The sequence below is a fragment of the Salarias fasciatus genome, chromosome 13 (assembly GCF_902148845.1).
Source record: "Salarias fasciatus chromosome 13, fSalaFa1.1, whole genome shotgun sequence".
Taxonomy (NCBI): Eukaryota; Metazoa; Chordata; class Actinopteri; order Blenniiformes; family Blenniidae; genus Salarias; species Salarias fasciatus.
In genome coordinates, this window is record NC_043757.1 from 17,757,242 (window position 1) to 17,859,333 (window position 102,092).

At 43.3% G+C, this 102,092-nt stretch overlaps 5 protein-coding genes and 1 pseudogene across 14 annotated transcripts; 3 read left to right on the forward strand and 3 right to left on the reverse strand.

The window, feature by feature from the left end:
* Nucleotides 1-550: 550 nt before the first annotated feature.
* mat1a (methionine adenosyltransferase 1A) lies at nucleotides 551-6,218 on the reverse strand. The gene is made up of 10 exons (XM_030106936.1): nucleotides 5,944-6,218; nucleotides 4,220-4,297; nucleotides 3,938-4,060; nucleotides 3,737-3,849; nucleotides 2,827-2,970; nucleotides 2,621-2,746; nucleotides 2,459-2,551; nucleotides 2,199-2,381; nucleotides 1,977-2,110; nucleotides 551-1,714 (listed from the first exon to the last, which is right to left on the reverse strand). The coding sequence occupies exons 1-10, from the start codon at nucleotides 6,008-6,010 to the stop codon at nucleotides 1,612-1,614; spliced, it is 1,164 nt and encodes a 387-aa protein (XP_029962796.1). The 5' UTR covers nucleotides 6,011-6,218; the 3' UTR covers nucleotides 551-1,611.
* Nucleotides 6,219-12,162: 5,944 nt separating this feature from the next.
* On the forward strand, nucleotides 12,163-14,429 carry LOC115399378 (peroxiredoxin-like 2A; annotated as a pseudogene).
* A 796-nt stretch (nucleotides 14,430-15,225) lies between these two features.
* On the forward strand, nucleotides 15,226-20,136 carry LOC115399435 (peroxiredoxin-like 2A). 7 transcript variants are annotated; one of them, XM_030106781.1, is made up of 8 exons: nucleotides 16,513-16,621; nucleotides 17,038-17,271; nucleotides 18,206-18,250; nucleotides 18,335-18,391; nucleotides 18,703-18,794; nucleotides 18,891-19,031; nucleotides 19,109-19,273; nucleotides 19,353-20,136. In XM_030106781.1, the coding sequence occupies exons 2-8, from the start codon at nucleotides 17,076-17,078 to the stop codon at nucleotides 19,446-19,448; spliced, it is 792 nt and encodes a 263-aa protein (XP_029962641.1). In that variant the 5' UTR covers nucleotides 16,513-16,621; nucleotides 17,038-17,075; the 3' UTR covers nucleotides 19,449-20,136. The 7 variants fall into 7 exon arrangements, with proteins under 7 accessions (XP_029962643.1, XP_029962645.1, XP_029962640.1 ...); XM_030106785.1 differs by lacking the exons at nucleotides 16,513-16,621; nucleotides 17,038-17,271 and adding an exon at nucleotides 15,229-15,290; XM_030106780.1 differs by lacking the exon at nucleotides 16,513-16,621 and adding an exon at nucleotides 15,247-15,290 and having other exon boundaries at nucleotides 18,206-18,391.
* A 3,072-nt stretch (nucleotides 20,137-23,208) lies between these two features.
* sfxn3 (sideroflexin 3) lies at nucleotides 23,209-30,002 on the reverse strand. 2 transcript variants are annotated; one of them, XM_030106786.1, is made up of 11 exons: nucleotides 29,914-30,002; nucleotides 27,820-27,988; nucleotides 27,399-27,569; nucleotides 26,093-26,191; nucleotides 25,343-25,418; nucleotides 25,174-25,259; nucleotides 24,947-25,074; nucleotides 24,633-24,682; nucleotides 24,409-24,458; nucleotides 24,270-24,317; nucleotides 23,209-24,180 (listed from the first exon to the last, which is right to left on the reverse strand). In XM_030106786.1, exons 2-11 carry the CDS (start codon nucleotides 27,981-27,983, stop codon nucleotides 24,084-24,086), a joined length of 969 nt encoding a protein of 322 aa, XP_029962646.1. In that variant the 5' UTR covers nucleotides 27,984-27,988; nucleotides 29,914-30,002; the 3' UTR covers nucleotides 23,209-24,083. The 2 variants fall into 2 exon arrangements, with proteins under 2 accessions (XP_029962646.1, XP_029962647.1); XM_030106787.1 differs by having other exon boundaries at nucleotides 27,820-27,984; nucleotides 29,914-29,988.
* Nucleotides 30,003-33,558: 3,556 nt separating this feature from the next.
* pdzd7a (PDZ domain containing 7a) lies at nucleotides 33,559-48,954 on the forward strand. The gene is made up of 15 exons (XM_030106673.1): nucleotides 33,559-33,745; nucleotides 33,989-34,126; nucleotides 34,280-34,454; nucleotides 35,317-35,493; nucleotides 35,941-36,088; nucleotides 38,027-38,087; nucleotides 38,675-39,202; nucleotides 42,067-42,222; nucleotides 43,343-43,494; nucleotides 44,114-44,205; nucleotides 44,292-44,383; nucleotides 44,546-44,614; nucleotides 45,719-46,360; nucleotides 46,538-46,638; nucleotides 48,778-48,954. The coding sequence occupies exons 1-15, from the start codon at nucleotides 33,559-33,561 to the stop codon at nucleotides 48,952-48,954; spliced, it is 2,895 nt and encodes a 964-aa protein (XP_029962533.1).
* A 1,021-nt stretch (nucleotides 48,955-49,975) lies between these two features.
* On the reverse strand, nucleotides 49,976-90,947 carry lzts2a (leucine zipper, putative tumor suppressor 2a). Of its 3 annotated transcripts, none has more exons than XM_030106312.1 (9): nucleotides 90,706-90,947; nucleotides 71,221-71,335; nucleotides 56,756-57,424; nucleotides 55,199-55,867; nucleotides 54,999-55,121; nucleotides 54,658-54,804; nucleotides 54,054-54,569; nucleotides 53,113-53,217; nucleotides 49,976-52,979 (listed from the first exon to the last, which is right to left on the reverse strand). In XM_030106312.1, exons 3-9 carry the CDS (start codon nucleotides 57,389-57,391, stop codon nucleotides 52,797-52,799), a joined length of 2,379 nt encoding a protein of 792 aa, XP_029962172.1. In that variant the 5' UTR covers nucleotides 57,392-57,424; nucleotides 71,221-71,335; nucleotides 90,706-90,947; the 3' UTR covers nucleotides 49,976-52,796. The 3 variants fall into 3 exon arrangements, with proteins under 3 accessions (XP_029962172.1, XP_029962173.1, XP_029962171.1); XM_030106313.1 differs by lacking the exon at nucleotides 90,706-90,947 and adding an exon at nucleotides 83,675-83,689; XM_030106311.1 differs by lacking the exons at nucleotides 71,221-71,335; nucleotides 90,706-90,947 and adding an exon at nucleotides 67,333-67,622.
* Between the last annotated feature and the right edge of the window lie 11,145 nt (nucleotides 90,948-102,092).

The following is a 102,092-nucleotide window of genomic DNA, read 5'->3' on the forward strand; positions in this document are numbered from 1 at the left end:
TGTCACTGACGGTCAGCCGAGTAGATTATTATTTTTTATTAATCAAGACTTTGTACAAGCTGCAAATTAAAGCAAGCCTTTCTGTTGTCAGTCGCTTGTGAGAATGCCGATGCTGCTCACACACACACGGTTAAATATCAGCGAAAAGAAAAACCATTAAGCTTACTTTTGCAATCAGTAGACCGTTGATGAGAGCCCTCTCACAAACTAACCAGTAAACCTCACAAAGATCTCATCTCACCCTCAGCTGAGCGGAAAAATGCTCCTTGTGCCTTATATTCTTTTGATAATGAAAACCAAAGAGGTTTAGGTTCCTAATTCTATTTTGAGAAGTTCTATGATTGTACACATATATATGCCTTAATGTTCAATAAATAAAAATCAAAAAGAGCTGTGTACAGTTTGATCTCTTGTGTGTATGTGTGTGTGTTTAATAGGGCCACATTGTTGAAGGAGTCAGACATTGGTTCATAACTTTGTTTTTTTTTTTAATTGTTGAATTATTTACAACATCCAGTTTTTCTGATCATGAAGTCAACAGAAGGCGACACTGATGATAAAATGTACAAAAACAAAGATGGCAGCAGATGAAAGCCTGAGCTGCACACACAACTTCATTTTTACCAACCGTGTGAGAAGCATCTGAATACACTTGATTCTTTTTTTTATATATATACTTTAAATCCGGATTTAGAGTAACTTAACAACAGTACAAGATATTTTCAAACAGAGCAAACTTTTCATTCCACATTAAAGGAAGAAATCAGCAGAACAAGTCTATGATACAGACGGAGAAGGCTGTATAAAATGAGAGGAAATCAGAGTAGCACAGGCTCCCAACACTCAAAATGCTGCCGCGTTAAGACATCAGTGGTCCACTAAAGGCTTCCAAACATCGATTCACAATCAAGTCAAGATTAAGACTTTTTAAAATATTTGAGTCACATTTACAGGCCAGAAAAAAAAAATAGGGAAGAGTTGAAGATGTTTCAAGCAACTCCCTTCTGAGCACAAAGGTGAAGATTGTATGGATGAAATGAAAACGTAGAACTGTGAATGACTGTAACATGGAGACATCTCGCTGACCTGTCCTCTTGAACAACGGCGATTGCAAGAGTGGCACACATTACAAATGAGGTCTTTTCTTTTCATTCCTTACAGTTATAAAGAAAACGTATTCTGGAGACAAACCCTCGGCCGGGCAGTAATCACACTGCCGACTGGCGTTTGTCAGGAGCATCTTCAAAAGAAAACAAAGCGCTGAGATTGTCTGTCACAGATTCCCAAATCAGATCTTTGATTTAATGACTGTACACATTTATTTTAATAGCACTGATGACTGTTGTGATCTGATGAAAAAAAACAACAAAAAAGTGATTAATTAGTGAGATGTCCCCTTCAATGTCTGTCTTCTCACCAGGAGGATGTGTCCTCCAGTGGCTGCAGCCACTCTGGAACATAATTACCTCCTTATCTCTTTAAAGCTGATTTATTCTAACTTTGGCTTTGGTTCTATTGCATTTTAAAAAAAAGAAAAAAAAACAGTCCTATCAGTTGGCAAAGCTGGCAGCTGAAGAGGCGTCTGGTTCGGCCTCGGGGCAGGTGGAGTACTTAGAAGACGAGCTTTTTGGGAACTTCCCAACTGAACTCCGGCCGGCCGAAGTGGCCGTAAGAAGCTGTTTTCTGGTAGATGGGCCTCTTCAGGTTCAGTTCCCTGAGGTGGAAAAAGCAACATGGCGAGAGAAAGGAAGCAAGTCATCAGTTGGACAGATATTTATGAAGAGTAGGGACACTAATTTAAGAAGTCATGTTTGTTGCTGGCATGCCTTTTATGAAACACAACCTTGAAATTACAGGCCAGAAGATAAAACAAACTACTGCCACCTGGTGGCCAAATGCTGTTTCATGCAAGAATTTCATGAAACAAAATAAAGTAAATAAAACACTTGCAGTGACTGTGTTTAAGCCCGTCTTACCTGACGATGACTCCCGGCCGCAGATCGAAGTTCTTGTTGACGATGTGGAGCAGCTCTGACTCTGTTTTCTGAGAGGAACCGTAGGTGAACAAGGAGATGGACAGAGGCTGGGCCACTCCGATGGCGTAGGACACCTGCGGCACGTGCAGACAGAGACGCTCATCAGCGGTGTGCGTCTCGGGCTGTCTCTGGACGGGTCAACGGCTGAAGCCGAGCACTCACCTGCACCAGGACTCTCCTGCACAGCTTTGCTTTGACCAGAGACTTGGCCACCCAGCGGGCGGCGTAGGCGGCAGAGCGGTCCACCTTCGAGAAGTCTTTGCCGGAGAAAGCACCGCCTCCGTGAGCTCCCCACCCTCCGTATGTGTCCACGATGATCTTCCTGCCCGTTACTCCAGCGTCACCCTGTTTAAAAAGGAAACAATGATTTTCTTCTCTTTTCTTTTAACCACCAGTTTCCTGCGACTGCGCGTTAAGGTCACCTGTGGTCCTCCGATGACAAAGCGACCGCTTGGCTGGAGGTGGTAGATCGTTTTGTCGTCCAGGTATTTGGCGGGAACCACGGCTTTAATCACCTGAGAGGAACAGATCAGTGTCATAACTGCTCTCTCCAGACGGCGGGTCAGTCAGAGCTCAGGCTGCACCTTCTCCTTCAGGACGTTCTGCTGCTCCTCCAGAGAGATGCAGTCGTCGTGCTGGACGGAAATCACGATGGTGTGGACCCTTTTGGGAATGACGGCTCCGTCCTTTTGTTCGTAATGTACAGTAACCTGTGGGACGAGGTTCACCCGGAGGTTAGCCCACGGCTCTGCCGCGGAGTCTCGCCGCGGCCGGTCTGATCTCGGCTCACCTGTGTTTTGGAGTCGGGGCGCAGCCAGGGGATGACGCCGCTGCGCCTGAGCTCCGCCATCTTTGAGTTGAGCTTGTGAGCTAGCACGATGGTGAGGGGCATGCACTCCTCGGTCTCGTCGGTGGCGTAGCCGAACATCAGGCCCTGCAGGGAGAGAGAGAGAGAGGGGTCAAGGGTCAGCGGGGGTCTAAACCCCACAAATCAAGTAAGAATGAGCTGAATGTGACTCGAAATCATTTCACACAATGGAGCATGTTGTAAAACAGAATGAAACAAAAATATTACACACGGATAAAATCTGTTTTTTGGAGAAAACTTTACGTTGAAGTAAAAATAACATAACGAAAATGTTAAAATGAATATGAAAAACACATGTTGCCCATTTTCTAAGATGCATTTTCCCACTTGGATTTACAGGGATGCGGCACTGATCCACTATGAACAGGTGTGTAAGTTTATGTTTTCTGTTGTTTTTTGTATGAAAATGATCACAGGTTACATCTCAGAGGCTGTTAGAGAACTTTGTGCCTGACTTTTCACATCCTGATCAGTGTGGACACGGTGAACAATGAGAAAGCAGATGAGCTGCAGTCATTCAGGTCTAGTACTCAAGTACTACACTTCAAATAATATTATAAAAAGAGTATGTGCATTTTGTTTTACATTGCATTTTCCTAAAAGCCACATTTGGAAGCATTTTTGGATATAAATATGACAGCAGATGCTGTTACTTCTCTTAATGAGAGCTTACAGGAAGGATCTCTCAGGTGTTTCAGGCTCACAAACATGAACCGCACGCTGAAGCTTCTGGTGGTTTTTCAGATGTTAAATTAATCTCTCGGCTTGCATTCTGCCACATTGTAACACGGAAACTTGCTGGAACGGCACTGGCCTGTTACAGCGCACACACCTGGTCTCCTGCTCCAATGTCCTCCTCCTTTCTGTCCACATGGACGCCCTGGGCAATGTCTGGACTCTGCTGCTCCAGAGCCACCAGCACGTTACACGTCTTGTAATCAAACCCTGCAGGGGCGAAGTGAAACAGCGGTCAGACGGCAGGCGGCGGGAACACATGGTTTTATTCCGCCGCGTGTTGAAAACACGGCTTCACCTTTGTCTGAGTTGTCATAGCCGATGTGCTTGATGGCGTCTCTCACCACCTTCTGATAGTCCACATTGGCCCGGGACGTGATCTCTCCGCAGAGCAGCACCATGCCGGTCTTACACACCGTCTCTGTTCACACCATCAACACAATATGTGATTTGTACACAATACTTCAAAGGTTCAAATGTTCAAAAGTTACGTCCTCTGGTCATTCATGAAATGACAGAAAGGCCTTCCCCCCCGTCTCTCTCTCTTTCTCTCTCCCTCTCTGGATTCTGACTGGCTTACCACAGGCCACTTTGGCGTCAGGGTCCTGGCTCAGATGTGCGTCCAGGACAGCATCACTGATCTGGTCACAGATCTTGTCTTTAGAGAAACAGAAAGCAGAGACTCTGCTGTTAGTAAATTCAGAGTTACGCCGAGACGAGGCCTGCTTGGAAGCCAGACTGCAGATTAAGAAACATTTCGATTATAAAACATTTAAACGTGATTATGTTGCCACGAGAATCAATTCAAACAGAGGATATATCTCTGGAAGGTCGGATCCTGTCGCCTCAGACAGACAGAGCGCTGGATTGAGTTTTATCCGTGTGGTTTGTGAGCAGCAGCCTAACAATGGCTCAGCTTCATTCATCTCCTACTGCTGAGGCAATGTGATGCACAGGTTACATCAGAAACAGCATCCAGCTCCATTAATACCGCAGCAACTGTTTATTACTGTTTATCTTAATGTCTGGACAGTAAAGAGCGGCCGCTATCTGTGGGAACGGCGCAGGCCTCAAAGTTGTGTTATCAAGGAGAAAAGGTGTTTTGGCAAGGTCACGCTTCTCTGGGACTGGCACAAAAAATGGAAATGCAGCAGGTTTAACAAGAAAACCTGGCTTCAAATAGCCTGCACTGTTTTTTTAATATCAAACACAGATTCTAATATCAACAGTATCTTCAAATAGACATAAAAACACACGCGGACGGTTGTTTTGTGAAGTCAGCAGTTCTGTATGAACCAGTTTGCTGCTTATTCTTCATTTTTTTGAGTGTTTCAACTGCTTAATGACATTTAAATATCCTTTATAAACAAAGAAACTTCACATAATCCAAAAATCAGGTTGTGATGCAAAGATCAGGCACTTCCCAGCAGAGCAGCTTTACATAATACAGGAACCACTATCTCTGGAAATCTGCACACCTGCATTTACTACTATCGATTTCCCTCAGAGGACTTTGTGAAGTTACATATTTGTGAAGCGATAACGACACACTGACACGAGCAGGGAGGCGGGTGGATGTGCGGGCGGGTCTAAAGACCGCCGTGATCGGGACAGAGTGCACCTCAGCGTTGTGTTGGAAGTCAGACGGGCTGCCGCCGCTGTGTGTGACAAGTGGAGCTACTTCGAACTGTAAAAGCTTCACAAAACTTCTGAAGTCTCAGATATGAGAAAATGTCTCACAGAGCAACTTTAAATCACACAGAAGTTTTGTTTGTTTGATTAGTCTTGTTGATTAAAGAGGATGAAACATATTATTCACATTTAGATTTGCCAACATGAAACTAGAATCCCAGAATCTGCCTGTTTTCTGTTTCTTTCTTGAACTTAAGGATGCAACCTTACACCCGGCTGTCACTCTCACACACACACACACACACACACACACACACACGCTCACACAGCTGCCCATCAGTGAGAGTGAGGGGGCAGTAAACACATGTTGCTGTGAATGGAATACCAGCCATGCTCGGAGAGTAGTAACGCCACGGCACTACATTTTGGACATGTGGATTCCAACTTGTACGAAAGTTCAACACGTGGGTGTCGGTCTCATGACAAAATAACAACACACTCAGGATGTACAGTTAAAATCGGAGAATATTCAAATCCAACGTTTTTCTTGAATGAGGTTTTTTTTTAAGGGGGTAGTTTGTTTTGATTTCAGCTGCTGTGGATTATTTATTTATCTAGAGACTTGTGATCACAGGTGGGTTCACAGGTAGCCGGAGTTGGCAGAAGACTCACCTGGATGTCCTTCTCCTACGGACTCTGAGGTGAACATGAAAGATCCATCTTCCAACAGATCACTCATTTTGCCTACGGGTGCGCCTGCAAGGTTGTCTCAGTTCCCACCCGGTGAACAGTCCACACAGGTCTGAAGGTGGATTTATATTCCTGCCGGTTCTCTTCACCAGAGAAATGAAGATCGGGAGGCCGACAGCCCTGCAGCCAACACGGCGTCTGTGCTACAAAACTCCACGTCTGTGTCCACATGGCCCAATATATATGGCCAAGGGAGCACATGCATGCCCACCCACTCACACTCACACTCACACACACACACGCGCGCGCACACACACACACACACACATGCACACACACACTATGTGATTCCACGGGACAGTCCATTCCAGGGGGGAGTGGATGATGGGAGGGAATTTCAGCTCATGGAAACTGCTTGTTAACCCCTTGTGCGCAGCATAAAGCCCGAGTGTGTGTTTATAGCCATACTTCAGGGCGTGATGCTGAGCAGAAGCAGGATTGTGGAATTAAAAAAAAAAAAAAAAAAGGAAGGGTTTCCCCTCCTGGCCGGTCACCCCGGTGGGGCAGCTGGGACCCGGCCAGGTCAGGACTACCTATGGACAGAGAGCGGGACAGGAAGGGGGGGGCTGCTGTCCCCGGCACAAATGAAGCAAAATCAACTATGTAAAGAGTTTAAGTGTTAAGTGTGTGTCAAGTGAAGTGCATCACTGGGGATCATGCTTTTAAGTCAAGTAGTAGCACCTAATACTTCAATCGGACAATACTATCTCAATTTTTAATTCTTTAACACCTGTTATTAGTGTATTTCTGTGCTATTGGAAAAAGTGATTGAGTTTTGATTATTAATGAAACTATATTTCGTTGAAATATTGAAGAAAAATTAAGTCATGTCACTTACGTGTGAAATGTTAATCTGAAAAAAAAATTATTGAAGCATGAAAGAAAGAAAATAAAAATATCTGTATTTCAATACAGCTCAATATAATGAGTTACTCCCAGTCACTGTCAGTAATCAGCTTTCAGGCAGACAGTCACCTGCTTTCTGAATGTGTTTTTCTGTCTCAGTCGCGGCCTGAGGCGCTTGTCTTTGAGCAGAAAGTAGCGAGTCATTTCCTGCGTGAAGATCAAATAATGAAGATAAGACCTTCAGATATCTCCGAGCCTCTCAGGTGACTCAGTGTCTGTTTTTACAGAGAATCACAGAATGCAAAGAACTGCTGTTGGTGAGGGATGCCTAAAAGTGTACACACACGGTGTGTGTTAGAGCAAATATACACCTGTACAATCACACAGATTTTGTACCTTATCATACAATAAAGTTCAGCCTGAAGTCAAAGTTAAATATAAATGTCTTTTTACTTGCAACATAGAAATCTCCTTCATTCATCTGACTCTGATTTCAGTCTTTGCCTGATCAGATGAGAAGTTTAACAAGTTAAAGGACTTGACCTAAAGGCTCATTTTCAAGAAATTTGATAAGGAGGGAAAAAAAATCTTAATCACAACTATAACAACACCAACCAGAGAATCAGTAAATGTAGCAACTATGAAACGCCTCTTTTTTGTAATTGATTTTTACTGCAAGTCTGGGAGTAACCTTTTTTTTTTTTGTTTGTTTCAGAGCATTTGTAAATGCAGCCTACTGTACGCGTTCAGGCCTGCAGAACTTTGGACCTCCGGACGACGAGATCTGTGATAGTTTATACAATCAACTGTGACTCTGCAGCGGTGACTTGATTTGTGGATAAACGTCAGGCCGCACATAAAACAATAAAGACTGCATTTACAGAAGAAAATGCAAATTTCTAGGTTTCTAGAGCAGCTTCCTGAGAAAAAAAGGCGGCTGACAGTTTCCTTCTAGGATTAATAAAGTATTACTATTCTATTCTATTCTGTTCTGTTGTATTCTATTCTACACAGAGAACACATTTTGTTCTGTGATTTCCACCTCAGGTAAATGTTGATTAATAAATAGCTAAAACTGACATAGTTTTATATTTGATTCCTGGATTAAGATAAAAACTTATTATCCGGAGTAGCTAAGTGAAAGTAAAAGAGTAACAGATTAAGCTTGTTACCTAAAAGAAACCATCCAGTAGTTGGAAAAATCAAGTCTATTGTCAAGTTATCACTGCAATTTGTAAAACTGCAAACCTCATCATTTCAGGTTTTCAGTCTGAACATTTCGTGGGGTCACCTCTCCAGTTGTCACATAAATGCGTCAAGAGGGACGGCTGTACGCGGGGACACAAAGGTCAGAGGTCAGCGATCCTCCACCAACACGAACTAGATCAAACTGGAGAAGACCTGAAAGTCCTGGCCGATGCTTAAAGGGGACGGGGAGCCAGTGAGCGGCCTCTGGATGATACACCTCTGTTTGTTTTGGCCAGATGAGAGTCTGCTGGCCGCGATGAAAACACTCAAGACGCCGCGCTGGTAACGTGCGCACACGTGAACGTCCAGAACTGTGTGGTTTGCCTCAGAGAGCCGGTTAATGAGTGACCAGGACATTTTTTTCCCCCCCCTTCAACACTAACAAGATAACTATTATCAGAGCTTTAACAGCATGTCAGAATAAAGTGTGAAGCAGGAACAGTGTAAATATATGAAGGCTGACTATAAACTGATAATAAATCAATTCATGCCAATTACAATTTGCATGTATATCAATTATTTATTGATATAGTTTACTCAGTACATAAACTGACATATAAAAGTAAATTAAAGCTTAGATCCATTAATATTTTATAATGCTTCAACCGATTTTAGGCGGAGGGTTCCTGGAGCTGTCCCCGATAACGGCTGAAGGCAGGATGCACGCTGAAACTGTTCGCCATCCATCACCAGGTAAACACACAGAGAGACACAACCACAGTCGCACAGAGAAGGCCGAAGCACCGGGAGAGAAAATGCAAACTCCACGCGGAAGAGCGTCCGAGCTTGACCTTGAACTTGAGCCGAGGACGTTCTCACTGTGAGGTGAGGCTTTTTACCACAGGGCGATATTATTTTATCACGAGGACAAGTAGTTCCCCGGAAAATAAGAGGCTGTAATAATTTATTGTTGATGATTTATAGCACTTATAAATATTTGAAGTCCTCACAATAGCTCCCTAACAACGAAGATGTAGAGATATAATAACAATGAGAAATGCTGTGTAACAATGACTTTCAAATAATGACTGATATGAGATCATTAATCTACAAAACGGCACTCAGACGTCGCATTTACGCCACTCGTACACTGCTCCTCCATTCACAAACGTCGACAGTGAAGTGAAGTGGCAGACCTGAAGCGGTTACAGCTCCTCTATCTGAGTTCAACAGGTCAGCGTAAAGTGACGAGTTTATGAAACCTACTGCGGAAACACGACAGATAAAGTTCAAATCCCCCTGAACCTTCGTCCACACAGCCGTTGGGCCCCTCGGATTCTGAAAATAATAAAAGTTTCACTTGCTTCAGTGGGTTTAGATCTTCCTCTACGGAAGAGCCCAGCGAGGGCATTACAGCCTGTTCACGCCATCATTTTGATAGAAAAGCCACGGGACGGCGTGTCCTCCTTCCGTCTGATTGGCTGTGTGTAAACTGTGTCACGCTGAACCCCGTTGTCTCCCAATTTAAAAGCCGGGGTCGGGGTTTCAGGGTTACAGTGCAGCTCGAGGGCCGGTCGGACTCAAACTCGACTGAACAGGTTGAGATAGCGGGCCCGCGGCGGCGGCGGGGGCCGTTAACACCTGTTTGTTGTTCCTCGGGTTCAAGGCCGCGCGGCGGAGCGCGGGTTTTGCCTCTGTGCTCGTTTGGTTTCCAGCCAGTTTCATCTGGATGGCAGTCAGAGCGGGCAGGAGAAGCTGGAATCTTGCGGGACAAACGTGTTCGATCGATTTTGGCGGCGACTCGTGTGTACCGGCCGTTACATAAGAATTTGCATGTCAATAAACAGCAGATACTGCCAAGCGCTTTGTCACCTGAATTATCTCACAGTGTATTAATAGGTATTTCTCCTTATCAGTGCTTTTCAGTGACTTTTACAGCCTCTCAATTGAAATCCCGAAATCTTATCTTTATTTTCCTGGTGGTATAAACGTTGCCGCACTGTTGCCTCACAGCAGGAACACGCCCGGTTTGAATCCGGTTGGGGGGGGGTCTCTCTCTGCGTGGAGCTTGCATGTTCTCCCTGTGTGGGTCACAGGGTCAGTCTACTCTGCCTGTAAGCATGAATATGCATGTGACTGTCTATGTGTGAACCCCGGCTTCCCCCCTGAATGAGATAAAGAGGACGGGTGTTTTCACCTGAAAACTGTGTCCATCGTCTTTAAGTACGTTTTCACAAGATAAAAATATATAAAATTGCCAATTTACTTCTTCACAGTTATTTATATTCTCTTTCTTAACATAAGAAACTATCTCTGCTGTGCATTACAAAAAACAAGAGCTAAAAGTAGTAGTTGTTTTTTTTCCCCTCTCAAATGTAAAGAGACAGTAGTCACTATAGTACTCTCTGTTCTTTTACTACATCCCGCATTGCTCTTTGATTGGCTTCGTCGTACTATAAGAATCTGACATGTCGACCAATGCCTGTGAACAACAACACCACTCAGGAGGTGGGGAGCAGATCCTGAGCTGTGATTGGCTGCTGGTGCCTCCCACCATGCCTCCCACTCCTCACAGGAGCCGCGTTAGTCCAAGATGAGCGTTCCTGTTATCGGTGTGTTTGCATGTATGGAACTTGAAGAAAGCGAGAGAAAAAAAAAAAAGGAAAAAAACAATGGCCTCACATGACCTGCAAAAACAAGACTTTTCAGTGTGACGTGTGAAACATTTACAAGAAACTGACTGAATGAAGACCGTTTATAACTGATGGCTGCAGGAAATCTCACCACATGCTCCCTTTTCTTTGCACATTTTCTAAAGCATGTCACAGTGTTTAAATTCACTCTCAATACGACTAAAAGTGAGCAGAGGTCCGAGCAGAGGAGGCAGAGGGAGCACAGCAGCTGGGCTGGTGGAGTGACATCCTACCCTGCTCCTACTCTCTATTCCAGCCCATTTTGGACCCTCAGCACATTCCTCTACGCGATGACTGAGACATAAACGACGACCACACCACTCCAGCATGTAGCTGCTTCTCATTTCAGTGTAAGACAATGGGTTCAAGGACACGTTGCAGAGAAATGCCATGATGAAAACAAAAAAAGCAAAAGGAATATTTTTCATATTTCAGATCAATTTCATTGAAATTGTGAGTGTACTCAGTAGATAACTTAGTATATATTTGACAGAGGCTTGAGTAAAATCACTCACTTCTCACTCCGACTCACAAAAGTACATCCAAGCACTCCTTAACTTCAGTGACAGGAGGGTTTGTAATTCATTAACTAACTAATTAATGCACCTTCACATCAGACGCACGTGAACCTCTGCACACTGTTTGTAGATCAGTCATCCAGAGCAGCCGCCGCTGCACGCAGTTACAAACACAACCATGAAACACAGAGAGTGTGTTTTCTATACTCTGTAACCATAAAAAGTAATAAATCTCCTTAAAGACATCGTTTCACTGTGGAAGTGTGCAAGTTTCGACATAACATTGACCTACATGGACATTAGACATTACAGACAAGACAACAGAGCTGACACACTCTGTGACACAGCGAGCATTAGGATTGATTTTAAAGCCGTTGTACATCAATTAATGGGAAGCTGTGTTAATATGGTACAGAGAAACTAGAGTTGGAACATCTTATTAAAGATGCATGTGAGACAAGTTAAAGTCTTAGATGCTATCTGAAGGTGATAAAACTGAAGCGTCCACATCATGGGTGTGTTGTTCTCACCACTCTCCTGCAGGAGTCAGCCTCGCTCTATAAGATGGAGTATAAACCAGGTGCCCATTCAGACTTATGCTCTGCTGGCAAACCATTAAAATTCCAAATCAAACAAAGGCAGGGTTATTCTAATCTTTAAAATAAACCAAAGACATCATAAGCAAACTTTATTTTAAAAAAAATAAAAGAAGGTTTGCTTAAATATGATATAATATGATACTTAGAAATGATGAAAGTTATGTACAATATTTGTCAGTGTGGGAAGCTTTCATGTGAATCAGAGCAAATCAGTGATGATACAAATCATTCAGAGACTCGGCTGCTGACGGCTGAATGGTCCACTGAGAACCTGGTACTCAGGATTCAGCTGCATATGAGCCTTGTTTCACTGGAGTCTCTGAGGAATTCCTATCATGTTTGGGTCACATAAGCAAAGCTTTCCCTGTGATTGGCTTGATCTGAGTTTAGAGGGCTTAAGGGGGCTGCTAGAAAACATCAGATCCCTCCACATTAGCAGCAAGGCACAGTCTGGTGAGTCGCAACTTTTGACACCATTCTCTAATTTCTAAATCTATTTCTTCATAAAAACTTGATTATTTGTTTTTGTGGCATGGGCGATTGCACTTCTGTACGCTGAGAACTAAACAATTTGTTGTGTTCGGTATTCCTCTCATCAAATGTGACGATTACGAAGAAGTCGATGTATTTCATCAAACTCTAAGTTAATTATAGATTTTGCACCTGCTTTGTGTTGAAGATGACTGTGCAACCAGCTGAGGACCATGGTGACTGTGGCCACAGCCCTGAAGGCGATGGGCCTGTTCGTAGCGGAGCTCATCAGCTCCTTCACAGACTGGTTTCAGACTAAACCAGAATGGGCCAACATAAAAGTGTTGGAGGACACAGAGCTGAAGACCACTGGGGGCGGTGAGTCCCGAAACTAAAAACACTTCCAGATCTTTATGGAATCAAGTTACAAGATATCTCTCTTCAAATGCAGCAGATTGTTTTCCTCTGAAAAGGCTTTGAGCTGAGATGTCTGATTAGACAGAAGAAGAAAAACAGAGAGAGACACAACAGCCACGCTCTGATCTCTGAATTTACTCTGACTAAAATAGATTCATGCAAAACCAAACCTGTTCAGAAGTAGAGTTGCATGCCAGATCTAGCAGCAATTAAAGGTCACACATTACTGAATGTGAGAGACAGGAGTCATCCTTTTTGGAATATTGTGATTTTGCTGTGATTTTCAGTCCATGAGCGACACAAGGCCAAAACTCTGTGGGAGAAGACTGGTGCAGTGGTCATGGTTGTGCGACGACCTGGATGATTGTTGTGCAGAGAGGTATGAGATGATAGAGATGACATGTTTTTGTGATACGAGAGCTGTTTAACTTTCAGTTTGGTGTTTGATCCTGTCCTTGATTCTCCCTGCAGGAGGCTGCGGAGCTGTCCTCTCTGAAGTCCCAGCTGCAGGATCTGGAAGTTCCTCTGTTTGCCGTGGTGAAGGAAAACCTCGGCAAAGAGCTGGACTGCTTCAAGAAGTACTTCACTGGGAAGGTCTATCTGGATCAGCAGGTCTGCTCTGTGCAAAGTCCTCCCATACACAGGGCTTGCATTTTCTTTCAATGAAAATTTTCAGGGTTACAAAATTTAAGCCAATAAGCTGCTTTTGTATTACTCTCTTAGAGAAATTTCTACGGTCCTCAAGAGAGGTGGATGCTGTTCTCTGTGTTTCTGCGTGTTGGACTGTGGAGGAACCTCTGGAGGGCCTACCGGAAGGGCTTCGGGGGAAACTTAAGAGGCGAAGGACTTGTCCTTGGAGGAGTCTTTGTCATTGGGCCTGGAGATCAGGTTGACTGCAACAGAAAATAAAAAACATTTAAAGACAAAAGTATCTGAATGTTTTCAGGGGTAATGAAAGATGGTGCTATTTTCACGCAGGGTATCCTCCTGGAGCACCGCGAGAAGGAGTTTGGAGACAAAGTGAATATGCTGGCGGTTCTCCGGACAGCTCGCCAGATGAAAGACGCTTTGGCAAGATAGACTTGGATTAATAAATGACTGCACTATCTGTGTGTGGCGTTATGTCATAGCGAGTGCATGCATGTTTCAGTCTGTGCTGTAACACAGGAGTTATCTGCATCCCTTTCATCATTACCATGCACATGTTGCTACTACGAAGAATAAGATAAAACTCTGGATACATCTAGGATCTGCAGACACATGTTGCATTCTCATTGCTCATTGCTTATTATGTAGAGGCGATTTGTTTGCTTTGATGACGATTTGTTTCCAAACTCTGCTGAGAGAACAGATCTGATGCTACACAGCACACAAGCTCAACACATGATGAGTAATGCTATAATGAGGAATACACTGCATGTTCAAAGTAATGATATTGCGCATCTACTATTTAACTCTTAATAAATCAATACAAGAGTCGTGCTCACAGTTATTTGCTGTATACTTGCTTGTCTCAGAGTCTTATTTCAAAAAGCCAAATGGATCTGTGTTTCATATGAAGTGTCATCAAGAATTAAGGGGTTTTCTACCTTCAGACAACTTGTGGTTCACAAAGTATATAGTTACACCAAAAGGCCTTCAGTCATACATTCACAAAACGTTGAATCGACTCTAGCAGTGTGTCAATTCTATGTAGCAACTGTGGAATAAAAATATAAGTAATCAACTGGTTATCCCTGTTTTTATCTTAGGAGATGTGGTTGTGGTAATCTGGGCCTGAAACAGCTAAAATAGACTATGGCTATGATGTGATAAAACATCACTGTTGCTCAATACATTTATTGTATTTGGAAAATGCTTAGATGTCGTTGGTGGTTTTTTTTTTTTGTTTTTTTTTTTTACAGCAAAGTTACCATATATACACAGTACATAAATTCAGAATTCTTGTTACCTTGTTTTGAAAGTTATATCATTTTTACAGCACCAGATGAAATTGACTTGCTGGAAATGATACAGAAACTTCTGTTTGTGGTCCTGGAGGTTTCAAGCAGACATCCACATTAGATAAAAGGGTGTGACAGGAAAATGGACTTCAGTTTCAGACCAGATAAGACTGGAAGAAACTTCTGTGCATATTCCTCTTTCCTGCAGACTTATGGATTATTGTTTCCGCACGAAATGGAATGAAATGGAATTGACATTGAAAGAGATGAAAGAATTTTATTGCATTTGTCTCTCCAGTCAACCACCTGTGAACAAGCTGTGATGCAGCGAGCTGTGATATAGTTAATAAATATCGTAAAAATATTCCATATATTTAGTGTAGAAGTAATGGATGCACAACATACAGATCTCACCTTGTTAAAAATCCGACAACAGCGATTAAATATTAAACTTCTTCATCCTCAACTTCCATGGTGCGCTTGTGCGATCTGGCTCGATTAGTTTTCCTGCGCTTTGCATCGGTTAGTCGTCCTGCGCTGGGCTCTGTTGACGGACGTGTACAAAGGTGTCACTGCGGCGTTTCATTGATACTGGTGAGTAAATGTATTATGCAAAACTGCTTGTTTCTATATGAGAGTGACCTTTCTCCTAAAAGCCTGCTAGCATCAGAGGGTGTTCTCAGCTTTTTGGCCAGTTTTAAGAAACCCAATACATGTGCTACGCTAATATTAACGCTGATCGCAGGTGTTTCGGATAAAGTGGATCCCATGTTAAGCAGTGACCAACTTCCTTTATTCTAGTTGACGTGACGAGTGATACCAATTGCAAAAATACGGATGAAATGCTTAATTGTTCTGGTGAATGTCGTTTAGCCGCAATTACAATTAAGTTTTGACGTGGCCCATCATTTGTGAGTTTTATTTTGACATCTGCGTGTTACTAGTAGCAACGATGGACAAGCAAGGAAGTCGGTCACCAGTTTACAGGGGAACCACTTAATCCACAACACCTGTTTACCACGACGCAGTGGCATCAAAACACAAACGCTCAACTTTTCCTATGTAATCACATTTCATTTAACAGTCACTCAACCTACTAAACTCTGCTGCGGAGCACTTCATATTGCATCTGAAGGTTCAGTGTTTGGAGTTCTCTGTCGTTCTCTGCTATTACATGTCAGTATCAAGGTCATCATGTTTCGCTCTCCGGGCGGTCACTGGGTTTTGCCATCTCATCGCTCCATAAGTAGGTTACAAGTCATCAGCGCAGAAAGAATCAATATCCTGATTTTAAAACTAAACTACACAGTAAGGGGACTCGGGGAGAACATGCAAACTCCTGGCAGACAAGTCTGTGCCAGCATTTGCACCCACACTTTCTCTCCCCGAGGCCAGAGAACTGAAAAGGTATATTCAATCTAAAGAAACTTGAAGAATAGCCCATATGGCATGCTTGTTGGGCTGATGTGTTTTAGGATGTAGGAGGTAGTTTTCCTCAGAAGTTCACTATTTCTTTAAGATGCTTCCACAAAATTCTGGATAAATAAAGTAACTAATATTGAAATGTTTCAAAAACCAACAACATTGAAATAATAAAAAGAAAATATCCAATTTTCAAACATACAGAAGCTAAAATATATATTTATTTTTAAGTCTTTCCTCCACTGAATCCCTTTTGAATACTACCCGGTGCACCAGGTTGAACAGTGTAGTCACCACCTCTTTTTTTGGTCTGTGCAGATGTCTTCATGATAAACAGGATTGTCTTTTTCTATTGGCTGCTGCGCTTCTCCTTTTTATTTTCGTCCTTTGTCCTCTGACTCATGTATTCAACCTCGAATGCGTTTAGCTGATTCACTGTTCGAAACTGGATGAGCTGGGTCAAAGGAGGTAGCCTACATTTTACCCCTCGGACACAGAAACAAGTCAGTATATGACTTTTTGTTTTTAAAATCTTCAGGCAGGGAAGAAACTGATTGTGCAGCATTTCTGTGTTTGCGTTTTCAGTGTCATTAACTTGGTTACTTTGCTTGACGGAGCACAGCCTTTTAAAAAAAAGGAAATTCAGAGCAGTGAGAGGGTAAATTTATCAAGATAAGAACAGGAGCTTATGTAAATCATTTATTGCACTTTCATTTTGTTACGATTCAAACTGCAGTCAGTGGTGTTGGAAATAAATTTGTGTTGTGTGCACATAAATAAAACCTGGCTAACCTGTTTAACCCTGAAAGTTAAACACAATGGAATGTGTTTTCTATGAAATCTGCTGAAAAGAAAGCATGCGTGTCACGGTGACAGCGTTCATCCCGCTCAGACAAGACTTGTGCTTTGTGTCTTCCAGTGTGATCTTGTGGGTGTGTGTAGTTGAGTTTCTGCGCGATGCTGGCTCTGTCCAGACGCTCGGCGGCTCTGTGGTGGAGGCTTCCCCTGCGCGGTTCTGCCGTCTCTCTGGGGAGCTCTGCTCCGAGCAGCCGCCCCTCCACCACAGCCAGGCCCCCGATTCTAACATCCCAGACTGCTCTGTTTCACCAAAGTGAAGCCAAAGCCAGTCCTGAGCCAAACAAGACCACCTCAGGCAAGGACCGATTCGACTCTCTGTCACGACCCCAAACCTCAGGTCTTTCCTAGAAGCTGCTGTAGTTATAAATCGTATGTAGCACTTCTCAGTTGCCTGTGCGTAAATGACTCCTGATCTGCAAAATAGCATCATTTGATGAGAATGATCTTATGATTAAAGAATGTTTTGATGAGAATCAGGTTGGTGCAATATGTGGATTTACACAAATCAAGGCAATGCCAGCATTAAAAATACAAAAATACCCTTTTCTATATCATCAAAAGGTCAAATCCCAGGCCATCATTTCATTATAGATTTATTGATCCATACTGTGCTCCTGACAGGCTGAATACATTCACTTTGATTTCTTGTTATTTGATTTGCACAGATACACACATTTTCTTTCTTAACAGGTTTAACTGTTTTTGGTGCTCTGAAATGTAGAACTAGTGTAGATTGCTATAAGGACATGTTATCATTACATTTATCTGAATATTATTCATCAGACCAAATATGTTTTTATTAGTTCCTCTGGGCTGTTTCACACTCTGTATTTTACTGACAGTGTTTCATCTCCCAAACAATTCAGTGAGGAAACTATTTGAAAATGACTAAATGTTTCTGTGTGGTGGAGAAAGCCTGCTGTCTTCCTGAAGGCCACACAACAGCTACAAATGATTTACTGTCTGATTGTATGTGAGGTATTTAATCTCATGTGTGGGACTGAGATTAGACTGAGGTTCTGGCACAAAGCAGCTCATGCAGGCATTTCATGCTCGAACTGGACACGCTGAGTCTTGTTTGAGCTTCGACTGTAAAAAATCAGGACCCCCGAACCTCCAGGCATCAGCTCACAGTGCATTTAAATGGAAATGTGAATGAAAATAATAAGAAAGTACAAAAATGCCTGTTAGTGATTTCTCTGCTTGTCTGTTCACTTGTTGCCCTGCAGTGCTGTCAGCGGCGTCTGGGCCGGAGGGCGAGCTGTTCGGGATGGGTATGTGGTCTCTGGGTCTGGGCGCTGTAGGAGCCGCCCTCGCCGGGATCTTCTTGGCCAACACCGATTTCTGTCTCCCTAAAGCTGCCAGCGCCTCGCTGGAATACCTGGAAGATGCCGACCTGCGCTCCACCACGGACGGTAGAGGGAATCAGCTGACGCTAGATGTTATGTGTACACGCTTTGTGCATGCAGTAAATGAGATATTGTGTTGCATTTAAGGAAAAGCAGCTTTAAAAAATCTACCAGCCTTACAGATTAGTCCTGTAAGGTGCTGAGGTTTGACGCAATCAGTAAATTCATCATAAAGTTGTTCCATGTGACCATGACTGTTTTTTGTTGTTGTTTTTTTTGCATTTGAAGATGGAAACTTCTATGATTCACACTTTATTTATGATTCATTACTAACATACAAGGCTGTTATTAAAAGCTTTGTTTTGCTTTTTCTGCAGAGGAACAGGTCATCAAGGCTAAGAATCTGTGGGAGAGGAGCGGGGCCGTGGTCATGGCCGTACGGCGGCCCGGATGATTTTTGTGCAGAGAGGTGATTTGATTAAATAAAAGAAAGAAAAATCCTGTGTGCAGAGTAAAATTTGTCCGTTTGGACCCCTCAGACTCTCTGTGTGGGTGTGATCCGCAGGAGGCCTCTGAGCTGTCCTCTCTGAAGCCCCAGCTTGAGGAGCTCGGGGTCCCTCTGGTCGCCGTGGTGAAGGAGAACATCGGCACGGAGATCCGGGACTTCCGACCGCACTTCGCCGGGGACATTTTCATCGACGAAAAGGTGAATTCAGAGTCGGCCGCTCTCACGTTGCGTGTTTATGACGAGCCTGACTTTTTAACGCTCTGGGCCGGTTGCAGAAACATTTCTACGGCCCGCTGCAGAGGAAGATGGGGGGTCTGGGCTTCGTTCGTCTGGGCGTGTGGCAGAACTTCATGCGGGCCTGGAGGTCCGGTTACCAGGGCAACATGAACGGGGAGGGCTTCATCCTGGGGGGGGTGTTCGTCATCGGAGCTGGAGACCAGGTAGAACACACGGACGTGGCTGACAGGTGCTTTGGAAGAACCCGTCTGGAAAATTAACCGCGTCTTCCGCTTTTTCCAGGGGATTCTACTGGAGCACCGAGAGAAGGAGTTCGGCAACAAGGTGGAGACGGCTGATGTTCTGGCGGCGGTTAAGAAAATCGTACCAGTCAAATAAATTCAGTAGCATTAGACAGAAAGCAGATGCACTGTTAGATCCAAACTAGAATCACTTATTTCCTTTTTTTGAATTGCAACGAAAAGTCAAAAGCTTACACAATACTGACACTTGAGTCTGTCTGTGATTGATTTTACAACATACCTCCGTCTTTTGCACATCAATCTGCTTTTAGCTATTACAGTGGAGCTGTGAAATGTGGCCAGAGCTACTGATGGGTTTTTTTTTTCCCCTTCCACTTTTTACCTCTGCAGAAACTCACAAGCTAAATTAATTGACACGGGTTTGGATAAAGTAGGGACTTACAGGCAGCATTTTCTGTCAGGGAGTTTTAATGATTACATTCAAGGTAATTTGAAATGTTTTTGTCTGCTCTTTAGTGTCCGTAGCGTCTGTATGAATGCTCGTTCTACTCAGGCATCTCGACAGGCTTCCCTCCATGGCAGGCAGCTTCAGCTGGTCTGTGTGTGTGAGTGTGTGTGTAATAATGACAACCTGACTCTAAACTCAGTGCTGAGAGGAGCAGGTTTGATGCCCAAACACACACACACACACGTGCACACACACTGAGCGGTGGCTGCTTGTGATGCCTGAAACAGGTGCTGCTTGCATGTGTTTGTGTGTATGTGAGAGATTAAAATGTGCACACGAGCTGCAGATAATGAAATATAAAAAGTTGTTGACACTTTTCAACTGTGCCGTGTGTTTATTTGTATGAACCGCACATCCAGTATTCCGACGTGTTTTAAACAAATGCACGACACACAAGCCTTTAAGTATTTTTGTTACACGTTTTATTCTATTGCTCTGAGTAAAATACATTTCACATACAAGAATTTTTTTTTTCCTTTTTCAAAACGATACAAAACAGAGGAGAAAACACTGCGTCGCTACTGACAGGCCTACGCACGATGAAGGTGTATTGCATATGAAACGACCGACACATTCCTGGAGTGTCACAATAATGAAGATTGTCTTTACATTTGTGCCTTCAGTAATGCAAAGATGTGTGTTTTGTTCGTGACGTGCACAAGTCAGGCTGTGAATGCGAAGGTCCTCGCCAGCTGTGCCGGACTTTATCTAGCAGGTTTGGCTGCGATGGCGTTCAGCCTGAATGTGTGTGTGTTTGGATTTATTCAACTCATCGCCCTCGTTATTTTGCATTCATGACGATGATTTCAGACATTTCTGCAGATATGGCCATCCTGTAGATGAATTAAAGGTGACTATCTCTCTAAAAAAAAAAAAAAATATTACCATTGCACAAGAGGAATATCAGGCAAAAGAAAGGTCCCACTGATAAAGCTCAAACTTAAAAGCTACACTGTCTCCTCTTTGGCTCGATCTATGGGTGCGACGTGTAGGGTTCAGGAGCTGAATCCAAGTTCACAAATTTGTTTCAACTTCAAAACCTTCAGTTTTGTTCTTGACATTTTATTTATTTTTTTGTGCTATAACGTCAGAAGAAGAAAAAACGCGCACACAAAAAAAGCTCACACTATAAAGCTGCTTGGTTACGAGCAACAGAAGCTGCCGGACCGTCGACGACGAACATAATGTGCAGCAGCACGACTCATTCAACATCATCCGGCACGATGAACAATCACAATCTTCAATATACACTTTAAAAAGCTCCACTGAGGCGGCGACACAAATCCAGCTATCAGCAGAGGTTAAATAGTGCGGTTTCACCCTCAGCAGGAAAAAAAAACAAAAAAACATCCCAAACACGACACCCAACACCGACCACCAGCGCAGCAGCAGAGAACAGCTCTCCTAAACGATCACTGCAAGCAATTCAAACTGAGGGCACGCAGCAGCACTGCTAAGACACCGAAACACTGTCCTGCAGTGCACGTGACCGCGAGTCCGTGTGCCGGCTGCTTTTAAGCATAGACGCAAAACAAGAGGGGAGTGCAAGTAACAAAGGGGAGTAAACAAACAGCTTCCACCTAACAAGACGTGGACGGTACTACACGAAACACATGGACGCTTCTCTGAACTTAGGGTGGCGACATTATTCCTGAAGTGGCGTTTATTCAAACTGCTGAGCTTCAGCATCAGAAGTGAACACAATCGCTGTGTTTGTCCGCCTGTGCAGAAGTCCAGTCTTTAGTTATGTAAGCAGCTACAGTCCCTTAGAAGAGGTTAAATGAAGTGAACAAACTGTAAACACAGCATGGAAAAAGCCGCTAGAACATTAAGTGCATAATAAAATTGGTGCGTTTGACACATGGTCAACTGTACTGGAACCATACTGAAATGTGGATTGATGCATTTAAAAAAAAAAACAACAAAATTAGCACACTGATGGGTGTGTGATGCTGTCTTGCTGTGGAGTATGAACTAACACATAGAAAACATCACTTTGCACAAACACTAAATCTATATTCCTTTAAATTGTGACTGTGTTCTGTGACTTCTCATGAGGAACTTCTCTGTTCTGACAACTGAATTCACTCATTCAAATTCATTTCACTCCTGCAACACGAGCAGCTGGAGTGTTTTCCAGAGCATGTGTGTTGGCATCAGGAGGAATAAATCACAGGTGATAAACTCTTATATTCCCTCATGCATATGTGCTCAATAATATAGATATCATATATACTGTCTTTATAAATATATCCGAGAAAAATATACTTTTACACATTCCAGTCAGACGACACTGGGATAAATTCAACAAGCATCTCCTCGTGTACACCACCGTCACAATCTAACTACACGGGACAGGCGTGGGTCTGTGAAGGTTCAGCCCAACCGTCCACTTCAAACAAAGCAACGACACACACTGCGCACACAGTTTCATTCTGTCACACAACACGAGAGGCTGAAGCGCGGCTTGGCGAGTGAAATCCTGTTCTTTCCCTACTTTATTCATGAACGGTCCGACAGAGACGTTTGAGTTGGAGCTACGACGTTTTGACGTGACAGTTGTCTGTTTTCCATCCTTCCTCTTCATTATAACATCCCTTCCACCAACAGATAAACAAGCGGATCGGTTTGTAACAAGCTGCCACAGTACAGACATTCATGTTGATAAAAACACACTCGTCGGTGTTCGCTGATGTACCGATGGCTACGCCGTTTCAGATTTATGTCAGTGTAGTTTATTACCACAAAAAGTGAGCACCTAAAGACCTGGTCTAACAATACCGAGGGGCTTAAGTACACTTTAAGGAGATTGGAGGAAAGAAAAAAAGCTTCACCAGGTAACAAACGCCAACAAAACCAACACGGAGTGTCCAGAGCTATTTAACGTACTTCTATTTCTATAGCGATGAATGAAAATTTAACTTGCGGTAGTCAGCATGTCAGTTTAAAAAGACAAAACACTGCAATAGCTAAGAACAACAGGAAAAAGCAAAGCCACAAGGCAAAAAAGGATTAAAAAAAAAAAAAGGTCTGTTACATTCAGAAGCGATCACACACACGACTTCTATCACGAGCCTCGACATCTGCCCAAACATGAACACTGAATTTAACAAGAAACCAGTAACTTCATCACCACCACCTAATGTGCAGCTTTGACCAGAGGAAGACAGGAAACACGGCACAAAAAACCAGAGAAACAAAATAAAATCAGTTTTTTTCCCCTAAAGTAGTGCCTCTTATGTCCAGAGAGGATTATCAGTGTTGTTTCGTTACAGAGGGAATCTTCTCCCGCCTCCCACTGTGAGCACTGCTGCAGCTTCATGTCGTCAATGCATCGGTCCCCCGAAACAAGGAAAACTGCATAAATACATTTTGTTGTGCCCTCCTACATGTGCACAAAAAAAAAAAAAAAAAAGATTTCTGAGTATATTCACTCAGTAAACACACCTCCAGGCACACTGGTTCAATCTTGTGTGATTCAGTACAATAACTCCACTGCAAACTGCAACTGAAATGACCAGAGGATGTAAATTCAGGTTTTTCAGGGTACTTTTTAAAATAAACTGTTGAAGGATATCGGAGGAATTGAAGATGATTTACTAATTTTTTTTCCTCTTCATTCATGCTCCCATGGGCCTCGTTCATGATGGTTTTATGAGTATTATTTGGGGAGGATTCTTTACGCTCTTGCTCTTAAATGTTCTGTTCTGCTACTCAACCCTCAGGAACCCATTACTCATAAATTATAATAATAGTATATTGATAATAGCAATATTAATCATATAGAGATAATAACATTATGACAATAGCAATATTATTTATCATAATAGTGATAAAAATAATAAAGTGATAATGATAATATGAATAATATCAACCATAATGCAATATACTGTATACCCTGCAAGAAATTCTCTCCATGAAAATCTGAATACACCTGAACGTGTTCTGGGTTCCTTTTGTTCTGTGAATATACGTCTGTTCTCACGTCTGACGTTTGCGACAAAGAGCCGAATATCGACCTCGATTCGTTATCTACAAATCCGATTGGGACATCCCTACCTAATAAAGTCACCTTTCCAATAAAGGGCTAAACAACTCAAATATTTTCAATAAAAACTACATACCTTTAAAAAATGTAATTAAATGTTTGTCGTCGGAGCTGCTGTACTGTATCACTGTAGATCTGACGAGTGTACCAAACAGAGGGTCTGCTCCGAGTGTCTGCATGTCTTGTGCTTCTGCATGGGGGTGTGCTGGCTGCCCCTACAGGCCCTTGTTGAAGTACACGTGGGTTGTGCCGGGGCTGCTCTGTCGTATCCTCTCCTGCAGGTCGGCCTCCAGCCCGCTCACACTCATAGAGCTGCAAGGAAGTGGCAGAGTGTGACTGAACCGCTCACTCGCGTCGCGACAGAAAACACCTCGTCTGAGTCAGAATGCTGCTGCTGGTACCTTTTCTGAGGGAAGAGGGCGCAACACAGGGGAGTCGCAAACACCAGGCTGCAATGGAACACAGAGAGAAGATCACCGGTACCTTCTGAGTGCAGACTGATTCATGAAAACACTCCCAATAGCAGCATGTGCCACTTACCACAGACCGACGAGCCCCACCTGGACCGGAGCATTGAGAATCGGGAAACGCTGCAGGAGGACAGAGACGAGTCAGAGGAAGCACCCAAACAGGAAAAGCTGACGTGTTTGTCCCCACAGACACAAGCATTCAGTGTGGAATGTGGCAGGACTCTTCGGCCTCACAAAACGCCCCATAAATCCACCGGCTACACAAACAACACTCATGAAAGCAGCGTGCTTTACCTTCATGAAAGCTCTCTTCTCCAGGGCATTCATTATGACGGGGGGGATGGCTGTAAAACAAAACACACACACATACATACATGAAAATAAGGTGGATAAGGTGTTCTGCTTCATATGCTAAATTAAAGATCAAAGTAAAATTTTACAAATCTATTTCAATTTCCATGCTATCATTATTTGGAGTGACTTGCAAATGAATTAAAAAGAGAATTAATACAATAAAAAAAGGGCCTTAATATTTCTTGTACGTGAAATACAGTTCTCATTCCATGAATAATTATTAAAGATCCATGATGAATTAAGATCAACGTTACCCATTGCAGGCACTGCCATGCCGATCCTGGACACCACCACCTGCATGATGGCCTGCTGGGCAGCATTGGCGGACTCTCCTAACCGGTTCCCGTTCTCATCGGTGATTGGAATACCGTACTTCAACTCCCTGGAAGACGGATCGAGCACAGATTTGCACATAAGGTGTAGCAGCCGTCACAATTCATGTAAAATCTCACGAGGGAAACGGAGCAAAGAGTGGCCTCACCTCTGTCTCATGAAGGGAATGTTGATACAGTTAGCAGCGGCAACAGCAGCAAACGGAACAAACCGGCTGATGATCGGAGGGAGACGCTGCAGAGATGAGGCGTGTTCAGTTGACCACTCAAACCAGTGTATCTGCTGAGGAGTTATTCCAGGTGTCTGGTGGTTTTTACCTGAGCCAGAGACTTGAGTCCCAGAGCAGTGACGACAGCCCCGGTGGTGGCACTGACGTAGGCTGCACCCAGCTGGCTGCAAGGGAGGCAGAGGAGACAAACACATGGAGTACACACTTCCCCTTTCAGCGTTTTCACACGGTAGAAACGTCTCATGCGACCAGCTGAAAATCTGATAAACTAACGTGCAACATGTCAGTGTTCAGCCGCAACACAGGGCAAAATCAAACTAGAAATAAAGATTGGAGAAAGAAAGATTCAAACGAAAGAAAATTTTAAAGAAACCTGCTTAACTTAGCTTAATAATAATATCAGAAAATAATATCATTTATACATATTTCAAAATGCAAAACTTATATGGATAAATGAGTGTTAGTGTGTTGCAAAGTCCACAGTTGCCAATGGCAACACAAAGCAACAAGCTTTAGTTTCCATCAGGTTCATCCTGACGTCACGTGTCATAAATATTTATATAAACTTGATTATTGTATTAATGTTTTGAAAATATTAAGTGTCAATTGTATCCCTCATAAAAATAACTTAAAAAAAAAAAACTTGGCAAAAGTCTGTTGTTATGACATCGTAGTACAGAGTCAATGTCACACTGACATGAGGCCCGAAATGTGTAACCATGGAGTGAAATGTCGCCGTGAAGGAGAGGACAGCTGCTTCCATTTACAGACACCGACTTAAAACAAGGGCGAGAGGGATCTACAGAGGAACTGGACTGGAGAGAGAAGCTCTTCCTACTTCACGGTGATGGGTGCGTCTCCACTGCGATTGGTGTAGTTGACCACAGCGTTAAAGGACTGGTTAACCCACTGCCAGAACACCACGGCCGGAGTCGTCCTGGAAACAACAACAACAACCACATGTTTGAGGAACTGAGATCTGACCGTGTTTTTTCAACGCAGAGCATGATGGCAACGTGAACAGCGTCGTGCCGGAGTGTGAAAATGGGCCTTCCGACATGTGGCTTCAGTCATAGCTGTCTGCAGCAATTAACGCTGCTTCCATCTTTATTCGTCAATTATTTTACGTTAGTGGCACCAACAGTTTTCATTATCAGTCAATCCAGCAGCCTGGTTTGGCTTCAACTTCAGTCACATCCCTGAGATCAAACATCTGTGTGAGTCCTGCTGTTGGACTATGCTCAACAAGTACAGACACAAGCTCACTTATTTAAGTCAAAGTTCAACAACTGCCTCAGAGAAGCTCTTCCACACTCGTTATGGTGCAGAACCATGATGACTAGCTTTAATTAACTCAAAACAAACTTAGATCTGTTTTTTCTTTAGTTTTCACACATTTTAAACGATTTTTTTAGGTGTATGTTAAATTTCAAAAACATTTAATGCAGATTTTATCAGTAAAACGCTGGCGCCATCTAGCGGTAGCCCCACAGAATATCATTATGGCTGATGACAATCCCTGCAGAATGTAGATAATCTGCCAACGTGATGGAAATTACACAGGTTCAATGCATTGTTCATTACATGAATTAAAACCTTCCTCTTATTGTGGGCATAACCTATGCAACTGTTGATTTACGTTTAATTTCAGATTGTACATTACATATATATTACACCTTTGAGTGTATGAGTAAGTACATGAGCAAAAAGTACACATGACCCTGAAGAACTGTTCTTTCATATGATGATGAAACACTTTCTGCTACTGGTACGAGGTATGAACAAAATAAATGAAATGCATATAATCATTATCACAAATAATCTTGTCAAAGCTTTTTAATACATTCATAAAAATAATTAAAAAGATTGATTCAAGCACTTTTTCCAGTTTCAGGTTAGAGCAGAGGGAATTTTCAGCATTAAGCAGTGAGAGTGACATTTTTCAATCTTTAAGAGGATTTTCACTCAGAGCAGGGATTAAAATTTCTATTTTTATGCACTGCTGTGTTACGTTTGACTTCACGGTCACATCACAACTGCAACAATTTCAACCATCACATTGTTTTTTGCATATTCGCACGTCTTTCTTTTACTGGGGGACAAAGTAGGCGGCGGTGGGCGGAGTGTAGGAGACTGAGCTGTACCTGTAGAAGGTGAGCATGCAGCCCGTGATGGTCATGTTCATGGGCACCTGAGCGGACATCCGACCGATCACGAACATCTTCTCCCCGGTGTCGGGGTGGAAGGCGGAGTCGTAGACATATTTGGCTCTCCAGAGCTGGTCCTCTGTCAGGCCAGGCCTCACAATCCCAGCTCTGAAATCAAGATATGGATGGGTTGAGGTATTTAACAAAAACATAAAGGTGTCACCCACAGATATCCTCCTTTTCTATTGATATATAAGAAATGTTATAATGTACTTAAGTTGATTTTTTTTTCTTTCTTAGATGTTGCTACTTGATTTTACACAGCTGTACAAGTGAAAATTGTGCCAGTGGTTGTACAAACACAGCTATGCTGTTTTATTCTCCCACTTCACTCCATCCAGGTCTCCTGACGGTGTACCTGTAGCCTTCCACGATCACTTTAGCCTCTTCCAGAGTCTCAGAGGACAGCAGGACGTTCCTGGGATCCGTGACTGTGAAGAAGTGCTGGGCGCGCCCCATGAATGTGCTTTGGTCCCATCGCGGCTCTTTGATGTTTATATCTCGGGACAGCTCTCCAGACATCCTGCCTTTGATAGATCATAAACTGTGATTAGCACTCATGCCTAAAGATTGATCTACACCTGAGATAACATTATAACATTATAGTCAAAATGTTTTATGTGTTAGTTGATTTGAAACAAACCAGTTTCAGCTGGTGATCAAGTTTTAGGGAACGACTTATATGAACAAATTATATGACCAAATGGCAAATGACCAAATAAATTAATCATTACTAATTCTCTAAATGTGACATACGTAACGGATGGAGTGATTTTCGAAAACTGTAGAAACCTCATTGATTATCTTACTATTAAATGTTTATTGCAGCCTTTCATGCTCAGTGAAAAATGGAAGACAAGCATTAATTGTTTAATTATGTTCTAACTTTGTCACCAATTTATGGTTTCAGACTTGATATTGATTACTTAAGGCGCCCTGCAAAGTAGTAAAATTAATTATACACACCATAATATATTCCAACAGTCACTATGAAAACCGTTTTAAATTGTCCAGAGAAAGTCATTGCACAGCCATCCAGATACAGGAGATGGTTTTGTGGACCTCTGGGGGAATCACAGTCCTCTCAGACAGTGTCAGACTGTTAACTTACTTGTTGGTCTGCAGCAAAGACCATGTTCCTTATGTGGAACACGAAAAACTGTCTGCTTGGGTTTATGAGTCCCTGGGACCCTTGAAACAATTTAAGAACAGCCTATTCCAAGGCTAACCATGAGTACAGTCACCTCCTCTACAGATTACAAATTTAAAGAGTTTCTCATTACAGATTTCAGGTTCAAGGAAGTACCTTAGCTGGTTTGTAATGTCACTGTGATGTGGGAGGAACACCGTGTCTGCAGTAAGCTATTGTCATGCCAAGACTATCAAGGATTTATGAGCTTGGCATGAGTCCAGCACACTGCCTCAGGCCAGAATAAAATGAACTCTGATGTTATGCAGTTTCAGTTTGTTACTGACAAACCACATGCAACAGGAGTGCATTTTTGAATGACTGTGCGTGAAAAACAAGGTCGTCCACGATCGCATCTAAATAATATTAAATATATTGTTATTGATAGGCCATTGATCATACCGTCGCTACTACAAGTAAATGGCTACTATCAACAAGACAATCTGATAGCCGACAATTCATACTTTTATTACCAAGTCTTATTCCAAACGTACTAGTCTTTCATCTCATGCCTTCATCTTTCTACGGACACAGGTGACACCTATTTATTGGTTGATCTAGGGTTATTTAGCGTAACGGTTCAGGTAATGTTTAGGGCATAATAAGGCCATAAATGAATAAAACACTGGCGGTAAACAGACAGCTGTTTTGTTCTTATCTCATCAAGCTATTACACCGGAGACATAAATCTACAGCAATCTGATAAATTAAAAGAGTGAGATACCGACTGACAGCGAGCATCCAAGGACAAACAGCCATTCAAACAATAGCCTGACACTCTGTAAGTGTGCCAGCTAGCAGCATAGGCTCGGGGATGATTAGTGTCTCGGTGTAAATAACTGATCAAACAAACAGCGGGGCACACGCACACATCCACCCAGCACAAGGTGACAGATGGAGCGGGCAGTCACGACAAGCTGCGCTGGCTTCTGACAACAAGCCACTGGCTAACACAAGTAGCATGCTAGCAAGGAGCAGTGTCGTTTCTCACATTCCGGTGCATTAAATGCAGTGGAAAAATATTGAAAAGCCACGTGTAATGAATGTTCTCCTCAACATAATAACAAACAGCTGCTTTAACATCACTAAACCCGATAACTGTACAAACTACCTCGGGCTAATCAGGTAGTTTGCAGCCGAGCAGCTATGCTAGCACTTCAGTTCACGCGCAAACACGAGAAAAGAGAAGGAGCTAAAGTTCGCTTGGTTAGATTTGGACTCAACACAGTTAAATGATTAAAGCCAAACTGTTCAAACACGTACCTGCAGTGTTTTCTTAATTTATTGGTAAATGTATGACCTCTGAATATCACAGCACCGCTGGGTGGACTGATGCTACGTTCACGGGTTCACAGAATTATCGTAAAATAGAAAACGCGCGAAAAAAATAAGGTAAATTACAACCTCCGGTACTTCTGTACTTCGGTACTTCTGATTTTGGTTAAGTACAAGACACTTTAGCTAAACTTACGAGAGATGGTTTAACAGTTGGCCATAATAAACCCATAAGCCATTTTTACGAGAGATTAAGAAAGCAGAAAAAGATGGCTTATACTACTAATCATCAATAAAATCATCTCGATAAGTTTCTGAAGAGATGCCTACTCTAAAAGTGATATTATTTCAATATGTTAGTTTCTTGCTCATATAAAATATAATGACTTAAAAGATAGTTCTCTGTGTTAATTCAGATGTCGGAGTCTTTGAGGCGTCAGTGAAGGCATCACAGCAGGGCGGTGTGAGTCACGGAAGATGTTAGTCGTTGGAAAGCTCGAGGCGTGGGAGGTGAGCGGCGCGTGATTGGTCCAAACCTCAGCTGACTCCCACCAGGATGGTTCACGTGTCACAGTATCTCAAACGAGTGCCAAACCTGCGGCCAGCGGGTCAAATCGGGCCGCGAGAGGGTCCAAATCCAAACCTGGATCCCCTTCCAAAGTGTAAAGGAGATGAAATCTGCAGTTTTTATTAAAAACAGCTGTTGTTCTGTCTTTTTGGAATTTTTGTTCACTCAACTGATCCCTTGAAGAAAAATACTTTCTCAGCATTTAACATATTTCCAGGAGTGGTAGGCTGTCACAGCACAGCTCCAGAGGAGCTGCTAGAGGTAAAGGGCTTAGAGACCCACAGGCGTGACCTGCCCACTGTGCAAAACCCAAGTCTGCCTCTCTAACTTCTACAAGCAATCATATTTGAACTAAAAAAAATGTATATTTCCCCAAATCTTCAGTAGATATTGCAATGTAGGGCACAGCATGTAGTGAGTATGCCTAATTTTGCTTACAGATACTAAACATATTTCACCTACTACATTACAATAAAAACAAACACATAATATATGATTAACGCACTACACAACGGTAGAACATTTGAACACTCTTATAATCACAGAAATATGCAAGATTGTTTTCTCACAATGCAGTGCCTGGTAACTGAAGGGCAAGGACAGAGATAACAGACATAAATTCATTATGGAGATGCACGCACCGCTGCATAGAAGAATGTGCATGCCAGAATATGGTGTGAGACCTGCAGTCCAGCAGTTTCTCTGAGACATGAACAATGTATCAAGTTTGCCAGAGCTGAGGGACCCTCCCCTGTTCCAGGCTCAGGCTGAAGATGTGTTGTAGATGGTCTCCAGGCTTGGCTGTGTGGGCCTTCAGCACCTAAGGGGATACCTTGTTGGGGCGCAGCCTCCTCAGCTCTCTGTACACCCATGGGAGAGCATTCTCTGTGTTGGTGTTTGCATGGGTGATAATGAGGGGGTTTGCAGTCGCCTGGTGTGGGAATGGGTTTGAGAGGCCAAGTTTGTTGAAAAAGTTGTTCAGCAGGTTTGTTCTCTCCTTATCTCCTTCAGTGGTGACTCCCCTCTGTGAGCTGCATCCGGTGATAGTCTTTAGCCCATCATACACCTCTCTCATGCTGTTATTCTGCAACCTCTGCTCCAGCTTCCTCCTGTACTGCTCCTTCACCTCCCTGATCCGAACTCTGAGCTCCCTATCTACACGCTCAATCTCCTGCAGATTGCTGTCTTTAAAGGCCATCTTCCTCTGGGTCAGAAGGCCCCTGATGATCCAGGGCTTGTTGTTAGCAGCATACAGTAGCAGTTCCTACCAGAACAGCAGTGTCCATACAGAAGACTTGACCTCAATATGGTCAGTGCATCCCAGGTCATTGTTTCAAAGCAGCCTCTCAAAGGCTGCTCTGCCTCAGGAGGCCACTTCCTGAATGTGGGTAACTTAATCACTCCTGGTATGTATTGGAGCAGAATGAGGTTGTGGTTCAACTTCCACAGTGCAGGCATGGGGAGGCTCTGTATGCTCCATATAGTTATCATTACAATAATAATAATAATAATAATATTAAAAATGCATATTTTCATACAGACAAACGATAAGGGTGAATTAACAAGGCGTACACTTACACTGACTCCTGAAATCTGTTCTTTTAGTTGTATTTTTTTTTTTTACGTCAAATATACTGAATTGACACAATCAATGTAACCTTGGCCTGAAATAGCCTTGGTGATGATCTCCAGACTGGGATATTTGTCAACTTCACCATAAACTTACAGTGGAGGCTTAACAACAACAAAACAAACACAACGACAACAACAAAACAACATAAAATACACTTGTGCAACTAACTTGGGAAAAGTAAAATCTCTTGGCTGTATAAAACTTTTAGTGACCAGAAAGGTTGGTTTCTCTTGGCAGTGACAGATTTGGCCACCAGGGGGCGGTGTTGACTCACCCCACTGTTAACCCGAGTTTAAACAGGAGCGTCAGCTCAGTGTTTCACTTTCCAGCAGTTTTTGCCTCAAATATGGACTTCATCGGAGCATTATTGAACATCTTTCTCTGAGAGATACACTGTGTCAGACTTAAGTGGGCCTTGCTTTAATGTCAGTGTACTTAATGGTGAGTGCACAGCTGCAGGGGCTTATGTAAAAGGCTTATACCTGCAGAAGCACTGAGGTAGCACTAATGCTCCGGAGGTGTCAGTGAGCCGCACAACGTGGACGCAGCAGGTAAAAAAAAACACGCCGTTCTTTATATCTGCCGTGTTGTTATGTTGTTTCATGGTTCAATGGGATCATCAGAAACAACCTCACTGTTGCTGATATGAAGGAGTCAACAGGTGAGTCAGAAGTTTAGTGAAATGATAGTGGATCATGTAATGTAGGTAACTGGGCTGATTAACACAGATCTATTAGAGCTCATGAGACTTTGTTTTTAATCAGGTAGAGAGAGTATACTTTATACTATTAGACCTCCCAAGTTGTGTGGCATAACTCCATACAAAGTAGAAGGTTTTATTACCTCATCTGCATCCCGCATGACTCATGGCAGCATATTCTTCTCACTACAGATATCCATTTAATTAAACATGACCTGGGAGGAATCACCGTGCACCGCCGACTCCTCTGCAGACAGGCCCGGCCTCCTGGCTGAGGCAGAGGGAACCAGGCACCATGGACTTCACCACCCACCCACAGCCTGAGAAGGACACTAGTGGATTAGATCGACTTTTTTAGTGCACACTTTTTGTTTTGTTTGTTTGTTTTATATTCATCCCATCATGGGAAAGAGTCCACTATTGACTCATGAAGCTCTACATTTCTTGAGGAAAATAATCTGCTTTATTGCAATAATATGTTTTCTTTATTTTGAAGTTTCTTTAGAACTTAAAAGTATTTTCAGTGCATCAAACTACTTTTTGAATTACCTGCGCCGGTCAGGACCATCTCCTTTATTTCAGCATCCTCTACGGACCAGCAGATGCAATAACGTCAATTTCAGCCTCGACTGTCTTTCCACACATCCTGGATTGCAACTCCTCCGTCCTGTCAGCCGGCCGCATATCTCCTCCTGCCTGGATGACTGAGGGGGGAGTTTCCAGAGACGCGCCATGGCTCACTCCTCTCACTCCTGGAGGGAGATGACGAATGGAGGGGGGCACCCCCTCATCACTAACGGAGGTCAGAACGGGGGTTCCCACAGCGCCGTGCGCTACATGGTGAAGAAACAGCAGCCACGAAGATGCAGGTCGTCCTCGCCAATGGGCAGGGTCATCCTCATCAACGCACCTGTTGATGGTGAGGTCTGGACACGGCGGTGGCGATGGTTCTCTGTCGCCATGGCGACACATGCAGTGTCCCTGGCAGCAGAGACATCCATTTTTTTTCTCTTTTTGTAGAGAAAATGTAAAAGTAATAGAAGTAATGTGAAGATGCTATCAAGACAGCTTTAAAAATGTTCTACAATGGTTTTTCTGGAGAGCTCCAGTGTGTGCAGGACTTCCTGACAGGCACACCTGAGTGTGTTCTCTGTGCTTGCAGGAGGCGATGATAGTGAAGACATTCACACAGTGACAGTCGATAAGAGTCCTGATGGGCGTCTGGGTTTTAGCGTCCGCGGGGGTTCTGAACATGGACTCGGCGTATTTGTCAGCAAGGTGGACGATGACAGCTCTGCAGGTTAGAAACAAGTCTGACAGTCTTATCAGCACGCCCATAGAAGTGTGTTATTCTCCGTACGCTTACGTCTGGTCCTCTGTTTACATGTGACATTTGCTGCAGCTTTATCATGCTGAGTTCCACCTGTGTGTGTGTGTGTGTGTGTGTGCGCAGCGCAGGCTGGGTTGACTGTGGGGGATAAGCTGGTGGAGGTGAACGGGGTCAGCATGGAGAGCATCACCATGGGTAGTGCTGTGAAGGTCCTGACGGGCAACAACAGGCTGAGGATGGTGGTGAGACGGGTGGGCAAGATTCCCGGCATCCGCTACTCCACAGAGAAGACCACATGGTGAGGCCGGAAGAGAAAGGACCTAAACTACATTCCTACATTTACAGGAATAGCACACACAGACATGAGCAGAGGTGTGTTTGCATCAACAAAGCAATTCCAGAGAAACTTAACCTAATGGTACTTTCAGACATGAACAAAAGAAAACTCGATCTTAACGGATTCTTGGTGAATTTGAAGGGAAATGAGATTGATCACCTGAATATAAATAGCTGTGGAGCAACAATGAACAATGTAGGCATTTCTGTTGCGTTAAAGCAAGAGGACCTGGATTCTAACTGTGTCTGCATGAGTTTTTAATGGAGGCCGTGGCTTCTTTACTTAATGAGAGCTCAGGATTGATGGGTAATTGTCCACTAATTAGGCTGCAGGCGTGAATGCATGTATTGTGTGTCGTGTGTCTCCCTCCACGATAGCCTCGTAAAGGACTGGTGACCTGTCCGGAGATCATCCTGTGCGAATCACTCACCGTCAGATGCGAAAGGTTCCACCTCCTAGTGAGTCTAACTTAGCTAAAGATGGATGGAGGAACCTTGTATTAGCATCATATGAGTGTGGAGTCAGTGCTGGACATGTTACTATGTAAAGTAGATCCTACAACACTGTTACTGACCTTCACGCGACTCCTGTTTTCTGTGGTCTTCTTGTCACTTGGCTGCAGCGCACGCCGGTTATCTTTCTTTCTGGATATACTGTATCTTGGTTTCATGTGGCAGCAGTGGATGGATTACTGCGGTGACCTTTATGGCGTTTGATTAACAGATCCTGACGGGCCTGAGCTCAGTGGATAAAGGGAAAAGCGGTATATTTGAATGTTTTCATCTGTGTGTGTGTGTGTGTGTGTGTGTGTGTGTGTGTGCAGGGTGGATCTGATTCACCGTCGGATGGTGGTGGAGGAGAGCGGTTGCACGCCGTCAGAGTCCGGTTCGGACGGCGCTCTCCGCCGAATCGTGCATCTGTTCACCACGTCCGACGACTACTGCCTCGGCTTCAACATCAGAGGAGGCATAGAGTTTGGACTGGGGATTTACGTCTCGAAGTATGACCCTAAAGATCAAGGTTCAAACATTACGACCTTCAGGAAACTGTTATTTTAAAGTTGAACTGAGAATTGGTGAAGCAAGACAGTTCAGTCAGAGCAGGTTGAGCACAGCGTGAAGCCGAGGTTCAGGAATCGTGCTGCAGTGTCCTTGGGCTACAAAGAAGTAGAGGTCCCACATTAATTAAATATAGCATCAAAATCTCATTTGAAGTAGATTTTTTTCTGGTTTTGTGGTTGATCAAAGCAACCAGCTGTAAATCAAATAGCTTTGTAGTGTCTTTGTGATGGTAATGAGAATAATATAAGTGTGGAAACTTTTAAAACAAGGATTAATACAACAAAAACAAAAAAAGACATTGTATAATTATGAAATACTTCCACATAGCTCACGTTCTTTGCATCTAAAACTCCTGTATGCGTGTCTTTGTGCATCTTCCCCACCAGGCTGGACCCAGGTGGGCTTGCAGAGCAGCATGGTATCAAAATGGGCGATCAGATCCTGGCAGCCAACGGTGTCAGCTTCGACGACATTACCCACAGCAACGCAGTGGAGGTCCTGAAGAGCCACACACACGTCATGCTGACCATCAGGGTGAGAAAAACTTTTACTCACAAAGCGAAGGTCAATATGATCAATACTCATTATGATTTGGATCATATATTAGAGGATAGCGGTTTGACTTTTCTACATGTTTTCATTCAGGAAGGTATTAAAAATACCACACTTGTACCACACTAAATAGCGCACATGTGCTACATGTCTTTTCTAACCTCAGTCTTAATTACTAATGCTGCACACAGCATGCCCCTGGAACATGTGTGCACCTAATAATATACTGATTTTTCATTAGGGGCCCTAAACTTTAACCCCTCATGACTGTCCCGGGGTCAGGGTGCAGTCAGGTGTGTGTCCCACCAGCATGCCAGAATGCACACACACTGAAGCCAGTTCCAAGTGTTTTCCTCCCGAGTAACAAAAAGAGCTAAAAGAGAGACAAGATTTGATTTATATTGCCTCTGTGAACAAACACATCTCTTTAATGCAGAGTAATGTAGTTCCATATTTGCTGGACCTGTTAATGAGAAGCAATTTGCCAAAAAACAGCTAAAAACTAAATAACAGCTTCATCTTGTGCTTCCAGCTCGTTAGCTCTGACCACCGGTCTCGTTTCAGAAGTGTGTTCTATACGCGCGTGTGCTGCAGCTTTAATCATTTGCTCAGGTTTAACACGAACCATTGATTGAAGCTTGGAGTGCTGACACAATAATAAATGCGGGCGTGTTAAACAACACCGGCTCTCCTCAGCAGAGCGGACAGCTGGCTCCCAGCCCTCCAATCCCTCCTGTGTGTGTCTGCCTATGCATGAATGTGTGCAAGGCCGTGCCACTTAACCTGTGTCATTTTTAGATAAAGGGACTGCGTGTGTGTTTGTGTGTTGTGTGGCGTGTTAGAGTGTGCGCCTGCGAGCTCTCTTTGCCCTCTAACGTTGCCGCGTGCTCGTTTTACTCCTCTGATCTCAGGTTCCACGTGTGAAAAACAGCCAGGGACAATGTTCATTATTCAGAAGACTGGTATCAGGTTCTAATCAACAGAAAACCTCATTTTATGGGTCAAAACCAAACACAGCGAATTAAGGATTAATTATTGTTATTATGCTCTCATACCTGAGCTTATGGGATTTTTATGGAGTCAAACCTGAAATGCATTCCTTTTGCCTGGAGGCCGTTTAATGGTGACACATTAAACTGAATTAAGATATTTTTGTACTCTCAAGTAGTAATTGCAATATTCCTGTTAAAGTGCTCTTAAATCTGGAATAGAATTTAAAATCACTATTACTTGTCACTAACATTTGTCGCTCTGCTGTAGTCTGCTGTCCCTCTCTCTCTCTCTCTCTCTCTCTCTCTCTCTCTCTCTCTCTCTCTCTCTCTCTCTCTCTCTCTCTGTCCTGTTCTTTTCTCTCCTATTTCCAAACTCCAGATCGAACAGCAGAAAGTTGCCACCTCTGAAACGTGCTTCTGCAGGTTTTTTCCTGTTAAAATGAGTTTTTCTTTTCCATTATTGCTTATGCTTGCTCATGTGGAATTGTTGGGTTTTTCTCTTTGCCTAGAAATGACCGTGTTCTATTCGGCGCCATATATAATAAAGTTGAATTGAGTTGAACAGAATTAATAGAATTGCTCCTAGTTTGATACTTGGTGCTCAACGGGGGCGTCTCCAACTGTGAACTCTTTCATAGCACACAATTAATTTTGACCTATATAACACTGACATGTTTACCCTTTAATTACCAATATCAACATGGGTGTTTATTTAAAAGTATCCTTGAGAAGGCACCAGAGATCACACAGATAGATAAGAGAACCATGTTAAGACTGTGTGTAATCTTTAGAGCAGACCTGGTAATGTGTTTATGGCTTGTCTGGAGGCTCCTGCTCATGTATATTCATTAAAGTACTGTAGGTGTATCCACCAGCTTCGGACATGCATTTGTTGATTTAATTTTTTTCCTTTTTTGTATTCTCGCAGGAAGCTGGTCGATATCCTGCATACAAAGAGATGGTGGCAGAGTATGGCTGGCTCGATAAACGTACGTTATCTTTTTGAGACAAAGAAAACATTGAGATGATTTTAAACCAAGGATTTTAAAAACAGTACGAAGTTGACCCTCACTAAACAAATCAACTGAAATCACAATAATAAAGAAAAAATTCTTACTTTAGAGATTTGCTTCATCTAGACGCTGTTATTTAGTTTCCTAACTAGATTTTCCTTTGTCATGTTTTCTTTTGATGGCACTCAGGGATTATTTCAGAGTACTCGGACGCAGCTCAGTAGTCTGGAACGGAGCGTGACCTGACATCTGGGTCAAGACGCAGAGTCATTTCAGAGTTTCATTAGGGAAGGGAAAGAAAAAAAAAACGAAACAGGGCAAAGTCTGGGTTCATTTTCTGTCTCTTAGAAGCTTAGAGGATTATCAGGATAGGAGGACATGCAGGTTGTCATTCAAACAAAGCAGCGTCGGAAAAATAGAGAGATGAAGCTTTCTGAGCAAATCTTATTCACAGAGGTACCAAGTTTATGCTGTGCCTACATGTAAACGTAAAACTTGCATTTTAATCATAATAGTTTAAACACATGCTAATCGCTATACTGAATGTGTGTTTTATTCCCCAGTTGCCAATGGAGGCCCTGCTCCGTCGTCACAGGGTTCAGACTCCAACTCCTCGGCCTCGTCGTGGTCCTCCAGCACCCCCGTCAGCTCCCTCAGCGGTCTCTCCCAGCTCCTGTTTCCTCCTAGCTTTGGCTCAGAGATGGTAGACGTTGCCATTTCTGCACAAGACCGCTCTCGACGTCCAAGTAGCACTGAGCACACCGCCGACATCGCCGTCCAGACCGACCCTCACACTCCACCTCGCCGGGATCGTCCCTCGCCCAGCGGACCGCGCCCCGAGAGGCCGGCCGCCACGCAAACCAGCCGGACGGTCGGCGAGACGCTGCTGCTGAAGGACACCGTCATACGTGGGAAAGGGGAGGGGCCAAAGGAAGCGGGAGGAGCTCAGGAGGGAGCAGGAGGACGGACAAGAACGCCGTCGTCCGGAGACAAGGAAGTAGAGAAGCACTCGCCGAAGACGGCGGCGCTGATGGCCCTGAGCAGGCCTCGGAAGCCAATCAGACGCTCCCAAAGCCACATCACCGTGTCAGGTGAGATCTGCAGGCTCGCTCAGGAGGGTTATTAATCATTTGTCCAACAGAGACACCAACAGGTTTGCTATTCATGAAACATCCAGGATGCCACTTTTCTAATAAAAAAGCAAAAAAAAAAAAAACAGCATTTTATTTTGTACCTAAATTGTAAAGTTTCTTCATCCGTTGTTTTTTCAATTCACCAATATCACACTGATCAACCTGAAAATCAGCCTTTAGGTTTTTCCTGAAATGACAGGCACAAGTTTTGAAATATAAGCCAGCAGTTCATTAACTCTAATAATTCCTCAGAATTTCTAAGCACATCATCCTCTTCGAAGACTAAAAAACCCTTAATGAAGCTCAAGACACTGACCTCATGTGATCAACTGTATAAAATATCTAATATTTCTTCCTCCTGCATGATGTAACAAACTGCAATAAGGACAATGTCAGATTTTCTTTCTAAAGAACTCAACTAACAGTCATGCAGACACTGCAACAGGGATCCTCCCAAAGGGACAGGCTAAATCCTCACACAAGGTCGCAATGACTCTCATGAGTTATATATTAAATGAATCAACAATAAATAAACGCAGATAAATATTTTGGAGTCTAAACATCATTCAGCCGTTGTGGTTGTAATTGTGGGGCATCACCGATATGAGCAATCACGCCTTCATAAAGCTTTTATACTATTAACCTTCCTGATTTAATAAAGGTTTGACTTTTTAGATAGCTTCATGTTTTATTCAGGCAAATTATTGGACTAGTGTGCAAAATTACCAATTACTGAGACTTCTAGGAACAAAAATAGAAGCATTTTATGCTTAAATTTCAATACATAGGCTGTCACTGTGCAGGTAGAAAGGAGCCAATTGCAGGCAGCAGAGGTAGAGTTGTGACTCCTTTATTTCTAAAAGGAACACGAGGAACACAGGGAAGAGCTGAGCTGATCCTGACATGGAAAACAGAAACATGCAGACAGGAGCCGGCAAGACAAGCGAGGGGGGAGGGGTCTAAATAGGGGAGACATAGGTGCAGCACATTAGGAAGATACAAGGAAGGTGACCGGCCAAGACAGGGCGTGCACAATAGACACACCTGGTTGCATGTGCAGGGGCGTGCACCGCAACCAAACAGGCCCCGAGCGCCCCCGCATGGCCGCAGAGGTACAGGGCGTGGCACAGGGCAAGGCACAGGCAGATCTAAAGAAAAATTGATGCAATGACTTTCACCTTTATTTTATATTTCTAAAAAACACTGAAATATTGCAGGGCTTAAAAAAAAAACTAAAATCCAAAACATTTTAGCCTCTGAATCGTGAAAATCTATCTGTTAAAATTTTTTATATTCATAAGTCATAATTAACACAATTTGCTCTTTTGAAAAAAAAAAAAAACGAACTTGTTGGTTCATATGTTAAAAATCACTAAAAACACAGTTTTTGAATTATGTTCGATGCTCATCAGGGCTGTATACAGTTTCTGTGTATTAAGTTTGTTTCTCTGTCAGCACCAGGGTTGATTTTATATAAAAATGTCAACAGTTGAAGGAATGGAAGATGGAAAAAAAACAGACCTTCATTTCATGTGTTTAAATTCCTCATACATCACAAAGAGTGCAGTTTAGTTCCGCACCAAATATGAAGCATTGACGGGAACTTCAGTTAATCAAGAATAAGTTTGACGTTTTTGGAAATCCCAGTTTGCAACTAACAAAATTATGGGGAGATTAAAATCTTCCAGGAAATTGTTCTATTCAACACTTTGACATTTTTTTTCTTCTTCTCATTAGAGGTGCTGTGTGAGCGGTGTTGTTGCTGTAGTTGCTGCTGCAGTGGTCCTCGGGGCCTACAGTAGGCTACAGATCGCAGCTGTTGAAGGGGCCGCTGGGACGCTTTCTGCACTTTGGCTCTGTCCTGTGATTTTTCATTAGAGTCATTGTCAGACGTGTCAGCTGAGGAATCCGTCACTGCACGGACATGTGCTGTTCTCACTGCAGCCGCAGACAGAAGGCTTCATTAATGTTGCAATAAGATCCACTTTCAAAGCCTTGTGAGATTTCTGCAGGACATGCACTGCTTTGTTAACCCTTTATCTCTTCATCACGCGTCTCCAGACTCTGCATGGATGATTTACGCTCCTGACAGAATTTATCCGCGAGCATCAAGTTGACGCGGCCTCGTGATTAATCGCCACCCTTTGCTCTCACTTGTTGTACCTCTGTGAGAAATGAATAATAACAAGCATACGGGGAAATATCCATCCGGGCCTCGGTGGTGCTGTTGAGTTATTAGCCTTTCCTTTTCAATTTATCCAGCTCTCTCATACCTCCAGGTCCTGGCGGGGGCTCGGGGCAGAACCGAGGGCTGATTGGACATTTGTTATGTAAGCAGGAGCACTTTACTGTAGTGCTCTCTCAATAGCCGGGGTTGTGTTCAGGTTAGCGTTGCTGCAATTCATCAGTACGACTGTGTTACTTTCCACCTCGGCAGATTTACTGCAGTGAACATAAGAGACGACTGGAAGAGAAATGAACAGCCTGTGCCCATAGCACAGCGCGTGTATCACCCGGTGTTATTGGTTAATGAATTATGTTTTCAGCACCACATGCAGAAATGCCAAATGCTCTCATATCACTGCGGCGCGGTGCAAGATTTTCCTATGAACAAGATGTAGAAATGCAACAAAGGTGAAGTTACTAGATTTAGGTTGTTGTGATGTGATGTTGTTGATGAGTTATCTTGACTTTCACTTCCATTCATTGATAAATTGAAGTTTTAAAACATATGAAACTGTGTTTGGATAGAAGAATGAACCCATCTTGATGACACGTCTACGTGTGTTTAGATTCTTGCTTTTTTTTTTTTTCCTCGATAGAGGACAGGAAGAAGAAGACGAAGCATCAGAAGCAGAAGAGCCCAGCAGAGGGTAAAACCAGCCTGCAGCGCTCCAAAACCTTTGTCAACCTCTTATTCAGGAAGGATCGTAAAGAGAAGAGCCGCTCCAAATCATCGTCCCAACATGCTGACAAAGGTGACAAAGCATTTCATGTTCACACAATAGTTTTTAGTAATCAATGAATCAAGATCTGAAAAGAGAACGTTGAGAATTTGTGTGTTCTCACTGTGCGCTAGACCCTGATTCTCAGACTGTGGCTTGGGTACCGCCAGTAGTACGTGGAGGCACGTATAAATTGTTTTAGTAACATATATTTGAAAATATCTAGAATTATCAAAATAATACAAAACCTTCCCCCTTTCTTTGGAAAGGATCATAGATTATAATAAATGTGAGACGACTATCATGTTAACAATGTGTTGTAAGACGATTTTAAGCAATGAAATACCACATCACTCAAACTTTCACAGTGGAAACCAATTACAAAGTAGCCTTGAACATCTAGGGACTTTGATAAGTAGTTTAAATCGATACTTTTCATTATCAAACACAAAGTTCATCCATTGGGGTGATTTTTCCTTTCTGTGTTTTTTTGTTTTTCCTGTCTCAATTTGTAGAGGATAAAACAATGAACCAGTTTTGAACATGTAATCACTGGAATGGCAGATATTTGTGTTTACATAGAGAGTACAAGAAAAAGTAATCAGGGAAAGAATACTAAAATAATACTTAAAGCTGAGATCAATGAAAAATCTAACAAAGTGTCATAAAATAATTGTTCTTCATCCTTCCTGTCTCTGCTCCTTCAGTATATCAGAATTAACTTATAAACAGTGGTTGTTATTTGTTTGGTTTACAACATGTTCAGTGTTTGTGTTACTATTTCTAAGGAAATGAGCTTTGGGGCGTGCAGCGAAGTGAACTGGTGATACTAACTTGCCATTCATTAGTGTGAATGGAAGTGTGTGTGCTTCGAAGGCTTCGTCCAGTTCAGGGTTGCTGGGTGTCGGAGCTGATTCCAGCTAACTGAGGAGTACGCTTGTTAAAAATTTCCCAGTCTTATCATGGAGAAAACACAGGCGACAAACTCTCACTAACATCTGGGAGTGGTTTAGGATCATCAATTCACATCAGCGCATATTTTTGAACAGTGGAGGAAACTGGACTCGGCATTGAAAGAAGGTGAAAGTCGGGTCACGCCATCTTCAGACTTCCTTATTTGCATACTATCTCTGTTTCCACGTTAAAACCTTAGATAAGGAGCGGGGCTGCTCAGTCCAGCTTTTGAGGGACTCGCGGACTGGGAGCCCTCTTCCCCGACCCGAGACCCTGCAGCACGTGGAGGACATGGCCGCAAAGCTGCTCTGCCAGGACGAGGCGGCCGCGGTGATGAGACACTGCCAGCGAGTGAGTTTTCCTGACTTGATCCCCTCGCCGCACTTCCTGTTGTTTTGAATATCAGCCGGACCCCCTGAAAGCCGCAGCATTTCAGCTGTTGCCACCGAGTGGCTTTAAGTGATGGACGCGTCTGGCAGCAGCTGTGACAAAAGACGGATCTGGCCCGTCATTTGCGATCAGGATCAAACGTCAGCCTCCGTCTGATCCTCTTTGTCTTTCTCGGCCCACGTCGTTGCACTTGAGCAGTTTTAACACCTTGACCGGCTCTTTGCCTCACTTCAGAAGACGTCAGGTCCACTTACGGCTCAGAGGGACTCACTTGTTTAAACAGTAATTAAACACCAAAGAGTGGAGTGGAGGAGTTTTCCCGGCCGTGTGGGAATGTAATGTAAATGAAGCATATCAGCAAAAAAAAACTCACTCCTCGATAAAAATGCATCCTGAGTTTATTACTTTGGAGTGTCGGTAAAGTTTGACAAAATGCACAAGCAATCGATCCATCTTCTTCACCGCTTTATCGGATTTAGGATTGTGTCTGGCCGGCGCCAATGCACAGAAATACACAGAAAGGCCGTCGATCCAGGAGCCTCCAGTGCAGGTGTGTCTGTTGCTTCCTCTTTTTTCTCAGTTTTTGTCTGACGCTGCGATCGAGGATTTAGTTCGTCCCCTGCTGGCTATTTTGGACCGGCCAGAGAAACTGCTGCTGCTGAGAGAAATTAGGTGAGATACACAGAGTGTAACACTCTTTCATCCCAGTATTCATTTCCATCTGAATAAATCTGCCTGACTTCTGTATTTTACTGCAGGATGCTGATACCCACGACCGAGCTGGGCCGCTTCGACAGCATGGTGATGCCTTTTGAGCTGGAGGCGTACGATATTCTCAAGAGTCGCTCATGTAAGCTGAGCGATTGTGCCTAAAATTAGTTTTTTTAAGATTTTTTTCATGAACACACTGTCTCGTTTATGTGATGGAAAGAGTAAGGAACAAAGGCAAAAATCACACCATCAAAGAAATGTACAAAAAAAAAAAAGTGATGTCTTGTTTACTTCTTCTCAGTACGTTCTCCAGCTCTGCGCTCCCCCCGCGGTGGAACTCCCCGCCGTCACCTCATCACCCCAATCCCAGGTACACGGGCTTTATCTCTGGAGGCTCTTTTTAGACCTAATCTCTTTCTTCTGATTCGCTCTCTGAATGCTGGATGGCTTTTCTTTCATTCCACAAAAATGTGAGGTTCAGAAGCGGCTTTATCCCTCACCTCACTGCCTCATCCCATATTCATAGAGTCAAGCTGAAACACTTGGACACACACACACACAGTCTGGATCCTGTCCCTGGCATGATGCTCATGCGGGCCAACTCACCTCTTAACCTCATATAAAACAGAAACACACACACACACACCATCAGGCTCAGGTTTCCTGCGCCTGTGCTGGAGCAGAGGCTCGTGTTTCATCTCTGAAAGGACTGAGACGCGCTGCGTCGGCTCCAACAATATGAAGACGCTCGGAGCGTTTACTTCATTCAGGAGTCAGTGAGACACAATCGATTCTGTCTCACTTCAGGCTAAATGCAGTCATATCACTTTCTCGGGCCGCGGGTCAAAAGGTCAGGCGGTCACCGGTTATGGCAGGAAGCTGAGTGGTGAGAGAGGAGGCGTCGCGGTTTTGTTGCTCACTTTTTATTTCTGGCTGCCGAGTGTCCGTCCGCCCATCCTCTGCACCGCTTTATCCAAAGTACGAGTGTGGGACAGATCAGTAGTCCATCAAACACTGAGGGACCAGTCAGCCTGTGATGATGCAAAAATGTAAGAAGAAAAACAGAAGAAAAGAAATCAGTTTTCCTAAATTGTGGCCAATTACAGGGCTGCTATTGAAGAAATCCTAAGATGAAAGTGCTGTCAGTTTAAGTGCAATTAGATAGATGCAAAAATACCCAAAATGCTCCTAAACACATTATTGAAATTACTTTTAATGTGCTGCTTCTACAATTTGATACATTTTATGTAGTAAGTGCTGTGAAAAAAGCTCAAATGCTAATGAGTAAAGTAATGCAATAATGCAGAAACAAATAATTAGTATTTTACCTTTTCCATGATTCTAGCTGATAGAGTTGTCAAGAAAAATACAGGAAGCATTTATTTTAAAGGAATTAAAAAAGTGTGCAACTGTGACTCTGAACTGGGGTACTGTAATCTCAGTGTTTTATACCCGTGTCGTTGTGTGTTTGCAGACTCCAGAGGTGGATTTCACCTTCAGCCTGTTCAGGACACAACGCGAAACCGACAGATGATCGAGGAACTGGAAAAACTGCGTGTGTCCGGACGCCAGTCGGGTCACCTGGCGCCGTCCCGTGCATTCACCCCTCTACTGGACGTACCTGTGGACGGCGGCGCGACCTCTCCTGTGCGCTCCCGCTCCCTGAGCCCCTCTCCCGCCCACAGCGTCCTCCTCACAGAATCGCCACTCGTCGGCCGGCGTGGACGGCAGCCTCGCCGCTCCCCGACCGCGCTGTTGTCCGTGTCCGATCGAGCGGAGGCGGAGGCGGCGGCGGCAGCGGCTCCTGAACGGGGGAGGTCACCTGTGAGGAACGGGCGCGGGAGAGCAAGGAGGGAGGGGAGTCCCGACAGCGTGGAGGCCAGGCTGAGCCGACAGGAGGACTACACCGAGGTCAGGGTGAACGTCCCCTCGCAGCGCCGAGCCAGACCGCCTCTGGCCGAGGTCTTTGATCCACAGACGGAGAGGAGCCCGTCCACAAGTAGAGGGATCAGCCAGCAGATCAACGGACAGTCACAAAATACTAAAAGAACAATTTTGCTTCCTGAAGAGTATGAAATCAAGACTTTGAACATCTCCAAGGCCAACCCGTCACTGGGTAAACTCAGTAGGACTGCTGCATGTTCTGCATGTGTAGCATGATGGATGTCAGTTCCTGTGTGTCATAATATGTATTGTTGAAATGCTAAGAGAATATATGTTTATAAAAACTATGAAAATCCTGGCACATGTTGTTGTTATGCAGTCATTCATGTTATTATGTTGTTATTTACAGGAATCAGCATCTCAGGAGGAATGGAGTCCAGGGTTCAACCCATGATAAAGATTGAGAAAATCTTCCCGGGAGGAGCAGCGTCTGCAAATGAGGATCTGAGGGTGAGTGTGAAAAATACACCAGGATGACAAGTATCAGTTTTAAAAATTGGGTTTAGTCACGAAGGCAGGAAAAAGTATTGAATTCTGAGAGCAAACGTGTTAAACACAAACACGTCTCTGTCATAAATGCTGAAGATGATTTTAAAGCACGTCGGATGTCCGTCCTGGTTGAGACGGATTGTAAGTACCTGTCAGCCTCCGTCCTGTGCTTATGAGTTGTTGGCTCTATGGGTAAGTGTGTCTGTGACGGAGAAGTTGAAGGTGTGCGGTGACGAGTGGAGAGGAGATGAGAAGAGGGCCGTCTCTAGTAGCTCATCGCCTCCATTATTGATGAGTTACACGGCTGGTGCTCTGCTAATGTATTGGTAATGTATTTCCTGCATAGTAACACTCAGTGGCCGGTATGTCCTGGTGCACTTAAACACAGATGATGATACAGGCCAGTTCTTTTGGGTCTAAAGAGGAAAGGGGAAATCTGGGGGAGTTGGGATTAACAAAAGTTTCCACCTCTGATCATAAAAAGTAAGAAAACATTTGTTTCTTCAGGTGTCATGTTCAACCTATATTACAGACATATTCCAGTGCACATGCCGCAAGCAAGGCTGAATCCAGACATGTGGCGACTTCCTTCTGTCCTCTTCCTCTCACACCTCACTGTGAGGCTTATCAGCTTCTTGACTATCGGTGCTATTCCCCCCCCTCCGAGCCAGAGGAACCGCAGCCAGCGCAGCTCTTTGTTAACACGAAGCTCCATGAACCCGGTTCAGACCGCCTGTTGTTTTGTACGTAGAAAAAAAAGAGGCCAGCTGAACACGTCCTGCTCATGAACCTTCCCCGTCTGACTGTAAAGCTGGAATTTGAACAGAATAAGATCATCTTGCTGCTTATTGAGAAGGCAGAGTGAACAAATGATCTGCAGCCTTTCTCAGACATGTCTGGCTTTTAAACTGTCCCAAACCATAGTCGGCAATTCCATTGAACTTATATGAACTGAACTGAACTATATTGAGGAGCGAAATCAGAGGAATAAAAAATATTACCATGATGCACAGATTAAAAATAGCAACTAATGATTTTTCAGTTGTTGTTGATTCATCAGAAATATTATCATAATGAGATAACAGTTTATGTTTAATTTCTCATAGATAACATGAAAAGTCAATAGTTTTCCTTTCCTCAGTTGAAACATGTGGCTGAATTTCCTGTATTTGGCAACACATCAACTCATGCAAGTGAATAGTAATTTCTACAGGCCATGTTATTTTTGGACCGTGAATGCAGATTGGCGAGAAAAGAGGAAACCTCACAAACGCTCTCCATAAATGGCTGTAAAGAGGATGCGGCAGATTAGGTTGTGATCTACGTATTTAATTCAGATAAATTACTTTTCAAAAATGAAAACGCTCATTTTAATCTCCTTTTTGGTTAAATGGATCTAAATCTTTTGATGCTGTTGGCACGAGAGGCTTTGGGGTTATTTGGTGAACACTGGGCTGCGAGCGGGAAGAAAACCATCCATCTTCTATCATGCTTATGATACCAGCCACTGCACCACAGTAAGGAAACCTGTGGGGACAAACCTCCTCCTGGTGCAAACCGTTTTTGTTCGAACCACAATAGATGAAAACAGGCCGGTGCAAATCAAAGAGGGAAAATAATCTATTTGCGTCTAATGACTGGAAAGGAAGGGGAATAGGTACAACAATGGCCACCGGCCTTGTGAGTGTCTGTGTTGTGTTTCTAACCTTCACTGAGGTTGAGCACATTAGGCAGGTGCATCCTCTGCACACACACACACACACACACACACACACACACGCATGACATCAGTGGAAGTTCCTTTCCTCGGGGCTCTGAAGATTTACCACTCTGTGCTCGCATCCTGCAGGAAACAGCCCGCAAGTAGACCAAACAGTGTGTGTATGCACGTGCGTGCGTGCGTGCTCTTTCTGCAACAACCTTGCACTGAAGGGGAAAGTTTATATGTGCAGTAATGACAGCTTTCAGTGTGAATCTAATAAAGTGAAGGGAGAACCGTGTTCTCACTGAGGGAAACAACCTTCACAGAAAACAGATGCATATGAGAGAAAGACCTTGTTAGCGATGTCAGTTTTAACTATTAGTGTCCTGTTTCTGCAGGCGGGATGCGAGCTGCTGTCTGTGGACGGCGAGAGTCTGCACGGAGCGACTCTCCAGCGCGCCGTGGACGTGATCTGTCGCTCATACAGCAACAAAGCCAAAGACCCCATGGTGTTCGTGGTAAAGGATCCCAAGACCCTCACGGCCCCTGCAGGCCCCAGGAGACCCGCTGACTGAACTCTGTATGCCTCGCAGTCGCACCACTGCTCGGGCATGAAGGGCAACCGAACCTGCACCTCCGCTGGGAGCGAGCGATCTGCAGGGAAGGGATGATGGGACAAGAAGAGCTGCGGTCACAGTGGAGAGGAGAAGCGAAGCCGTGACAATGAGTGGCAATGAGTTTTCAACCACTTTTTGCTATGATTAAATCCAAATGTTACAGGTTTTTTAGCAAATATTTTTCCTAAATGTAATCACTGCACGTTGACTGGATTAAAAGCAATCGTCTGGTTTTCTAAAAAGGTAAAATTGTGCCACTGTTAAATACGTGGCAACCGACCCGTGACCTGTTAGCATAGTTTGACTGTGGAGTCACTGGTCTGCACTCCTAACTTGGACCATCTCCACCCAGTAGCCCTGCAGACCTGCCAGAAGGAGATTACCACAGTCTCCGTTATGAGATTTATAGATTTATACCCAGATTAAACTCCTGTATTATGTCAAAACCGATAGTTGGGGTTTAGTGGATGTCTGGGGAGGATTATTACAAATTGCTGCTCAGTATTTTTTTGTGCTGCGTTTTTCTGGTGGAACGGACGTGCGCTCTGGACAATCCGCCACTTTAGAGGCTTAATTACACCATGCTGTGGACGGAGCTTACGCAGACATGTGGAGGAGTTGGAAAAACATGTCAGTGAGAAATGCAGGACATTGGGAGCTTGGCACAGTTTGAATCAAAGTGGGATATAGGAAAAATGCACAGGAAGATAACCGGAACGCGGCGTGCATAAGCGTCTTACTTCCGCGGACTTGCAGAGATGAAAACGCTACTTGAAGTGGATACTTGAAAAACTTTGGAAGTGTTTATAACGTGGCGTGCTTTTTCAAGATGACAATTATTAACCAGTACGTTTATGCCTTCAGTTCTTACAAAGTACGCCATATATTTGCCTTTAATGCTTATAGCTCCTCACACACCGTGTGTTTCTTAGCTTTCATGTGTTTAAGAGAAAAAGAACCCATTAAACCAGGAGTCCGCTTAAGGTGTGACAACTTGTTCTTTAATTAAAAACAGTCATTTGTACAAGAAATGTACACATAAAAATATACATGGACGACTACTCACTTTATGAATTAATGAAGACAACAGAAGCAAACAAAAAGAATGCACAAAAAATGATGGAAATAAATGCCACGAATAAAAGAAATGTGTTACGTCGCTTTGGTCTAGTCACAGTGGCTACATTTGAAATAGATATTTTGTCTAAATAAAAGACAATGTCACTCTGTTATACTATTTAGTGTTTTACATATTTACACAGAATGGTTATGTAACAGAAGAAGAGAACAGATATATGAGAGGAAGAAAGAAAAAATAAACTTCAACTCCAAATTCAAACAGCACTTTTCGGTGAGCGAGTCAGTTTTGCGACACTCATGCTTTGTGTTCATATGAACTGGTGGTGAGGATGTAACAGTCGAGGTCTGGTTAACAGAAACGGGCAAACACAACCTGCCTCTATCTCCTCCCATGGCATTGCCATTTAAGCACAGTGTAGATTTTTTAATACTCTATGATGCTTCCGAAACCACGGTAACGTCATGCAGAACGTAGCCTGATCAATAATATCGACCATTTTGATGAATTCCCGATTACAGGAAACTTAACACTCCGTTTGCTTCGAGTCTGACCTCGTCTCTGAAATGAAACATCTCATGCATTTGTAAAGGAAATGATGTAACAGAGCTCAACAAGAATCAGTGTGACACTTTATGATACTGAAAGCCAAATGAGAGATCAATCAAAATGGAGAGACAACAGGTCAAATATGAGCCTGAAATCAGAAAAAAGCTCCCTTATCACCTGGAAAGTCTGGATGAGTGTATGGTTTCCCCACACAGATTATATCATGTAAACATTAAATCATCATGCATTTACAGTATTGGGTGCACTCTCTCGACGCTGCTGCCTCCATTTGGAACTGATCCATCATTTGAGATATTGGTATGCGATATACATCAACCCACACTTATACCAGTACTACAACAAAATATCTTCAAGTGCTATATATAAAAAAATATACAACATCTCCTCCATTATATAGATATCCTTTGAACCATTATTCCTTGATATAGACTCTTTGCAAAATAGAAGTTCTCAGCAGCCCACTACTGCCATAGTCAGTGTTACACACGGCCCTGCATATACTGTGACGGAGGGGGAGCCCCACAGCCCGCGGCTTGGTCTCGGGACATTCAGAGCTGGAGCTCCCGCCTCCGCAAAACCCATCCCCTCCGCTACCTGACCCAACCTTTTCTTCTGAAATCTCACATAACAAAGACATGCAGGCATGCCAGCCTCACTACCTGTATAGCAGTCAGTGAAGTTTATAGTGTGAAAGCAGGAGGGGTGGATGCAGGGGAGGCGGGGGTGGGAGGTTGGGGGGGACGGAAGACTTTCAGAAGTGTTATTTGGCTTCGCGTTGCCAAGAGCTACATAAAGAGCACTAATGGGGGAGTGAGGGCTGAAATAAACGGAAACTCTGAACAAGCATGCCTGCAGTTCAAACACGGGCTTAAATCTCTTGTGAAATCACAACCGAACCGTAATACTGTAAATATGCTCTATATTTAGCTTCCTGATACTGACTGCTGAGGTGCTTTTTTTTTTTTTTTTTTCTCTCCTGGTATAAAAATAGTTTAGTAAGAAGCAGACAAAAGAGAGCAGACGTAAAGAGAAAGTCAGAAAAAGACGGTGGGTGAGGGGAATCAGCAGTGATGTCTGCCATGCTACAGCCCACGTCCTCGTGCTGAACAGTTGGAAAATATAAATATTTCTATCGGAGCTGGCTGCAGTGACGGAGCGGGTTCACACTCCGTCCGAGTGCAACTGTCGGTGGTCAGGAAAACACGAGCAGACTTCAAATCAAACGCTCGTGGATCCTTGATATTTTGAGGCAAAGAGAGAGAGAATAGGACGTCCACGTGTAAGCAAAGTGAGAGACGCATGTCAGATGTGGGTTTGTTAACGTTTCAGGATTTTGAAGAAAACAGTCGTTTACCAAAGAAAACAGCAGAGAATTGTGCAAAAATATTAGCGTTTTCTATGATGACCCCCTTTTAACTGCATTTTGCTGTAATGACAATACATTCTTCTTTAAAGTCACTGAGAGAAAACCTGCAAAACAACCAAGTAATACTTTTCAAAAGACCAGTTGGTGCTGTAAAGTCCAGATAACAGACAGTAGATGTTAACAGTGACATTTTGGTTGGTGCAGCGCGTGTTGGAGTGAGGAGGTCGTCATTCATAGATAACAGCGGTGGCGACTGATTGAACTGCTGCGTCGATGCATGAACTCATGCATGCTGGTGGCCGTGTCTGTAACGTCGTGTGCTACCGAGATAAGCTGTGACTGCGCCTCCACTGGATTGCTTTATGTGTATTAACTTTTTTTTTTTTTTTTTTTACTGTGTGTTCCCATTGATTTTTAATACCCTGATTTGAACAACGTGGTCTGAGAAAGAAACACTTTTTCCACCTCCTCTTTCCTCCCACAAATGGAAGAAGTCTTTGTGCTGGCTTTGTAGTGGCATAAAAACCCATAAAAAGCATTCTGGGAGACATGTTATAAGGATTTTTTTTTTTTTTTCTGAATACTTCTCTGATAACTGGAAGTAAGAGTGCACCTTTGGGAGTGACGAGAGGTGAAAGCTCACTCGATGGTCCACGTAAAGCCATGTTGGAGATAGTGCAGTATTTGGCCCGGAGTTCAGTATGTGGCTGACGCCGAGTCTTTTGTGAGATGTGTTTGTTTCCGTGTTTCTGTGCACGTTCTCTTGTAAAGGGGGTGTGAGTGTGTTTAGATCTCCGTGGCAGTGATCTCCTCAAAGTGGATGTCATTGCTGCCACTGTGGACGTCGTAGTCCTCCATGTCCCTGTTCTCCAGCTCCAGACTCAACTCCCGCATCACTCGCTCCAGATCGCGGTTGCGGCGATACATCTGGATGTAGTTCTGCTGCAGCTGCTTCTGGTAGCGAATCACCTGGTTTGGAAAAGAAAAGAAAGAAAAACCCGGAATGTAGTTAAATCAGAAACAATCAAAAAGGAAACATATTCTCACAATGCATTAAATGGAATTAAGGCAAGTCAGACATCAATATAAATCTTTTCGTTACCTTTTCCTTCTCCTCCTGCCAAACTCTCCTCTCCTCCTCAAACCGCGACAGTTGCTCCTCACCAGTTCTCCTCTCATAAATGAGCTCAGCCTTAAGCCTATCCACCTGAGGAAGGAAAAAAGAAGAGAGAAACCATGCAGTTACATTTCTCCTTTACTTCAACATCATTTAGCAAACTCAAGAAAATATCTTTCCTTCACAACACATGTTATTACTCCAGCTGTTAAAGTAGAGTACACACAAGTGATCTTTTTTTTAATTCCATTCCAGTTGTTTCTGCACTGAAAACAAATTATAAAGGGTAATATATACAATTTAAATGGTTTAATCATGGCATCCAGTTAAAAGAAATATTGTGAGATATTGAACTTTTAATGTGAGGCATTTCAGTTGCAATAATTTTTTTAGTAAAATAAAGTTTTAATGAAATTATGGAGAAAAAAAATTACTTATTCAAATGCATTTGATACATGAATGAGAAGTGATTCATTGATATGTTGAGTCAGTTAAATTAATTGTGGTATTAACTCAAAAAACTCAGGTGTTGTCGATGTGAGGCGTTTTGCGGCCCCTTTAAAGGTGGATAGTATCATGCACTATGGGGGTGCTGAAAACACGCCTCCACTGACTTTACACCGAGTAAGAAAAGGTCATCTTTGTTTATTTTTTTTTCCCAATCTATTTTTAGAAGTCTTTCATCTGGGATTATGAATCACCTGCAACGTCACACTTCTAAAAGCAGGGCGGCAGTGTGCATTTAGGTGACACATCAGCTGAAACTTTATTTTCTTACACTGAAATTTATTTTAATTTTATTATAAATGTGAAAGGTGCAAAAACATCATCTGCACATATGAAACATTTGAAAATAATCTTAGATGAATATATCATCAACTTATTTAAAGATCTGCACCTGGAAAAGGTGCTAAAAGTATACGTACGTGTTGCCTCAGTCCCAACAATGTCTCTGCGTTCTGTCTCTGCGCCTTGGCTTCGTCGCTCTCGCCTCCCCAGACCAGATGAGCGTCCTCTCCGTCACGGTACACACAGGGACTGGGCCCGCCCCTTCCTATGACGCCTCGGACCTGCTGGTGGGAGAGCGCCATGCACTGACCCTTCATGGTTCCGCTCCCAGGCAGGGACATTCCGCCGTGGCCGGACAGAGAGTCGTGGAGCCGCGACGACTCCTCTTCTAATCGGCCCACTTTCTCCCGAAGCAGCTCGGCTTCGCTCTTGCGCCTCTGGAGTTCGTTCTCGCATACTTCCAGCTCCAGGGATCGCGTTCGTAGGGCTGTCTGCGCCTCCTGGGCTCGAACTTGACTGGCCTGCAGTTCAGAGCGAGCTTCTCTGAGCTGGGCCTTCAAAACCACGATGTCTCCCGCCTTCTGGCTGAGCTCTGACTGGATTTCCTTCAGCTGCTGCTTCAGGAGGGAGATTTCTCCTGTCTTCTGACACACCTGAGTGGACAAAAACAAACAGGTGAGAGAGTGCAGGGTAGACGAGACATTTAATCTTGACCTCACAGCTTTCTCGAGTCAGACTCACTTCCCACTTCGTCTCCTCCAGACGTGGCCCCAGCTGGGTCTGCTCCCTCTGGATAGTGGCACACCTCCTCTCCAGTGTCTCTCTGTCCTGCAGCAGAGAGGAAAAGTCCTCCTGTAGCTTCTTCTTCTCTTGCTGTAGCTGGAAAACCTGAAAACGGACAGTGTTTTCAAAAGTCTTTAATGTACTCCAGAAAAAAAGCCAACAAAGCACGACCTCACAATCAAGTATTCCACATAAATTAATCAACAGAAGAGAAATTCACAAAAAATGTCTGCGTACAAACAAGACAGAAACACAAACAGTATTACTTCACTCAGAATGTTTTGGATTAGTCAGCATACCTGTAGCTGCAGCACCTGCTGGGCTCTCTGGGCCTTCTGAGACGCCTGCTTCATCTTGGTGGCACAGCTCTGTCTCAGCTCCTCCATCTCTCTTTCACAGCGACGCTGTTTTTCTTCATACACCTTTAACAGAGGTCAGAATTTAGCTCTTGTTCACTCCAGATTTTGGGGGAAAGCGTCTGGAGGCCACGTTTTCTCACCTGGCAGATGGCAGCTTCATTCTCATCCAGGTTTTCTCGGAGCTGCTGAAGCTCCAGGTCTCGCTCCCTCAGCTTCTCCTCCAGCTCCCTCACGACGGCTTCGTATCCCTCCACGGGTGGCGGCGAATGTCCACAGGACCCGCTGTCCGACAGGGGCTGGCCGCGCCCGCTCAGGGAGCCCGAGCCTGTGCTCTTGCTGGAAGAGGAACGTCCGCTGTCCGAGTTGCTGTGACCGTGGCTCCCGGTCCCACCCGAGGTGTTCCGGCTGAGTCCGGCCGCAGGCTCCAGCTGTCCCCCGGAGCCCGACCCAGAGCTGGAGCCTTCACTGGGGGCCAGACTGTAGCCTGTGCTGCTGTGAGTGGGGAGGCTGGACAGCGAGTTCCTGCCTGAATCCGACATGGAGCAGGACTGGCTGCTCCGAGCATTGCGGCCGCCGCTGTAGGAGTTACGCTTCCCTTCAGAGCTGGAGCTGCTGCTTCCGCCATTGGCGTTGGTGCCAGAGGCACCGCTGGTACAGGAGCCTCCGAGGGGCAGCAGGAGGTTGAGGCTGGCCTGGCTCTCGGACATACTGCTCCCCCCCGGCCGCGGCGAGAGGTACTGCACCGAGTGGCGATTCTTGGGAACGACGGGTTTGAAAGCTGTAGGACGGATCAGCACTTTCTCCATGTTCTACAAGTTCAAAGTTAGAAAAACAAAACACACCAGCATTATTTTCTGACACACGCTCATCTGTGCTAATTAGTAACGGCTGAGTAAAACTCGTTAGAGAAGGGTGATTGATATGCTGGCAGGTCCCTCCACCAGGGTCGGATTAGCTTGATTTGGCTTAATTGAGATTCATGGGCTTCATTAGGCAATTTTCTTAATGATATTCCTACCCTCTGAGATAGACAGCAAAGAGAGGGGGAAAATGAAAAAGGAGAGGACAGAGAAAATCAGATTAAAGGCCAGGGAAACAGAGGGGATAGAGGAGAGCAGAGGAGGAGATGAGACAAAGACAGAGGGGGTGAAAGACACTTCTGTTCCGTAAGCATTTTCTTAATGATCTTCCTCATGGTTCAATGGAGACGTTACTAGATCCAAGTGAGCTTTGACACCGATCATGACGTGTCTGCAAGGTGACTAGCTGTCAAATGACCCATCCAAACCTGCCAGGCCTGCGATTAAGCTTCCCTCTGGATCGATGGAAATAAATAGCCAATTAGAGAGCAAAGGTAATCCACGATAAAACAAGCAGCAGAAAGGTACCCATCTACAAAAATGTCTTATGAGGTGAGTAAATGTCTACACAATGTTATTTAGTGTCTGTGTATAATCTTTAGCTGTAATTGGATATGACAATGTCCTATAAATATCTGGTGATCAGAGGTCACAGTCAGGATTCAGTGTCCTGCTGAAAGTCATTTAAAGAGATCCAGAGAGGAAGTGTTTGTGCACAGCACAATGTGGCTAAAGGTGTTGCAAGAACACATCGAGACAATACTGATACGGGTATTAATATTGACATTGATAACAACCTGTAATTCTGATACTTTAGCAGTTAGTTGAATACCTCACCTTCTCCAACTGTCCGGACACTGGGATGAGTTTTGGCGGCGGTCCACCGATGGTGCCGTTCAGAGTCCTGTTGTCCCTTTGGTCCTCCGAGTCGCTGCAGGGGCTCGCAGCTGTCAGCACCAGGTTATCGTTCCAGTCTCCGACTGCCGCCTCGTCGCTCACAAACCCAAAGTTCCCATTAGTGCAGCCGCCCACCGCACCATTGACCACTCCGGTGATCGCACCAGGGACCGCCGCGCCACCAGTCGCACCGGCAGAATTTCCCGGCCGGGGATGCTTCTTGGTGGGCAGCGGCGGAGGCAGAACTTGGGCCTGAGGCTGGGCTTGGTTGCTGATAACAAGCAGCTGCTCCAGGGAGCTCCCGCTGCGGAGGGTGTTATCCTGGAGCCTGAAGCAGCTGGTAGCCGGCGTGGAGCGCCGTGGCTTGGCGCTGAATTCACTGGCGGCCCGGCAGTGCCTCTCCTGGTACGTCCGCCCCGAAATGAGGCTGCTGACAGAACCCATGGCCGTCTCAGACCCACAGGGCCCGCAGGGGCTGGAGGAGGTGTGGGACGGTAGCTGCCCACACTGCTGGACGTCGAGGCCTGGGTTGGGGTGGTCACTCACAGTCACAGGAAGTGCCTGAACCAGAGCCATGGCAGCCTGACAGCGTCAGACACACCACACACGCTGGTGAGAGAGGAAAAAAAAAAAGAGTTAAATTTACGCTCTGAATATAACAGATGGGTTTATTACACATGGTCTCCATTCAGGCATAAGAATTTTCATTCACAATTCTGAAGACATAATAATGTCCAAACTGCTGGTGACATGTTTAACCACAGCTTCTGATTGTGTAATTATTTAGTTTGCCTCCACTTACATAAGACATTGACATGAAATCACACTGTGCACAAAACAGGCTGACACAAGGCTCCGACAAAATTGGCCTGCTGCACACAGCTGCACCGTGGAGAAACCAGTCAAACGCCACTGCAGCAGCCCGGATTGTGCCAACGCAGCAATGCATGAAGATAAATCGATGACACTGACTGGAAAAAAAACCCCTAAATATTTCACCACAGTGCAATGACACCCATGGAAAGTTTGAACTGCAGGATTTTTTGTTGGTTAACTTTTCCAAATAGGTTGTACTTTATTTAGTAGAAAAAAAGAAGGCAATTACTCAGTAAACTACAGAGTTGTTTTCCTTTTTTCTGTAACTTTCCAGGAAAGGGAAATAATTTCTGGGAAAACTAGAAGTGAATCTATGCTCTGAATCGTTCTACTTGTGGACATATCGCCTCATATGACCAGCTGGATACAACAAACAAGAAGAATCGGTGTTGGAAGACCATAATCTATCTGCTATCTGCAAATTATACATTTTAGAAGTAACATAATAATCCACATTCCTCTAACATAGAGAGTGGATGCTTGTGTCACAAGAGGAAATTTAATTTTCCTGTGTGTTAATGTAAGTATTTTATGTCTGTTCTTCTTGATCTATATAGGATATTTATCAAGACTGACTTCACAGTTTTTGCTGATGCTGCAAAATGAAAATTACTATGCCAACTTGGAGGGTAGATTTATAATCTACAGTATATTACCAACAAAACAAATACTATCCTGATGAGCTTGTGTTAAGCACACACTGAATCGCTCAAATACACACAGTGCAATCACAGGCACAATATTGTCTCATAATTAGAGTGCAAGAGGAAGCCCTGAGGTTCGACAAAACACTAATTTAATTAAAGACGGCTAAGATTAGATGTTTTCTTGTACTGCAAGCAGCAAATCTTAGTATGTCAATGCATGATTGTGCATTGAAAACAGAGAATTGAATCATTTCATGTTGAAATTATAGAACAAAACAAAGTTACATCCACATTATTAAAATGAAATTCACATACGGCATCACCCTACTAATCGCAATGTCATTATGGAGACAGGAGGAGAATAAAAGGATGGATTTAACTAACAGAGAGCGAGTGAGAGAGAGCGATTGAGCAAGTTAAGAGAGAGAAAGAGGGTGAGTCACTCTCAACACCATCTGCAGCTGCTCTGTGATTCTCCTTAATGTCCTCATCTGAACCTGCGAGCAGTCATCTGTGCACTACTTCTGAAAATGTGGTAGCTTCACCTTGATCACAATGCCCATGCATATCCCCTCAAAAAGGAGTAGAAACCTTTGAAGAAACTATTAACAGCTTCACTCAGTCGTCGCGCTATTTTAAGAAGAGAAACATGACTAGATATTATTAACACAATAAGTGGCAGCAGATTAAGTCTTCCGTTTGCAGATAGTATTATCAGTGTCAGAAGCCCAGGGGGACGGCGAGGGGAAACATATCCTCGGCTGGCTGTGCCAAGCTAAAACCTGTCTGGCCAAGTGGAATAATCCTTTGGTGCCGAGGCTGCACACAGTCTGCCAGAGCTACAGCAGTCATGCTGATGCTTATAGACATGCAGGGCATGAGCACCCATTCGCTCAAAACCAGTATATCAAGGTGCACATCAGTCTTCCTCCAAATGAAATCTAAAGCCTCAGATACACAGTAAACACCAAAACCGACAGGAGTGAAACAAGAGACATCGATCAACAGGATCACTGCTAGATTCCTTTAGAGCATATTCTCCTGCAAGAGCAGAGGTGGCATGAGAAGACACAGGAATTAAAGCTATGACTGTCTTAAAGTCATCTTATTGATTCATTAACCTTGGTGTGACTGAATAGAAAGTTTTATTTCAACTTGATGGAAGAATAATTTGTATAAAAGCGATTATCAAAAACATTTAAAACAAGACAATCGTTGAAGTGCAGAGACAGAATGTAGGATGAGGAGTTTATATATAACATATAACTAGAGAAATTCGTCAACATATGAAGCGTTGGTCCAATTATTAATACAGGCAAGTGGGGGCGTTTCAGTTCTTGACTTATCACAGAATGAACTCTGAACATTTCTGTGACAAAATAGAGAGACAAATGGAGTTTTAGAGATGAGACTGACTTTAGTACACATGAGTCAAGGAGCTGAAGATATGTATGGCATGTGATCACGTCCCATGCCAAAATAATCACCTCCTTTCACCTATTATCCAGCCACCCCCTCCCACTCCACTCCCAGCCTCTGACAAGGACCTCTCAGGCAGGGATAATAGAATTAACAAACCTTTGCGACCGTCAACCATGACTCCCCCCCTTCCCCTAGCTTAGCCCTTACCCCGTGACCCCCGATGAGTGACGGGGAGCTGGTCTGATTCCACACCCCCACCCCTGTGACCTCCTAGGGGCGGGCCTTTGTTCTGGCTACTCGGGCAACAAATCTCAAAAGCTAATTTCCACCTCTGATGTTGCTCACTGGAACCTCCTCTTGTGAGACGCATTCCACTGAGGCCCCGTTTACACGACAACGTTCCAAGTGACAACGCCCTGTTTGAGTATTTGAGTTTATTTGTTCTGAAACAATCTGAAAAAGATTCCCTTAACAGCAATGGCACTTGTTTTCACTGTCATGTAAAAGGGGTCTGAGAAAGTCTACATTTTCTTTTTTTGCCATACCTCCATTCGCCCTCAGCACTTCTTCCACCCTCCTCATTACGACCGTACGCCTCTGCTGTCGGCAGTACAAGACAGACAGAGGAAAAACAGCCATTGCCACTAAAAATAGAAAAACATCTCAAGTGCCTGAAATCATTCTGATAGTCTTTCATGAGGCGTTTTTCTCAGTGAGGCATTTGATTCGACGCTCAAAAATAAACTCCAATAGTGTTGCAGTCAGCTATTACAGGGTCAATCCAGGGGCACTTTCTACCGCATCCTGACACTCAGAAACTATTAAATGATGCCGAATCACTTGAAGGCAGCCTCACTGCTTCCGACATGGACTGGAAATACACTGACTTCACCCTCGGAATGGCACCGACCGGCCCACAATGGGAGAGAGCAGGACCGACAGAAGAAAGAGGTTCCCAGGTAGCCCTCTAACAAGATCCAGAAGTGGGTTCTGTGACGGGGACATAATCCCGTTACGATAAGTCGGTTATAACGCCACTGCTGCCCAGGAAAGGAAGCCCATTATTCCACAACAGCAGCCGCTTGCAATCACACCAAACCTCTGAGCTCTTCCGGAGACTCCACTGGGTTTGGAGTCAGGAAAGTGAAGACAGAGGAAAAAAACTAAAGCAGGTCAGAGGCGAGAACACAATGGTGGGCTGGTTGGGGGTCATAGATAGGGGTTTTAGGGGATTTTGCAATAAGAAGGAATCTGAAATTAGCTCTGAGCTCCTTGGAAAACTGGACATTAGATCACTATTAGGTGAGCAAAGAGACAGAGGTTTGAGCTTTGAGTAACCTACATGCTTCTTATGGCCAGTCTAAAAGAATATTTCACTTCCTCGATCTTCCTGTCTCTTCTCCTGTAGTTGTGTTTCTTTCACTTTTTGCAGCAATAAAGTTATTGCAGATAATTAAATCTGCTCTGGTGCCTTTTACATTAAGCTGCAGCGGCTTCAGTCTGTGTGAGGATTTCACATCCTTAAAAGACGTCTTCATGTTGAAGGCTCCCGGTCTTGTATGTTTTTGAGAGCGGAGTGCACACAACCAGCATTTTGCTTCAGTGTTGGCCACTACTGTATCCTACAGCATCATGATGTTGATTATTTGCGTAATTAACCATCCAGACCCAAAGATATCTCATTTATGTAATACATAATACACACACACACAGACACAAAAGATGAAGTGAAGATGAACTCAATGAGGAAGATGAAACAAGAATTCCTCTCAAATGAATATTTTAATACTCAAATCATTGTTCTGGTTCTACTTGGTATTTCTTTTGCCACTTAAAGCTGTAAAAGTACTTGAATATGCAGTTTATTACTGGAAAGTGTTTCTCTCATTAAATTTAATCCACATGGTAAGAAAATATTGATCATTGCAGCTTTGACTACTGATTAAAGGAATCCCTCCCTGACAAATTGTGCCTTTTAACAATTTCACTTTTTTTCTCCACTTTCATCCCCTTTCCATTTCCTGCTTTTTTTCTTCCACCCATATAGTCATGTCCTTGTTTTCTTTTCTGGATTATTTCTCCCCTGCCTCCTCTGTCTCTCTCTCTGTTCTCCACCACTCCCTTAACTTCCATGCTACTCCCCGCACACTGGCCGATGCAGTCAGATTCTCATCCGCCCGTTCCTTAACAGCAACACCACAGCGTGACGAACCGAACCCAAAGCAAGTATGAAGATGAGAGCAACAGGTGGAAAGAATTAAACTGTCAGATCAAAGTCAGCACTGTGCCGATGAGGGCAAAAGTATCAGTATGCCGGCAGTAATAAGAAACATTCATAAAAATGCCCCCCCCCAGTTCAGCTTCGATGGGTGGTCACTTCACGGGAGTTTCACGAAAACACCGAGATTCAAAAACAGTTTGAGCCTCATAAGTAAAGTCAACCATTAAGACACCGTGATAAGAAGATGGGAGCAGAAATGTGTCAGTTTACTTTAGATGGGTGGTCTTGATAGATCTTGAGATCAGTGATCCTGGTGGAAAGAGAGGTTTTAACAGGCAACAGGTGAGTCATAATAATCCTCAATGCAGCTGAGGAAGGACAATCTACAAGTGGAGGCAAGGCAGAGACACACACACATGCATAGACACACACACACGCACAATGCCTTAGCAAGCCAATCAATCCACACCTAATCTACTCCACCATTTATTTGTCATGCATCTATTCACTGAAACTCAACAATAAAACTTCAAACAACCAAGAAAATGGTATTGTAATGAAGTCAGCCGACTCCACTGTAAACTGAGAGGAGTCTTTTAATGTTTCGCCAGAAGACCTGAGGTTATATCATTCCTCCATTCCAACACAATGACTGTGTGTCTGACTGGTGGCTCACTGTCACCTTCCCCCACATGGCTCATAGTGTGTCTGTGTGTGTGTGTGTGTGTGTGTGTGTGTGGGTTTGAGACTACTGAATGCATGCAAACTTTCTCAGCCACCCGCCTCGATGCCAAATCTCCTTTCACTCAAGTCACAGAGATATTGTCCCGCTCTGGCCGTGTAACATGGTTGACATTGTAACTTTGAACAAAAGTTCTTGCTGCAAAGTCGTGACTCCATTAAAGCCGGATTTTCTTTGGTAAAACAAATGGGAGGAATTCTAAAAAAACAAAAAAAAGTGCATTCGTGGAGGAGTAATTGGCAATTGGTCCTTCTTTTAGCCCACTTTTTTTCTCTTTTCTACTTCTTTTACAATCAACTTGTTGCTGGTGCAGACTTCACTCTCTGCCTCTGTTTGGAAACGTTGCCATGGCAGCAGAGGCCCACTTTTTAATGTGCAGGGGGAAAAAAATGAGATAAGAACACAGGAAGGAGTGGGAGAAGGAAGTGAGAGAAAGAGGGAGTGAATAGGTGAAAGAGTGAGTGTGCTGCTTGTGTGTGTGCCAGTCTGACAGTGGACAGGTTGGCTCTTTAGCATCTCAAAGCATCTGGCCTTAATTCAGACGGTAACAGTGGACAGACCAAAGCCCAGACCGTCGCACCAATTCTCCATGCATATACTCACACTAACACAGAAAATTTATCTTTAAATACGTTATATCTACAATGTGCTCACTGCTATCTGCTTTGACACAGTCAATTTCAATTGAACAGAACATATTTCTTTTTAAAGTGCACATAGCATTTAAATATTTCTACAGAAAATAAATATAAAGGATTAAAAATGTGATGTCAGCCTTGTTTAATGCAATGGATTAAAAAAAAAAAAAGCTACAGGCAGCAAACGTTTGCACCAAGTCTAAAAATAAGGGGGAACATGCATGATAATCAGCTCCACAGAGAGGACAAAACTTCCCATGATGTCTAAACATAAGCAGCTCTACAAGATGTTCCTCTGATGAAAAACCGCCTGAAATAGGTCGACTCCGATAATGAGACTTATGAATCTGACCCGGGATTCATCAGCAGCTCTCCGCGTTTCAGTTTCCCACACTGCCTTGCTATAGCAGCACATTTCAAGTGTTCAAAACTGACTGACGGGCCAGCTTCGACGGCACTACGGTCAGCTGGAAACACTGGAATAAATGGAGGTAACAGCTTGTGGAAAAAAAAAGAAAAAGGGATGGCTGACATTTCTGTTCCGCTACCAATGTTGGATTTTCCAGGAGGTTTTCCAGCCAGTGAAAGTTATTCAGCGGTGGTCAGTGGTCAAACCCGCAGACACTGGAAATACCAAGAATGCCGATGGAAGAGACACAGGGATTAGCTTGGCCGGTGGACTACTGTTAGTTAGGATCGATAACCAGTTCAGATTTTCACACACAGTTGAGGCCAGCTGTAATTTCTTATCACTGCATGCTTGCAGCTTTAGCATTTGGTTTACTGGAGTTTGATCTGGCTATAATGACTTTTCATTGTCCCAGCACCAGCAAGAGGAGTTTAGTTTTCCCTCCTAAAACCTCCCTTCCTTCCCCCCCTGCTGCTTTGGCTGCATGAACAGTGGAGGACCATTGTTTCAGTTTAACAGAGGGCAGAGAGCAGAGAGAAAGGGCCTGTTATCTCACCCTGAAAGCAACCACATTTTGACTGACAACGTGACCCCATAAAGTGAGGCAGCTCCAAGGAGAGGCATGACTGGACAGCATCCGTTGTTGCTTGTCAGGAAAAGTCAGTCTAAATGTCAAAAAGCTTCAGTGTGAAATCACTGATCACAGCTTAGGCAAACTATAAAAGCACACAACGCTACACACAACACTCACACACACAGCGAGTGCTACTAAATACAGGCAGGCAAATGATTTCCACAGCGGCTATTACATAAGCAGCGATGCTTGAGTTTTCACTGTGCCAGGCTCAATGTATAATTCACTTCCACTCATCTGAGAAAATATCTGACACGGCAAAGAAGCACATGTGCAGACGTATTCAAGACATACTGTCCGTGCCGCTGTTAACTTGAGAAAGATGGGAGAGGGGAGAACTGACTGGCGTGGAAAACACTCATTCAGCAAACTGAAGAGAAGCCAGCCTGACTTATAATCTCTTGCTGTCTCTCCGTCTCTTTCTGTTCCTCTCTCTCTCTTTCACTCTCCTTCAGACTGTCCCTCCGTGTTCATCAACTGGAGGCTTTACATAAACACCTGGACTGAGATTCAGCTCGCTGGAGGGAAATGAAGCTGAGGACACAGAATGGCCAGAGTGGAGTTTGACGGCATTTAATTGAGTCGCAGTCTGTTGAAATCATTTATTAAATCTTTTAGGTTAATACAGTTTTCATTCCAGTCAATGCCGTGCCTGCACCACAGAGCCTCTGCTGTGGTGGATGTTCTTCAACTGCACATTTAGCCTGAACTGAGCCTGTCTGGGGCCCGACACAATAGATGTAAAAATAAACTGAAAATGGCACTTACTCCTGTCATTCATTGTGTACCAGCTAGAATGTGCTGTAACCCTAGACACGCTTATTGAATCTATAACAGGATGCAGAATGTGCCCAAAGTCTCAGTTAATCATCTAATCCAGGAGTGGGAAATCCTGGTTTTCAAAGACTGCATTCCCGCATGGTTTCAATGTGTGATCATTCAACACACCTGATTGTAATGATCTGCTCATTATCAGGCTTTGTGCAGAGCTTCACAATGATACATTCAGTAACTTCAGGTGTGTTGGAGCAGGGGAACACTGAAATCATACAGGACTGAGGCCCTCCAGGACCGGGATTCCCCACCCCTGATGTTGACGTTTTGAACCCTGAGCCTGCCTTCATCTTTTGCTCAGAGTGACTCCCAGTGAAAGTCGAGCACCCTGCCTGGCAGCCATCGCCACCAGCGTGCAAGCAGGTGTGCGACTGTGTGTATGAACAGTGGAATATGATTGATTATCTAAAATGCATACGCAAAATCAATAAAGTACAACTTAAAAGTGAAGGAAAATGTCCCAGTTAAGTCTTGTAGTAGAGGCTGACCTCTGAAGATTCAATCTCAAGGTCCCGCCCATACACATGCCTCACCCAATCAGGAGTGACTCCTTCATTTGGAACAGTTGTCGAGTCATATGCAGCATATTCAAGTTAAACTCAATTTTTCTTGCCTCTGGTATACAAAACCAAAAAGCCAAACAACACAATCATTCATGATCAATAAAGCGAAACTATCAACATTTTTGAACAATGTCAAAAAGAAGAACCCCCCCCCCCCAAAAAAAAAAAAAAAAAAAAAAAAGGACTACAGGAGTTACTTGTCTCTCCTTAAGTACACAAAGGCATGAGTCAACACGACTGGATAGGGTGACGTAGGCAAACTGCAACATGTGACCCGTTTGCTTCATTTGTTTTCATTCAGGACCGATGAGTTAACCCATTCTCTCTTGTTCTTGTCCCTGCATTTCACCCCCTCCACTTAAACTCTTTTGTCCGCTATTGTAAAGTTATGGACGTGCTGTATACGTCTCTCCTTCTGGACTTTGCTGGCATCCAGACTGGGCAATTACAGCTTCGGCTCAACTTAAAGCTCAATATGACCCAGTCAAAACCGACAGATACTACAAAGACTTGAGTGAATGAGCGCCCCTCTCAAAATGCTGTCTATAAACGTATCTGCTGACACACCACTCCTGGGCCAAAACAAACTTGATGAGAAACTACAATATGTGGCCCGAGGCTCACCAGGAGTCTTATAATTATGCGCGTAGGGAAGACATAAGAGGAACAGCAGCAGGCTCTGTGTCCCAAAAGTGCTTTGTCATCAAAAGATACACAAAGATTCCCTTCAAAGTCTTTGGGATAAAAACATGTTTTGTGAGGGTCACACTTCTGAGATGCAGCCTAATTGTGTGCCTTGGTAGAAGTGTATATGCTGCCACATGCACTTTCTTATCTTCACTGTGAGTGTGTGTTCAGACAGATTGAATAACACCCTCCACCTCCTCCTTCCTCCTGCAGGCCAACTGTCCAGAGGGTGGAACAGCTTTTCTAAGGGCTGAAATTTCAAATCGATACTCCCAACAGTCTGTAATGAGCAGATTACTCTGGGTCGGGATTAGAAAACCTGGGCTCAGACACCAACAGAAATTCATCTCATCCCACCTCAACCAATCCAAGCCAGGGGGTGTTTGTCCAACCATGCAGAGTCATTTTAGAGGAGCTCGACTTGTAACAACTTTAAGGAAACTGAAGTTTAAGCCAGAAGAAGCCAGCTGACTCTGAATCATCTAATTGCTTTGCATCTTTTAATCACGCTTTGTTTGGGTCTTGGATTTTAGAAGTAAAAAGTAACTCTCTCCTCAACTACCTCCCAGTCCTGCTGAAATCAGTGTTTCTGTGACAATCAGTAGCTTCAGTCTCTTTCTTTGGTTCTGGTTACTTCCCCAACTGACAAGCTCTAAAATAGCTTCACACTGAATCAAGGTGTTTGAAAATGCAAAGTTATTCCTCAAGCAAATTTGTATTCATGTGAAACTGGAGCATAAAGCAGGATAAAAGAAAAGATTGAGTTGGGTGAATATCAGCCTCACTTATGCACTTATGCAAACACATGCAACAACACACACTCTCCCCCCCCCCACACACTCACCCCATTGAGAGCCCTGCATCGCTGTCTCCACTTGTCTCTTGGAAAAATTAAATTAAAAAAGAAAAAAGAGATCCCTCCGGTCTCTCTTGGATCAGATTCTCCTCGCCTCTCGCTCTTTCTCCTGCCGTCTACCTCCTGCCCGCACCTCTCCAGCTTCCTGCCGTTGCCTCCGAACCTCTCCGGGACTTCATATCCTGGCACGAGGACTTTCAAATGGAAGCCCCCTTTATTTTTCCGTCCTGTCCTCTCCTCCTCCTTCTCCTCTATCCTCTCACTTCACTCCACTGTTCCTCTTCTCAGCTTTCCTTCTCTGCCGCCTGCCTTAGCACCGCCTCCCCCTCCTCCTTCCCCTCATTCCTCCCGCCTCTCTCCCACTTTTTGTCTGCCAGCCCCTCTGCCTCCAGTTTCCCTCTTTTAACACACACACACACACACACACACACACACACACACACACACACACACACACACACACACACACACACACACACACACACACACACACACACACACACGGCCTCTCTCTCCTCCCCTTCTCTTTTTAGCATGAGATTTTCACACACACTCTTCGCATCAACAGAGTCCTGTGACAAATGAACATTTTGCATTTTAATATAAAGACTTCGGCTCGGTGGGTGGGTTCAGAAGTACAACGGACCACAGGCGTAACAGAAACACTTCTCTCATCCCCTCCCCGGTTTTCTACGTCTACCCTTTGGCTGAACAACAATGCAGTTACACCCAAGTGTGTAAATACCAAACAACAGCAAGTACAGCGAGAGATGCAGCCGCAACACAGAGAGAGAGAGAGAGAGAGAGAGAGCAAGCAAGGGATGGAGGGAGAGAGGGAGTCAATTAACTGGGAAGAGTTCAATTACATAACAAGTTTCTTCACATCTTTGTCTTTCCACACTGCTCATGCTGTCATACACACATCGAAGATGGATAGGTAATGCAATGAAGGGAGGAAATCAGTGGAAACTCGAATCTCACAGGACTACAGCTTGTGTTCAGAGCAATGTGTCTGAAGTGACATTGAGATTAAGGTTTCTGAGGTGAAACAGGAATATTAAAACCACATAAAGCCTGCCATTAGAGATTTTATTGCCATTAATGAATCTATTTGTTATTCTACTGAGGTGGCTGATCATTTATTCCGTGCAGCTTTTCGCAAGGTTTCGGCTTGTTCGGACAATGCCAGGCCAGCATGTGACCTCCTAGACTTAGCATGGAGTGACGGCGTGATACACTTTGACCGGCTGCAAGAAATTATTTGATCATGAAGACATTTGAATAATTATTTATTCAAAAACTGTCTCAGCACTCATTCAATTACAGATCACACACTGCTCCATTGTGTTGTGCACGGCACTAATCACTCTTGGTTTATTGTTGTGTGCTGCCATGGAAAACCAGTAGGAGGACTGAGTAATGCTGAGTGTGTGTGTGTGAGTGTGTGTGTGTGTCCTCACACACACTCTTTACTGGAACTTCCCCGTACCTCCCTCTGAGTCCCACGGTAGTACAACGAGAGAGAGGAGAGAGTTCACTTCTGCTCTCTGACTTGGCACTTTACTGCCATTAACACACTCAGCTCACCTCTCCAGGCTGAAAACATAACACCAGAAAGCTTTTGAGTTTTTCTATGTCTGACACTGCATGTGTGTGTGCGTGCGTGCGCGTGTGTGCGTGCATGAAAAACCACCATGAGTCAGCACAGGTCAGGACCTCAAGAAGTGGAGAAAAATGAAATTTCTAGAATCTTTACATCATTTAAATAATTTCAGTAATTAATATACTTGTTAATATCAAATGCTTTTTAAATCCAAGTAATGCAACGTGGTGCTTCCAGTAACCTGTGTAGTTTTATCCAACCGGGTTGTAGGGCGCTGGAGCCAATCACAGATGACTACAGGTGAAGGCAGAGCACACACGCTGGTAAAGTTATCAGTCCAACACAGGTCAAAACACAGACAGTCATACACACTCACATTCACACCTATTGGTAGTATTGATGTCACCATTTAACCTCAAATATTTTTTTTCCTGTGGGAGGAAAATCAAAGTACCTGGAAAACACGCACAGAAAGCTCCCAGACTAGGGCTTGAATCAGGGGTAATCTCTCTGTGAAGCAAAAAATACTGAACCACTCCCCCAGGCCCAAATCCACACAGTTAAACCTTTGTCTTCCTCTTGTACAAGCATCTTCATTTTCAATTGATTTCAATTATGGAGCGAGTCTATGCAGCCAGTATGAGGTAAATGAAAGTGTCCAGTCCTTTTATTTACTGTTTTGTGCCACCTCCTCTCAGGAGGAGTCTAATCAGGACCATATTAGGTGGAACAGCACCTGCTGACAACGATAGAACTCAAAATGTTTTTTGTTGTTGTTGTTGTTGAAGGTAGCAGATTTATTAGCTGCTAAATTTGGGTGGTACCGAGTGTTTTGGCTGCAATACTTTGCTGTGTGAACTTGTTGTTAACACTGTAGTCAACCATCTACACTGCAGGTCGCTATATCAATGACTGAGGGAGGACAGTGCCCATGACCACAACACGTTTCTAGCAGCTGAACCCGAGACAAGAACATGAGGAGGTAGAAGTTAAAAAGACAAATGGGAACCATGGAGCTGATTTTGCACTTTAAATTCAAGCAACAAGCTGCAAGATGCCAAACAGGGCTCTGTAGAGATGACAGAAATCACATATTAAGCTGATTTTTCTTTGTGGTAAAATTTTAATAATGCTTTGGTTTCATCCTTTCTTTGTTCTTTCTATTCACCTTTCTGGGCTCCTTGCTCACTCTCTGTACACATCAGGTTGTGCATATGTAAAGCGCTGTTCCTTGAACTGCCTTGTAACTGAAATGTGCTGCAAGAATGAAAACCGTCTTACCTTGATACTTCTAAGGCTTTCATCATAAAAACGGAATCATTTTGCATTACATCCTAATATTTCACTCACTGGGAACTTTTAACCACATTCATGCAGCTTTTGAGTTTTAGGTTGAATCGTGCATCGACCACAAACCCATTTTGTTTCTGCTTTGTGTTTTGGAAGTGACCTTCCAGCAGATCATGAAGGAAGGGGACAGCTGGTCTGGGACGGGCTGGAGGAAATGCGGAGCTGAAACTAGACGGCAGATCTGTAATGGATATGGTGGAAAGAAGAGAGGAAGACAGCTGCTGCTGTGTTGACCACACACTATTATCACTCCACATCTCACAAACTGTCCCCCTTCACTGCCAGACCTTGAGCTGACATAAATGAGAAGGAGTCCGTGTCAAGATTCAGTGCTGCGTGACCGCTCTTGGCCAAAAACACACAAAAATAAAAGACTGATATTACCTTGTAATGTGTTTGTTACAAAACAGAGAGTAGCACGGAGGAACTGAGCACACTGAGTGAGAGAATTTGATTTCAATAAACCTGAATTACCTTCCTGCCTTAGTGCGAAACACCCAGCTGCCGTACGGAGCAACTATAGGCTCAGTCACAAATTTCTGACCCCCTGACCTCTCATCTCCTCCCCCTGCGTCACCCTCTCCAACTGCTATCCATTTCCAAACCTAATCTCTAAGCAGATACTTCAAAGAGGCCTAGACCCCTATTTCCATAAACGTGTGTGCATGTCTGTGTGGCTAATTGACCCCAGCAGGTCGATCTAAACTGAGCCTGCACCAGAATCATCCACTGATCAGTGACACTTGCATTCAGAAAGACAGGACAGATAAAGAATGAACTCTGAGGGGGAGACCAGAATGAGAGAAGGAACAAGAGGAGGAGTGCCGGACGCTGGAGTCAGCAAGAACTGAAGGTCAACGTCATCAGAGAAGGGTTTTGTCTGCAGAGAGATTTTTGTCTCTGTCGTTGTTCTGGACATTTACCTCAGTGTGTCGCCCAGCGTTCTCCTCCTGGAGGTCTGGGGGAGACGGGAAAATGAAAGAGAGGTCTCATCCCAGGATGTCGCTTCTTTCAGGAGCTCCTCCTCTGCACTTCAGCCTGAGGACGAACAAACAGAACACTAATGTTAACCTGTGCTGACTGCTACTTGCATCATTTACAGTGCATCAAACTGACTCCAAAAGCTTGGTTGAGGACATCAATTATTCACCAATCAATGCTGGGATGTTGGTGTGCAGCGAGTGAAAGTTGACTGAGCCAACAAAAGCCCAAACATCTCAGACTTGCAGTCCAAGCAGAACAAAATATCCTTGTAAAAGAACAGGAACGGACCCTGAACTGGTCACCAATGCCTCACAGGGCAAACACAGACCGACAGTCATACACACACTCGTTCATATCTAGTGACAAGAGTCACACAATAACAACATATAATCTCTACACAGAAAGACAAGAGTGCTGACAAATACCTTATTGTGCTGCTTGACAGAAAACATAAATATTTAAAAAAAAAATAAGAAAAGAAAGAAATAATGCATGTGAAGCTTGTGATGTATTGATTTAACTGGTTGATAAAATGTCCCAAATCAGATGAAGTCATCCCTTCCTGATTTGTAGGCCTCACAAGTTGATCAAAAACACAATATTGATGAATTTGCTCATCCTATCAGCATTGTTACTGTTTTTGTTATTAAATAAAATACACGTGTAGGTGAATTTCTTATGTCAATAACACATGACTGTAGGGCATCAATATTAAACTGAATTCACTTAGAAAGCTTGGCTCCATCCGTTCTGCCACCCCCTGGTGTCCAGGAACTGAAAACATGAGCTCTTCTCCTCAGCTCGGCTCACTTCAGGCTGCACTCTGGAGGATTTTTATCTTTCTTAGCCAAAAACGCTAAATCACCCTGCCGCTTTTCCATTTGTACTTTTTTTTTCATGATTCGATCTCATTCGTTCTTTGTCTCATTCTCCAAACAGTTCGCCGGTGAGGTAATTAGTTGACTTGTTACCATCTGATAAGCGATACGAACTATTGATTTTCTCTCTGTGTGTCCTGGTGCGGGGGTCAGTGCTGCCAGGCCTCGCTATAGAGCTACTTCCAAGAGCTGCAAACGGACGCTGACCGGACTCTTTCACAGCTATTGTCACGAACAGACAGACAGAGGAAAAAAATGTGGAAAGTCACACATTTTCAGGACAAACAGGGTCAGCTGAAGTCTCAGCAGAAACAAACCCAGCTATTTTTGTCAAGTGTTGCATTTCTCACATGAATACCAGGAATTGTTGTCGAAATTTTGATGATATTTTGTCAGAATATCAAGATAAACTCAAGAAATACTCTAAAAATGGCAACAATTACTGGATAAAGAAAAATAAATCTTTGTGAGAAAAAATGATGCAAAATATAATGTGTAATCTCAAAAAATATAATCAATTTCACTGTAAGCAGAGAACCATCTGAAACACAACTATTACTGTTCAGCTTTTCTCTCAGATTTGATGCTGCTGTTGCTCAAGAAAGCATCAAATCATGTGTCAACAGTAAATCTCACCAATTCATGAATGGATTTCCATGAAATGTGGAAGTCTGCTTGGCTTTAGGCCGAGGCTGATTAAAGTGGCCATCAGAATCTGAGACCTCTGCCATTAGATTATATTTCTGCAGCAGGAAGTCTGATGTGATGAGCATGTGGCAGAGCTGTTTGTAGAAATGCCAAATAAGTGTAGAAAGAGGACAGGTCGAGAGAGATCAGAGAGGTTTAAGTTCCACAAAGGGAAGGACGAGAGTACAGGGCTTTCTGAAGGGCTTCGGGGTTCGGGGGTCAGGCTGGAGGTCAAATTCATGAGACGACTTCATGGAGCAGGTGACGTTATTTTTGCTTATTTTGTTTCTGCATTTATTTAACTTCACACATGAGAGCGATCCTCAATAAACACTGCACGTGTGCCAAAAGAAAGTACACGGATGCTGTAATTTACAAATGAAGACACGTGTGAGAGCTGGCCGCAGCCTGAGCGCCCTTTAATTTTCATCAAACCCATTACAAAGCCTTAAGTCCTGACCTGCAATGCTGTAATGATCTCTGCAGCACTTGGAGCCCCTGAACACAGTCGCACATGCATCAAACCTCACGTCTGTGCACTCTCTCTAATCAGGAGAGGAGATCTCCTCTCTTGCATGATGGGTTGATGTGAAGCAATGGGAGCAGATTAGATAGAGATTATTAATCCTCTAGATCACTGCCAGATAGATTACACCGCAATGGCAGCATATGTCCTCACTGCGGGGACGACACTACGTCAGGACCATGACGTTGTGATTCCGGGTTTCACTCCCACAGGGTGCTGCAGCATTAACTTTGGCTGAGGGTGTTATTAAGGTTATGCAGCGTGCCGGCGTGACTGCCTTAGGCTCACTTTGTTAATCACAATGCCTCCAACACTGGAGTTATTGGGTTACTCTGGGTGCCAGCCGCACACTTCTTATTCCTGCCACTACAGGACACTTTGTACTGATGAGGGGGGGGTTGCACATGAGGGTGAAGGAGAAAGCAATAGCCGCCACACAGACGAGGCGAGTCTGCTCCAAGGTGACTCTGCCAGAGAGAAGCGAGTACATAAAAACACATGTTTCAGTTTCTGGCAATCGGAGACACGGTTCAGCTGCATGAAAGTGTCTGTAATTTAATGCAACAGAACAACAAAATCCTCGACAAACTTAAAAAAAACTTTGAATTTGGTTGTTTTTATCAAAAAAAAAAAAGGCATTTAAACAGCATCAATTAACAAACAGTGCACCTCTACAGGCAGTGGAGTGCGCCACCTGCCATCAGAGACATGAAATATTATTCCTAGTGGTTTGCAATGCTGCATAGGGACAGTCAGACTGGAGCAGGAGCAGGAAGTGTGAGGTGAGTTACTCTGGAGTTTTCAGACCAAATTCTGGGTGCAAGTGAAACAGGAAGCAACGGGCACCTCACTACAAGATGTTGTTAGATGCACTCAACACAAACTTTGAGTCCATAAGCAGCCCCCAACACCATGTTTTCTGCATGTAAGCCCCTAGAAGATTAATATTAAGTTAATTTATAAACATGGGGCATGTGTCTGGGTGTGAATTTGTGTGAAAAAGTCTCAGTTCACAGTGAGAAGGAAGCAATCATGACACTTCATTAGTCCACTGCAGGGAAAAGCCACTCACAATTACACAATTTCTGTCAATTTAAAGTCAACAATTGATCTCAAATGCATGTTTTTAGCCTGTGGGAGGAAAGTAGGGCACCCAGAGAAAAACGAAGCATGCACAGGGAGATTATGCAAACTCAATGACTGCAACGCCATGCGGATAAATTCATTTAAAAAATCCTCACTGTGGAAACTTAAACATATTTCTCAGTAATAGGAAAAGTCTGCAGACATTTTCTGACCTTACATCATATGTATATCATGGTATCGCTCATCCTCAGACGCACCAGATGAATAATGGAGCAGACGAGTCAAAGCACCGTTTCTACGCCAGAATAGAATCAATGGGAACTGTAAAACACTTCCCAGGAATAGGGCAGTCAGGTAATGCAATTTCTATGTATCTCTTTTTCCGTTTCCACTGTCATTAGCCCAACGCCGCTATTGTACTCAGTGCGCCGGGCACTGTGGCGGCTGCTGCTGCTGCTGTCGTTTTTCCAAGAAAGTGGAAAGCTGCTTTGTTGCAATAATATGCCCTGTGTGATGCTTGGCCCATTTTCCAGCCTGCTTTCATTGTGTAAGCACACATACATAAAACATGATTTGCTGCTTCAATTTCTGACTTTTATTCAGCTGGGATTTGGTGGCAGACAACATCAGAGCTATGAAAAGCAGAGCGGAGCAGCCGCGAAATGCAGCTCTCCCTCTGAACCCTATGAGTGAAGGCGGAAAAGAAAGAGAAGAGGAGAGCTGGCTGTGTTACAGAGAACATGGTTTAATCACTGACCTCTAGACTTACAACTGAAGACAAATGGCCGTGATTAATGAGGGCCATTCATCTTATAGGTTAAGAAAAAAACAATGGGAACTGTGTTTGCCTGAGCTACTCTGATAGATCTATTGGCTGAATGCATTAAGCTCAAGTCCTGTTAGTTTGCGCTTCCCTTCTAATGCAAAAGCTGAGGTCAGACTTCGTGTAGGTCCCACGCTCTTCACTAGAGGGCAGCCTTTTTGAAGTATGCAAACTAGCTCGTCCCCTTAAAAATGTCATTGCAGCTGAGACTCATGAAGACACTTTATTTGTTAAAGAAAATCAAAGAAATGTGTGCCTTGCATATTTTTTAATGCATTCTACTCACGACCGAACCTTTTTAAAATGCAAGTAATGTAATTAAATCACAAATACTTCATAAAAAATGTATCATAAAACACTCAAACCAGGTTTAAAAATGCTACAAAATAATTAAAAGGACTGCTTTTGCAACACTGAAGACATTGATACAATCAATGTTGTTTGCTCTTGATTTAAAACCAATATTGTTAAAGTGGAGTTATTTCATGTCCAAGGAAGAAACATACAACTGCAAAGAAGCACAAAGTGACACATTTAAATATACCACACAGCTCAATGGATGTAAAAATCAGCATGCCGAATTTTAGAAGCTGCAAGACAAACAATTTTCAAAACTAGGATGTTTTCAGTTCAAAATAACAAAGCTGATCATATCCACAACAGCACATTGCTTGATAACTGCAGCTAACACACAAATTCAGTATGATTTTGCTGCTGTTGTGAATGAAGACATTTACACCATAATCATGTACAGATTAGTATTTTGGTTCTGTAAGTATGGAAGGCTTGTGTAGCAAAAGTGGTCAAAATTTAAAAACCAAGACGTATATTTGCTATTTTTAACCTTTCATTGGCTTTGATCTGATGGTCAGCTTGACTTCTTGAGGTCCTTTGAGCTATGCATTTTGCAGCCATGCTTCACTGTAAAATTCCAGCTTGTGCGCTGTCTCTAATGTTACCGTTTCTCGATCACCTTTACAATTAACCTGCTTGGGCTGGTATCTATGTAAATGCAAGCACTCCGGCAACTGGGGCAGCATTTTGTCAGTGTTAGAAAAAGCTTGAACTGCACTAAGAAAATGCATAAAGGTAATTCTTTGTTCACCACTAACTGGTGTGAAATCTCCAAAAGAGAGGAATTCACTTCCAGACATCTCAAATGTGACCAGAAACCACAACCAGTGGCTGACTTTTCGTAAAAGGTCACAAGACAGAAAGTTTCAAAACCTGTGGCCCGATCGATGCTTCAGAATGTCATCACTTGAATTTTCATCTGAAATATGAAAAAGCAGGGGAGTGAGTGGAAGGATAAATACTACAGTGGATTGCATATTCATTTTTCAAGAAGACTTAAAATACTTTATCTTAATTCAATAGATGAAACTATTATTTCCAGTTGGGAGAGAATTACCTTGTCGGGTAGAGAACTCACCTGTCGGTGATGTGAATCAGCTAACTGATTCATTCCTGTACACTCTGTTTCCCTTGTAGCCTGCAGCGTTTCTTTAAGATCACAAGTCTTCATCCTCAGTAGGCAGATTACATGGTGTGACAACAGACTGGAGGATGGCAGGAGCCGTGGATAAAATCTATCTCTGCAACGGATCTGAGGAGCAGCAACCACAGCTGCACGCTATCAGCCTCCGCTATGACAATGTTACCGCAGAGAAAATGATGAGCAAGCAGGTCCACAGACAGCTAATGACTAATGAGGGTTTTCTGTGGAGAAACAGGGAGACGTGGGCAGGAGGAGCCAAAGGTGATCACACAAAGGAAGCCACAAAATTAACAAATGAGAAACAAAGACTGCAGGAAAATGTTCCTTTTCCTTCTCACTGCCTCATCCAGAGCCAGGAGCTTTTGTCGGTTTCCAGCACCATCAGCCTGTTGTAGCGACAATTTCGCTGTCTAGAGGATATAGATCACCTCTTTTCATACACACACTTCGTCTCCTCTTTCATTATTCTCATCCTCAGCTTGTCGAACATGATTTCAAACACACCTCTAAGCACAGATTCCTGCTTTCTCATAGCCTAAAGCAGCGGGAACACGGTGAGCATGGAGAATTCCTGCAGGGTAGGTGGGCTGCCAGACAGAGGATGGGCACATTTTTCTCAGAAACACACTCAAGCACCCTTCAGCATCTGATTGGACTTTAACCAAGCACTGATCCAAAACCCAGGGAAGACTGAAATTGAGAGCAGAAGCTGTCAAGCTTCATGCCGGCCGAATAAAACCCAAGGACGTGTCTGCGACTGTCCAACCGTCCAGTATTCACAACAAAAATGACAGTTCCTGAAGTAATAAGAAAAAAAAAACAAGCCTCGAAAGGACATCCTTGTAAAAACGTCAAAATCGTACCGTGTTTACTTGTCAAGTTTCTATCCAAATTATATATTCACATCTGTTAAAAGCTGGGAGTTTCCTGTGACGGTGTTTCTCCTATCAGTGGATCATTTTATATGACAGAATGGGATTCATTTAATATTCCCATTACAGTGATTAATGCTATTTCACTTGCCCATCGGACTAAACAGTCAATAATTAGCATTAAGAAGTAGGATTTATAAATACATATATCCCAGCTAATTATGGTCAAGGACATAAAACATGCTGGACAAGTCGTCAGTACAGAGCAAACACGCAAAGACAGAAAACATGTTTTTTTAATTCTAGTTAATGTTGTAATTGTATATAAATATTCATTTTTTTTAAACGGAAACCTTTTTTTTCTTGTAAAACAAATTACAACATATAAGGCCATTAAAGACATGAGCCAGGAGTGTAAAAAAAAAAAATAAATGAATAAATGCATAGTGTGTGTCTCTGTGCACATGTGCATGTCATGAATGCTTGTGTTTATTCATGTGTGTGAATGTATGTCCTCTGCCTCAGCCACAGTACTTGTGTTATTGGAGCAGGATAGGCTGTGGGGCAGAAACAGCGAGAAAAAACAAACGAGGTCCTGTGCAACGCAGACACTGTTACATGAATCATCCAGGAACGCCAACAGTCGCTGGCCAGTCCTGACAGCTAATAATGCCCCAGTGCAATGTTTTACACAATGGTTCCTTGAAAAAAAAAAAACAACAACAGCCATATCGTTTGTGGAACATTTACAGCAAAATTTTAAGCAATTGTAAAAATCTATTTGTTACTATGAAACATAGCATAGCTCTTTGGCTCTGCAGCAGGTACAACGAACACACACAATGAAACCACTGCAGTCAGCCTGGACTGAAACCCACAGTTATTTTGGGTGAAACACGCGTTTCTTCCTCTGAAGCACAAGCGCTTAAAGCGGTATCAGAGAGGATGGGGGGGGGGAAAAAATGAAGAGGAAAGTGAACAGATATGCAAATGTTATCTGAGAACAAAAAGAAGCTTGAAGGACACAGGAGATGGTGCGATTAATTTATTCCCAAGATTAAAAAGTACAATCCGCGAGAAAACGCTGTGAAAAGGAGATCTGTGTGCGCTTAAGGATGAAGGTGTTGCTCTAAGAAGTGCAGCTTTTGTCTTAAACGTCAATCTTTTCACCCGCCGAGCCACTTCGCCATGTCTGTGTCAGATCTTGACGGAGCTCTCCAACACCTCACTGGCACGAGCACAGACACACCGAGGCAGATCTATTAGTGTGTGATTTTATTTTACTCCCACTTCGGTGGCAAAGGTCAGTACGCCAACATTTTCATGTCTACACCCTCAGGATGTGTGTGTGCATGTGTGTGTGTGTGTGTGTAAGTGTATAGAGGCTAATGGAGACTGACATGTGGACTGACATGGATGCTGAGCTGTGCTGCGCTGGGCCAGGCGGTCTAACCCAACAGCAGGGATGAACTATAAATAGATTATCTCATCCACCCCCAACACTCCCCCATCCCCTGTTTTCCCCTCATGTTTCCTCTATTCCTTTATCTGCGGAGTTTCATCACAACTGCAGATAGCAGAGATCCACTCTTCTGTTTCCAGCTCGGTTTGCGTTGCTCTCCACCACCTCCCCTCGTCCCGGTCTCAACACGTGCATCACTTTCTGCCTTCTCAAACGTTTTTGCTTTTAATGGAGAAAAACACAAATCCAAACCACTGGAAGAACAAACAGACCAATACCGATGTTGCGATCTCCAAAGAGAGTGGAGAGAGGGGGAGATAGGCTAGTTAGGGGAGGGGGAGATGGGTGAGATGAAGTTATGTAAGTGAGACTAATCCCCTCCCAACCCTGCATAGAAAATGAGACAGGATGACACTGGCCTCATTTCATCCATTCATCCCCGCATCTGCCACCGCTACCCCTCCAAACCTCTCCGTCTCCACTGTAATCTAACCGTTTGATCTTTGACAGCAGGGCCGCAGCTACAGTTAAAACTCATCACCGGTGCAGCGACAATGAGCGGACGTTTGGAGACGCAGCAGCTGAGCTATTATATAATTCAACATTTAATTGTTCAAAAGCATCTAAAAACAACGCGCCCCTTTCACCTTCTTTAACTCACTCTCATGTCGACAATACCGTCTGATTTTCAAAAGCTCTCTTATGTAACACTGGCTGACCAGGATGGTCACAGGAAACAGCAGGAACGAGACAAATTCCCCCCGACAAAAACTATAAACACTCCTGATCTTTTCCACTATCGCGTAACCGAGTTGTGTGTTTCAACACAGACAAATCAAATGTCTGTAACTCCACTTCACTGCTTCTTCCAGCTCTTTTCTTCCCATGTGACCCACAGTTGTACTTTGTTGAACTCAGTCACCCAGACCGAGACTAATCTGTGAAGGTATGAGCCGACATGACAGCAGAAGTGACCTTAACATGAACATTAAAGCACACAAACCCACTCACCCCTCAGAGAAACATTAAAACTGAGCCCCAAATCACTTTATTTCACTCTGATGTGAGACTGAAACCACCGAAACACTCATGCACGGTCTGAGAAAGCCACGCAGCAGGAGCTGATTGATTTCAGTGACAGCAGTACAGGACGGTTCGGCGAGACGGGCCGAGGCTGCCGGGATGACGTAACCAGTGAAGTTGACCAGCAATAAGCGGGGATGAGTTGGCAGACCTCTCAAACAGAAAACATATCGTGAGAAACAACTTCAGCAGAGCAGCTGCGCTCTGTCTGTGTGTCTAATCCCGAGGTCATCAGGAACACAGTCGAACACGTCGCATTACCTCTCAGATGTACACCACTTTGGATAAAAGCATCCTTCCAACAGAATTTGTCTGTTACAATGCGGAATTTGCATCATGAGCTTGCATTGTTGAGCCCCCCCCAACCAAAAAAAAAAACCAACCCAACAACAATAAAACACATAAACTGTTGCTCACAACTGCCTCTCTACTCTCCTCTTCTCTGCTCAGTCACTCCTCTACAAATGTGAAGGGAAAGAATAAAACAAGAGAGACTCTTGACACTAATGCAGCTGAACACTGCAAAGTGAGTGAAATGTCGACCAGTATGAGGCAAAGTGAACAAAACCCACAATATAAAATTCAGGAAAACTGAATGACCATCTGTCGTTCTGCTGTCGTTTTGATGGTTTTTGATATTTCAGTGAAACAGTCTGATTTCCTCCACATAGGCCATACATATACAGTGTGTGTATATATATATATATATATATATATATATATATATATATATATATATATATATATATATATATATATATATATATATGGCCTATGTGGCCATATATATATGGCCCACATATGTATGCATTTGTGTGTATCTGTGTATGCACATAGTGAAATTTGCAACATGGTATTTGTTTGCATGATGGGAATTCATGATGTGTACTTTACTTGACATTCTGTTGTGTTACTTTATTTCTACAAAGGCATTATATGTGTGATTACATATAGTGGTTAAGTAAGGTGGTGTAGGATGCCCTCGGGTGTTGTCTGTCTTCCTTTTACTGAAGTATAAAACAGAAACAAATCTTTTATTTGAATGTATGAAATCTAAATAAAAACCCAGGTGTGTCAAACCAAATTGTGGATATGATATAATAATTAAATAGTGAGCTTGGGTTAAAGCAAATAGTCGCTTTTTGTTACTTATGGCACACCAAGTGTATAAATGAATTTATAGTCACCACCTTCTGGTTTCAGATAATTTTCTGGCAAACTTATAAAATATATACTTGGTCCTGAACTGTTTTATTAACCAGTATTTTTTGAGGCTGGTCTGAACTGATTATCTTCGCTGTAAGTTCAACGGCTGCTGCTCTGAGCCTTGATTTCATCAGTAGATTATTGTATCCTTTATTACAGCAGGTTAAAAGCCTCAGTCAGATGTGAAATCTCTTTTCCCAGAGGGAGCTGGCACGGCAGCAGCAGGCAGTTAGCGAACACATTCACACAGCGATGCACGAGAACAAGGTCACTTCATTTGGTGAACTTTATCTTTGAGAGCCGAACTTCTTTCATCCTTCAAGTTGTCAGGAGCTGTGCTTACATGGTCCTTTGTTGTCCATCTGATTGAATAATTTCCAACTGAGAGATCAGAATGTCCCATTTATACCGAGTACACTAATTGTACTGACGTGTGGGTTTATTTGTTGAAAGAATAGTATCTCATTCATTCGGTGGATCAATCCTATAATGCCTCTCGCCTTGTCGAGTCTGACCTCAAACAGAGTTTCTTCTGAAACTGCAATACCGAAGAACCACTGACCTTGTTCAGTTTTTGGTCAGGAAGGAATGATTTTGCAGCATTTTCCTTGTTTTTTGCTTGACATGCCACTGTTGTCTCCTGTGTCAACCTGCAGTGATTTGTCTCTGCCTTTTTTTTTTTTCACTAAAACACTGCATGTGCGGCATTACGTGGTGAATTACATCACTGACATTTGCAATTGCAAATATTTCTTAACACCTCGGATTCAACTGCAATTTTGATCGCATAAAGTCAATCTAATCAAGCAGCAGTGCTTATATTACTTATGGTCTATAGTACGAGATGACCTGACACTGCATCAGAACCTTCAAAGACCTCTAAAATCATGATCTGCAGGGGATTTGAAGAACTCTGACAATTTCAACAGTGAAAACAATAAAAATATTTAAAAGGAAATCAGACATAAAATTAATTTTCATATATCTGACATCGACACGTCAACATTCATCTATTTATGACAACACATCTGTTATGGCATGAAATCGTTTCATAGTAATGGTCATTATTTGGGAACACAGTGGACAAAGAGACACATGCTACTTACTGCAAGTTACGCATCTTATAAAAAGAAAATAATAAAGTCAGACCCAAAGCATACATTTATAATGAGACATAATTCACCAAAAAGAGAGAAAATGCACATAGAGGTGCAATGAGATTGAATAAGACATGAAATGATCATGAAAAGATGTACAGTAGGCCATACGAGACACAAAGGGAATCATGCTGAAGCAGAGAAATGCCATCAGAAGGCATAAATGGGAAAAGATGACGCACAGAATGGTTCACATTAGATGCAAAAGAACCAAAAAGAGATCAAACATTTGAGTTAAAACAACACAGATTCATAACAACTAATGGTGGCCAAAAAAAAACAAAAAAAAAACAGACGGCCCTCACTCCCCATGTTTCAATGCACAAGTTCTATTCTGTTGATGCACATTTATCAATTATTTTTGGCAGTTTTTAAGCCAGATTACATGCCAACTAGTCCTGTCTAAGCTTAAGTAAATGTGGCCGTGTTCTGATATTAAACAGCGCCCTTTCACCCTCCTCCACCTTTCCAGTCCTCCTGTTCAGACAGGACGCTCCACTAAACTTTGACCTACTTCTGTCCGTCTGAGCCCAGTGAGGGGACGGAGGGCTGGAGGAGCTGGGACGGAGTGGGGGGGGGGGGGGGCACCGGGACCCCAAACAGCGTGAGCTTCACCCTAATCCAGCCTGTTAATAATAAAAATATGAATATCAAAGGCTTTTTTGAACAATGCATCTTTTCAATGTCAAATCGCAGAGGGAAGCGGAGGGAGGCTTGAGGACGCGTGTCTGAGTGAAAGAGACTGGACTCATTTAATACAGTGTATTTAACATTCAGCTGGACACAAACACACACAAACACAATCACACAAAGTTTGTTTTTACTTTTAAGCAGATCAGCCATGAGACAAACCTTGTCCACTTTTTTTTTTTTATCTGTACTCTGTCTCCATTTCCAAGAAACCTCTCTCTGCAGACAGACAAAAATCCTCCATAACCAATTCTCCGCAGGATAATACAAAGCAAACAAGGACTGCATGACACAAAAAGCAGACAACACCTCCAGGTTGCCAGCTGAGCCTCAGCCTGTGCTGTAACCGAGCTCAAGTGAACCAACAAGATCACTCTGTAAACTGCTAACAAGTTTAAAAATCTGCCAAATATTGCAATACGCACGCATGACAGGTTCCAGGCCAGCTGAGTCCTGGCAGCGCGCCCGTGGTCGGACAGCTTTGCAAAATGAGGGACGATCGCTGGCTCGGACGGGTGAGCGATGGAGGCAGAGTTACTTGGGAACAGCATCCCAGGAGTTCCAGGAAGATTTCTGGGAACATCAGGGCCCAACACGTGTGTGAGAAAAAAAAAAAAGAGTGAGAGAGATGGAGGCACCCGCGGTGGGAAGGGAGACATCTGTAACTAATTGAAAAAGAAGGGAGGGATCCCAAGGTTACACCAGAGAGATGCGCTATGCGGAGACATACTAAGGTAATGATCTAAACACGGTTCTCACAGTTAAAACTCCCCCAACCCCCCACTGTCGCCTCCACTCTGCTTTCACAAGACACAGTTTACCCTAACGAGTCAGCTGACGCAGGAAAGAGGCGGGGGGGATCGAGTGCATTCTGCAGGAGGGTCATCTGGCAGATGCATCCTCCGAACTGGCTACACTCCACCGAGCAAAACACACACACACACACACACACACACTAATGCACTCCTTCCGAAGACATTGACTAACAAATATTTTCAGCTTAGTTACAGAAACTTTGGCCATCATTAAAGAGCATAACCCTGACTGTAATCTCAGTCGATACTTAAAAAGAGGTGTTAACCTCACAATACCTCATTTTTCCTTCACTTTATGCTCAAGTCCCCATAATGTCAGTGTGTCAATAGATTCTGGTCCCCACAACAGCAGTAAACACACACACACATTGTAAATACACATACATGTATGCACACAGTTCTTGTTAAGCCTTTTACCGACATTGCATCGATTTACACTGATTTTCTGCAGACAAACTTTAACGTCAGAGCTCCTTCCAAACTCTAACTTCAGTTTAACCTTCAAACATATTTTCTTTCACTAAAGATGGCATTAATTCTCCTCATGAAGATTTTCTGAGTCCCTGCAAAGACAAGTCTCACACACACAAGCGTACGCGTCGAAGCAAGACGCTGGCCAAGAGGGCGTAGGAAATCTAATCTATAAATCAAACACATGTCCAAACATCAGATCTTTGCTTATGCTATTAGCTCGGGAGGTGTCCCAGAGTAACAAACTTACAAACTCACTGATTCAATTTGAGCGAGCTTGTTGTGTAGCAAAGTTGACAACAACAACCAAAAAAAGGGGTGCAGTGTTTGTAAAGACAAAATTATATTGAGATTAGCAGGGAGCCGGAGCAGCAGCTGTCCGGATGAGCCTTTACACCACATCAATAATTCATGTTTTCTTTCACTTGCTGCCACAAATCAGATTTCCAATAGAGGCAAATCAACCAAAAGCTTAATCAATTTGGCCTCACGCGTGTAGAAAGACGTGCAGGAAGAAGGGCTTTGTTAGTCATGTTAAAAACTCCACATTGGCAGTGGATTTCTTCTCAGGTTTCCAAGCAGAAAGAAGTAAAGTCTCTTCACGTAACAATTTAAAAGCATTGATTTTCTCAAAAAGACAAGATTGCTGGCATTAAAAGCATCTAATTGTTGCAGCTGCAGGTCATTGGCTTCCATCCTCCTAAAACTGCTCATCTGCCGCCAGGCAATGCACCTCAGTTTGGGACCTAATACTTGCGCCATCCATCAATCTTGTGTTTGTGTGTATCTGTGTGTGTGTGTGTGTGGTCTGCTGTTTCAGCACTGGCCATTCCTGTCCTCATACATCAACCTCCTGACTGCGCTGAGCTGACGTCTTGTGACATATGAGGCCACTTTACCTTCTTTTCACAAAGAGAAAGAGGAAAAAGGAGGAAAGGCAGAGCGGCTGAGAAGTATCTCCACGTCTGTTGACGAGACTCACACACCCCACACTGCACATTAATGTCGAGGTCCACATCTACGTTGTCAGGAACACAGTTTTGTTGCGCTGTCTGTCACACAGTGAAGACTCAAAATGCGGCTTCAGCAGAACCTTCTCTACAGTATGGTTAGAGGACACTGAACAACTACATGAGTGTTGGGTAAACAGTTTGATCGGCCTACTAATGGATGTTTGGAGCACTTGGCAAACTTCAGCACTCCTGGTTCTAATGCGATTCATGCCAGAGCGCAGCCCGCTAATGTCCATTATACCCAGACTTACTCCACTCTGCATTGATTCCGTCTCTCCTTAGGCGCTACGAGGGCTTTCAGAGCCCATCTCCGCCTGACATCTCGGCTTTCAGTTTGCAACAGCCATTTAATTGTAGTGGAATCTACTTACGCGAAAGAAAACACATTGTGAGGTCTCTTTGACGCCAAAAAAACATTCTTCAGCGGCATGATAATAGCCGGACAGCATGTACATTCATGGGACATTTAATGGCCACTTTTGGTCTGTTTGTCTGTAAAAATCAAAGGGGGGGTAATGACAGGCCGGGAGCGAGGGGCGCTTCATGAGGACATTCCCACATCAGAAGAGGTCCGTCCCAGTCTGTAAAGCCAGTGATGAACAGACTCGACAGGCGCCTCGGTAGGAACTTATAGCTCCATAGTGCTTCTGAGGAGGGTTAGTGGACGCATCCACCTGGTTGGACCTCTGTCTCTGAGTGGACTCTTCAGATTTGACAAAAAACAATACATGGATACTCTCACTAGAGGCAAAATTTGATTTTTTTTTTTTTCTTAGAGAAGTGTCTTTATCATCTATCCCACATGAGAAATGTTTTTAACATGAAGTTCAGATCACATCGACAAGCTAAACCAGTCTTGGACCAGACTTGCATATTTGATGTTCAGGTGACAGAAAGGGATTGATGATCTAAGAGAATAGCATTAAAAAATAAGGGCAATATTATCTCAGGAACGATTAAAGCATTAACTTTGCCAGTTTAAAGTGCCAACTTCCTCAGTTGAAGTGTCAGTGTCGGGCCAGAGTTTATTTTTGTCCAAAACAGTTTCTTAATGAGTGTGAACAGATAACAGATGGGCGGGCTGTTTCCGAATGAGTCAAAAGTGTAAAGACACTTTTGACTCATGTGTTTGCTTGCTGCTTCTGTCGTGCTTATTACAAAAATAAGTGCAGTTTCGAATTTGCTTTGGGCTTTTTCTTTTCTTTTTTTCACTTCACTAGAGAAATAAAGAATTATGAGCAGTCAAAAGGTCAAAAGAGGGAGAATCACTGTCAGGATGGCAGAAGCCAAATCGTTGAATAAAAACTGTTCTCCACATCAGTGCTGGTGCGTTTACCTTAAATACAACAAAACACCTGTTTGAGAGACAAAAGCCAGCTTTCTGTGTTAAATCATGAAACATTCATGTGGCATTATTATGGAGTTAAGGGGCATGTTATAGAATCTGCATGAAAAGGTCTTTACTTTGCCCTTCATTTAAAAAACATCCTGCAGCATTTTTGCACTTAGAGACCAGCACCTGTTCATGTCGCCCTGCAGATCTGACCTCCTGCAGCTTGATGGATAAGCTGCCTGCACGTACGCACGACATGACAAATGTTGGTTATTTGGTTCGTTGAAATAGGGGGAAACTGTTCTGGTGTCAGTTTTCACAAAAAAAAGCCCTCTCCATTTCTGAAATGACTATCTTTGAGTCTGATTGCAATGAATGGACCTGATAATTATAATCTGCAACCAAATTATGGTCTCCGCTGCAATCATTCATCAAATAGAATGTTTTTGCTATTCATAATTATAGAGTCTGCATAGTTTGAAGAGTCTGAATGACCTGGAAAACAAGCAGCTGAGTGTATAAGAGATTTGAAGATTTGATTCAGCGAATAGCGGGATCAAAAAAGGCTCATAATTAAGAATTTGAAATGCAAAGAAGCTCTCAGTGAATTTGCTTTAAGGCTCAGTTCAAATTAGTATTGATATCAAAAGACTGGACAGCAGAGTGACATGAGGCTGAGATTTCCCACCACAGACTTCAAGGACACAGTCGTCACATGAGCTCCTGATCTGAAGCTACTTGTTGATGGCTCACTACAAATGACTGAGTCTCCTCGTACAGTACTGCTGTAAGAGTCCATTCATTTTGACACGAGAGAATAATTGCTCACAAAAATCAAATTAAAACAGTTAGCTTTGGAAAAACCCACTAATGCTCTTCGATCGTCAGTGGTCACATGAAACTGTATGAGCTTTAATTTAGCTTCTTAAAAAACAACAATAAGCTTTAAAAACTGTTTATAAAAATTCTCCTTTGATTATTATTATTTTTAAATCATTAGAGCAAGCACCTTTATCAAACTTGGGCATGTAAATAGGAAACAGTATCTTCAAATGTGCTTTGTTGTAACCTTTTTACAGTTGCTTCTTCAGAGCGGATGTCACTTCTACAAGAAAAGAATTTGCACAACAGAGATGATTGATGACTTGAAATAATCAATAGCAGACAGAAGAACAACCTTCCTCTCCTCTTTCGCCCTTGGTGTTTTTCACAAGAGCAGCGGTTCATGTTGCTCTGTTTATTTCTGGTCGCAGTAAAATCTCTGGAATGCAAGTCGATGCAGCGCATTTACAAATTAACCACATGTGAACGCTTCATTTAAACTTGCGTCACCGTCGGCTTGAAGTTGAGTTTGCCTGCGCCTGCGTGAGTGACGACAGAGCCGTAACGAGCACACAATTTCAAAAAGCTGGATTTGAGGGCAGCAATTTGAATAATTGACCTGATGTGCAATCTCTCGGGATTTGACTTTGAAAATAAAGCCTGACTGAACATACTGTAAAAGCAAAGCCATTAGTGACGGTGATACAGTTACAGTCCTCAGCAGACCTTTGAAAGCAGAAAAGGAAAGGTCACTCCAAGCCTAGGCAGCTACTAATTACAGTTTCACATACAAAGGCAGTCTTTGTGTGTGTGTGTGTGTGTGTGTGTGTGTGTGTGTGTGTGTGTGTGTGTGTGTGTGTGTGTGAGACTGACTGACAGCTTGTCTCTCCCCTGCTGCGTTCTTGCTCTTGTCCCGTTTTAATGGGCTGACAGTAAGAAACTCAAACGGAAATCTCACTGGTGCAACCCGCTGTTAGACAATCTGAATCTGAGAGCCAACATAACTCCCACAAAACAAAAAAAAATTAAAACATCTGAAAAACAAGAACAAACCTGCACATCACAACCTGAACTACATCATAAGATCAAACAGAGCTGCATGCTTCATCACAGTGTAATTCAAGACATGAAATGGGCTTCAGAGGGAGGGGGGTGAGGAGACAACGTCGAGAAAATGTATTGGCTGAGCCCCTCTAAGTGCATGATTGTCTCAAAGGAATTCAAGGCTACAACACTGCATGTTTCCACACACAGGACTTTCGCATGAAACTCCAGTGTTTCAGGGTGAAAACACAGTGTTTTGTGGCCTGTGCTACATCATGATGGATGACAGCAAATTAAATATGCTGACATGTTGCGTACATGCTGATAATCACGTCCAACTCTCCTCATCCTCAACACTGCTGAAAATGAAATGGCAACGAGTTGTTGTGTGATCACTTCATGCCCAGATGGTCCGAGAAGCATTTTGCTAATGGAGCATCACAGGTGTGTATCAGATGGCTCCCTTTTTTTAAAATGAGCTATTACTTGGTCCGTCGTATGTGCTTCTCCACACGGGATTTTCCTCGACTTGTTATGCAAGAGTCCTCCTGAGTACACAGATGTGTCCCCGTGTGTATTTCTTGCAGCCCTGTCTGACGAGCAAATTAAGCTTTAGAAGCTAAATTCTGCAAAGGAGGGGTGGGAAAAAAAAAAAAAAAAAGATGTTGTGGGGCTACATCTGTCAAAAGCACAATGGTAGCAGCTTTGTTCATGTTCTCGTGTCCCGCCCCCGGGCTTTTTGTCTTGTGAAGTAGCCATCTGATGAAATTATCCCCGAGTAGCAAGTCCTTCTCGCTCTACCTGCTCTCTGTCCTCTTCTTCTTCTTCTGCTCCCATCCTGACAGATTGGTAATCACCTCCCACCCCCATCCAGCCCTCCCTCTCCCTGGGCTGCAGCGTCGGGGCAGGATGATGTAGGGTCTCTCCTGCAGTCCCGTGGCATGTTGCTAAAGAGTAAAGTTTGCATCATGGCGGTGTATTTCATCTAGTGTGTGCAGGAGGGACTAGATCATGTGGAGCGTTTTAGAAAATCACATCTGCAAGCTGCACGCCCTCGTGCGCGGGCGTCCAAACGTTTGCATTCAGCTAAAGTCTCGTAGTTGTGACAACGCGGCATGCAGCCCATCAATCATCCGCAGCGAAGGAGTTCACAAGAGATGAGAAAGAGATGGAGTGAATCCCAGGCACGCAGTGTTTATATCTGCTCCCGGGGGGATTATTTATGGTCCAATCAGACCAGGGGTGTTTCCAATTCAACTCAAAACCAATCCATAAATTAAAGGAGGCCTTGGGAGCATAAAAACAAATGGCCCTAAGGTCTCTCAATCTGTCATGGTGTGTGACCTTTCCTTTTCGTTATCTCCTCCTCGTCCATTCCCTTCTATCTTCAACAAACAAATCCAGCAGCAGATATCTTCCAAACAGAGAAGATCAAGACAAGAAAAGTGCTGAAGCTGCTGTGTGAGGCAGCCCCAGCGCACTGGAACAGCTGGATGGAGATAACAGAGCACTGCTTATTCTCCGCTTTCCCCTTCATCCACGCACACGCGCACACACGTGCAACACAGAGCAGACCTGGAGGAAACGCAAGTGAATGCAGAGAAAGAAGAACCGAGCAAACTGGAGGAGAGAAAGAATAAATCATTTAAAGGAATCGGACACAGATTAACCTGAGGTACTTCATTTACTCTGACCAATCAAACTGTCAATAATCACTTCATAGTCTGACCTATGACCTCTAACACAGCTCTCAGTCACAGCTATGAACAAAAGGCACCTTCTTTCAAATACATGTACAAAAATTACAAAGCGGATACCTATTTCTTTTTTTAGGAGGGGGGAGTGAAAAGATGTGCTGCATTCAGAAGCATCAATACTTTAGTAAACTGAGACACTTTGGTATCAATATTATAAATAAAAAGTATTGGCGGCTGTTGCGCGCTGTGTAATTGACTCACCTCAAAAAGATGTTTCACTCCGTTCAGCTCTTACTTCCACACCGACAACAAGCGTCTCCAGCGTCGCCTTTTCTGAGAAAACACAACTTTTTTTTTTTTTTTTCTGAAAACACCAACGCGTCAGAAGCGAACTCTCCCTCCTCCGCTCTCCGCTCGCTTCTCCCCCGGAGCTCCGCAGCTCCGCGTCCGCCGCTGGCGCTCCTCAGGCGGGGTGTGCTCGCTGCTGCCACCGGGAGAGCCCGGTCTGCTGCTCCGGCTCCGGCTCCGGCTGGGGCTCGACTACTGATCCACAACAGGAGGGTTGAGGACGGAGGAGGGACGGGGCAGGGGGGTGGGGGCTCCGCCAGGGGGGGCTGCGAACACCGGTGATGTAATTCCTACAAACATGATACGAACCTGGACAGGACTTTCTGCCTGTTTATTAAACAGGGTTAACAGTCTGATATCAGTATTTCACCTTTAATAAAGGAGTTCTGTGTGTAACATGCTCCATGATGACATATTATATCAGTAACAACAAGGTGAAGCTAGTAAACAACTGAATGTATTTGTCTATTTTAAATTATTATAACTTGAAAGGATGTTTTCAGAAGAAACAAAATAACATGCAATTTTGAAGTGTAATTTGTGAGACTAGACCAGGAGATGTTTCAGACCGGGGTCAGGGGTCCTTTCTTTCATTTCCCAAAATAATTTTTTTGGGTGTAATTTAAATCCTGTGATTCTTTTTGGACTCAAACAACAACAAAACCAAGACAGAAGACAGGGCTGTGGAGTTTAAACTATTGGGTAAGGACCAACATTTTTATGATCTGAAGCCTGAAACTCCACTGGGAATGCAACATCAAACAAAATTTACAGTTTAACATGAGACAAAGAGGATATGTGATCTGATATTTAATACAGTGATTTTCACTCACAGCACTGATTTATTTGGATATGCAAATATTTAATGCTTTTTTTTTTGTTCGCACTGTGAGTGAAGTGACTATACTGTAGTTATTGTAATTGTAATGGACACAAATCAATTATTTAATTTGAAGAGATGAAGTGATGCTCTACCAGAGGGAGGTTGATAGATCCATGCGTTCCCTTGTGTTGAAATTATAATGTAATTACCATAAGTAAGTACATTTCTGCAATATGTTATGAGCAGTTTGACCACAGATTGTCCATGTACTTACTAAGCCAATCATATGAAAACTAAAACGAGTATTGGATCACCTTCACAAAAAGCAAAGGAAAACAATTTTAAATCTTGACTCTAACTTTACACTTCTTCACACAATCTTATCTTTAAAAAGTTTTCGAAGGTGAGCTTTGATCTTTGGGGTAGTTCGAGTCTTGTCCATTACTTTTTTGTCTCCTCACACACAATGGAAACACAATACAGGAATTCACCTGGCACCACAATAGACTGCCACCTGCCTGATTCGTGCATGAAAGAGGAGCCTCAGCAACACCTGAATGACCTAATTTGTGAGTGGAGTGAATGGATTGATTTAGACGGAGCCTTCGGGGGCAAAAATCCCTGCCAGTCAAAACGTGCACCTTGATCATGTTCACATGTGAGCATCTTGATACTGACACTTTTGCATATTCACATCAAAGCACTGCTTTGTTTACACACAATTACTTTAGCTGAAAACTGTGGATTACAATGCGATTTGGTAAATTAAATAAAAAAATTTGGCCACAGTGAAATATAATGTCTCTGTAGCCTATATCGCATCTTGACTTTCAGTATAATCTAATTCACTGTGATCGCTCCTTCCTTTTCCTGTTGGTTCATTAAAATACTTTGAGTTCCAGAAAAAGCAGAAATATTTTATGACTCAGTGTAACATTAAAGAGCTTATTATGACGGAACATTCTGCAGTGCAGCATTACAGCCTTTCTTTATGGGAGTTTGTATGTCACCTGCACTTTTACAGGCAAAATAAACCGCTCCGAAAACTAACAAGTGACTACGACTATCTGCTTCACTACAGAAATCTTCATTTTCAACATGTTTTATTACACTGCAGCCTCCACGGCTTCGCGCTGCCTCTCTGATGTTCAATCGGTGCTCCTGCCTGAGGAGAGTTATATTCGGGAGCCTTTTCCCTGCTGAACTCCAACTGACCTCCTCCGCCTGGCAGACAACACGCCAATTTATTTCCAACACCGATGACAAATAAGGAACCCTGACCTCTGTTTCTCCTCTTCCTCATCTTGTCCTGATTCTTCCTCTGCTCATCTCTACCTCAACCCACCCACACCCCTTTTCCCAGCAATACCGCTGGACCCGAAACCCTCAACGGATCATCTCTTCTTCATCCCCCATCATATGTGAGCTGCATCTCTTCCTTCTTCGCTGTCTCCTCCGCCCGTCCCGTTCACTTTCTCCTTTAAAACGTCTCCATGGTTCATTTCAACTTCAAGCTTCAGTAGCCTGCAATGCTAATATGATTTCCAGCTGAAATGAAACGTGCAAATGCACTGCAGCCTTTCTTTATCCCATGTGGGTTCCTGTTTGAGCCCATTTCATGAGACTGTGGTGGGCGGCGGCTTCAATTCATTGCATTTTTTATTGATTTGCGCTGCAGCGGATTAGACCTGAACATGTTCTGGGCTTCATGTTTGTGGGTTGAGCGTCAAATATTTTTCCTATTAGTTTCTTGTATTATTACACAATATGCAGTGTGTGTCCATGTCCGTGTTAGTGTGTGTGTAAAAAGACTCCTTGCCCTTGGCAACACATGAGGTTTGCAGAAGACAAGACTGTTTATTTCACAATCTCTGTGATGTGAACGTTGCCTGCCTTCCTTAAAGTACTTAATATACTTAATAAGTTATCAAATAATTGAGAATAAAAAGCAGAAATCACATCAGCTTGATCATGAAAAAAATCATGAGGGTCACAAATACAATAAACTTATCAAAGACATTATTCTCCATAGTACAGAATAATCAATTTTTGCACTATATCCGTAAGCACCAGATTCTCAGGGCTGCATTGAAGTTTGCCCCTCATCTGCCTCTTTTACACCATTTATCACGCCTCCTTGTTCTGGCTGTGGAGTCAAGCGTATCGGAGCTCCTTGGATTTTGATCGGGCATTGAGGCCTGAGTGGATCTTTAAGTTTCCATAGAAAATGAAGGAACATCCTTCAGCTTTGTGAACACATTAACAGAACTTTGAAGTTGAAGTTTATTTCTTACATGGATGTGTTGTAACCACAAAAGCTTTTCTTTTTTACATATGTTCACATCTGTGCAGTTTCCACAGCCGTGACTGATGAAAGGGAGGAAGAATGGAGAAAATCTTACATTTTCTGCCCCCTTTAAACAAAAATTAGTCTGGAACTTAATTATACACACGGACAAAATTTTTGGTACCCTTCGTTTAATGTAAGAAAAATTCACAGTCGTCAGAGAAACAACTTGAATCTGACAAAAGTAGTAATAAATATTTTATGAAATTTCACCAATGAAAGTCAAACACTGCTTTTCAACCACACTTCAACAGAATTATTAAAAAAAAATAAACTCATGAAACAGGCCTGGATAAAAATGATGGTACCCTTAACTTAATATTTAGTTGCTCAAATGATTCCTGTAACTGTCAGTGAGACTTCAGCACCTTCCAGCAGGTATTTTGGCCACTCTTCTTGAGCAAACTGCTCCAGTTGCCTCAGGTTGGAAGGGTGCCTTTTCCAGACTTCATGTTTCAGCTCCTGACAAAGATGCTCCATGGATTTTAGGTCAGGTCTCACAGAGGACCACTTGAGAATAGTCCAATGTTTTCCTCTCAGCCATTCTTGGGTGTTTTTAGCTGTATGTTTTGGGTCATTGTCCTGTTGCAAGACTCATGACCTGCGACTGAGACCGAGCTTTCTGACACTGGCAGCACATTTCTCTCTAGAATCTCTTGATAGTGTCGAGATTTCATCGTACCCTGCACAGATTCCAGACACCCTGTGTCAGATGCAGCAAAGCAGCCCCAGAACATAACAGAGCCTCCTCCATGTTTCACAGCAGGGACAGTGTTCTTTTCTTCATATGCTTAATTTTTCCTTCTGTGAACATAGAGCTGATGTGCCTTGGTAAAAACTTCCGTTTTTGTCTCATCTGTCCATAGGACATTCTCCCAGAAGCTTTGTAGTTTGTCAACATGTAGTTTGGCAAATTCCAGTCTGGCTTTTTTATAATTTGTTTTTAACAATGGTGTCCTCCTTGGTCATCTCCCATGAAGTCCACTTTAGTTCAAACGACGACGGATGGTGCGATCTGACACTGATGTTCCTTGAGCTTGAAGTTCACCTTTAATCTCTTTAGAAGGCTTTCTGGGCTCTTTTGTTACCATTCGTATTATCCGTCTCTTTGATTTGTCATCAATTTTCCTCCTGTGGCCACGTCCAGGAAGGTTTGCCTACAGTCCCATGAATCTTGAATTTCTGAATAATAAGTGCAGCTGTTGTGACAGGAACATCAAACTGCTTCCTCTTGTCTTGTAGCCTTTACCTTTAACATGCTTGTCTATAATTTTCTTCCTAATCTCCTGAGACAACTCTTTCCTTTGCTTCCTCTGGTCCATGTTGCGTGTGGTACACTTCATGTAACTACTGTCTCCCTCTAGATGAGCCACTGACTGATTACAAGATTGGAGACACCTGTGATGCTAATTAGTGGACACACCTTGGACTGACATGTCCCTTTGGTCACATCATTTTCAGTCTTTTCTAGGAGTGCCATCATTTTTGTCCAGTTTCTTTCGGTTTCTTGTGTTTATTTTTTTAAATGATTCCGTTGAAGCGTGCTTGAAAAGCGATTCCTGACCTTAATTAGTTAAATTTCATAGAATTTGTTTTATTATTATTACTTTCGTCAGATTCAAGTTATTTCTCTGACCACTCTGAATTTTTCTTTCATTAAACAAAGGATACCAACAATTTTGTCACATGTGTATTGTGCCCATAAAGTAAAAATATTAGCAAAACACAAATACTAAGAATACCAGCTGAGGCAACACCTGTTTGTCAACTAAATAAGGTGGATGACACCCATCTACAACAAAACAAGATAATAATAGAAACAGACCCTGATTCTTTTCTTTCTAGTGCTAATTCAGCCTGGTTGTATCTATAAATTCATTTTTAACTGGGATATATTTTTACACTGCTTTAACTCACTATAGAGAGTTCAAGGATTGCACTTCTGCTACTGAAGAACATATTTGTTTAAATGATGTCCTTACAATTTGACACCGAAAGTGCTCTTTTGTTTTTCCTTCGTTCTCTAAGAATGAGCTTTTTTTTTTGTATATTTGTTGGCAATACTGAGCAGGATTACTATTGCGACAACACATCATCAGTAGGGTAAAACTAACCTGTCTCACGACGGTCTAATCCCAGCTCAGGTTCCCTGTTAGTGGGTGAACAATCCAACGCTTGGTGAATTCTGCTTCACAGTGATAAGCAGATCCGTCGTCGAAGGATCAAAAAGCGACGTCGCTATGAACGCTTGGCCGCCACAAGCCACAGTTATCCCTGTGGTAACTTTTCTGACACCTGCTGCAAAGTCAGAACGTGAGGAAATATTGATCAGAGGGAGCAGCTGCAGCCTGAAATGACCAGTAATTCATTGTAGTTACTAGACAATGAATGAGGTGGTCAATTATATATTTTGCATATATTTCATTAAAAGCATCACAGTGCACAAGTGCAGGCTCACAGCCAGTCTGACGGAAGATTCTTGGATTTTCAGTCATGAGGGGATCCACAATGCTTTTTGCAGTTTTGCTCCAACAGAGTTTTGCAACATTTTTCTCACAACATCATCTTAATGTTCAGCGCACTATAAACATCTAGTGTTGACAATATGAGTTTGTTGGTACACCCATGCCCTACAGCTCTTCTGATACTATGAAAGGGAGCCCAGTGCTCCCACCGGGGGGTCTGAGAGAAACAACAACGTAGCTGATGAGGCTTGGTGTAGGAGCTTCGTGCAACAAGAAGAAATAGCCTCATGGAGAATTCCTCATGGTCATGCTTCAGCAGAAATCATACACTGCAAGCCTTTGTTTGCAATCCGCTTTGGTCTGTCCGTGCCCGTCTGCGTTACGGCCAAACGCCTGGATCATATGACTCACACACGCTCTGCCCCCTCAGGGTCTTCATCCAGCTCCAGACACCTGACCAAAGCTCGACCCTCAATCGCAACACGATTCAGAGATATGAGAGTGCTCCCAGCATGAAGAGGATCTGAAAATGAAGTTGACTGTGTTCCTCCAGTGCGTTTCTGTTTTCCTCACTTTCCGACATCAAGCGCAGTTTACTTGTCCAGCCTCTGTGCGTAATGACTCATGAATTGTTTGTGCCTCATTTACCACGAGGATGAATTTTAGCTGTTCAATAAACAATGAAACTCAAAGTGCATCCTGGAGAAATCTGCCACCCCCTCTTCCCAAAAAAATATGTTGAATAATGGCTCTATCCTTGTATGAACCTTTCAAACATTCATCAAGCACTGTGACATCTCTGTCATGCCCCCAATTAGAGCTCCCCTGCTCCCCGGGGAGCTTTATTTACATATTTCTATAATGGTCAAATAAGGGGCGTTCAGTGTAGCATGAAACGCCGCTTTCTCTCATAGTCAGGCTCTGGTTGGAGGGTCGGAGTCTGTCAGCTCATCCAATATTGAATTCTTTGAGAATCAGTGCGACTGGGAAGCAGAGAACTGGGGCAGAAAACAGCTTCATTTCTGTTTTGATACCGCTGTCTGTTCAAACCGTCTCATCCTTTTTTGCTGTCAAGGTTGGTCTTGTTAACCGACATGACAGCTCAGTTTCTGCTTAATTCTGTGAAACACTTTGCTGCAGCTGCTGCACTCTGGACTCAGGCTGTGCAAACTCGCTCAAGCCACTCTTTGGATATGATTATTTAATACCACTATTCCACACATGCTCATTAGGGCTATGTCTGCGCAACAAAAAAAAAAAAAAAAAAAAACCCACATAGATAATTTATTCATTTAGCAGCCACCACTTTGATCTTCCTTTAATTCCCATCCTCATGCCATTTCATGCATTTTAATTACTGTCCCATATGCTCATCTGTTTCCTGCTATACTGGCACTGTAGCTGAACTCCAGTCACGACAATAACCTCCGCATACAGAAGAGATATCATTGTTCTCATGAAATATCCATAAATCCCTCTCCTGTGATATGTTATCCACATTAAAGTCAAAGAGAGACTGATCCCAGCTGACCGTTGAGACATGGAAATATCCAATACACTGATTCTCACACTGTGGAGGTAGTACCACCAATCCTAAGCATCCATGTAGAGGAAAGTCAGATACTTTCTTTCACTAAATTAATTTGAAAAAAATCTAAACTTTGATATATATTCCCTTTCATTTTCACAGTTTAAGCACCGACCTGTGCAAAGTGGCGCTGCAGCTCATTACGGTGAGCTTGAGTTTTTGTCACTTACATTCACCCATTCACACACACATTCACACAGTAGTGGAGGCGGCGGCCACTCAAGGCACTCAGATCATCCACTGGATTCAGTGTCTTCCTCAAGGAGACCTCAGCATTTGGACAGGGGGAGATGGGAATAGAATCAGCCACCCTCTAAATGTGACACTGTAACTCCACCAATCAAGCCACCGAAGCCTAAGAAAATGACAGAAATGCTGTGTTATTACCTAGTACCATGAGTTTTCCAGTTATTCTTGCACATTTTTTTTTCTGTCGATGACCGCTTATAATAAATTTTACAGGATGCATGAGCTATTTTTGATAAGAAAATAAAAGTTGCAGTTTTATTTGAAAATTGTTGCAGTTCAATTCAAGCTGAAAAGGGACAACAAATATCAAGGTCACAGACTTCAGCTCACAAGCCTTTTTTTCCAACATTTTTCTGAAAACGGAAGAGGAGACTTTTCAGAAAATCAAAAAATCCACAGAACAAGACAGCAACTTTGAAATGTTTGAATTCAGAGGGGTGGGTTTCTGTCATCTCACTGCTTCACTGGTGTCTCCACCCTGCTCCAGATTTGTCTGAGTCAGAGACTTTGCCCATAATCATTCATTCATTTACATTCAGAGTCTGCATGTTTTTGGTATTTGTGGCCTGAATTGTGATAGGTTAAGTAACCTTTCAGACCAATTTTTGCATGTATTTGTATGTATTTGTATTATTTTTAATGATTCAGTTTGTGTTTGATCCTTGTTTTTCTGCATTTGCCACTTCTATGTTATGGAAGTCTTTTCTTTTTCAGCTTCCGAACAACTCACAGACAAAGGGATCGGGCAAAGATCCTCCTCAGACTGGACTGAAAATTGTCAACACAGACTGCAAACCCCACAATGTTCTGCAGGGGCCCAGAGTACATCAGGCACAGAGACATGAACGAGCTTCCTTTATGTAATGCTCCACCAGAAATCCTCCCTATTTTGCATCTCCTAGTGATGTGAACACTCTGTAAGCACTAATCACACCAGAACAGATTCCCAGGAAGAAAGATTAAAGCTAACTACCTCCAGTAGCTAACACTTCTTCTTCTTCTCACCCTCATCCTCCAGATTTAGGATTTTTTTTTTTTTTCTCCTCCAGCGGCTCAGTTTTCTGGCTGAGCTGAAAATGGGATGCCAGCAGCAATCCTCCCTGGATTATTTAAACAGACACTTCAAAGAGGAGCAATTATAATCCTGCATTATTGATATGGGGGGAAATCACTCAGTAAATGTCATAGTAACGAGGCAAAAAAAAAACTGTCGCTGACATATTTTGACATGCACAGTGTGAGTGTAGAAGATAGGCTTTTAGCTGGGAAATCGTTTCTCTTTTTTTTGCATGTGACTCTAGAAGGTGGATCGCAGGTTGAGTGGACTGAATTTTACAAGCTGCCTTAACAACAAAAAAAAAAGGTGCTCTCATATACACATGATTTCTTGCACGTGCACGCACAGTCGAACATCCACGCTTGCTACGGTAAATCGACAAACACTCGCATAAAGAGTTGCTGCAGTGTGTCACACAACAGCATCCTAAATCTCAGATGCTTATGCAAGACTTCTTCCCCTCCCACATTTTTGCATGCATTGTGTCTCCATAGTGCACAATGCAGCACTGCGCCCAGCAGCCTCATGGCATCCTGTGGTGCAGCAGAAGCCGTAGCCTCCCGGATGTGTGTGCTCACTGATTACATGGCGGGCAACGAGAAAATAAGTCGTCTAACCTTTATTTGTGGAGTATTCATAATGTCACAATTACACATGCACATATATGTTTCCATAAAGTCACGCAAACATGTAGCTGGAGAAGAATCATGCATGTAAAGACAGTAACTAAGCTGAGTTCAAACATTTTTATCTGAAACATTGTGCTCTCACATTAGATGTAGTGACCTACATCGGAACACGGATGTGTCTGAGTTCATAGTTTGTAGTAAGTGCCAGCGAATTATGCCGCACGTGTCCCAGAGAACTCAGTGCAGATGGTTATTTTAGTCAGGCAAAGGCTGCAGGCAGCACACTGTCATGTTGTGTAAATCTGGCTGCAGGAAATTGGTGAATGATGATAATTACTGCACATTTTAGGAACCATGAAGGCGAACACTGGAAAGAAAAACTGGGATTATGTAACATTCGGCCAACGAGTTGTGATTTTACTGCGAGCCTTGTAATGAATTTCTGCTCGTCGCCGTCGGCACTTCATGACTAATAACATTTTGTGGCTCAGTGACCTTGGTGGGTTTCAAGTTCACTGACCTTTAAAATTTCTGAATAAGAACTAAATGCAATTGTAGTTAGATTTTCAACTCTCTTGTTTACTTAAATTAGTCTTTACATACAAAAGATTCAGGTTTTCTTTCAACGAATGTTACTGAAACAGGATTTCAAACTGAGCCCATTAACAGAAGTGCATCTGTTGAAAGTTGAATAATGAAGTATTGATGGCGGTTGAGTTATTGCTTCCTGTTGCCGTTGTTGAGCTCAAGCTACCAGCCGTGTTTCTATTACCAGAATAGGTCAAGGACTTTTCTGCAGGACTCTTAAATCATCTCCACACATTTCCACAGAGACACGTGTGTGAGGATCACACAAACACAAGTCCGTGCCTCAGAAAAGAGCTTACTCTTTGGTGACCAATCACGTCACATACATTCTTAAAAACAAACAAAAACTTACAAGCAATTCTAAAACAGATGTGTAGCTGTGAGAAAAACCGAGTGCAGGGTCTTAGTTCAAAACAGCAGCTGTGGAAACGTTTGAGTTGGCTGCGTACCGACGCTCTGCAGCTGTGCACGATCACACACACACACACACACACATACACACACTCTGGACATCCATCTTTAAACGCCGCTGTGCTAATGCTACAATATGTCCATTAGTGTCGTCGTCGCAGGATCCTTCAACTCTAAGCAAGGCGGCGTGAAACATGCCTGACCTCTGTGTTCATCACCGTGAAAAGATGTTCATGCAGCAATGATAAAGGACACACACACACACACACACACACACACACACACACACACACACACACACACACACAAGTAATGAAAACCGTGTACGACAGTGGGCTGCGATCATGGACCAGTTCACATCAAATATCAAATGATTATTGATTGAAATGACAGTCAAACTTTAACAACATAAATATAGAACAACCTTGAGACAACATTGCTGCAAGCAGATGGACCACTCAAGTACGAAAGGAATTTTTAATTTAGGAAGAAAAAAATAACTAATATGAAAAAAAAGCCCAAAACAAAATGTGGTGTGCATTATCGTCGACACAATGCCTCCACTACTGATAATTATCCTGAAAAAGACTTTTATTTCCATATTCAATATTTTAATCACAGTCAGTGATCAAGTTTTGAATATTATGAACATACGGTGAAAGAAATGCATTCCTGCAGACTTGTTTAACGTGGGAGTCGAAGGGTAAGTCCTGCTCAAAATGATTATGTTCATTTAATTATTTTCTTGTCCATTTCCTAATTTTAATGGTTTGCAAAGATGTATTGCTGTGAATAAGTTGTTTGTTTTGGGGCATTTTCTCGAGACTATATAATTAACTATTTTAACCTTGACATACAGATTCATTATGACGCTACACAGCATTAATTATGTATTGTGAGTGTTTGGTTGCAAATGAATACTGATGGCTTTGAAGTAACAAAGCTGAAATTTTAATTTAAATCATATAAACAGGATGAAAAAGTGTAGCAGTGCCTTAATGGATTGCATTCAGCACATTGTTTTGTTCAGAGACAATTTCAGTGCTGGTGATGAAAAAACTACTCCTAATATAAAACTTTAAATGTCACATTGTCTTTCATTTTATTTAATTCACATTTACTGATGAGCACTCAACACATTTA

Bases quoted from the DNA above. Each gene is read 5' to 3' on its own strand.
- lzts2a (XM_030106312.1), bottom strand. From the start codon at position 57,391: ATGGCTCTGGTTCAGGCACTTCCTGTGACTGTGAGTGACCACCCCAAC. The intron at 54,570-54,657 runs GTGAGTCTGACT...TTGTCCACTCAG, and splicing joins TGGAGGAGACGAAGTGGGAA to GTGTGTCAGAAGACAGGAGA. The intron at 52,980-53,112 runs GTAACGAAAAGA...TTTCCAAACCAG, and splicing joins GGCAGGAGGAGAAGGAAAAG to GTGATTCGCTACCAGAAGCA.
- sfxn3 (XM_030106786.1), bottom strand. From the start codon at position 27,983: ATGTCTGGAGAGCTGTCCCGAGATATAAACATCAAAGAGCCGCGATGG. The intron at 27,570-27,819 runs GTACACCGTCAG...TCTTGATTTCAG, and splicing joins GTGATCGTGGAAGGCTACAG to AGCTGGGATTGTGAGGCCTG. The intron at 25,260-25,342 runs GTAAAAACCACC...TCATCTCTGCAG, and splicing joins GACTCAAGTCTCTGGCTCAG to CGTCTCCCTCCGATCATCAG.
- pdzd7a (XM_030106673.1), top strand. From the start codon at position 33,559: ATGGCTCACTCCTCTCACTCCTGGAGGGAGATGACGAATGGAGGGGGG. The intron at 39,203-42,066 runs GTGAGATCTGCA...TTTCCTCGATAG, and splicing joins AAGCCACATCACCGTGTCAG to AGGACAGGAAGAAGAAGACG. The intron at 46,361-46,537 runs GTAAACTCAGTA...TGTTATTTACAG, and splicing joins CAAGGCCAACCCGTCACTGG to GAATCAGCATCTCAGGAGGA.
- mat1a (XM_030106936.1), bottom strand. From the start codon at position 6,010: ATGAGTGATCTGTTGGAAGATGGATCTTTCATGTTCACCTCAGAGTCC. The intron at 2,747-2,826 runs GTGAGCCGAGAT...CTCGTCCCACAG, and splicing joins GCCCCGACTCCAAAACACAG to GTTACTGTACATTACGAACA. The intron at 2,111-2,198 runs GTGAGTGCTCGG...CACGTGCCGCAG, and splicing joins GCAGGAGAGTCCTGGTGCAG to GTGTCCTACGCCATCGGAGT.